Here is a 144,179-nt window from a genome sequence, read left to right on the forward strand (position 1 = left end):
TAGTTTCTACAAACAAACAGAAAGTCTGGTTGTTCACGTTTCCGCCAGAAACCCCCCCCCCCCCCCCAAAAAAAAAAAAAAAAAAAAAACAACTGTGTGGTCTTTGTGTGAAGCGAGGATCTTAAAATTCCACCCAGAATAATTAATTGTAAACCCACGCTAATCGTACCCCCGCAACACACACACACACCCTATATTCCTCCTGCCACATAACATGGCTCATAGACAATGTGGTTAACTCCCCTCTCTCTCCCCCCCCCCCCCCCCCCTCCAATGTCGGTCGCCCAATATACATTATTGGCTACGCCAGTGATAACAGTCACTGCAACCAATAATTTTTCTATAACATCACTGCATGTTATATCTGGGGCGGGACATAGGCCAGTGGTAAAGCGCTCGCCTGATGCGTGGGCGGTCTAGAATCGATCACCGTCGGTGGGCCGATTAGGTTATTTTGTCGTTCCAGCCAATGCACCACGACTGGTACATCAAAGGCCATGGTATGTGCTACCCTGTCTGTGTAAAAGATCCCTTGCAACTGATGGGAAAATGTAGCGGGTTTTCTCTGTAGGACTATATGTCGAAATTACCAAATGTTTGACATCCAATAGCCGATGATTAATAAATCAATGTGCTCTAGTGGTGTCGTTGAACAAAACAAACGTTTTCTTCTTTGTCTCACGCCACCACAGGTCTAGGAAGGATGATTTGTAGGTAGGACAGGATGCGGCTGTGAGAAACAGTATAATATTCAAAACAACACGATAGTGTCATCTATCTAGATAACTTGTCATTTTTTCCACACACCTGTTTTTAACTACATTATATGTTATGTTAACTTTGTCGTCTTTGGTAATCTCTTTAGTATTGTACAACCTCGATCCAAAGTGGTGATGTCACGTGACATTAGTCTTGTTCACAGAAGACTCTTTTAGTGATAAACGTCTGGAACTAACGAGACTAACTCTGACATACACAAACAAGATGGCGACTGAGAAACTTTTCCTAGCCGAGTCGTCAAATTCCAGTGACTATATGAACAGTTCCTGCTTGATGTTCCCCAGTAATCCTGAGCATTGTGTAAGAACCTTATGGTTTGTTAAAAGTAAAACAGTATTTTTTTTTTTTAATGTTAAATTTATGACATTTTGCTGTTTTTATTTTTGCCTATGACTTGACGTTGACGCGATGCCGATGGGGATGCTATTTGAATATTTCATGATTTCGCAATAATAGTAAGGACCTAAATTGGCAGTATGACTCATAACTGATAAACATGATAAGTCAGATGGCAAAAACCTTTTCTGATGTTATTTCGAAATCATCAACAGTACAAACCAGTGCACTTTTCAGTGGTGAGTGGGTCTCTAACCCAGTGACAGTGTAGTGTTCGAAATAAGCAGTTGTCAGACTTGTCTGTCCTAACAATAGGGATCGCGGACACTTTTTAAATATAACAAGAATGATATTGATTGGGTAGGACTTTCCTTTGGCACGGTCACGTATAAAGAACATTATAAATACTTATCATAAATAGAGTTAGGGTTAGTGACAGTGACAGTGCCAAAGGAAAGGCCTTCCATTGATTGTTTGTTATACTGAAGAAATACCTTTAAAAGAATAACAAAAATTAACAAACCAAAAAAAAACTATTGGCCCTGACCCCCAAAATTGAAAAATAAAATACCCAAAAAGTTTGGCACACTCAAAATTTTAGGAATGTATTCATTATTTTCAAATAAAATACCTTCAATACCACTAATATACCCATCCACCCCAAAAAGGGTTCAACATAAGAAAATGGTCTCTTTTTTTTTTTTTTGCATAAGCATATATCGTACAACATGTGGAATGTAATGAAACTCATTTGTGCATTACATCATTGTCATGTGCTACATGTAGTAATCAGTAACTCCTCATTCGTTACCCACATTATCACAGCATTCAATTGTACAGAGTAAAGAGCATCAGTCGGCCATGCCACCCAATAGCCGATATGTATTTTTGTGCTGGGATGTCGTTAAACAAACATTCAATCAGTCGGCCATGGAAAAAGTGATAATACAGGTCAATGGTCAATATGTAAGAGGACAAAATGTGTACCATTAATGTTGTATCTCTGTCAACTTGTGTGGGTGTGTGTTATATGAGAGATAGAGAGGAAAAGAAGGACAGAGCAAGAGAGATAATTAGAGAATGCTTCATTGTTGGTTGTATGGCTTATTAGCTAGCCTGTCTTTGATTTTTGTTAAAATAAGTTAGTGGCATTAAAAAACAAAATTACATCACCCATGCTGTGTTATTGAGACAATTATATACATATTTAGTGCTGTCATTGTCAAAGGTGTGCAAACAGTGATTGAATTGGTGAAACGAAAAGTTGTAGAATACATGTAGTTAGGATTTTTTAAAAGTTTTTTTTTATGCCAAAGTTGATATTTTTACCTGGGTACCATTTTAATAGATTACAGCCAGTGCTCCACAACTGGTGTAACAAAGGCTGTGGTGTGTACTATCCTGCCTGTGGGATGGTGCATATAAAAGATCCCTTGCTGCTAATCAAAAATAGTAGCCCATGAAGTGGTGACAGTGGGTTTCCTCTTAACAATATCTGTGTGGTTCTTAGCCATATAACCGTAAATAAAATGTGTCGAGTGCGTCGTTAAATAAAACATTTCCTTCTTTCCACTTTAATAGTTGATATTTTGACTTGACATTTTGTCCTACATCAACATATGTGTCAGGGCCACAATAAATGTATTCATAGTAACAAATCATTGAAAATGTAAACGAATATCTGCCATCTTGGATTGTAGTAAACACACAAACAGGAAGATGTTGTTAACGGGTGATCACAGTTATACAATAAATCAAAACATCTAAATTTGTCATGTACTGCAAGAATAATAAATTAAATATAATTACCTCACAAAAATAAATACTTGTAATAACGACAACAACACTATTTTTCAATAATTAAATGCAGTATCGTTACTTTTTCACTTTGCCAAGTGCTGGTATTTTTCCAATATTAAACCATAAATGTTTTATAGACGTTAACTAACATGTGCTTTTCAAACCTTGCATTCGGCAATGATGTAACGGATGTGAGTGGCGCTACCAGTCTTCCGGTGCGGTCTCTACTAACAAGTGAAAATCTTCTCAGACAAGCAAAATGTACCTAAATGGTTGTCCAGTGGACAAGTAGAAATTTTTATTGCAGTTTAACTTTGAGCAATCTAAAATACTGTCCTTGTACTTGAATAAAATAAAACATTTATTTGGACACGTGAAAATATTGCTGGACAAGTTGATTTTTTGATGTACTTGTCTGGTGGACAAATTAAAAATTCTTCTTATTTCTATCACTGTGACTGACGGTCACCCTCTTATGACATTTTTCTGTTGATGTTGGTCATCACTTAATTTTTGCATTTACCATAGTTTGACACCCAATAACCAAATGTAGGTTTTGTGTTGGCGTGCCATTAGTTCACCAAGGTAAACATCTATGGTCCGTTTTTTTATATTTTGACGTCTGTTGGACAACCTTTATTTACAAGTCTAATCGACAAAAACAAGCGTGCAAATTCTACTCAGTTTTCAAGTGGAGTCAATAAAATCATGGAATTAATTATTTTGTGGCGAAATATGAGATGTACCAACAAATATAAACACTTACTGTATAAGGAAAACCTTCTAGTTATGTTTTACATATAGACAGACAGTTTGTCTAAATAGATATCCTGCATTATCCAATTTTCAGTTACGAACAAAATCTCAAAAATTCCCACCGGCCATTTTAAGCAAATTTAAAATGTGATTGAAAACTGTTAGCAGAATAGAATTATATTTACAATTATTCGTCTCCGGTTCACAAGTTTCTTCCACAATGGAATATTTAAAGGAATATCACATTTAATAATAATAAATAATTAATTAATAATATAAAAAAAGAAAGAAATAGTTTTAATAAATAATAATAAATTAATTCATAAATAATATTAAATTTCTGAATAATAATAATAAATTACAGAATAATATTAGTAATAAATAAATAACCTAATGTTTCCTCCATATATCTTATATATATATATATATATATATATATATATATATATATATATATATATATATATAGATAGAGCTATCACATGCAAAAACCTACAACTTATAGCATGACGTCAGAAACCAAGTAAACGTGGATCAAAGTTTGACGTCACATGTAAACGCGGAAGTAAAAGTTGACATGCTGTTCTCAGTCGGAGATTGCCGAAACGATAAAATTAAAGTGTTTTTATTGCTCAAATAAAATATAACTTTGTTTGTATCAAATATACAAATGAATACTGGTATGGGACACCATAATCTCGATTGAGATTCAAAACTTCTACTGGCGTCGTTTGAATCTCGACGGCGAGTAAATAAATCAGCACTGGACATTTTACAGGACGGATTCTGACACTAATATCGAACGTTCGTAAAAATCCAAACACCTGTTGTCGGCAAATATATGTTCCTCCAACATGATATTTTTTTTTACATACCTGACAATGTCAAGATTAGTAAATTTCCAAGCTTTTAATCCTTCTGACGTTCAAAGTGACTCCTTTTTTTTTTAAATGGCTGAATATCATCCTAAAGTCTGTTCGAAAGATTGTTATTATTATTGTGTACATTCCACCTTTATTGGCGGTCCCTTTTTTCTAGTGAAATTGTATATTTAGACGTGTTACGTATATAAACGACATGAACAATATTTTTATTCACATTTCACACTCAATGCATCTAAATTATGGGGAAACGAAAAATTAATGATCGGAATGAAAGTGGTGCCAAAGTACCATTTTTTCTAGTGAAATTGTATATTTAGACGTGTTACGTATATAAACGACATGAACAATATTTTTATTCACATTTCACACTCAATGCGTCTAAATTATGGGGAAACGAAAAATTAATGATCGGAATGAAAGTGGTGCCAAAGTACCAAAGTTATCATCGTTTGGGTTTGTTGGGTCCTGTCCAAATTTAGCTTCATCATCCAAAGAAAATGTAGACACCCCAGTGATTGAAACACCAAATATAAAAATTAATAAGCCTACTGAAAACAGAAAGTTTCAACAAAGCTGGACATTTGGCAGAACATCAGTAAATTGATGTGGGTTTTTTTGTCATTAAATATATACCCGGTACACAAAAATTGTTGTTCTGACTTCATCTGTGCATTCCACTATTAGATAGTGACTGAAAGAACCTGTAATGCAGAACGTACAATTAAGAATATGTATATCTTAATTATTATACATTAATACTTGACATACATTTTTTTTTTTTGGTCAAAATGTCAAAATATATTTGACGAAAACATTTTTAAATTGGCGAAAGAATTTAACGATTGGCGAACCCAAATTGGAACCCAGGGCTAGCCCTGCATACACATACATATACATATTTTAAAAATTTACATAGATGTACATGTATGTACTATTTATCTGTTTAAAGTATAGTGATCCTCTCCTGTCTTCGGAATCCGGAATCTGAAGTATGGTCTACACAATTGTTGGTGCATCATCGGTTACGATGTAACAGAACAATGTATTGATGTATGGTCGTGGTCGTACTTTGTGATCACCTTTCACTGATTGGCCTCAGGGTGTGAACATTGTCAGTGTACACTGACTGGGCACCACATTTTGGTGGAGTGTGATCATCTCAAGCTGACGAGAAATGATCTATTTGGCAAAAGAAATGTTTTGGAATCTTTTAAATTCCATCCAGAATTAATTGTAAAGTTTTTAAAACACTTTGACTTCTATACAAAGTTTTAAAATATACTTACCTCGATTTTATATATTGTATTATTACCATCCACCCACCCTACCCCCACCCCCACCCCACCCTGCGTGTGCTGTAACCTCACCGTGGTGCAGGGGTATAACATTCTCTTTGAGAATGGCCAATACAGCACAAAATTGAAATTTTGAGTAAAAGTCAGTAATAGTATCTATCTGTGATATTTGTGTTTTTGCACAGTTCTTTGCACTGTGTTTTTGTTTAAATCTTGGATTTTTGTGTTGATGTTGATCATCACTTTGTTTGCATTACCATAGTTTGACACCCAATAGCCGATGTATTTTTCGTGCTGGGGTGTCGTTAAACATTTATTCATTCATTCATTTACACACGCACACACACTTATATACAGATATACACTAGAGAGAGGGAGGGGTGGGGGAGGGAAAGACCGAGATCAAGCAGTTGATTGTTTCTTGTTGTTTTCTCATTTAGGAATTAATGTATGAAAATAAAGTACTTGCAGCAATAGAAATAAGCAGAATGTTTCATTTGTCCACTGGACAAGTACATCGAGAAATCTACTTGTCCAGCAATATTTTCACTTGTCCAAATAAATGTTTTGTTTTGTTCAAGTACAAGGACTGTATTTTAGATTGCTCAAAGTTAAACTGCATTGAGCATTTTCACTTGTTCATTGGACAACCATTGAGGAACGTTTTGCTTGTCCTGACCCCCTACCACCCACCCGCCCCTCTACCACCCACCCGCCCCCATTCATCAAGATAAACGTTTCGGTCTGTTATTTTTTTTTATTGTGATGTTTATCCGTTGAACTACCATGTGCACTTTCGATTTAACAAAATCGAGCATGTGATTTCTTCTCTCTTTTTTAAAATAATTTACAAATATTTTAACAAATTTAAAATGAAAATATTTACTAAAATACCTTTGCTAACCTTTCCAGGAGTGGTTGTTTGAAGTTGATATTTTGACTATTATTTTTAACCAGACACATATAGACTGGGAAATTGAATATGTGGAATAAAAAAACTTCCATTTCATTGACAAAAACGACAACTTTGAGGACTCCCATGTTGAGCACGAGGAAAACACCAAACGTGTGTAGGGGATTGTACATGTGGGGAGGGTGTATTGTGTTTTTAGAGGGTTGTGTTATGCAGTAGAAATGTCCTACTGTAGCAAATAATAGACTTGGAACCTAATTTATGAAAAGTGTTATTGAACATAAACCTATTGAACATAAACCTCTTAAATATCTATGTGGTAATTTATCTGGTCAACCAGGGGAGGGGGAGGTGGCACGCTGTAGGCCACTAGAGGGCACTATTCCATTGGCCAACCGCTGCAATTAAGAAAACGTCCACAGCAAAGAACAAGTAGTGGAACAAAAATTCTAATGTAGTAAACAGGAAAAAAAATGGCTGTAGAGAATGAAAAATTCCACAGTATTGCCGATTGCTGAGGGCAATTGCAGAGGTTGTTGGCACTGTATCAGAAAATCAGTTACCCAGTAGTATATCCATGCAAGTTTGACAATTCTGTCACAAAATGCATAATCATGTCTTGTTTATGTTGTTATCTGCCTCACTAAGCCCTGGGTTAGGGCAGCTACTACATGAAGCTACAGGGATTTTTTTTTGCCATGTTCCCATGTCTGATGGGATTGAGAAAATTTTCATGAATAAAGCATACCGTACTTGGGATATCATTTCAGGCCAGTGAATGATGCAGTACACCACTGTTATTAATTTATTAGAACAGACATAATAAGAATATATATATAGAGGATTCATCATGAGTATTTTTTAATATGGAAAATATCAACCACGTCTATGTTAATCGGTATTTGTCGAGGCTCTGCCGAAACAAATGCCGATTAACTAGACGAGGTTGATATTTTACATATTAAAAAACACGAGTAGCGAATTCTATTTATCCTATAACACTTCTAAAATAACATTCTAATTAATTTTTTAGTAAATCACAGTACTAAAGTCGCCACCATCGATAATATGACGTCATCACGATTAGCACAGATTAGTTTGACGTCACACATTTTAAACAAATCTTTGAAAACATTACGCTCAGGTACACGGGGCTTGTAAGCAAATGACCCATCCACAGCAACACATTACCTAGAGACCTATTAAATTTGCATACTGTTATTAAACGGGTTAATAAAGTAAATTATCACATGGGTTTATGACATGGATATCATGGGTAAGTTATAGGATAAATATATTTATCATATAATATATCTTAGATTTTCAGTGCAATCAAAGTATGTCATATTTTTCAGATCATATACTTTAAGAATTTGATAACTTTGCAGATTAGATGTAAATTAATCACGGTCACAGCACTAGGTTTAATGATATTTAAGCAAACATACTAGGGTGACACTCCATAATAGAAGTATTCATTCATAGTCATCGAACATTCAATAGCAACTTTACATTGAAAGCTGTCCAGCATTCAGAAAACAAAAAACGTTAAACACAAGTTTATTAATATGTACGGATATCCAAAATGACGTCATTCACATTTGACGTCATTTTCACTGAAAGGGAAAAAAACAACCACATATACTTATGTCATTTGAATATCGCATAATGGCTGACTAGAATTAAAGTTGTGAATACTGTTTACAGAAACACTTTGTATTAAGCTTAAGAATATATGATAAAGAGATTATTGCCCTTGTGTGTTTCGGTAGGTATCGTCAGTATCATGTGAGCACTGTCAGTGTACTCTGACGGTACGCCACATTTTGGTGGAGTGTCCACATCTCAAAGAAACTAGAAAAGGTATTTTTGGTCAGAGAAATGTGATGGAATCATTTCGATTCCATCCAGAATTTGTTTTACAATTTTTACGTGATACTGACTTTTATTCTAAATTTTAATTTTCTATATCTGTGATATTTGTATTTTTGCACAGTTCTTTACACTGTGTTTTTATTTAGCTGTTGAATTTTTATATTGATGATGTTCATCACTTACTGTTTGCATTTACCATAGTTTGACGCCCAATAGCCGCTGTATTTTTCATGCTGGGGTGTCATTAAACATTCATTCATTCATCAGTATCATATATTAGGAGTAAAAACAATGTATTATGCTCACCAGAGTCTCACATAATACAATTTTTATTCCTAATATATGATATTGATGACCACAAAAACATTCTGGTAATAAATATATTGATATATATTGGGAATTTTCACAGCCACTTTGTTTTGGGAAGGGGCCTATGTTGGCACCCACAGAATGCCAGGATAAATCCATGAGTTAGTACATGTACTTTTGTTTTTCTCTTCTTCAGGATGTCATCAACATAGTACGGAACATCTCTGCAGCATTGTCACTGATCGCATGGTAAGAGAGTAGTTCTGAAATAACTGTCGGTACATCACTACATTTCAAACTACAATCAAAACGTTAAATGTATTTGTTGTGTCACATAGTGTGATAGCTTTTTACTCAATTTAACTTGTTTTACTCTTGATTTTTTCCTTAATCTCCATAATCTTTTCCCTGGGAGTGTGTTGATATACATTGATCTGCATTTAAATGGGATCTGTCAATAAGAATGTTTAAAAAAAAAATACACACAAAAAACACACATTATTTAAATGTGTGCTATAGTAACTACATGTACACATTAAGCTAGTGTATAGACAACAAAACAACAACATCAGGGGTTGAATCTTAATTGCAGATAGGCATGGATAGTACTGACTGCAGTTTAATAATGCAATACAGTCACTAAGGCAAGACAGGTATGCATAGTACTGACTGCAGTTTAATAATGCAATACAGTCACTAAGGCAAGACAGGTATGCATAGTACTGACTGCAGTTTAATAATGCAATACAGTCACTAAGGCAAGACAGAGAAAGGTATGCATAGTACTGACTGCAGTTTAATAATGCAATACAGTCACTAAGGCAAGACAGGTATGGATAGTACTGACTGCAGTTTAATAACGCAATACAGTCACTAAGGCAAGACAGGCATGGATAGTACTGACTGCAGTTTAATAATGCAATACAGTCGCTAAGGTAAGACAATCCTTTCCTTCAAAAAAAAGAGGGCCATGAAAGCAACTGACGGCAATTAATTCACCCTTGTGCCTTGGAATTAATTCACCCTCGTTCCTTGGAATTTATTGGATGCGGGGGTGGGACATAGCCCAGTGGTAAAGCTCTCACCTCATTCGTCGTTGGTCTAGGATCAAGTCCAGGGAACATTTAGTTTTCAAAATCTTGATTAGCGATATTTCTTGTCAATTGAAAAGTGATTAGCAACTACTGTTTAGTGTTTTGAAATTGTGTAGTGATCTTTGAAATTTGTGTAGTGAATCATGTCACGATACTGAACAAAATGCTCCCTGGGGGCCCATCGGGCTATGTGTTGTTCCAGCCAGTGCTCCACAACTGGTATATCAAAGGTGTTGTATTGATATCCTGTCTGTGGGATGGTGCATATAAAAGATCCCTTGCTACCAATGGAAAAATATATCAGGTTTCCTCTCTAAGACTATGTCAATATTACCAAATGTCTGACATCCAGTAGCCAATGATTAATAAATTAATGTGCTCTAGTGGTGTCATTAAACAATACAAACTTTAACTTAATTTGACAACTACCAACATGTATGTAGCCTATTGAAACTTTGTTTTACAGTGTGTTAATGCTGGGAATCATTTGGCTCTTCAAGAAGTATGTCGTCTTTGCTCAGGTATGTGTTTTTTATTTCACATTGTACAAGCTAAGCCCAGTGGTAAAGTGTCTGCTTGATACACAGTCGGTCTAGGATCGATTCCCATCGGTGGACCCATTGGCCTATTTCACATTCCAGCCAGTGCTCCCCAACTGGCGTAACAAAGACTGTGGTATGTACTGTCCTATCTGTGTCATGGTGCATATAAAAGATCCCTTGCTGCTAATCGAAAAGAGTAGCCCATAAAGTGGCGACGGCGGGTTTCCTCTCTCAGTATCTGTGTGGTCCTTAACCACATGTCTGACACCATATAACCGCATGGCTGTTAACTGTCCATCGTGAGACGGATTTCCGTCGTCAGAGAAATTGTGGAAATTATTTTTTCAGTCAGGTTTTTTTTTTTTTTTTTTATATAATAAATGAGAATCACTTCGGCCGTTTTCGGTTTCCGTAATGTCAACCCGATCGCTTCGGACGTTTTCTTTGCCCCACTGACCCCCTTTAGGGACCCATCCCAGGGTATAAACTACTATACATTTTGGGGCTGGTGAACGGCCCCATTCCCCTAACGTAAATTCCCAATCCAATATCAAACTTTCCCCCAATTAGACCCTTCAACCCAACAGTTTCCCAATAAAGATTCCCAAAGTTGCTCTTATCGTGGACTCATAATTTTTTTTACAAATTTAGCTAATTGTATATTGTTTTTAAAAAAGACATCGAAAAAGTTTCGTTTTGGTTTTCCGATCGATTATGAACACGTGACGAACAACTCTGACCTGGATATGCAAATTAGGTGTATCCTGTTTTGATACAGTCTGCTGTATCGTAGTTTTTAGGGATATAATATATTTTTGGTAGAAGAATATAACTTTTTGTTTTAATCCATCCATTTGCGTTAACACATATTTGGGATCTATCGCAACACGTCCAACCCTAGTGGTATATGGACACGTTAAATTGTTATCTATCTATCCAATCCGCTATTTATGGATGTAGAAAGTAAAAGTATTGACTTATGTGCATCCTGCACTACCATTTGCTGTGCTATTTTAAGCAGACGATCTTATTTTGTAAAAAGGTGTGTACATATGTTTCGTACTTTTTTTCTCCAGATATTTTTTTTTTTTTTTTTTTTTTTTAATTAAAATCATGTTTGGTACGGTTTTTGTAATTAAACCCCCTAAAAAAAAAACGTTACTACAGTAGTTGTAAATTAAGTGAAAAAAAACCCCTAATTTAAATGTGCTACTCACTCCCTTTGAAGTAATGGCCATACCCGATGTCACACCATGTGACGAACAGCACATGCGAGTTTGAACACTGTTACAATGTAATAGTTCTGCTGGGAGATTATTAGATTGCATATTATAGATATTGAGACTTAATAAAAATTGATCCGGTGAAAAATTAACATTTACCGACCAGCGGTATGTTACTTCTTTATTATTTACGATTGAATAATGGGGTCATTCGAGAACTACTCAACGTGCACTAAGGAGAGTAGGAATTATGGGATGTGTGACAAAACGTAATTGGGGGGGGGGTTATTGTGCAACGTAATGTTAATTAATAAAGTATGCAACCAGTCATTGCCGTTTTATTTTAACATATATGTATTACTAAAGACCCCAAAGTAAAATATGACATGGTCACAAAACGTTACACAAGCGAGAGGGGTATTAAAACTGCAAGATGTTGCATGGACACAAAGATCAACAAAGGACTATTCAACGTTAGCGTAATGCAGTATCAGACATTGGCTTTTACCCCAATTTTTAACGACCATAATGAATTTGCAATAAGACTACGGCGACCCAATGTATTAGCTGACGGTCAAGCCTAAATAAATAATATCAAGTAATAATGCAAACTTTAAAAAAAATGTCCGTAGCTTGTGAAAGAACACCCCAGCAAATGTCAGCCTAATAGGACTATTTTTATTAATATAGGTTCACTGCTGGACCCATCAAATTAATGTTTTTGTCCAATAAAAAAAAAATAACAGGGTTTGGGTTGGGAGAAATACATGTTTAAAGTGGACTACAATTGTCATATAAAACACAACCATTTTGAATGGTGATATAATCATGGCACTGACATCCGCCATCTAAACCCCCAACCAGGGCAATGCCCTGTACCTTGAAATTTCAGTCACAACATTTTACTTTTGTTAACAGCCATGTAACTGTAATTAAATGTATTGAGTGTGTCGTTAAATAAAACATTTCTTTCTTTCTTCTTTGTATAAGCTATACACACAGTAGTTATTAGTCCTCTACTCGTCCAACCAGGTTGCCCATTACAGGGTGTATACTACCAAATCAAATCCCATAGACGACAATAGTAACGTATGTGGCTAAAACTCCTACATGCAGCATATCAATCGACATAAACACCACGGATATAAATACTACCACCCCTCACCCTTAAAGTAAATCAGTTGAGCTAACGGGTAGTGTCTATGACTACATGTACCCTAGTTCTGCACAAAATTGGAGTAATTCTTTTGCAAGTACCCCATACATGTTTCAAGCACAAGGCTACTTGACTGGTACTGGATGAAACAAAATTGCATACATTTTTCACATTTATCACCAATCACAGGACTTGTGGTGTTCACTTCTCTTTCAAAAGTTGCGTGCACCACGAACTTTGACCCAGCCGGAAGTTATTTCGTTTAGTACTACCTGAAACCTGCCTAAACCAGACCCTGAACAAACCAGAATCCTGTCAACATTTTAAAATGCAACCCTCTAAAACACCTGATCCTGTCTAAATAAGATAAATTATTAGGTCCTCGGCGTGATACGGTGTACACGGGTTTCGCTGTAGCTGAAGTTTAAAATGAACTGATGTGTCAATAAATATTCCTCTCCTTTCATTCTTTAGTCTTCCATTGACACCCAGTTCAGGGTTCAGTATCAGGGGCAGGACGTAGCCCAGTGGTAACACACTCGCTTGATGCGCAGTTAATCTAGAATCCATTGGGCTATTTCTCGTTCCAGCCAGTGACCCACAACTGGTATATCTACGGCTGTGGTAAGTGTTATCCTGTCTGTGGAATGGTGCATATACCGGGTTCGCATGCATGCTGGAAAATCCTGGAAAGTGATTTTTTAATATTTCACCTTTGAAAGTGCTTATAATTTATAAAGGATAAAATAAGTCCCGGAAAATGAACCGAAATAGTGATTAAAAATTCTGTAATTGAATTGTATGAACCCTTGTATAAAACATCCCTTATAATACATGTCGTAAGACATTAAATAATAGTAGCTAGTCAATTTTCAAATGATTATCATCTGTTGTTAATCAAAAATAAAGTGTTCTTAACAGTACATGCACAAAGTAATGTAGTAGTAGTCTAGCCAAAATGTAACATTGTGTATTTCGACATTTTGTTATTTTATTTTATTTATTTTTCCTTTTTATTGCCAGCCCCTTGTTTACAATTAGAACAACACATGCCAAGGGTAAAACATGGGTTGTGTACATAAAAATAATAAAACAACATAAATAATACTTTAGGGTACTGGCTTGCAAACCCCACCCCCACCCCCTCTCCATCCCCGCGCCCCTCTCTCTCTCTCTCTCTCTCACACTCACACTCACACTCTCTCACTCTCTCACTCTCACTACATATCTAATCAATGTAGCTATCCATTTATCTTTCTCTCACGCAAAAAAACGGCCTCGGTGGCGTCGTGGTAGGCCATCGGTCTACAGGCTGGTAGGTACTGGGTTCGGATCCCAGTCGAGGCATGGGATTTTTAATCCAGATACCGACTCCAAACCCTGAGTGAGTGCTCCGCAAGGCTCAATGGGTAGGTGTAAACCACTTGCACCGACCAGTGATCCATAACTGGTTCAACAAAGGCCATGGTTTGTGCTATCCTGCCTGTGGGAAGCGCAAATAAAAGATTCCTTGCTGCTAATCGGAAGAGTAGCCCATATAGTGGCGACAGCGGGTTTCCTCTCAAAATCTATGTGGTACTTAACCATATGTCTGACCCCATATAACCGTAAATAAAATGTGTTGAGTGTGTTGTTAAATAAAACATTTCTTTCTTTCTTTCTCACGCAAAAAAAACAACACACTTTCATCCTTTTCCATTCTATGAACGACGTACATAAATATTTAAAATACGCACATGATATATATATATATATATATATATATATATATATACTCTTCAAAAAAAGAAACGCAAAAGGGTACAAATGGGTTATAACTCCGATTTTATGTTTCCTACCGGTTCATGCTTTGTGAATATAAGGTCATTGCATGTCCCAAACACATTCCCACGGTTACATTCGATAAAACGCAGCTACTGTACAATAAAGTTCCAAAATGTGAATATTCGCAAAAACGCAGCCACGTGCAAACCATGTCACCACTGCACGTGCGTTGTCTGCACGTGCAACATGAACACCGACAGTATAAAAGTGCAGGGTGTTCGCTTGCCTGGCCTCTGTATCTGGCCGACAGTTGACAATCCAGGACATGCCACGTCTCAGTGAACCGCAGAGAAACAATGCCATCGGCCGACTAGACGCAGGCGAATCCAGAACGGCCGTTGCCAGGGCATTCCATGTGTCCCCAAGCACCATCTCCAGACTGTGGGACCATTACCAGCAACATGGATCAACACGTGACCTCCCTAGATCCGGTCGACCACGGGTCACTACCCCCGGGCAGGACCGCTACATCCGGGTACGCCACCTTCGGGAACGATTGACTACTGCCAACTCCACAGCCGCAGCAATACCAGGTTTGCGCAGGATATCCGACCAGACCATACGGAACCGCCTACGTGAGGTAGGAATTCGTGCCAGACGTCCAGTTCGAGGTGTCGTCTTAACACCACAACACCGTCGACTCCGACTGCAGTGGTGCCAGATTCATCGACAATGGCCTCAACTGCGATGGAGACAGGTGTGGTTCAGTGACGAGTCCCGATTTCTGCTCCGACGTCATGATGGAAGATGTCGCGTGTATAGGCGTCGTGGTGAACGTTATGCGGCAAACTGCGTGCAGGAAGTGGACAGATTTGGCGGGGGTAGTGTCATGGTGTGGGCAGCCATCTCACACACTGGCAGAACTGACCTGGTCCACGTGCAGGGCAACCTGAATGCACAGGGCTACATTGACCAGATCCTCCGGCCACACATCGTTCCAGTTATGGCCAACGCCAACGCAGTGTTCCAACATGACAACGCCAGGCCTCACACAGCACGTCTCACAACGGCTTTCCTACAGAACAACAACATTAATGTCCTTCCTTGGCCATCGATATCACCGGATTTGAACCCAATTGAGCATCTATGGGACGAGTTGGACAGACGCCTCCGACAGTGACAACCACAGCCCCAGACCCTGCCCGAGCTGGCAGCAGCCTTGCAGGCCGAGTGGGCCACCATCCCCCGGGACGTCATCCGTACTCTGGTTGCTTCAATGGGCAGGCGGTGCCAGGCAGTTGTCAACACACGCAGAGGCCACACCCGGTATTGACTCCAGATGACCTTGACCTTGGTGGGGTGTCCTATCACTTACTCACAATGGACTAGAGTGAATTGTGAACAATCCTGCAACATTTGGTAATTATCGGACTCACCATTCAATAATTAAATCAATTCTCCAAATGTTACGACAATGTGGTTTTGCGTTTCTTCTTTTGAAGAGTATATATATACACACACACACACACACACATACACACACACATACACATGTATGCATCTACATTATTAATGCGTGGACCGCTGGGAACAAGACGATGCACAAGGAAAGTTACAAAAATTAGGTCTGTTCATTTCGACATTTATTAATGGTACACCTACACCACTAATGTGTACATGTACACAGTCATGTAGTAGTAGTCTAGCCAGAATGTAACATTGTGTATTTCGACATTTATTACTGGTACACCTACACCACTAATGTGTACATGTACACAGTCATGTAGTAGTAGTCTAGCCAGAATGTAACATTGTGTATTTCGACATTTATTAATGGTACACCTACACCACTAATGTGTACATGTACACAGTCATGTAGTAGTAGTATAGCCAGAATGTAACATTGTGTATTTCGACATTTATTAATGGTACACCTACACCACTAATGTGTACATGTACACAGTCATGTAGTAGTAGTCTAGCCAGAATGTAACATTGTGTATTTCGACATTTATTAATGGTACAGCTACACCACTAATGTGTACATGTACACAGTCATGTAGTAGTAGTCTAGCCAGAATGTAACATTGTGTATTTCGACATTTATTAATGGTACACCTACACCACTAATGTGTACATGTACACAGTCATGTAGTAGTAGTCTAGACAGAATGTAACATTGTGTATTTCGACATTTATTAATGGTACACCTACACCACTAATGTGTACATGTACACAGTCATGTAGTAGTAGTCTAGACAGAATGTAACATTGTGTATTTCGACATTTATTAATGGTACACCTACACCACTAATGTGTACATGTACACAGTCATGTAGTAGTAGTCTAGCCAGAATGTAACATTGTGTATTTCGACATTTATTAATGGTACACCTACACCACTAATGTGTACATGTACACAGTCATGTAGTAGTAGTCTAGCCAGAATGTAACATTGTGTATTTCGACATTTATTACTGGTACAGCTACACCACTAATGTGTACATGTACACAGTCATGTAGTAGTAGTCTAGCCAGAATGTAACATTGTGTATTTCGACATTTATTAATGGTACACCTACACCACTAATGTGTACATGTACACAGTCATGTAGTAGTAGTCTAGACAGAATGTAACATTGTGTATTTCGACATTTATTACTGGTACAGCTACACCACTAATGTGTACATGTACACAGTCATGTAGTAGCAGTCTAGACAGAATGTAACATTGTGTATTTCGACATTTATTAATGGTACACCTACACCACTAATGTGTACATGTACACAGTCATGTAGTAGTAGTCTAGCCAGAATGTAACATTGTGTATTTCGACATTTATTACTGGTACACCTACACCACTAATGTGTACATGTACACAGTCATGTAGTAGTAGTCTAGCCAGAATGTAACATTGTGTATTTCGACATTTATTAATGGTACACCTACACCACTAATGTGTACATGTACACAGTCATGTAGTAGTAGTCTAGCCAGAATGTAACATTGTGTATTTCGACATTTATTACTGGTACACCTACACCACTAATGTGTACATGTACACAGTCATGTAGTAGTAGTCTAGCCAGAATGTAACATTGTGTATTTCGACATTTATTACTGGTACACCTACACCACTAATGTGTACATGTACACAGTCATGTAGTAGTAGTCTAGACAGAATGTAACATTGTGTATTTCGACATTTATTACTGGTACAGCTACACCACTAATGTGTACATGTACACAGTCATGTAGTAGTAGTCTAGCCAGAATGTAACATTGTGTATTTCGACATTTATTACTGGTACAGCTACACCACTAATGTGTACATGTACACAGTCATGTAGTAGCAGTCTAGACAGAATGTAACATTGTGTATTTCGACATTTATTAATGGTACACCTACACCACTAATGTGTACATGTACACAGTCATGTAGTAGTAGTCTAGCCAGAATGTAACATTGTGTATTTCGACATTTATTAATGGTACTCCTACACCACTAATGTGTACATGTACACAGTCATGTAGTAGTAGTCTAGCCAGAATGTAACATTGTGTATTTCGACATTTATTAATGGTACTCCTACACCACTAATGTGTACATGTATTTCCTATTTTTCAGAGGCTGATTACCTACCTTACAGTGGCTGCCTTCTTGGAGAGTTTAGCCTACCTTGCCGTATGCTTTTACTTCATCGATTTATTGTTATACAGTGAAATCCCTCTAAACCGGACACCCTTAGGGACCAAGTAAAATGTCTAGTTTTAAGAGGTATCCGGTTTAGAGAGGTTAAGTTCTGTTCTATTAGTATTATGTTTTAAAATGACCCTGAAAAATGTCCGGTTTTGGGGGAGTTCTGATTGTGAGAAGTTTCACGGCACATACATGAATCAGCTTTCTAAGCATTGTATCTTTTGACAGGCAGTTTTGATTAGAACTGTTTGAAAAGCATTCATGTTGTATGCTTGAAACTTTTTCCACAAATGTGGAATATACCCATATGATATCATTTCAAGTTAAAACGCAAAACGTTGTTAGCCTGTTTTAAATACTTTCTAACTTATTAATCAGCAAAGAAGGATACAGTTTTGGAGGTTCCACTCGATATTTCCTAGTGCTTGATGGTGGATATGGTAAGCTATACAGATGTATGTGATTTATTTTCCAGAGTGGTAATATGGTTGATGGTGGATATTGTATGTTAAACAAAAGTGTTTTATTTTTCAGAGTGGTAACGTGGTAGACGGTGGATGGTGTAATTTCCAGGCAGGATGGCTCACATTCTCAGGTATTTTGGAATCAGGGGCCTAATTCACAAAGATCTCTTAGGCTCTGCTAGACAACAAAGCATCCTCTTTGCAAGTCTTTTAGCATTGCACTGTGATATCGCAAAGTTGCGAGAGTTTAGTGAATTAGGTCCCTAGGCCAGTAGTGTTAGTAAGGTAGGGTAGACAGAGTTGTTGCCCCTTGAGAACAAGACTAATTTGTCTGCTGTTGGCCATAGCACTACGTGTATGTAGATAGATTATGGGTTGGTGCCAGTACTGGAGTGTTAATTTTCTCGCTATGGTCGACGACAATCACCATGGCTAGTGATATTTAGTGGTACCCAATACACAATTTTGTTGCATTTTGATGATGGTTTGAGTTTTTTTGGCTGTTTTTTGTTTCTCATGATGAGGTATCATTTGAATTTCAGGATGGAGCGTGTTATTGTGGACCCTGTGTTTGACCTTTAACCTGTACATGAATGTCATCAAAGAGATCGATACACGCAAATATGAATGGTGAGCTGAAATGTTCTGTTTATAGTCCTATATTGTTACTTCATTACCGCAGAACCTGATGGTATTTAAAAATCTCACAGTAGTCGTGGCACAACATTTCATGCTAACCAGTTTTTTTGTTCGTTGGGGTAGGACGTAGCCCAGTGGTACAGCACTTGCTCAATGCACGGTCGATGTGGGATCGATCCCATCAGTGGGCCCATTGGGCTATTTCTCGTTCCAGCCAGTGCACCATGACTGGTATATCAAATGCCGTGGTATATACTACCCTGTTTGTGGGATGGTGCATATAAAAGATCCCTTGCTGCTCATCAAAAAGAGTAGCCCATAAAGTGGCGACAGCGGGTTTCCTCTCTCAATATTTTTGTGGTCCTTAACCATATGTCTGACGCCATATAATCGTAAATAAAATATGTTGACAATGAGTGCGGCGTTAAATAAAACATTTCTTTCTGTTCGTTTGTCAGTTATCCTACTGTAAATTAATGCCAACTGCAGAAGATAACTCATTTCAATGGAAGTTTGATGTATTTGTTTAGGTTACACAAATATAATTCTCGTAACAGAATAATTGGTTGCCTAGGTAACAGTCACATAAACCTAGTTACCTAAAGGTTTGTGATTGCAGTAATTATACAACTTACAAAATATATAATATGTGGACATGGTTAATGTGTTTTTCATTACAGTGGGTGCAGTAAAAAAAAAAAAAAAAAAAAAAAAAAAAAAAATGTTTTTGTGTTTATGATTTACAGATGTCCATTGCATTTTAAACATGTTGCATTATTAGTTGACAAAAAAAGCAATATAATATTGTTTCAGTGGAAATAATCATATGTCTGGTTTAAGTGGGAACACGTTTACGGTTGAAATTTATATCTTTTAAAGGCAACCACTGTTTATGCACATGTTCTATTTCAGGGGTGGGACATAGCCCAGTACCTACCAGCCTGTAGACCGATGGCCTACCACGACGCCACCGAGGCCGGTATATCTGTTAGAGGCAACCACTGTTTATGCACATGTTCTATTTCAGGGGTGGGACATAGCCCAGTAGTAAAGCACTCGCTTGATGCACAATCAGTTTGGGATCGATCCCCGCCAAGCTGTTTTAGCACAAGGTTGTCATAGGCGCAGGTGTCGGCCGGTGAATAGTTATTGGGCTATTTCTCATTCCAGACAGTGCACCATGGTATATCAAAGACCGTGGTACATTTATGTGCTATCCTGTCTCTGGGATGGTGCATAGAAAAGATCCCTTGCTGCTGATGGAAAACTGTAGCAGATTTCCTCTCTAAGACTGTACTTCTATGTAAAATTTCATATGTTTGACATCCAATAACCGATGATTAATATATCAATGTGCTCCAGTGGTGTTGTTAAACAAAACAAATTTTTACCTGTTCTGTTTCAGGGTTTATTTACTGTTGTGCTGGCTGATATCGTTTGTTATATCGTGTATTCCATATATCTGGGACAAGTATGGGCCTGCTGGTGCCTTTTGGTAAGTACTATAAGACTCCATTACATGTGGGATAGAAAAAGTACACCCAAGGTGGTGGAAATTTCAACCTGGAACGAGGCTTGCCGAGTCCCAAGGTCGAACTTTTCACCACCAAGGGTGTACTTTTTCTATCCCACATTACCGCATATGATGGAGTATTTTTCTCTCATTCATTCGGTAAATAAACTGTTATTTTACACGAACAGACATAGATGGCTGAACAAATAACTTTTTCATTTGACCATTTTATCCAGGGCTGCTACAATTTTTATAAAATCCACAAGCCATGGGAGCAATGATTTAAAAAATTTACTAGCCATGCTTAAAATTCACTAGCCCAACTTTTATTTAAGTTAATACAATTTTACTAAATAACAGTAATAATCAGATATGTCACCTAAAGAGGGGGGCAGGATATTCATATTTACAAAATAGACTTAACTGCAACATTTGACAATTTTATTCACTGGCCGTCGGGCACGGCAATAGTAGTTATTTACTAGCCCAACATTGAACATCACTAGCCATGGGAGTGGGGCTACCATAATCTAGAAGCACTGTTTTTATCATAAATAAAGTACACTATCATTTGCCGTGCTTGTTTAATGTGTTAAATAAAATTTAACATTACAAATTAAAAAGAGAGATTTTATAATGAAGGTTTTAATAACAAAATATTAATTTAAAACTCTATAATGACCTCATGTCACCATCTCACATTAATATGATGTCATATATTACCAATGGCACCATGTTAAATGCAAGCGTGTGATATCCCAAGTGGGATAGAAAGTTTCGACATAGCTTTCTTTCATGGGATAACTCTATCCCATATACCTCAGGATGAGGGAAAACATAATCTCAGAGAACTTTTTCCCTCTACACTGTCAACAATTGTAGATTGGTTTCCTGCCTTGTTCTTTAAACTTATGGATTCCGAATAGCGAGCATAGCAAGCATGGCGATATAGCATAAACCAGTCTAGCAATCGGTCTTCCGAACAGCCCCGATGTTTGCCAGTTGGGTACGGCCGTGAACTTTTCTTTACTGAGCCATCACTGATAACATTCCTATTTTGGGACCGGCCTCGGTGGCGTCGTGGCAGGCCATCGGTCTACAGGCTGGTAGTACTGGGTTCGGATCCCAGTCGAGGCATGGGATTTTTAATCCAGATACCGACTCCAAACCCTGAGTGAGTGCTCCGCAAGGCTCAATGGGTAGGTGTAAACCACTTGCACCGACCAGTGATCCATAACTGGTTCAACAAAGGCCATGGTTTGTGCTATCCTGCCTGTGGGAAGTGCAAATAAAAGATCCCTTGCTGCCTGTCGTAAAAAGAGTAGCCTATGTGTCGACAGCGGGTTTCCTCTAAAAACAGTTGGAATAACCATATGTTTGACGTCCAATAGCCGATGATAAGGTAAAAAATCAATGTGCTCTAGTGGTGTCGTTAAATAAAACAAACAAACAAAAAATCATATTTTGGGAGGTGGGATTCCTATTTTTAAAGGCCTGGATTCCTATGGTACTCCCAACTAGGTTTGGCATCTCTGCAATCTTACTACAAACTAGATCTCACTGTCACTCTGCCTTAGAAGTTTTCATTTGTGTATCTGATTAATACCAATGTTATCTGTTTGTGCAGCGTTCAGGATGTAGCTCAGTGGCAGAGCATGTACGTGAGATATGATGAATCATGGAATGGATCGCCATCTAGGTGGTGGATCCGTTCAACTGAATGTTTTTTTCTTGTTCCAACTAGTGCACCACAACTGGTCAAAGGCTGTGGTATGTGCGTTTCTGTCTGTGGGAAAGTGCATATAAAAGATCTGTTGCTGCATTAGGAAAAATGTATTGGGTTTCCCCTGATGACTACGAGTCAGAATAACCATATGTTTGACATCCAATAGTCTAGTGGTGTTGTTAAACAGAACAAACTTCTTCTCATGACTACATGTCAGAATTACCAAATGTTTGCCATCCAATAGCCGATGATTAATTAATCAATGTGCTCTAGTGGTGTCGTTAAACTCAATCTGTGCCCTATAGCTGACATATTTAGGAAGGTGTAATGTGCTGTCCTATCTATGGGAAATTGTTTATAAAAGACACCTTGCTACATTATAGTCCCCTATCGGTCCAAAGGGAAGGCACTCTAGCTTTCATCACCATCTGTCTGTCTGTCCGACTGTCCCGCATATCAAGTTTTCTTTGGATTTGCCTCATGTCGGGGTTGGTGTGTCTTGCACAGATCTTAAACATGATGTTAACTAATATATCTTTTTACCTTGATTGGAACGGTGCGGTTGCAAACAAGCTTCATTCTGTCACACCAGTCCTGGGGGAGTGGCAGTCTTCCTATAGGCAGTGCAGGAAACACGAAATGTCTTGTTTCATGCTCGCATCGGTCATATATACTTGACCCATTCATTTATTCTGAAGAAGGATCGTCTACCGCAGTTTGAACACTGTCAGTGTGCTCTGACAGTTCACCTCATTTTGGTGGAGTGTAATCTTTTTGAACCGACACAGAAAGATATATTTGGAAGACAAAATGTGATGGAATCATTTCCAGTTATATTCATTTCGATTCCACCCTCAACATATTTTGAAATTCTTACATGTTGACTTTCACTTAAAATTTTCACATACAATGTCATGTACATGTGATATTTCTACTTTTCGCAATTTTTTACACTATATTGATAATCAGTTTTACCATTGTTTCATACCCAAAAGCCAATATATTTTTGGGCTGGAGTGTGTTAAACCCTCATTCATTCATTCATTCAGTTATTCATTCAGTCCCACATATCGTTTTCAGGATTTGTTTTTGACAGTGCCTCAAGCTATAGAGCTGGATGTTGTACTGTTTTGATTTCTTGGTTATTTACTCATATTTGACAGAGTTATGACCCCTGAACTAGGAAAAATGAAAACAATTTGTTTTCCTCACAATGCCTCAAGATATTAAGCTGACATATCGTGTATAGCTTTATTATATTCTGCTACAGAACAGGTTCGACTTTCATGATAATATACCAAATTGTCACAGAGTTACGGTTCTTGAACGTAAAATGTGCTGGTCATATACTATAAGAGTCATCCATTGTAATACCGGGCTAATTCTTGTTTCAGCCAGTGCACCATGACTGTATATCAAAGGCTGTGGTATGTGCTATCCTGTCTGGCATGGTGCATATAAAAGATCCCTTGCTACTAATAAAAAAAGGTAGCAGTTTTTCTTTCTAAGACTATATGTAAAAATGACCAAATGTTTGACATCCAGTAGCCGACGATTAATAAATCAATTTATTACCCATATTGGCAGAGAAAAGTGACGAAAGAAAAATTATCTTTCCCTAGGGAAAGAAAAAATCCCATTTCTTGCACTATATATGTTTTTACGTCATAAACAGAGCTTCACTGTAGGCGGTTAATTGTGTGTAAGAATAGTTTCCATGGTGGAAGTCACGTCATAAACATTGCTTCACTGTAGGCGGTTAATTGTGTGTAAGAATAGTTTCCATGATGGAAGTCACGTCATAAACATTGCTTCACTGTAGGCGGTTAATTGTGTGTAAGAATAGTTTCCATGATGGAAGTCACGTCATAAACATTGCTTCACTGTAGGCGGTTAATTGTGTGTAAGAATAGTTTCCATGATGGAAGTCACGTCATAAACATTGCTTCACTGTAGGCGGTTAATTGTGTGTAAGAATAGTTTCCATGATGGAAGTCATGTCAACAACTAACTGACGTCATGAGCGATACGTACATCACAGCTATGATGCAACGTTGCCTCTTGTTCTCAGCTTGTAAATTTGTTTTCAACAACATTATCGTTTGAAAATCTTCTATAAAATGATAGATATTGAAAATGGTTAATAAATAGAATACCCAACTCTCTACTCGGCAATACTGTTTATCTTGTACAAGCCAAATACTCTGGAGGGACAACATCATTTCACTCATGTAAGATAAATGGTATTGCCTCGTAGCTCGTTGAGTATTCTCTAAACAAAACAAACTTTAATTTTTAACCATTGTAATACCTGGTAAACTGTAGGTTTTTTTTCTCCTTTTCAGCTGGATTGTAGAAGACTGGGGCTGGAGGTTTGGAATGTAAGAATTATCTTATTTTTTCCCATCCCTAGCCATGCACGACAGGTGTATTTCATGACGTCAGCCCATGCGGAATAAATCGGTCTTGCATGACCACGTGACTTCTATTGTTTGAGCTGATAGTAACGTTGGGTGACATCATGTAAACAGCAAAATAACGCAAGAAATGTTTTTTATATTTCATAAAAACAAGGAAACCTGCTGTCATAACGAAATTATACTATCATCTTCGGTTTATACTTTTAGAATAAACCATTTTTGGGTACGATCTTTACAATGGTTATGATTATTTTATTGTAAGGAAAAAAAAGAAAAAAAAGAATGTTTTTCACGTTTTCCCAAAATGCTTGTTTTTCATCTACTGGATGGGAGAAAAATAATCCTCCATTATGTATCCATGTGGGACAGGGCTATTCCACACTCGGGTACATAATATGGTGTCAGGGACTCGGAAAGCCTCGTCCCTGACAACAAATTATGTACCCTCAGGTGGAATAGCCCTGTCCCACATGGACACATATGAAGGATTCTTTTAATCTGAAGCAGTGTTTCTCAGTGGTAGAGCACCTGCGTTGGTTGTGATGGCTTGTTAGACTTATTGTCGTAGGAGTAGAAATTAAAAAAAACATTTACACTTGTCTGGGGGACTAGTAGCCTAGAAAAGTCAGGGACTAGTAGCCTAGAAAAGTCAGGGTTAAAAATTAAGAAATATTTCCACTGGTCTGGGGAACTAGTAGCCTAGAAAAATTACTAGTCCGCAAGAAAAATTGTTAATCCTCCTAACATTGGGACATCCTGAGAAGATGAAATCGAACTTTGCGTAAACCAGTTATGGGTTACGCAAAAACCAATTCAGATAACCCATTTCGTTTTTAGGTAACCCATCATGAACTTGTAAATGATGTCATAAATTAACATGCACGAGCGAAAAATGGGTTACGCAAACTATACTTAGTACAAAAAATTTTTCCATATTTTTTTTCACAGTGCCTTGAGATATTGAGTTGATATTTTGTGTATACATGTAGCTTTGTCGTGTATTGTTACAGATCATGTTCAACATTCATGGTGTTTAGGAGATAAGAAAATTTGTTGTGTCTGGTAGGGGACATGTATTGCTTTATCAGTAGTCTCAGAATGCTTGTTTTGTTTTTCAGATGGTATCTACCGCTGGTGATGTTTATTATTCTACTCATTGTCAGCTACGGGCGTATAGTGTACGTGCTGCGAAAGAAGGTAAACATCTTTACAAATCTTGGATAATAGAATTTAAAGCGACGGACCCTAGTTTTTAAATCCTACAACATGTTTTTCACTTTTAGAGCCGTTTACGATAACCGATTTGAGACTTTCCCTACATTTTATTGTGTCAGTTAACCGTTGCCCTACATCAGAGGTATTTCTGGTCATCCTGGTGTTTCTAATACCACAAAATGCATGTTTAATATTTTCAAAATGCACATACCTCTGGGTAGTAATGGTTATAGAGATGAGCTTTAGTCTATTTCATTTAGGGTATTTTCTCATTTCAACGTCGCAGACTCAGTTCACTCTGTTGTTACTTTCGCCAAGTATGTATCAGGTTTGCAGATTCACCAGACTTATAGTAAGTTTGCGTAAAAAGGGAACCGATGAATTGGCATATAACTCTATAATCTCTGTAATGTAAAACCATTTCAGAATTGCTCTAGATAACATATTCTTACGTTCAAGCCAGTCCGGTAGTTGGTATTTCCGACACCTGTAACGGGGCGGGACGTAGCCCAGTGGTCAAGCATTCACTTGTTGTGTAGTCAGTCTTGGATTGTAGTAGACTAGTCAGCCCATTGGGCTATTTCTTGTTCCAGCCAGTGCACCACAACTGGTATATTACCAAAGGCTGTGGTATGTGTTATCTTGTCTATGGGATGGTGCATATAAAAGATCCCTTGGTGCTAATCACAAAGAGTAGCCCATGAAGTGACGACAGTGGGTTTCCTCTCTCAATATCTCTGTGGTCCTTAACCATACGTCTGATGCCATATAACCGTAAATAAAATGTGTTGAGTGCGTCGTTAAGTAAAACATTTCCTTCCTTTAACACCTGTACATGTGTGTGCATGTTCAGCGTGACTGTGACAGCAGATTCTTTTAGATTTTCTTTTATCTCTTGCAGGCTTCTTCTTGGGAAGGAACGTACAATCCTGACACAGAGAGAAGTCATGTGAGTTTTTAAAATCGGCAAACTCTTCAGGAAACTCTTGGAGACATTGTGGGGAATTCTTGTGTGATTTCCATTTTTTGCTAGCTTTTTTTTTGGTCCACCAAAGGGATTTGATCTTATTCCCCAAGTACGTCGGACAAAATTCTCTAATGACTGGTGGGTGGGAGTAAAGTGTCCGATTGATGCACAGTCGGTCTAGGATCAATCCCCGTTGGTGTGCCCATTGGGCTATTTCTCGTTCTAGACTTACATTACAGCTGGTTTATCAAAGGCCATGGTATGTGCTATCCTGTCTGTGGGAACATAAAAGATCCCTTGCTGCTAGTGGAAAAATGTAGTGGCTTTCCTCTGTAAGACTATATGTCAAAATTACCAAATGTTTGACATCCAGTAGCCGATGATTAGTCAGGGGTCTGTGGTTTTCCTCTCATAGAACATTGCGTTTCCTCGCATTTGATCATCCTTGCCCCTGGACACCCCTCTAGACTTCCTCTTTTTTACAGTTCACCACCCCGGACCCCTCTAGATTTCCTCTTTTTTACAGTTCACCACCCCAGACCCCTCTAGACTTCCTCTTTTTTACAGTTCACCACCCCGGACCCCTCTAGACTTCCTCTTTTTTACAGTTCACCACCCCGGACCCCTCTAGACTTCCTCTTTTTTACAGTTCACCACCCCGGACCCCTCTAGACTTCCTCTTTTTTACAGTTCACCACCCCGGACCCCTCTAGACTTCCTCTTTTTTACAGTTCACCACCCCGGACCCCTCTAGATTTCCTCTTTTTTACAGTTCACCAATTTCCACCCCTGATTAGTAAAAAATGTACTCCAGTGGTGTTCTTAAACAAAACAAACTTTAAAAACGTTTTTTCTTTTTTTCCAGAAAATGTTGAAAGAAGACATTAAACCACTGAAGTTTTATCCATTTGTATATTTAGCTGTGTCTGTGTTTCCTTTAATAAACAGGTAAGCACCAGGACTTAAGACTCTTTATAAAGAGAACATCATATATTGTTGTCACTTGTTATCTGCTACTTAAGTTTATTGTCCACAGAAAAATGTACCCTAAGAAAAATATCAAAATGATCATTATCACCACAGATAAAATTTGTCTAATGTTATATGATTTGCTTGATTCTGATTGGCTGACATCATTTATAAAAACCGGCCTCGGTGGCGTCGTGGTTAGGCCATCGGTCTACAGGCTGGTAGGTACTGGGTTCGGATCCCAGTCGAGGCATGGGATTTTTAATCCAGATACCGACTCCAAACCCCGAGTGAGTGCTCTGCAAGGCTCATTGGGTAGGTGTAAACCACTTGCACCGACCAGTGATCCATAACTGGTTCAACAAAGGCCATGGTTTGTGCTGTCCTGCCTGTGGGAAGTGCAAATAAAAGATCCCTTGCTGCTAATCGAAAAGAGTAGCCCATGTAGTGGCGACAGCGGGTTTCCTCTAAAAATATGTGTGGTCCTTAACCATATGTCTGACGCCATATAACCGTAAATAAAAATGTGTTGAGTGCATCGTTAAATAAAACATTTCTTTTCATTTATAAAAAGAACAAGTAACATTTGTTGTTCATCAACACAATGTACATCAGTACATAAGATAACATTATACTATGTATAAAAGAATCTTGTTAGGTCATAGGGGCAGGACGTAGCCAGTGGTAAAGGGCTTGTTTCGTGTGCGGTCGGTTTGGGATCGATCCCCGTCAATGGGCCCATTGGGTTATTTCTCGATCCAGCCAGTGCACCACGACTGGTATATCAAAGGCCGTGGTATGTGCTATCCCGTCTGTGGGATAGTGCATATAAAAGATCCCTTTCACCTAATGGAAACATGTAGCAGGTTTCCTCTAAGACTCTGTCAAAATTACCAAATATTTGCCATCCAGTAGTCGATGATTAATAAATCAATATGCTGTAGTGGTGCGGTTAAACATACTTTTAACTATTTGTATGACACTTACTAAATGTCAGACTATTCAAATCTTATCTGGAGTGATGTAAATGCATGCTTATGTTTGATATTATTTCAAGCGTTTTAAATTATAACACACCATGACAATTGTTGTTTTTTTTGTTTTTTTTTTTTTAAAATATATTTATTGTCCCAGATATTTATATATTGATAATGTCAGGGTTTACACCATGACAATTTAATAAGAAAAGTTTATGCAGGGTACATTAAAAAATTCATTGATGTCAAAAACGGTACGTGTACCTATTTCCAAGCATCACATGAGGACACTGTCCCAATTCCAAGAACACATTAGATGTACAAACTGAATATTCTAAGAAACAAACTTTAAGGTGCAACCACAAAATACAATACATAAACAAAAGTAATGAGATGTTTTATTTAACAATGCACTCAACACATTTTATTTACAGTTTTATGGCATCAGATACATAGACAGTCATATACCAGTTGTTTGGCCATGTTATTTATTGCACGAGTTTTTAGTGCGCAAGAATATTATACCACGACCATGCGGTCTCGCAATATAAATTGTGTGCACTATGAACTCATGAAATAAATAGCATGGTAAAACCACTGGTATGTGGTTCTGTATTACACACATGTACCATCATTCTCCATTATGATTAACAAAAGTTTAACTAAATAACACAACGTACTTCGTTTGGAAAGTTGGTTGAATTGTATGGAATTAACAGAATCAGTGTTTCTGCCAGAACGAAATTTTTGGGTATGGCGCTATGGAATTGTATGCAACCACAGTCAACGGGGGTATGGGGGGGGGGGCAGGGGCTCCACCAGAAAGAAAATGGGTTAAGTTTAGGGTTAGAGTTAAGAAAATCATACAGTAATAACAAAAGTAATTAATTTTGTCAAAAGGTTAACTTTAAAAAAAACAAAAATCTACAAAATATTTGGGTTTTACCCTCTGGCAGAAACCCTGGGAATGCTGAGCATACTGGCTAGGAACATGACGTCATTCCTGGCTAGGAACATGACGTCATTCCTGGCTAGGAACATGATGTAATTCAGGTGAACACTTACTACACATGTGAGATTTTGTATCGCACATAATTTAATAAAATATTTTTTTATTGCACGGTCAGAATTGTCTTTATTACTATAGTAAAATTAGATTGGTATGTAATCAAAAAAATGTTTGAGAGCATTGTGAACAATTTGACTGGTACCATCGTCTTCTATCGTATCACAATCGTCTAACACTAGTCACAAAAACCAGTCTATAGCAATCAAATGAGATCACTTGCCTCCTGAACAAGCGTAAGATATGTGATATATTATACATAATGGTCAATTGCTCAGTGTATACATATTTATGGTTGTATGCTTATTTATTTGCAGACTACAAAATGCAATATCGCCAAATAACAATGTATTCGGACTGGTACTCTTAGCCTCCATAGCAGGACCACTACACGGTAAGTTGAAATTTACTCAGTTTTACTAGACTGCAAATTTTGCATGATTCCACGAATCCCACATTTTTGGTACGAAGTGTAAGATTGTGAAAGGAATCGTGATTTTCTGAGAACCATTATGGTTATAGGCCTAGGCTAGGCTTTTGATGTCATATAGAGAAAGTTATGAGCACAAAGAAGCGTGTTTCTATTCAAGGCAGGCCTCTATTTTGATCGCGACATTCTGAGACCAGGCTTGGGAATTTCAAAGCTAACTTAGCGCTACAAAATGTCATAGCCTAAGATGGTTTTATGATTTAATAGTGCTAAGATTGCTTCGAACGTATGGGCCCAGGCCTCTATTCAAGGATTTGTGATGTATTAAATTCTTCTTCTTTTCGTTTGCTTGTTGACTACACATCGAGGCCAGCAGTGACTATGAACGATACTGTTCTCTGTAGATCATTACTTGTAGAAATGTAGTCATAGTAGCTGTTGATGCATGGTATTGTGGTCTATTAGAGTGCGCTGTGCAGCCCAATACCTCTGACTTCAGCACTCGAGGTTTCTGTTAAGGTTACCTCACTCTTAGTCCATATCAGTCTAGCCTCTACCCACTGACCAGTCCAGCTTGAGTGTCCCTAACAGAAGCCAAAGCTCCTGCTGGCATGGCTGTCTAGGTCACTGAGACGTACAAGCATGTATTAAATAATTTTCAGATTCCAATGGAATCATAAAAAAACCTCATGAATTTAATTAATGAAAATGAATTTAATGCCTCTGTTTTATTTGTAATAGTTGGGAGGACGAGTATTAACAATACAATTTTCATTGGACTACTTTAAAATTTGTGTTCTATCCAAGTATTATTACTCATGTTTAAGGTCTTATTAAACACTGAATCCTTTCTTTGTAGCTGTTTGATAAGATCATGTATTTACAGTGTGATGTACACATATTACTACTGTACCACTGCCAGTATCAATGTTTTTCAAGCACTGGTATTGTTCTGTTAAAATTATAAGATCATGTATTTTCACTGTCACGTACACTTATTAGTATCTGCTTTTTGAACACTGATATTGTTCTGTTTGTCACAACCAGGTATGACCAAGAGATGATTTAGTTACTACCTGAACTTCTCAACAAAAATAACAACAACCCAGTTAGAGTTAATATAAATATATTAAAATAAAATAAACAAAAACACAGGTTTAACAAAGCTTCATGGTACCAAATTACAAAGTTATGTTCCCCCTTTTAAATTGACAATTCTACAACATTAATTTCAACCTTTCACAATCAAAAATAAATAGTTAATTAAAATCAAACAATGCTCTTATTCAGGGTGTTTAAAATTAACTGTCAAAAGTTCACTATACATCCCAAGTGTCCAAATGCTCATGTTGACTTCATGGTCACAAATCTGTTCCACTATTCCATTTTCTATGTTTCTCCAAATCAACGACAGTTCCCATCTCAAACTGCAAAATCACTAATGGCTGTGACGTCTGTTCGTCTCCCGAACTCGTCTACCTCTCATGGCTATGGCAACCATCTCAGCTTCAAAACCACCAACAAACAAAACTAAAACCTACAAGAAAAATGGGTCAACTTACAAATATTGTGTTCAATGACACGACCCCTAAATCAACTGTCAGCAACAGTTCTGCAAATGTGCACACATGAAATAAATTAATTTCATAATTAATAGTTACCTTTAACTATTCACCATACACCTTAAATACTAGCCATATGCTATTCACAAAACGATTCTACTACTATTTTGTAGGCTAATACACAGTGGAATCTCGGAACATAAATTGTGAACCACTATCCTAACACAAGTTCTTAAAATACCCCATTATGAACATTTGATACCTGCAATATTTTCTATATATGTTGTAAAACTTTTAAATACACCAGGCATCGAAATAAGCATTGTGTCTGGTAACCCATTTACAGGTTACCACAACATATAGCCTGGTAACCTATAGGTTACCACAACTATATGAAAGTTAGAATTTAATTCCTGTTACTACTACTTTTAACGCGGACGTTCTGAAATTGTATCGGTGCACGCGAACATCGGTACGAGAAACGAAATCCGGAAGTAAATGAAGACGCGGATTGCCGGCATTGCTTTGCAATTGCACAAGTGCGCACGAAAATCGGTGCAATTTTGTACGAGAAAACGAAATGCGGAAGTAAATTCATCTAGTGGACGCGGCTTAAATGCCGAATGACTATAATTGCACAAGTACACGAGAACATTGATGCAATTCCTTACGAGAAAATGAAACGCTGAAGTCTGGAATGAATTGCCTGGTTTACGTTCGGAAACAAAACTACAGTTCGTTGAACTTTTTGACGAGAACGAAAGACCGTTCTCGAATTTTCTTACATGTGGTAACCTCTCGGTAACCTGAACGACCGTTCTCGACTTATTTCGATGCCTGATACACGCTAATTAAATCCATAATATTTAACTACATAATATTTAACTATTACCTAATTATATACAACAACTGGTTTCTTAACTACACCATACAAATGCTCAAAGTGGCGCAATTTTGATTAAATGCTATTTAAAATATTCTGCCAAATAAAACAATGTACAAAAATCAGTACTCACCCCAGCTGTCCACGCCAAATCCTACATATCTCGACCACGTTGTCATAACTTTCCAACACATGCAAAGCCTGTAGCTATCTGGGTCCAACTAACTGAACAATGTGACCCGCACTGGTTTTGTCACAGCAGCCAGCAATGGAAAATTCCATGCACGGATTACACGTGCAGCCCTAAACATCAAACTAAACAGCAGGGTATTTTATACTGAGCAGAAAAAGTAACGCGCCACTATGAGTAAAACATATATACAAATATACACAAGGAAATCGACTTGTGACACTGTTTTTGATGTGCTGTTTGTTTGGGATCGATCCCTGTCGCTGAGCCCATTGGGCTATTTTGTGTTCTGGACGGTGCACCACAACTGGCCTGTGTGTGCTACCCTGTGTTGGATGGTGTATATTATTATAAAAGATCCCTTGCTATATAATGGAATAATGTAGCAGGTTTCCTCTCTGAGACTATACATCATAATTACCAAATGTTTGACATCAAATAGTCAATAATTAATAAATCAATGTGCTCTAGTGGTGTTGTTAAACAAGATCCTGTATTTTCACTGTATTGTTCTTGTTCTGCAGGCACGTTGAATGCAGTTGTGTTCGGAATGGACAAAACCACGAGAGACAAACTCACCCGCACACAGATTCAGGTGAGATTTTCAGTTTGAAGAAAACATTTTTTAGCTGATAATTATTGCAGGAATTAATGTCAGGCTGGCGCCTAACCTAGACCATTGTCTATTAACATCTCTGTTTTCAGAGCAAGAACACTAACATTGTGGCCTGTATGTAATTAATACACATTATTATACGAGCTTGTGTGTCGTACTGATTTTATAAAACGAGTGTCAGGATTCTTGTATTGCCTGAGCGAGAGTGAGTGTAATACATGAATCCTGACATGAGTAGGACACACACGCGAGTGTAGTAATTTCTTTATTATCCATATTAATATAATAATATTGTTATATGTGTATGAATAACATGGGTCATCTCAAAATGTTTCAACCACAACTAGGAGAAGACGACAAAATGACGTCAAAGCAACATCATGTTATGACGTCGTATCCTAAAATTACATCATTACACTAAATCTTTGTATTACACTTGTGCTTCGTATGATTTTTATTAACTCGGTTCTGTTGAACCACATGGAAAATTATGGTATTTTCTCCACATCTGTCAGTTTAACACCTGGTGCAGGTCTCTCTCTGACATGGATGCCATCGTTTATGCTTGCCACATACTCGCCCATATATGGAAAGTGTTTCTACACCTGACTTTGTAATTAGTTTAGATATGTGGAACTGTTCTTCTTATTTGGTGTTTCTCACTTTAAATGGGGACATTCAACAATTACATAGCCCGAAATTTGGAATGTTTTCTAGCCCCTCCCCTTGTAACATCAGAGCTTTAGATCTCACTAATTTGTGTACAACAGGGATTTTTGTCTTTTCTGATCGCAGGAAGGTTTTGTAATGTCAGGGACACTCCCACCTCATAAATTACGTAATGCTTGTCAGTACCCTCCCTTTACCCCACTTCCACTGTTATAATGACGTGATTAAACCAATATTATTATTATATTTTCCGTTTGTACCATATACCATATTTATTTTCTTCCTGGTTCATTTATTTATACTGGCCTCGGTGGGCGTCGTGGTTAGGCCATCGGTCTACAAGCTGGTAGGTACTGGGTTTGGATCCCAGTCGAGGCATGGGATTTTTAATCCAGATACCGACTCCAAATCCTGAGTGAGTGCTCCGCAAGGCTCAATGGGTAGGTGTAAACCACTTGCACCGACCAGTGATCCATAACTGGTTCAACAAAGGCCATGGTTTGTGCTATCCTGCCTGTAGGAAGCGCAAATAAAAGATCCCTTGCTGCTAATCGAAAAGAGTAGCCCATGTAGTGGCGACAGCGGGTTTCCTCTCAAAATCTGTGTGGTCCTTAACCATATGTCTGACGCCATATAACCGTAAATAAAATGTGTTGAGTGTGTCGTTAAATAAAACATTTCTTTCTTTCATTTATTTATTTATTATTATTTATTTTATTTATTATTATTATTATTATTTATTATTATTATTATTATTATCATTATTATTATTATTTATTTTTTAAACAAAACTGGCCTCTTGTCTGGGAATAAGACCACCCCATACTAAGCTCGCAGTGAGTTGTCTTGGCCCCCTGGGCTTATTTCCGGTCAAGTACGGTAGTGTGAAATTTGATTGGCTAATCAAATTCATTTGCGGCAGTAAAATCAGCATTAACATGTCGAAAATTTGAGGGTTTTCCCCAAGAGCCTGTTTACATATTCATACACTAGTACTTCTCAGTTTTTAGTTGCTCGGATGTACATGTACTTTTAAAATTTCACCTTTGAATCTTTTCTGATTGCAAAATGCATGTTTCTATAAATTTTATGAGGTAAATTCTGTTTTTAAACATGTGTGTCATATCACGTGTGTAATAAGAATGGTGATAAAGCCAAATATAAAATAGACAATGTCGTGTCTTCTTTCTTGTTACATGCTTGCTTGCTGTCAGGCCTACTTGTATTTGTAACGGGAATCCCTAGATCTCTCTGTGTATCTTAAACCCGTTTATTAGTTTCCCAGATTCAATTTATCTGATCTGGCTTTCAAGGTAGCTGTCTATGATAAAGAGTTTCACTAAGGTCTAGTGCAGAAGACGAAATGAAAACACAAAATTAACTAGTCAATTTTTATTTACACTTAACATAAAATCACACAAAACATTTATTAGGAATAAGATTGCTTCAAACCTTTCATCCTACCCCAAACCTAACAATTTACACCTCGAAACTCCACACAACCTAATAAACAAGACATGTTCGTAGCTCAGGCAAACATAGTACCTTTCTGCTGCAAACAAAATCACTAATACAAAACCACACAACCATTAAGCCACTATTACAAAACCACTAAGCCACTGATACCAAACCTAACACAGGACAAAAGACATGGTCTACTCGAACAGAAGTTAGGCATGCATGGTACCTTTGGCTATCTCCCAAGTAAGACCTCGATATGTAGTACTTCCCCCTTAATTATTAATATAGTCTACTCAGGACTTCTCAAAATAACAATCTTAAATAATTTAACTTTAATATAATAATAATTCAGCCAATGCTTAATTAATACCCAACTTAATCTACACTAATTACAAAATATATTACCAAATTGCAATACCTAAAATATTACCAAATCAACAAATCTATATCCCATATAATAAAACATTAATTATTAAAAGAATAAATCCATATCACCTATTTTCAACACAACTTAATTCCGTTTCCCTTACATATTCATAATTCATGATTCCTTTTTCTTGGTTATTTTAAACATGCAAGTCGATTGTGGGATATTGAACAATTAAGACAATCAATACTGGTTCATTTGCAAGAATAATTCCATTCCATTGTGTACATGCAGATCACTGAAAACATAATCATGTTATTACATGGACCAGTATTTAATAAAAGTCTTGATTCATCCATTTCAATTTATTTTCATGCTTATATCCAATTAAGGTCCAAGCATGCTGTCCTGGGCACATGCCTCAGCTATTTGTGCTGTCAGTGCATGACAGTGGGTTACCGGTTAATTAATATTTATTTGTTAGTGAATGACAACAGGGTGTAGTGGTCTTACACCTACCCATTGAGGCATTAAAACTTGCTCTGGGTGAGAACCGGAACCGGGCTGCAAACCCTGTACCTACCAGCCTTACATCCGATGGTTTAACCACGACACCACCGAGACCGATCTAAAAGTCTGAAATCATACACAACCCAGATTGAATCCAATTTGAGTAGAACACACACGTGTGACACGATGATAAATATTTACATTTATTTATTTATTTATATTTCTACTTTGGTCAATTGTCATTTAATGTGTACTTGTTTCTCACAGGGCTTGCTGATGTATTTTAAGTGGTTGGGGGTGGGGTTCGGGTGGGGTGGCACTGTCAGTGCAATGGCCTGGGGAAAGGAAATTTGAGGGCCTAAAGGACATTTCCCACCACTACCACCACCACCCCCTCCTCCCACAATTTGTTTTTGAATTTCAAGTGTTTAAAATATAGCTTTTCCAGCCTTCTGAGTACAGTAGCAACAAAAGCCTTTGTCTGATACAAATGTTGTGCTGAAATATGATATGTGTACACATGCTGAACATGTAACAGTAATTGAAATATATGAAATTTATGAAATTTATCTATACCAAACTCAGTCAAGTACCTGTGACTTGTATGTCTCAGGAAACAGTTTCATCTGGTGAGGGTACTATTTGGGGAACTGAGAATGTTAGAGAATTTGAAATGACTTTCACACCCAATAGCCGATGTATTTTTCATGCTGGGAATTCACAAATTGCTGGTTTTTGACAGGATTCCGGTTTATACAGGGTCTGGTTTGGCCGGGTTTCACTGTATGTGTGTGTATATATATATATATATATATATATATATATATACACACACTGGTCCACAGTACCTGGATTGTGCTACATACACACTGGTCCACAGTACCCGGATTGTGCTACATACACACTGGTCCACAGTACCTGGATTGTGCTACATACACACTGGTCCACAGTACCTGGATTGTGCTACATACACACTGGTCCACAGTACCTGGATTGTGATATATTTAGGCACTGAGTACATCTGGCTGTTCTGAAATTGTTTATACCAACATTCATTCATTTACGGGTGGGATTTAGCTCAGTCGGTTGAGTGCTCGCTTGACGTGCTTGCATCATAGGATCAAGCCACCTCTGTGGATTCATTCAACTGATTGGGTTTTTCACTCGTTCCAACCACTGCACCACAACTGGACAAAAGCCATGGTATGTGCTTTCCTGTCTGTGGGAAAGTGCATATATAAAAGATCCCTTGCTGCATTACGAAAAAATGTAACGGGTTTCCTCTGATGACTACGAGTCATAATTACCAAATGTTTGACATCCAATAGCTGATGGTTAATTAATCAATGTGTTCTAATGGTGTTGTTAAACAAAACAGACTTTACTTCATTCATTTATTCATTCATTAATCATTCACTGAAACTCGTGAGCTGTATGTAATGACTAATGGCTGTTGTTAAAAGGTCATTAATCATTCATTGGCTGTAGAAAAGTTGTCGTACATTTGTTCCTTTTCATTTGTTAACTTGCTGATTGGTTTTACAATTTACAGATTTCAGTGGGGGAGGGGGGCACATGGGCCATGGCCCCCCCAATCAAACCTATTTTTTTAATACTGTATTAAATTTTATAAAATCATACACACATACATACATACATACATACATACATACATAAATACATACATAGTATGGGCTGCCGCCCCCCACCCCAATTATAAAGTCATGCCAGTGGACTGGAGTTGGTTGCAATTCAAACCAGAATAATTGAATAACAATAATTTCACCTTTTTTAATATTTAGCTTTACTAATTCGCATTCGGGTTTGAGTTTTAAGGATTGTTTTCCTTCTTTTAACTTCATTATATATTTATTAATTATACTAATAGTCTAATACTCACTTCGGTTTGGGTTTTAAATATTACATTTGTTTTTCCATCATTGCCACCCTCGCCATCACCAAATTCATTATACATGTAGTTCAGAGCTCAAACTTAAAAGTTTGTTACTGACGGCGATTTTGAAATGTTTTTGCCATACGCAAACTGCTTACCTACAGCCTGCCTACAGCAAATTAAACCAGTAACCTTTGCAACAAATTTTTAAAAAGATCTCCTCGACCCAAGGCAATAATTTATATCCAGCTACCAGGGTTTCTGCCAGAGGGTAAAACGAGTATGGTGCCATACCCAAATATCTTTTGCCCCATTTTGTTTTTTTAATTAATTAATTAATTACTCTTATCATTACTGTATGATTTTCTTGACCCTAACCCTAAACTTGGCCCATATTCTTTCTGGGGGAGGCCCCCCATATTCTCTGTTCACTGTGGTTGCGTTCAATTCCATAGCGCCATACCCAAATATTTCTTTCTGGCAGAAACACTGTTGATGTCTGTGGGAAAGTGCATATATAAAAGATCCCTTATTGCTAATGAGAAAATGTAATGGGTTCCTTTGATGACTACGAGTCAGAATTACCAAATGTAGCGTAATCAATGTGCTCTAGTTGTGTCATTAAACAAAACACTCTTTTTTCATATCATATCTACAGCAATTGCTGTCAGTTATAAGTTTGTTTTGTTTAACAACACCACTAGAGCACATTGATTTATTAATCATCGGCTATTGGATGTCAAACATTTGGTAATTCTGAGAGGAAATCTGCTACCTTTTTCCATTAGTAGCAAAGGATCTTTTATATTCACTATCCCACAGATAGGATAATACATACCACAGCCTTTGATATACCAGTCATGGAGCACTGGCTGGAACGAGAAATAACTCGACCGGTCCACCAATGGGGATCGATCCTAGACAGATCGCGCATCAAATGAAAGCTTTATCGCTGGGCTACGTCCTGCCCCTTAAATGGCGTCAGTGCCAACTGCAAGTTCGAGTTGTGTGTTTAATTTTACTACTTCTCACTTGGTTTGGGTTTCAGGGATTGTGTGTACTTTACCTCTCCTGCATTTCTTTGTTAACCTGACTAACTCTTCCTGTTTGCCTTGCATTTGCTCCACCAGGTGGCACTGCAGACTCGCTGGCACCACGACGAAGTGCGGGAATATCCAGTGACGCACCGTGTTTCCGATCCACCGCCCACCGGCAACATTCCATTCCAGCATATCTCTTACTCAAAGCTGTATTAGTGCTAGTCCACATTTATCCACATGCCCATTTAATCTTGCTATTATAAATAGAGATTATTATATGAGCTTGTGTATCGTACTGATTTTACGAAACAAGTGTCAGGATTTTTGTATTGCCCGAGCGAGAGCGAGGGTAATACATGAATCCTGACACGAGTTTCATAAAATCAGTACGACTCACACGCGAGTGTAATAATTTCCTTATTATCCATATTATTATTATTGTTGTTTTCTTTATGAATAACACGACCCAACTGAAAATATTTCAGCCACAACTAGAAGGAGATAACGAAATGACGTCTTATTTCAAATGCACAGTATGAGCTAGGACTGGAGAAGCAACGTCATGTTATGACGTCGCTTCCCAAAATTACGTCATTACATTTGTTTTAATACGTGTGCTTCGTATTATTATTATTAACTTGGATGTGTTGAACCATATGGATAATAACAGTAATAAAGACAATTCGGACAGTGCAATAAAAAAGAAAAAATTATTGAACATATGTGTGATACAAAATCTTGCATACATAGTACATGTTTACCTGAATGACTTCATGTTCCTAGACAGGACGCTCAGCGTTCCGTCAATTCATCATCATCGTTATCATCAACCATGCAGTATATATGCGATGTCATTCTTCAGGGCTTCTAGATTATGGTAGCCCCACTCCCCTGGCTAGTGATATTCAATGTTGGGCTAGTAAATAACTACTGTTGCCATGCCAGACAGGGCTTCTAGATTATGGTAGCCCCACTCCCCTGGCTAGTGATATTCATTGTTGGGCTAGTAAATAACTACTGTTGCCATGCCAGACAGGGCTTCTAGATTATGGTAGCCCCACTCCCCTGGCTAGTGATATTCAATGTTGGGCTAGTAAATAACTACTGTTGCCATGCCAGACAGGGCTTCTAGATTATGGTAGCCCCACTCCCCTGGCTAGTGATATTCATTGTTGGGCTAGTCAATAACTACTGTTGCCATGCCCAACGGCTAGTGATTTTTTTTGGGTCAAATGTTGCAGTTAAGTCTATTTTGTAAATATGAATATCCTGCTGCCACCCCAACCCCCCCAATGTTAGTGTTTTTAAGCTCTATCTCCCTCTTTAGGTGACATATTTGATTATTACTATTATTTAGTAAAATTGTATCAAAGTAGGGCTAGTACATGTAGTTACTGTAAACAAAACCATAATCCAGGGTGTGAGGAATTTAACCATGTTACTAATATTTCATCTCATCTTACTGATATTCAGCCCCACTTACATCTCTCTACAGTTTATACAGACATTACTAAAATAAATAAAGTAGTGAATTAAATCTGGTCTACAAAACAATATGTTCCCTTATTTCTTTCCATCAGTATTTTATACCATTTCTTTAAATCTAAATTTTTGAAGTTAAACAAATCAAATTTGATTAACAAATTTCCAAACTGCATGTATTTTAACTTATGGACATCAAAATTGACTGCATTACTTGTTTTGGGGAGTTCAAATTAAAAACCTCCCATTTTATGTGGAATGATGGCACATTTTTCAGATGTCATTGTAACAGAACAGTGTTCTCGCTGCTCCATTTAAGCGGGGCACCCCGCCCCACTATTCCATTTTGCCGCCCTCCTTTCACGTTCCCCGCCCTCCTTTATTTTTGAGCGCCCTCCTTTATTTTTTAGCGCCCCTCTTTATTTTCTAGCACCTATCTCCGCTATTTCCAAATGCACTTTTTTCCACACAAAAAACAACGATCAGTCTGCACACTGGACATCAAAGGAAACAAGCTGCGTTGTGTACGAAAAAGGAATTGACGAAACATTTACGACAGTTACCGTAGCGTAATTTAACAGTATTTTTAACAGCCTCTATTTTGTCCAATATCTGTATCCATTTGTATGTTTGATAGACAAAATAAAAGTTATATTTTATGTAAGCAATGAAAAAATATAATTTTTTTATGGATTCGGCAATCTCCGATTGAAAAAACCCCTCTTATTTGGCGCCAAATTTGTCACGTGATCAGAACGGTCATTCTGTCTTTTGTTTCCACTATCTATCGTTTGATATTTTGTCCTCAGTTGCAGATATAATTGGTTGAAACTGATGATTTTTACTTTCTGTTATTCTGTTTATTCAGCAGTTCTTTATAAAATATTGTAATCTTTTAATTTTGAGGGGATATGAACGCTTATAAAAACAATGGAAGTGGTAGTGTTTATTATTAAAATCATTTATCTTGAGTGTCAAATAATATATACACCGCCTTTACAAAAACAAAACTACTTTTTATCAGCTGGCGATAATATTTTATCACAGCGATCGATTCATTCGATGAAGATGGAAATAACAAAAATGTATCTGACATTAGGAGATCACTTTACAAACATCTTTATTGTTTTTCGTATATCTTGAAATCTTTATTAAAAATAATAATATTAAAACTTTGATCGGTCCAGCAAAACCGGAACTGCCCATGAATGTCAGACCGATATCATCTTTGGTTCAATTAAAAGACGAGTTTTTTTATAAACCCATTTGCACTTTTTTGTAGGCAAAATAAGGAGTATGTCTATTCTCAGTCTACCAACACACAACAATATGATAACCAAACTACTCCTTCCCCCCCCCCCCCCCTTTTTTTTTGTTTAGTTTTTTGCTTTTCATTTATTGGTGGGGGCTTTGGGGGTTTTTTTTTAAGGGTGTGGTGCCGACCGGCCGCCCTCCTTTAATTTTCGCCCAGCGAGAACACTTGACAGAAGCATAAAGTCAAGTTTAGCAATAAAACCTTGTGATAGGGACTAGTTGTTCAAACATGTTAGCTTTACCACTGGTATTCGTCCATAATACAATGTTGTGTAGACTGAGAAACCAAGTATTAGATACTAGCTTAACCATGATTTGAACAGCTAATCCCTCTCACAACTGTGCGATCTCACAGTGCAATGCTAAAAGACTTGCAAAAAAGAATGCTTTGTTGTCTAGCAGAGCCTAAGAGGCTTTTGTGGAGTAGGCCCCAGTTCTTTTGTGGATTGTGCAATATTTTAACCAGGACTGACTGGTCTATTCTTTATATATACCTGGTAATAAGAATGTAGTTTGGTTTACTTTAACTCCAGTCAAGATCATGTGCCAATTATATGTGATGGAGAATGTACGAGGGGGTGTAGATTCGTGAAAAATAATTAACGAGCCCCACAAATGAGAAGTGGGTTTTGGGGTTAAAGGTGCAGACCGTAGTTTCACACTAAATGCACACTAAGTTTAGTTAATCTACAAACCTGTAACACATCTGGATAAAGTTACAACTGAGTGAATCATGAGTTTGTTACTTTGAAATAGTGAAATACCCTCTAAAAATAGACTAAAACTCTACTCCATAACTGTTACTTCCCAGACGCACATGCATTTTTAAAAATATGATAAATGCATTTTGTGATATTAAAAACACCAGGATCACCAAAAACACTTTGAATGGGCAGAATTGGATAATATAAACAATAAAATCTAACTAAAGTATCATTTCAGTCATCAAAAAATGGCTCTAATAGTAAACAATATGCCTTAGTGTTTAAAAACTAGAGTATGTCCCTTTAAAGAAAAGCTAACACTATATCTAATTGTAAGATAATTACTGAATTAATACACTAGTCTTGTGCTTCTGTTAGTGCCACCATTCATGTGTTTTCACATTAATGATAAGATAATTACTGAATTAATACACTAGGCTTGTGCTTCTGTTAGTGCCACCATTCATGTGTTTTCACATTAATGATAAGATAATTACTGAATTAATACACTAGGCTTGTGCTTCTGTTAGTGCCACCATTCATGTGTTTTCACATTAATGATAAGATAATTACTGAATTAATACACTAGTCTTGTGCTTCTGTTAGTGCCACCATTCATGTGTTTTCACATTAATGATAAGATAATTACTGAATTAATACACTAGGCTTGTGCTTCTGTTAGTGCCACCATTCATGTGTTTTCACATTAATGATAAGATAATTACTGAATTAATACACTAGGCTTGTGCTTCTGTTAGTGCCACCATTCATGTGTTTTCACATTAATGATAAGATAATTACTGAATTAATACACTAGTCTTGTGCTTCTGTTAGTGCCACCATTCATGTGTTTTCACATTAATGATAAGATAATTACTGAATTAATACACTAGGCTTGTGCTTCTGTTAGTGCCACCATTCATGTGTTTTCACATTAATGATAAGATAATTACTGAATTAATACACTAGTCTTGTGCTTCTGTTAGTGCCACCATTCATGTGTTTTCACATTAATGATAAGATAATTACTGAATTAATACACTAGGCTTGTGCTTCTGTTAGTGCCACCATTCATGTGTTTTCACATTAATGATAAGATAATTACTGAATTAATACACTAGGCTTGTGCTTCTGTTAGTGCCACCATTCATGTGTTTTCACATTAATGATAAGATAATTACTGAATTAATACACTAGTCTTGTGCTTCTGTTAGTGCCACCATTCATGTGTTTTCACATTAATGATAAGATAATTACTGAATTAATACACTAGTCTTGTGCTTCTGTTAGTGCCACCATTCATGTGTTTTCACATTAATGATAAGATAATTACTGAATTAATACACTAGTCTTGTGCTTCTGTTAGTGCCACCATTCATGTGTTTTCACATTAATGATAAGATAATTACTGAATTAATACACTAGTCTTGTGCTTCTGTTAGTGCCACCATTCATGTGTTTTCACATTAATGATAAGATAATTACTGAATTAATACACTAGTCTTGTGCTTCTGTTAGTGCCACCATTCATGTGTTTTCACATTAATGATAAGATAATTACTGAATTAATACACTAGTCTTGTGCTTCTGTTAGTGCCACCATTCATGTGTTTTCACATTAATGATAAGATAATTACTGAATTAATACACTAGTCTTGTGCTTCTGTTAGTGCCACCATTCATGTGTTTTCACATTAATGATAAGATAATTACTGAATTAATACACTAGTCTTGTGCTTCTGTTAGTGCCACCATTCATGTGTTTTCACATTAATGATAAGATAATTACTGAATTAATACACTAGTCTTGTGCTTCTGTTAGTGCCACCATTCATGTGTTTTCACATTAATGATAAGATAATTACTGAATTAATACACTAGTCTTGTGCTTCTGTTAGTGCCACCATTCATGTGTTTTCACATTAATGATAAGATAATTACTGAATTAATACACTAGGCTTGTGCTTCTGTTAGTGCCACCATTCATGTGTTTTCACATTAATGATAAGATAATTACTGAATTAATACACTAGGCTTGTGCTTCTGTTAGTGCCACCATTCATGTGTTTTCACATTAATGATAAGATAATTACTGAATTAATACACTAGTCTTGTGCTTCTGTTAGTGCCACCATTCATGTGTTTTCACATTAATGATAAGATAATTACTGAATTAATACACTAGGCTTGTGCTTCTGTTAGTGCCACCATTCATGTGTTTTCACATTAATGATAAGATAATTACTGAATTAATACACTAGTCTTGTGCTTCTGTTAGTGCCACCATTCATGTGTTTTCACATTAATGATAAGATAATTACTGAATTAATACACTAGGCTTGTGCTTCTGTTAGTGCCACCATTCATGTGTTTTCACATTAATGATAAGATAATTACTGAATTAATACACTAGGCTTGTGCTTCTGTTAGTGCCACCATTCATGTGTTTTCACATTAATGATAAGATAATTACTGAATTAATACACTAGTCTTGTGCTTCTGTTAGTGCCACCATTCATGTGTTTTCACATTAATGATAAGATAATTACTGAATTAATACACTAGGCTTGTGCTTCTGTTAGTGCCACCATTCATGTGTTTTCACATTAATGATAAGATAATTACTGAATTAATACACTAGTCTTGTGCTTCTGTTAGTGCCACCATTCATGTGTTTTCACATTAATGATAAGATAATTACTGAATTAATACACTAGGCTTGTGCTTCTGTTAGTGCCACCATTCATGTGTTTTCACATTAATGATAAGATAATTACTGAATTAATACACTAGGCTTGTGCTTCTGTTAGTGCCACCATTCATGTGTTTTCACATTAATGATAAGATAATTACTGAATTAATACACTAGTCTTGTGCTTCTGTTAGTGCCACCATTCATGTGTTTTCACATTAATGGTAAGATAATTACTGAATTAATACACTAGTCTTGTGCTTCTGTTAGTGCCACCATTCATGTGTTTTCACATTAATGATAAGATAATTACTGAATTAATACACTAGGCTTGTGCTTCTGTTAGTGCCACCATTCATCTTTGAATTATCATTGTATCATTTAACAAAAATGTGTTTTCACATTAATTTTATAACTGGCTTTTTAAATACATTTATAAGTTTGTACTACTTACTTGTCACATAAAACAGAGCTAACCACCTTACATTGCCTTTGTCATTTGATGTAGTGCTTACAACTGGTTGTAAATAGTAAATACAATGTATAGTGAAACCTGTTAACAGTTGACATTTATCAAACACTAGAATTATGTACTTGCTTGTAAGTGGCTTTAAAAAAAGAGACAATCCTGAAGCCCAAAATACACCAAAGCTGGGTCTGGGTCAGGCGAGTGTAGCAAAGACAGCACGCCTGGTGTATTTTGACGTCTGCATCTGTAACTGTTACGTGTTTTCAGTATATATTAACAGTGTTCATATTTTTAGATATATTATGTTCTATAAAGACCAACAATAATTATGAATCTTTGCATTTTCAAAAAGTCTTTTATTTTTATATTACACAAAAACAAGTTAATTATATTTCATATAGTACAAACAATTGTAAATAATAATTAAAAAAAGATATTTACAGCATATAATTGTACAGTAAAGATTCAAGGTCCCCAACCTTGACATTGCTCTTGTTTCTTGGGACAGTAAATTAAAAAAAATAATAATAATAAAAAATTATGAGAATTCTACTTGATACATTGATACATGTATATATCTATATCTTTCCTGTTGATTATTTAAAAAAAACAAAAACGAATTTAAATGTGACTCATACGCTGTCAGGCTACAGCTGCCATTGTGAAAATATAGCGCATGTTCTATGTCGTCTGTTGCCAGATCTGTAGTTCGCGCCAATACAGACGCTGGGTGTGTTTTGTCACATTTGATACAGTGCACGTTTGATTTCCGACTGGTACCATACTCGCCAGACCCAGACTCAGACCCAGCTTCAGTGTGTTTTGGGCCTTAGAGTATAAAGAAGTGACCAGTCCTCAAAATACTAGGAACGGATGTGCATTTACGCAATAGCAAAAAAACCAGAGAGGAGATTTGACTGAATTGTATTGAATTGAATAACACATTAGTTATGACATCAGGTGTATTTAGAAATAGGCTTGCCCTAGAGGGCTGGACAGAATAGTCTAGCACCATGCAAAAGCTGCCTAACTCAGTTTAGTTGGCAAGAATGGTATATATATATATTATGCATTAGGGACAATTTATATATATATATTTTTAACATGTTTTATATTTATTTTTAACAGGTTTAACTATATGTATGTTTATATAACATGTCTTATTATTATATATATATATATATATATATGTAGAAGTTGTCTGTGATACTTAAATTATTGTGTTTTAACGTTTTATGTTGTACCTGTATGTACCTAACAGTATACAAATGTGATGTAGTTGCCCACCAATAACCTATTAACTGCACAGTATTACCATTATAACATGTTTGTGCATACAAATGCGTACTACTTATTAACATGTTGTCTTTGTACACTTGGTGTATAATGCTAGTATCAGACTACCAACTGTCAGTGCACAAAATTGGCCAACTTTCTGCTGTCACAACTTCTACAACTGTTCCATTTGCTAGTCTGAGCGCTCTTACAACTCGATTCTCATCGTATACCACTTCTACGACCGATTAGTTGTTAATCTGAGCGCACCCGTCGTAAGTTGGGGAAATTACAATGCAACCGTCGAGTTGGTCAACTCTGTCCTGACAGTTGACAGTTTGAGCCTAGCATATGGCCGTACATTCTGTAAAATCTGATGGTTTATTGTTTCAAACACACTATCTCATTTTATTCCTCTCTGTTTCACCGGTCTTCCAATATATTGATTTTGGTTTTCATACATGTAGGTGTTACGAGGAAGTTTAGGAAGGGTTAGTTGTAATAAATTTATGACTATAGTCTACCCCATCCTCCTGCAAAAGTGTGTTTTGTAAATAACTTCAGTTTGGTTTTGGAAATAACAAAAAAATACTATTTGAGTGTGCAATTTAGATATAAATCAGCTCAGAAATAAATAACTTGTAGTAAATTCCAAAGTATGGGATCCCGTGTGGGATGGACTATAATATTTAACTGCAAAAAAAAAAAAAAAAAGTACGTGAAAAGTGTTAATTTGTACACAAAACCCAACCCCAAACCTCCCTGGTGACATCCCTTGTCGTCCTCTTGTCATTATTTTGGTCAACCTCCTTTCACTTCATTTTGGTCATCCTGTTTTCTATTTATTCTGATAATCTCTTCCATGTTTTGGTCATCCTTGTTCCATTTATTTTGGTTAACCTCATTTCCATATACTGTTTTGTCACCCTCTTCATTTACTTTGGTTCCTCTCCATATGCTACATGTATTTTTGTCATACTTTTCCATTTATGTATTTTTGTCAACCTCTTCCATTTATTTTGGTCATCCTCTTGTCCATTTATTTTTGTTAACCTCTTCCATTTATTTTGGTCAACCTCTTCTATTTATTTTGGTCAACCTCTTCCATTTATTTTGGTCAACCTCTTCCATTTATTTTGATCCTCTTTTCCACATTTTAGTCAACTTTTTCATTTATTTTGGTCAACCTCTTCCATTTATTTTGGTCAACCTCTTCCATTTATTTTGATCAACCTCTTCCATTTATTTTGGTCAACCTCTTCCATTTATTTTGATCAACCTCTTTTCCACATTTTAGTCAACTTTTTCATTTATTTTGATCAACCTCTTCCATTTATTTTGGTCAACCTCTTCCATTTATTTTGATCAACTTCTTTTCCACATATTTTTAGTCAACTTTTTCATTTATTTTGGATAACCTCTTTTCCATTTACTTTGATCATCATCGTTTAATTTTTTTACAATTATTTCAAAATCACTTGCCAAAGATGGAAGGATCCTAAGTAAAACCAGCCCTCGCCACTCCCCCCCCCCCCCCCCCCCCCCCCCCCCAATAAAAGCCACTTTTCACATTTACTTGTTTAAAATGGTTGTGATACCTGTACATTTGTCAACATAAACATTGCACGTGTTTGAGAACACATTATTGATTGGTTGCAATTATCCTATTTCTGAGGGTGGTGTTTTTGTAGTGTGTGTGTGTGTGTGTGTGTGTGTTTATATATATATATTTATTAAAATCTTAATTATCATTTTTCATGTGCAATTACTTAAAATAGAATTATAATGTATTTTTATTATATACATGTATGTTGTGTTTTATTGTGCTACATTTGGATGGCTTTGTGCAACTGTTTGAAAAAGTCCAGAAGATGATTTTTATTTTCATTTGTTTTGCTCTATTTTTGAAAGATATCTCTAATGTAATGATCTTTGTACATGTATGTCCTACACGTTGTCGCTAATGACATCTATACACTGTACATGCCTGGAGCTCATTAATAAATGTACATGCCACATGCTGTCTCTATTGACATCTATACACTGTACATGCCTGGAGCTCATTAATAAATGTACATGCCACATGCTGTCTCTATTGACATCTATACACTGTACATGCCTGGAGCTCATTAATAAATGTACATGCCACATGCTGTCTCTATTGACATCTATACACTGTACATGCCTGGAGCTCATTAATAAATGAATCTTTACGGTGCTACACGTTTATTTATTACTTAATACTAACTGGCATATGGTCTGGTCTGTATGTTATTGTGTGGTTGCTTCTCTTTTCTTTCTTTGTTTAATTGGTGTCGGTGTGGTTTTTGTTTAAACAGGTAATTAGACTAACATCAACATTTTGATTAAAGATCGGTTGGAATGGGGTGGGGTGGGTGGGGGTTCTTGGTGTTAAAAACTTTAAGGTATTAAAATAAAATGTTTTATCCTGCAGCCACTGTTTGTATATTGGTCAATTATGATGACCAACTAAAACAAAGTCATAAACGCATACCAGCAGATTATGACCTTTGACATCACGCATGTTACTTCATATGACATGGGGGGGGGGGTACTTATCTCAGTGGTACAGCGCTAGCTCGATGCGCGGTCGGTCTGGGTTCGATCCTCGTCAGTGGGCCCATTGGGCTGTTTCTCGTTCCAGCCAGTGCACCACGACTAGTATATCAAAGGCTGTGGTATGTACTACCATGTATGTGGGATGGTGCATATAAAAGATCCCTTGCTGCTAATCGAAAAGAGTAGACCATGAAGTGGCGACAGCTGGTTTCCTCTCTCAATATCTGTGTGGTCCTTAACTATATGTCTGATGCCATATAACCGTAAATAAAATGTGTTGAGTGCGTCGTGAAATAAAACATTTCTTTCTTTGTTTCATATGACTCTAAGATGCATTACCGAATCACTCATTTGACCTCTATGTCATGGTACAATGTACTATTTTGAAGTAATGGAAATACATGTAATAGCTATTTCCATTATTTCCTATGGACTGTGGGATAAAAATAACTAGTTAAGGAGTAGGATACTGGCTTTATCCTGTTCAGGCCAAATGGGAAATGCCGCTTGGCAAGCCTTGAAGAATTTCCCGTTCTTACCTTCACAGAATCAAGCCGATGTCCTACATCATTAACTAGTCATTCTCTATGTATTTGTGGGTGGTTGGTGTACAAAAATACTGATTTGCAGCCCCCAGCTTCTCCCTCCCCCATATGATCAGTTGTGGCCCTAATTGTATGATCTGAATCCAGAGCAAAGTCGGTGGTAGGGGAGAGGCAGGGATGGAGTGATGTTTACCTGAGGTGCAATGTAGTCTGAAAGAAAAGGCCGTATTCCATGATCAAAATCGTATCTCATCACAAGGTAGAGTCAAAAGGATGTTTGGCAAAGTCGTAACTGCTGCCATGATTCACTATCCATGTGCTCATCGTTAGGATTGATCATCTTCAGTGGACATGTCAGTTTTCCCCCTGCCCCAGTCAGTGTCGCGCAACTGGTATATCACAGACAGCCGTGATACATTTAGAGAATTCTTAACAAGCTACTCGGCAGTACCGTTTATCTTGCACAAGTGAATTGATGTTTATCAAGATAAACGGTAAGTTGGGTATTCCATTTATTACTCATTATTAATCTTTATCATTTTTATGGAAGATTTTCTAACGATACTGTTATTGAAAACAGGTTTGCAAGTTGAGAACAAGAGACACTGTTGCATCATATACGTATCGCTGATGACTTAACAGTGTTCGAAATAAGCACTTGTCCGTTTGTCCCAACAAGTCAAAATCTATCCGGACAAGCAAAATGTGCCTTGGTGGTTGTCCAGTGGACAAGTAGAAATTTTCAGTGCAATTTTATTTTGAGCAATCACAAACATGATCCTGGTACTTGAATGAAACAAATCATTTATTTGGACAAGTGAAAATATTGGTGGACAAGTAATTTCTAGATGTATTTGTCTGGTGGACTAATGAAACATTATTCTTATTTCTATCACTGCTTAAGTTAGTTGACATGACTGCCACCATGGAAACTTTTTAGGATTGTTTGTTGTTGCCTAACTGTTGTGACGTTAGTGCACAGTGAAGCATTATTATGATGACAAAACGTATCTAGGGGAAGAAACTGGGGTTATTCTTTCCTAACTTCTCTCTGTCCATATGGGTAATAAGTTCTTATATTACCCATACGGTTAAAAAACCATCTTGGTACATATCAAAGTGATACATCGCACTAGAACACCAAGCGGGATGGAACACTTCAACGCCACACGATGATGTCATCAATTGGTGTACTACAAACTTACAGGAACATCAACTAAATGAATTGAGTGATATAAATTAAGATCGATTATGGGTAATAAATAGGATAGTAAACTTGCTGCCATTTCGTTTCATGTTTATGTCCCTTGTGAAATAATTATCATTGTCACTGGTTAAGGCTTTCAGCCTGATAAAAATGGAAGTTTGTTTGATATCCTATATATGTAAGTATGTGTTGTCCTGACACTACATACAACAGATCCGTGGATGCTCTGTAGTGTGAGGTAAGTGTTTTGAAACTGTCCCGGTGACAGTAGGAAGGCATGATGGTTATTGTGGGACATACTCATTTCTCTGTCATTGCAGCCATCATTTTGCTTAATGGTGCATCTTAATGCTGTCTTGAATTTGCCACCTCACATTTTAGAATCTTAGGTTTACATTGTTAACATTTTAGAATCTTAGATTTACATTGTTAACATTTTAGAATCTTAGATTTACATTGTTAACATTTTAGAATCTTAGATTTACATTGTTAACATTTTAGAATCTTAAATTTATATAAATTTATATAATTAACATTTTAGGGTCTTAGATTTACATTGTTAACATTTTAGGGTCTTAGATTTACATTAACATTTTAGGGTCTTAAATTTACATAATTAACATTTTACGGTCTTAGATTTACATTGTTGACATTTTAGGGTCTTAGATTTACATTGTTAACATTTTAGGGTCTTAAATTTACATTGTTGAAATTTTCGGAACTCGGATCAACCACTTGGTGTTTTAGATGCTTGGATTTACAACCTAATGTTTTAAGAAGTTAGATTTACTTTTTAAAATGACTTAGATCATGGTCTTTTGCAGTAAGCTTTGGTGTTTGTTCCTGGATGTGTCATCGCTTTAGAAGACTTGTATTTAACTTGTCGATTAAACTAAACAGTCAAGGCGTGGGGACAGAGGGGGAGGGTTGGGGTCGAACCCCACCTCCCCACTTCAAGGACATTTTCTGGGGGAGGGGTTCTGGCATTTTCCAGAGGAGCATGACCCGACCCCTCAAAAAACTTTGCTCACCACAGTCTAGACCAGGGCTCACCCTGTACATTGACAAATTAGTCATTAGCTAATTTTTATACAAAGTGGCTGCAACATTTAGTCTTTGGCTAATAAAATATTCATTAATTTTACATATTTTAATAATTTGCAAGTAAATTCTCTTTATACATGTACAAAACCAAAATTTGTCCCAATGTGAGCCCTGCTAGACCCTCCTGACCCCCCCCCCCCCCCTCCATTAGAACACTTCCCTACCCATGTGCCTGCAGTGAGATGTTGTCTGTGTTCCATCATTACAGCAATTTAATACTAGCCAGGTTAGACATCAGTTACTGTTCATTGTTGTCCATTTTGTTTTTATTTTTTTCATTAGATGTAATAAATTGTGTTCCACCTTAGCATGGCTTTTTATAATAACACAACTTTTAGGGGGGACATGATGCTTGTTATAGTAAAGCAGTAACATCCAAGCATTATATTAGAATGTAAAATTAACAGCAAGCATGTGAACAAGCTTTAATTTTAATTAGCAGTTGAGAACTGGCCTGGGCCCCGTTCCACAAAGCGATCTTAGCCCTATGATCACCTTAAGTATATAGCTACCTAATGCACTTTGCTTAGTGGCACGAGGCCCTGGTGCTTATATAATCTAGCCATAAATAATCGTTAATTTTCCACAAGAACAATATATTCTTGTGCAAAATAAACTTGTGCAATAAATAGTAAGCAAAAACAATGTATGTGAAGTCCTGTATATTTATCAGGGTTTTGATGCAATACTGTAAATTAGGAAATGTTAGTGAATTTAGCGAGGCCATTCACGGCCATACAAGACGCTAATAATTTGTGATGCTAAATTTAAAGAGACATACTGTACAACAGACTGTTCCAAAAAACGTTTGTGTGATGTTTTTGTCAGTGATTAACTGAAGGCACAACAATGGTTATATACTATTGATTTTTTTTTTGTGATTTTTTAACCAAAAGGCTAGCAAACAACAGAAGTTAGTTAGTTAGCAAGCACATGACTGCAATTTTTGACTAAATTCAAGATGTCTGTAAGATGCATAATGTCAAGATTTGTCAAAAGCATTATTTCAGCTGATCCTACAACTTATGTTTATTGTTTTTTTTAGTTTCTGACATGACGACCTCGCTAAAATATATCACTTATTTGGATTTCGCTAAATTTTAAGATCGCTAATATTTTATGATTTACAGTAATTCATGTCATTCAGGTTTGTTTCGTTTAACTTTTTCATATTTTTCTGCCTGTTCTGTTTATTTAATTTTTGTTTGTTCATTTTGTATGACAACTTGTTAATTGTTATTTTACTTTTTAAGTAACTTTCTTTTGGAGGGTGTGTATTTTTGTGTTGTTTGGGGGTGAAGGTTTTTTCTTCTCGCTCTTTTTTCAGTTTTTAGTTCTTTTGGTATACATGTAGGTATCATGACATTAAAGGGACATTCCTGATTTTGTTGCATTGCAAGATGTTTCCGACTAATAAAATAGTTCTACGATTAAATTTACATATTAAATGTATTTTCTTGTTTAGAATATCAGTGTCTGTATATTCAATGTGTTTCTGGTCGTCTTAATATTTGTAAGAAGCCCAAACTGGATTCGGTCTTCAAATAATTTCGCACATACGAAAACATATTTTAGGAAATAAAATGAAATTTAACCTAGTAAAAATATTAGAACAATCAGAAACACGTTTAATATACAGCCACTAATATTTTATGCAGAAAAATGTATTTGATATTAATTACAATCGTTAAAAAGGCTCTGTTAGTTGATAACATAAGTTGCAGCAAACTCAGGAATGTCCCTTGAAGAAAAACTTATTTTTATAAAAATAACAGTGACAGTTGTAGGGCTCAACATACATGAAGTAAAATATGGCCTGCTAGGGTTGGGGTTTTTTTTTTAAATAGCAGGCCAAAAACAAATATGCTCTGGTAATAAAAAATTTGATCTGCTGAAAATAAAACAGTATGGGGTTGCGGAAGGGGGCAGGAGTCTTTGTGTTCTAAAATACAACATAATCACGAGCTCAGCCTCAGCTCAATAAAAGATGAGATGGTCGTACGTAAATCTCTCTCTTGAAAAATTACCTACGATTTTGTTTGTAGTTTTAGCAGGTGGATTTATCTTTCATCTGCTACGACTAAAAATAGACTGCATTTTGCATGACGCTATTTCGAACTCGGTCTAGTTTAGCTATTTACATTATAATTTTAACTGATACATAGATTTTTAAATATGTGCCACTGTGTTTGTTTATATTTGTGCTTTGTTATTCATAATGTTGAGAGTTTATATTTTTTTACAGCTTGCGTGGCAGGGGAGGTGGGCACCAAAATCGATTGTACATGAATATCCACACCAGTCATTTGGCACGATCAGCGATTCCAATCCAGACTTCACGGAGATAGACATCAATCAGGAAACATCCACAATGAAAAATGCTGTCGCATAGACAGTCACCATGACATAGACAGTCGGCAGCAGGTACAGACATTCAGCATATGATATAGACATTCAGCAGATCATACAGACATTCAGCAGTAACTCGTAGACATTCAGCAGATAATATAGACATTCAGCAGATCATATAGACATTCAGCAGATGATACAGACATTTAGCAGATACTATAGACATTCAGCAGATGATAGACATTCAGCAGATACTATAGACATTCAGCAGATGATAGACATTCAGCAGATGATACAGACATTCAGCAGATTATACAGACATTCAGCAGCAGATGACAGACATTTAGCAGATGAGAGACATTCAGCAGATGATATAGACATTCAGCAGATCATACAGACATTCAGCAGTAACTCGTAGACATTCAGCAGATAATATAGACATTCAGCAGATCATATAGACATTCAGCAGATGATACAGACATTTAGCAGATACTATAGACATTCAGCAGATGATAGACATTCAGCAGATACTATAGACATTCAGCAGATGATAGACATTCAGCAGATGATACAGACATTCAGCAGATTATACAGACATTCAGCAGCAGATGACAGACATTTAGCAGATGAGAGACATTCAGCAGATGATATAGACATTCAGCAGATCATACAGACATTCAGCAGTAACTCGTAGACATTCAGCAGATAATATAGACATTCAGCAGATCATATAGACATTCAGCAGATGATACAGACATTTAGCAGATACTATAGACATTCAGCAGATGATAGACATTCAGCAGATACTATAGACATTCAGCAGATGATAGACATTCAGCAGATGATACAGACATTCAGCAGATTATACAGACATTCAGCAGCAGATGACAGACATTTAGCAGATGAGAGACATTCAGCAGATGATATAGACATTCAGCAGATCATACAGACATTCAGCAGATAACTCGTAGACATTCAGCAGATAATATAGACATTCAGCAGATCATACAGACATTCAGCAGATCATATAGACATTCAGCAGATACTATAGACATTCAGCAGATACTATAGACATTCAGCAGATCATATAGACATTCAGCAGATGATACAGACATTCAGCAGATGATACAGACATTCAGCAGATACTATAGACATTCAGCAGATACTATAGACATTCAGCAGATGATAGACATTCAGCAGATGATACAGACATTCAGCAGATTATACAGACATTCAGCAGCAGATGACAGACATTTAGCAGATGAGAGACATTCAGCAGATGATATAGACATTCAGCAGATCATACAGACATTCAGCAGTAACTCGTAGACATTCAGCAGATAATATAGACATTCAGCAGATCATATAGACATTCAGCAGATGATACAGACATTCAGCAGATACTATAGACATTCAGCAGATGATAGACATTCAGCAGATACTATAGACATTCAGCAGATGATACAGACATTCAGCAGCAGATGACAGACATTCAGCAGATGAGAGACATTCAGCAGATGATATAGACATTCAGCAGATCATACAGACATTCAGCAGATCATACAGACATTCAGCAGATCATATAGACATTCAGCAGATGATACAGACATTCAGCAGATACTATAGACATTCAGCAGCAGATGACAGACATTCAGCAGATGATACAGACATTCAGCAGCAGATGATATAGACATTCAGCAGCAGATGACAGACATTCAGCAGATGATACAGACATTCAGCAGCAGATGATACAGACATTCAGCAGATGATACAGACATTCAGCAGCAGATGACAGACATTCAGCAGATGATACAGACATTCAGCAGCAGATGATATAGACATTCAGCAGATGATACATACATTCAGCAGCAGACGACAGACATTCAGCAGCAGACGACAGACATTCAGCAGATGATATAGACATTCAGCAGCAGATGATACAGACATTCAGCAGCAGATGATACAGACATTCAGCAGCAGATGATAGACATTCAGCAGATGATACAGACATTCAGCAGCAGATGATATAGATATTCAGCAGATGATATAGACATTCAGCAGATGATACAGACATTCAGCAGATACTATAGACATTCAGCAGATGATACAGACATTCAGCAGCAGATGACACAGACATTCAGTAGCAGATGACAGACATTCAGCAGATGATGACAGACATTCAGCAGATGATACAGACATTCAGCAGCAGATGACAGACATTCAGCAGATGATACAGACATTCAGCAGCAGATGACAGACATTCAGCAGATGATATAGACATTCAGCAGATAATACATTCAGCAGCAGATGACAAACATTCAGCAGATGATACAGACATTCAGCAGATGATATAGACATTCAGCAGCAGATGGCAAACATTCAGCAGATGATACAGACATTCAGCAGATGATATAGACATTCAGCAGCAGATGACACATATATACATTCAGCAGATTATACAGACATTCAGCAGCTGACATTAATTTTGATTAGAATAGTTTATAATTTTGATAGTCATTGCACAGTCGAATGTGGTACTAACAAATTTACTGCACACATTTCACTGCTCCAATTCATTATGCCTGTAACAAGGAATGCAAAAAGTATTTAAATATTTTGAAATCATTTCTGATGGAGGAGGAAACAGACTTCTCTCAGCCACTGATCAATTCCAAAATTGGGGGGTGGGGTTGGTAACCTCCTCCCCCATTGAAATAATGTTAAACCTGTTGATGGGACCACCTATCACTACTTCCTTAAACCTCACATAGTTATCTCCTCTTGCAGTTTTAAAATCATGGAAAGGCTGATTAGTAATTGCCCATATATATATATATGTACAAGAACATTCTACAAATGAAATATCTTCTGGAGAGATCCTGTCTTGTGGGATGCTGTATATATTTCTCGTTCCAGTCAGTGCACCACGACTGGTATATCAAAGGCTGTGGTATGTGCTGTCGTGTCAGTGGGATGCTGTATATAAAAGATCCCTTGCTAGTAATGGAAAAATGTAGCGGGTTTCCTCTCTAAGACTATGTCAGAATTTCCAGATGTTTCATATTCAATAACCAAGGATTAACAAATCAATCTGCTCTAGTCGTATCATTGAACAAAATAAACTTTAAAGGGACAGACCCTAGTTTCAGACAGACCCTAGTTTCAGACAGACCCTACTTTCAGACAGACCCTACTTTCAGACAGACCCTACTTTCAGACAGACCCTAGTTTTAGACAGACCCTAGTTTCAGCCCATGAAAATGCACACTAAGTTTAGTTAATCTACAAACCTGTATCACACTTGGATAAAGTTACAACTGAGTGAAACAAGAGTCTCTGACTTAGAAATGGCGAAATACTCTCTAAAAATAGGCTAAAACTCGACTCCTTATTTGTTACTTCTCAGACGCACGTGCGTTTTTAAAAATATAAGAAATCCATTTTGCGATATTAAAAACACCAGGATGACCAAACAAATTTCGAATGTACAGAAATGGATAATCTAAACAATAAAATCGAAGTAAAGTATGATTTTAGTTATCAAAAAACGGCTCTAATAGTAACAAATATGCCTTAGTGTTTAAAAACTAGGGTGTGTCCCTTTTATTTGTTTCATCTTCAGGAGAGTATACCCTACCTCTCACCAATAAATGTTTATAGTTATCCTATCCCTCCTAAGCTTAAAACTTCTCTTGATATGCAAATAGTTTAACCATATTCATATTATCATTATTATATATGTAAATTACTCAAAAGTGATCATGTGGGACTGAATATATGAAACCTATTTTCTTAAACACAGGTATTTAAGAACCTATTTTCTTAAACACAGGTATTTAAGCATTGTTAAGTTAAAGTTTTGTTTAACGACAACACTATAACACATTGATTTATTTATCACTGGCTGTTGGATGTTAAACATTTAGTAATTTTTGACACAGTCTTAGAGAAGAAACCCGCTGGTGCCACTGCCAAGGATCGATCCCAGTCTGACAGTGCATCAGGCGATCACTGTACCACTGGACTATGTCCCACCCCGGCCACTAATCTTTGACTTCCGTATTGAATAGACATCCCAGATAGCTTATGTGTGTGCCCAGGATAGCATGCTTGAACCTAAATATCATATTTGCAAAAAACTTGAATTAATTCGACAGAATACATGTGTTTGTATATAATATAGTATCTTTGTCTTCAGTTGGTTTTTTTTGACAAGGTGGGTTTTATAGAAATTTGTATTATACTAAATCAAAATTCAGTGATTAGGTACTTTGTTGGATCAATATTCACTGTGATTAGGTACTTTGTTGGATCAATATTCACTTTGTGATGAAAATATTTGTATAGAATGTATATTTTTACACATCCATTTTTTATTTAAATTTATTACGTGTTGAGATTTAGAATAAAATGTATAACATTTAAGGACAACTGATTTATATATTTTTAACCTATTGTTGTTTCTTATTGCTTGTTACTTTCAACATAATAATTATGCGGGTAATTTTTAGAAAGTAAAAGAAAGACTTTGATGTTCCACACGAGATTGTTTTATAATAAACCTTGAAACAATGTTTGTTATATTTGGCTATCCTATTACCATTTTTCAGGGACCAAATTTGAGAGAAGAGTTGGGGACCTATAGAAAAAATTTAGCCTCCATGTATCTCGCAAAAGTTCTGGCTAACTCCACCAGAGGGCCAAATCAATGATGGCCGTTGGCGGCCATACTGAAAATCTAAAATCACCATATCTCACTTAATATGTGAATTAAAATAATGAATACGGTGTATATTGCCATTACACAGAGGGTGCTTAATCTTCTGGTGGGGTTATTTTTGTAAGTTGAAGACATTTTGATATTGGAATCTAAGGTGGCTGTTGTTCACCACATTGATAATTAAAAAACGGATATCTTGAAATATTTGGATTAAATCATAAGTGAATAGTTGTTTTATACAGAAAAATGGATTCACAATCTATTGTTGAGATTATTTTTTACCATTTAAGATCTTGATCTTTAAATCCAAGATGACCGTTGTTCATAATATTTAAAATTAGAACATGTTGGAGCCCTTGGCAGTGGCGTAGGAAGGTGCCAAAAAGGGGGTTGGGGGGCACACTTTTATATTTACACACTTTTACACTATTATAAAGCAAAATATCTGAAAAGTGGGGGCACATGCCCCCTCCCCCCACCCCACTTCCTACTCGGTGCTTAAAACCGAATACTGAGACTATTTTCACTAACGGGACATTCACAATCGTTTTATGGGTCGCATTTACAATCTTGGAGGCAGTGCCGTGCCCATTGTCATGGAGTATTCACACCTTGTCAAAAAGGTTAGAATGCAACAGTATACACGAGTACACTAAAAATACAAATAAAAATGACACTATATATTGAATTTAATGTTTGTATTTTAATCATGTACATGTATATACACTAGGCCATGTCTCTGCCAATAATAACAAGAAAAAAAAGTTATTTCTACAGATCGTTGCTCATCCGCTTCAAAACCCATACCACAAGGATATATGAATATTATATATTTATAGACTTATTTTATTTTATTTTATTTAAAAGTAAAGACCAAAATATAACTTGAATTTATACCTGAATTTGAATCTCCTTCCAAGTGACATTAAACAATATGGGTGTCGGTGACCACACGACTTATTTTACCTATAGACGAAGTCTGTAGCAAGTGACATTAAACAATATGGGTGTCGGTGACCACACGACTTATTTTACCTATAGACGAAGTCTGTAGCAAGTGGCATTAAACAATATGGGTGTCGGTGACCACACGACTTATTTTACCTATAGACGAAGTCTGTAGCAAGTGGCATTAAACAATATGGGTGTCGGTGACCACACGACTTATTTTACCTATAGACGAAGTCTGTAGCAAGTGGCATTAAACAATATGGGTGTCGGCGACCACACGACTTATTTACTTATAGACGAAGTCTGTAGCAAGTGACATTAAACAATATGGGTGTCGGCGACCACACGACTTATTTACCTATAGACGAAGTCTGTAGCAAGTGGCATTAAACAATATGGGTGTCGGTGACCACACGACTTATTTACTTATAGACGAAGTCTGTAGCAAGTGGGGACGAACAGGATACGTTGTGGAGCGAAATGGTAATACATTGGGAACGAACTTGTATGCTTGCTTTAACTTTATTTATATGCCGCTATACCACTAGGGTTTCAGACATGTCTGTTGCATGTCCGGTCTCTGGATAGCCTTTATTTGTGTGCATTTACCATAGTTTGACCGGCGTCGTGGTTAGGCCATCGGTCTACAGGCTGGTAGGTACTGGGTTCGGATTCCAGTCGAGGCATGGGATTTTTAATCCAGATACCGACTCCAAACCCTGAGTGAGTGCTCCACAAGGCTCAATAGGTAGGTGTAAACCACTTGCACTGACCAGTGATCCATAACTGGTTCAACAAAGGCCATGGTTTGTGCTATCCTGCCTGTGGGAAGCGCAAATTAAAGATCCCTTGCTGCTAATCGGAAAGAGTAGCCCATGAAGTGGCAACAGTGGGTTTCCTCTCAAAATCTGTGTGGTCCTTAACCATATGTCTGACGCCATATAACCGTAAATAAAATGTGTTGAGTGCGTCGTTAAATAAAACATTTTTCTTTTTACCATAATTTGACACCCAATAGCTGATGTATTTTTGGTGCTAGGGCGTCATTCATTCTGGATAGCCAGTGCTTTGACCTGGGACAAATAATAGGACAATGTAGATAATTACTCGGAGTGGGAGTGGGACTTTAAATTAAAATTAAGAATTTTTGAAAGTACATATAAAAAGTAAAATTATAATAAAATTGTGAATACTCTGTTTTTAAAAATATCTGTACAGCATAATTATAGACAGTACGTAATGGTTAACATCTAAAGTATACTACTGCTTATAACACTGTTACATTATCATACCTATTGTGTATTATGTGTATATTATATGTTTATGTCTATAGTTTATATTTCTGTCAAGCGTTTACTGCAGCAGTCTGTATAATATGTTTGTAAACCACCTCAATGCATCACCGTTTGGTGATCGGAGTTGAATAAAGTTCTGTTCTGTTCAGACTTTAGAGAACACCAGGTAACAAAAGAAACAATAGATGAACTTGCTACTGAACGAAGGAAAGAAGGAAGGAAATGTTTTATTTAACGACGCACTCAACACATTTTATTTACGGTTATACGACGTCAGACATATGGTTAAGAACCACACAGATATTGAGAGAGGAAACCCGCTGTCGCCACTTCATGGGTTACTCTTTTCGATTAGCAGCAAGGGATCTTTTATATGCACCATCCCACAGACAGGGTGGTACATACCATGGCCTTTGATATACCAGTCGTGGTGCACTGGCTGAAATGAGAAATAGCCCAATGGGCCTACCGGCGGGGATCGATCCCACACCGACCGACCGCTGTACCACTGGGCTACATCTGGTCCCCTGCTACTGAACGACTACCTGGATTGAGTTGAACAGAACACAACCCAAGCTGACATTACCAGAGTCACGGGAAAAACTAAATAAGAGACAGCTTTGTACTATTAGAGTTAGAAAGAATAAAATATATGTTACACAAGTGTTGTGCAGATACATACATGTACATGTACGGATAGAGGCATCAGGCGACCACTTTACCACTGGGCTAGATCTTGCCAGAGAAGAATGCAGAATGACACCACTAGAGCACATTGGTGTATTAATCATGGGCAGAGGTGTATGTAGAAGTGCCTGCTATGTAACGGGGTGTAATTATCCCCATGTTTGGTTATACACTCGGGAGATGCACTCCATCACACTAGCTGAAACTGTTGTGGTCACCTCCCTACTGAGTGTAACACGAAACAACCCCCCCCCCCCCACCCCCGACTGTCTCATATCAGACTTGAACCCAGTAGCCTACCTAATCACCATGGCTCCCGTTTCAAGTCTACTGAACGGGATACTTTTTTTTTTTCTCTCTCTCTTTTTTTTTCTTTTTAAAAAAAAAACGACACAATGTAGAAACAAAATGACATACTTTAAAAGTGTTTTAATGTCTTTCAAATGGCATTCATACATCAACAACAGTAACTGTTTTGATCTGAGTATTTCGTCAGCATTTTCTCACACAGAATGTCACATACCACAGCTTTTAATAAGCCAGTGATGATGACACAGTGATTTTTAGTGTATCTCTGGCGGGCGCTGTAATCTTTTAAAAAACAATATATATAATAATAATAATAAACACACCCCACCCATCCCACCCCCGAAAAACACACCCACACTTTCACCCACCTGGCACACATGTCTGCTAGCACACGTGCCTGTAGCCCAGTGCCCCGTTCCACGAAGTGACCTTAGCCTTAAGATTACCTTAAGCTACCCTATGCACTTAAGTTGATCCTAGGGCTAAGATCGGTTCGTGGAACGGGGACCTGTATGTTAACGCTTCTGTCCAGGAACCAGGTTTTACACAGCTTTACAGAGACAGAAAAAACAAAAATTGCAAGCTTAATAAATAGCTGGTAACTTACCTTGCGACAAGGTTGTACAAGCATATTTTACACGGTAGTAACTACCGTGTTTCGAGCTAGTATTTGGAACCTTTTTACAACCTTGCGACAAGCTTCCCGCAAGCTTGCGACGAGCTTCCCGCACGCTTGCGACGAGCTTCCCGCAAGCTTGTTCAGTTTAAGCTAGTATTTGGAACCTTTTTACAACCTTGCGACAAGCTTCCCGCAAGCTTGCAACGAGCTTCCCGCAAGCTTGTTCAGTTTAAGCTAGTATTTGGAACCTTTTTACAACCTTGCTGCAAGCTTTCGATGAGCTTCCTGCAAGCTTGCGACGATCTACCTACAAGCTTGCATCAGTGGCAGCCATCTTGCATCTTGTATAATTTTAAAAAAAAACAAGAATGGTTTTAAAGTGAAAAACATGAACAGTTAAAACAAAAAAATCGGTGCTACATGTTGTCAGCTACTTAGGCTACAAAATTAGTTTACCTGTCTGATAGACATGTTCCATGTATGTGGGATAGTCTTGACTAAACTAATATGCTAAAAAGCTCCTGGTCCTATATTCTTCTTCTTCTATTTTTAGGTTATATTCCTCCACTATCTGGAGATCCACACTGTGGTGTAAAGTCATTTGTTTGTTTCTTCTTGTTTTCTTTTTTCTCCTGTTCCACCAAGCAGGATTCAACCAAACTTGGTCCAAATGATCCTCTTATAGACCTGACCAAGTGTTGTTATTTTTCAGGCCAATAAAAATTCCAAGATGGCCGCCCTGGCCTCTGAATAACAGACATTTTGAACATCTTCTCAAATTCCACCAGGCTAATTTCAACCAAACATGGCCCATGTCATCCTCTCGTGGCCATGCATGTTATTATTTTTGGGGCCAATTGAAAATCCAATCATTACAAGATCATTCTGTTTTAACCATATTGTATTATCATTCGTATGTATTAATATTAATTTTGTTTTAATTATTATTGTAAATACTATCTAAATCTGTTACATGTATGTTTGGTTGTTTAGCCACTGTTCCCACTGAATTTGATAAATCATATGAGAAGTTATGAATTTAAAAAAAATAACCATGAAAATTATTTGGACATGCTTGTACAGTTGAAGATATGCATGCAGCAAGCTTGCAAAAATGAAAACATGCTTGCGGGAAGCTTGCACAGTTGAAGATACGCATGCAGCAAGCTTGCAAAATGAAAACATGCTTGCGGGTAGCTTGCACATTTGAAGATATGCTTGCAACAAGCTAGCAAAAATTAAAACATGCTTGCGGGAAGCTTGCACAGTTGAAGATATGCATGCAGCAAGCTTGCGCATGCTTTCACAAATGAAAACATGCATGCGGCAAGCTTGCAGATATACTGACTACCTTACGCGAGCTAAATGTTAGCTTGCAAATAGCTTGCATTGCTTGTACTACCTTGTAACAACCTTGTAACTACCTTGCAACAACCTAGCCGCAAGCATTTGGGAGCATAACTACTGCTTTTCTGTTTACATGAACTGTGGTTCGGTTGCCAGGGGGCGACAGTATAAAATCTTTCAGTCGCCAAACGAAAAACAAAATGGTCACATATGCTTCCAAATCGGTCGCAATGTAGACGTCTGGCCTGAAATCAGACCAAATACATCCCAAAGTAGTTATTAACATTGTCTGTGATAACCAACTCCACGTTTGCATACACAGCAATGGTTGAATACTTTTGTAATTTAAAAGTTCCTTCAAATGAGGAGGTTGAGACCAATGCGATACAGGACCGGTCTCCAACTAAAAGTTCCACCTTGGCAGTCGGTCTGTCTGAAAGATGTTCGTCGTATTGTAAGTAGTGGATCTTGGCCGCATTGTGGTCCTCGCTGAAATTGAACTGGACGCTGCTGTAGATGTAGTAGTGCCCGGTAACTGGAATGACTGCGTGACTGCCATTGAAGTCGATGATTCGGGAATCGCTCGAGGTCCACTCCAAGGCACCAATGCCAACTGAAGAATATTTAAAGAAATATAGACATTCTGTAATAAAGGCTTAAAACCTTAGAATTTGACAAATGTGTTAATTATTTAGTAATTTAAAGATGCTTAAAAACAGGACTTATGTTCAAGTTTTAAATAAGTATGTAAAGCGGATGTCGTTTCAGGCAGGGCAGAGCAGGGGGGCTGGGGGTCTAGCCCCCCTCCCTCTAATAATTCTGAATCAAAAATATTATTGATACTAAATCTTAAGGCATAGATGAACTTTATTAGTAGAATGCAGGAAACTGCATTTTAGGACATCTAGTTTTCTAAATTTTACGGGGGAGCATACCCCCGAACCCTCTAGAAACTATGTTTTGTGCCTTCAATATCAGTCAGCCCCCCACCCCATGTCTACTTGCTTCCGCCGTGCCTGGGTTTAAAGCATTCGTCGTTAACTTAAGTATTAAGATTTTATAGACAATTTAGTAATGACTAATAAAATCACATATAAGGAATGGTTCACAGATAATTAGTTTAATATACTTTTGTAGTTGTTTATGCGTCTTACATTAAAATTGTTAAGTTATTGAACGTCAGTTATTATTTTTATTTTTTTTCAAATATTTATTCCAGTCCCTCATTTACATGACAGTCATATAAATATATGTAAACTATACAAATCATGTCTTGTTTTCGTAAACACTGTCGTGGACATGGAGTGAAAATTCTGAGTTAGCGTTGTTGTAATTGAAGATTACACCAGTCATGTGGACAGCACCAGTACACGACATAATTATTCAATTTCAAGTAAACTTTCATATAAATATATGTAAACTATACAAATCATGTCTTGTTTTCGTAAAACTGTCCTGGTTAAGTGAAAATTCTGAGTTAGCGTTGTTGTAATTGAAGATTACTTGTATGTATCTTATGACCACTCTTTAGTACTCGTCATCTATGGAAAGATTACTTGTATGTGTCTTATGACCGCTCTTTAGTACTCGTCATGTATGGAAAGATTACTTGTATGTGTCTTATGACCGCTCTTTAGTACTCTTCATGTATGGAAAGATTACTTGTATGTGTCTTTAGTACTCGTAATGTATGGAAAGATTACTTGTATGTATCTTATGTCCACTCTTTAGTACTCGTCATGTATGGAGATTACTTGTATGTATCTTATGACCACTCTTCAGTACTCATCATGTATGGAAAGATTACTTGTATGTATCTTATGACCACTCTTCAGTACTCATGTATGGAAAGATTACTTGTATGTATCTTATGTCCACTCTTTAGTACTCGTCATGTATGGAAAGATTACTTGTATGTATCTTATGACCACTCTTCAGTACTCATCATGTATGGAAAGATTACTTGTATGTATCTTATGTCCACTCGTCATATATGGAAAGATTACTTGTATGTATCTTATGTCCACTCGTCATCTATGGAAAGATTACTTGTATGTATCTTATGACCACTCTTCAGTACTCGTCATGTATGGAAAGATTACTTGTATGTATCTTATGACCACTCTTCAGTACTCATGTATGGAAAGATTACTTGTATGTATCTTATGTCCACTCTTTAGTACTCGTCATGTATGGAGATTACTTGTATGTATCTTATGACCACTCTTCAGTACTCATCATGTATGGAAAGATTACTTGTCTTATGTATCTTATGAAAGACTTACTTCATGTACTTATGTCCATCGTATGGAAAGATTACTTGTATGTATCTTATGTCCACTCGTCATCTATGGAAAGATTACTTGTATGTATCTTATGTCTGCTCTTCAGTACTCGTCATGTATGGAAAGATTACTTGTATGTATCTTATGACCGCTCTTCAGTACTCGTCATGTATGGAAAGATTACTTGTATGTTTCTTATGACCGCTCTTCAGTACTCGTCATGTATGGAAAGATTACTTGTATGTATCTTATGACCGCTCTTTAGGACTCGTCATCTATGGAAAGATTACTTGTATGTATCTTATGTCCGCTCTTCAGTACTCGTCATCTATGGAAAGATTACTTGTATGTATCTTATGACCGCTCTTCAGTACTCGTCATCTATGGAAAGATTACTTGTATGTATCTTATGTCCACTCTTTAGTACTCGTCATATATGGAAAGAATGAATAAAATTATTCAAAGTATTATATTTGTGGGAAAGTACAAGACAGGGCCAAGTCTGTGATGTATATATCTCTCCCATTTCGCTTATGGTCCAAACCCACAATGTTGCCACCTCCTAATTACATCAGGAAGGAAATGGTTCATTTAATGACGCACTCAACACATTTTATTTAAGGTTATATGGTGTCGGACATATGGTTAAGGACCACACATATTGAGAAAGGAAACCCGCTGTAGCCACTTCATGGGCTACTCTTTTCGATTAGAAGCAAGGGATCTTTTATATGCACCATCCCACAGACAGGGTAGTACATACCATGGCCTTTGATATACCAGTCGTGGTGCACTGGCTGGAGCGAGAAATAGCCCAATGGGCCCACCGACGGGGATCGATCCCAAACCGACCACACATCAAGCAAGCGCCTCACCACTGGGCTACGTCTCTCCCCCCCCCCCCCCCCCCAAAACTTATTTACATTAGATTTGTTCTCTGGTTTTCTTTCGTATATGACATATTCTATCTCTGTAACATTGCACTACATGTATTTGATTATTATATATTTCAGGAAATGTTTTATTTAACAACGCACTGAACACATTTTATTTACAGTTATATGGAGTCGGACCACAAAGATATTGAGAGAGGAAACCCGTAGTAGCCACCTATGGGCTACTCTTTTCAATTAGCAGTAAGGTACCTTTTATATGCACCATCCCACAGATGGTAGTACATACCACAGCCTTTGTTACACCAGTTTTGTGTGTGTGTGTGTGTGTGTATATATATATATATATATATATATATATATATATATATATATATATATATATATATATACTGAACAAAAAAAGAAACTTTCGATTTGTACATATAGTATTTGTTGTGTTAAACAATTCATTGTGTAATGAAATTATATAGGTAGTATTAGCCTTGAGCTGTATTATCAGAATTGATGAATTTTATCCATTATTTTTGCACTGTTAATCGTCGACAACGTGAAATTCAATTTGCACGTGTATGCATGGTTCGACATGTCCTGTGTAGTATTCGGTCAATTTGTTTTACTTGTCTTACTGACACTGTTGTCAAATGAATGAAAACGCTTCAAAATTTGTAAAAAAATTAAAGTTTTTTACATTGTAGCATTTTTAGTATGCCAAGAATACCCAATAATTTACGCAAACGGGCGATTAGCATGCTTGATGCTGGCATGTCGACAGAAGACATTGCAAGGCATGTTGGGAGTTCCAGTCGAGCGATACGAAATCTTCGCGCAAGATTTCGAACGACAGGAAGCACCAACGACTTGCCACGTCGTGGACATCCGCGTGTTACAACACGTGGTCAAGACCGCTATATCATGAACACGCATTTGCACAATCGATTCCAAACTGCCACTGCTACTGCTGCTAACACACCTGGGCTTCATAATAACCGAAGCAGTGGGCAAACTGTTCGTAATCGTCTGCAGGAGAACGGTTTACATGCACGACGTCCTTACTTCGGATGCATTTTAACGCAACATCATCGTCTAAATTGTCTTAATTAGGCACGTGTACACACTCGTTGGATACGGCGACGCTGGAATACCGTTCTTTTTTCGGATGAATCCAGATTTTCTTTACAATGTGGTGATGGCAGGGTGCTCATCTACCATAGGAGAAATGAACACTATGCCGACTGTTGTGTTCTTGAACGAGATCGTTTCGGGGGTGGGGGTTCTGTCATGGTCTGGGCAGCCATTGCCCATGGTTATCGTTCACCACTAGTCGTCATTGATGGCAATTTAAATGCACAACGTTACCGCGATGACATTCTCGCTCATCACGTCATTCCTCTGTTCCATACAAACGCCAACATCTCGATTTTTCAGCATGATAATGGCACCTCTCATACAGCTAGAGACACTGTAAATTTTCTTTGGACAAATAACATTGATTTCATTGATGACTGGCCCGCTAGTCCTGATCTCAACCTCATCGAGCATGTCTGGAATAGTCTGGACAGACGATTGAGGCGTCGTCCCAGCCCACTCGCTAACGTCAAAGAACTTCGTCAAGCGCTCATTCAGGAATGGAACAATATTCCACAGGCAGAAATCAACACTTTAGTCAATTCTATGTGCCTGCGATGCACTGCAGTGGTCAATTCAAGAGGTGGTCATACCCGTTACAGGCCTTTCCCCAGGATTTTTTTAAGGCGCTTACATATTTAGCATCATTATAACACAAAAATCAAGCCAAAAGAAGTGGGGTAGTGGGTTGAAAACAATTAAGTGTTTGCCTTCAATCCATCAAATCATGTTGGGGTTGTTTTTGTGGGGTGTTTTTTTTTTTTTTTTGGGGGGGGGGGGGGGGGGGGGTTAAAAATATTTTTTTTAAAACCCACCAATTCCCCATCCCCAACAATTTCATAATTTGCGCCATGTTGTTGCTGTTGATTTCAGCGTCGTGTTAAATGCTTGTTGTGATTTCTGCTTGTAAAATACCTAAGCTAAGAATGCTGACTTCACAGTATATTCCATTTATAAAAAAAACCCCAAAAACACCCCAAAATGTTAATAAAATAAAAATAAAATTTTTAAAATCCAGCTAACTTATTAAATGTCACCTCACAGTTTAACAAATATATATCTAGCATTATCTAACAAATATGATTATTGTAAACTAATTCAGTGTACGTTTTAACTGCAATTTGTATAAATACTGCATGTTCATTTCCCGTGATCGCAATCTCAGTGCGTGCTCTCGACCATAGGTACAAAATTAACAACAAAGGAAATAACGAAACTGCAGTTAGGTATTCATTGATGCAAACAACTATTGTTTTTCTACACATTTACATCAAGATTTACTCCTATGTAATCGTATTGTTCATATCCGCAACACTATATCTTGACACGTGGGTGTCAGCTGACTCTGAAGCGTTATTAATTGGGTGTTTTTGTTTTTAACCCCTACCACACTTGGTCAAAATTTCTCCCAGTTTCTGTTAACCTATGGCCATGATTTTTGCACCAAACGATGCATCATGGAATACTCTTTAAACGCATATATAACAATTATCCCCCCAGTTTGTTTTCATCAAGTTATGTTCAAGCAAAGTTAGCGGAAGTTTCTTATTTTGTTCAGTATATATATATATATATATATATATATATATATATATATATATATATATATATATATATATATACATAGCAATGAAATATATAGATCTACGGAAACCATAAAAGTCATATCCGGTGAAAAGTCATATTTTCACTGTATTTTAGCTACAGTGAAAATATAGAAATCGTATTTTCTTTTTTGTAAAAGTGCATGATTAAATTATCTCCCTTTGTCTCGTTTCTTCTTATTTAAATTTGATGATTACCAATGCATCTGACCGAATTTAAAAAATAAAAAATGTAATTTAAACAACTGTACCTATAAAAAAAAGGGATACGAAGTGCAATTACGATAAAATATCTAAAACGAATTGAATACAAAGCTAAATAATGATGACACAATGTAGTGTCATCGAGTGTAAGTGTAAGAATTTAACGGCGTTCGGCTCGTTTTGTTTTTGTGGGCGTTTTTGGAGGATCGCTTTGTCAGGTATGTTTGCACCGCAGTATTGTTAAATAAATGTTAATAAAGATATATTTTTTTCAAATTTCTTTTTAAAAGTCTATGGTCAAGTAAATTTTCTGGCAAAGTTCCATAGGAAGAAATGTATTATGATGTTACGTGTTTTCGATAGGATAAGCGAAAGATATTAACAAAAAGCGAAAGATATTGTCAAAAATTAGGAAATATGTATATAATAAATAGACCATTTCATGGTGTTTTTCCAAATACAATTTTTATGTCAACTCGTGATGTATGAAAATCATATTTTCACTCATTGCTTTGCAATTCGTGAAAATATTGTTTTCACACATCACTCGTTGACATAAAAATCGTATTCGAAAAAACCCATGGAATAGCCTCTAAATATATATATATATATATATATATTTATATTTCAGTATCCCCATGTTACTAATGAAAGCAGTACATATCTAAAGAAATATTTTTAGATTAGGCCCAAAACCTTCAAATTAAGCCACCTATTTAACTCCCCAAGAATATCAAATATAACGAAATTATGTACATTTATTCATTTGATTAATGTTGTGTTTAAAGAACATTTATCTGCCGTAAGTTTCTTATTTGTAAGTTTGCTTATACATGTATTACATGTATAGTATTGTGTACGTTTGTGAACGTGATCAACCATGTGTCGAACATATATTTATTTAGTTATTTGAATGTTTGATTATATACTCTTCAAAAAAAGTAGGGCAACTCTAATAAGAATCTACAATTGCCAAAATATAGCTGTGGGGAATGGTTATATGATAATAGTGAATTAATTGGGCAAACATTACAACCGGTGGTTCAGTATTACAGTAGGTTTTATGACCACCAAAGATCTTGAAGGACGATTGGGGTCAGAAGTGAAATTTGAAAGTTGATGTTTTTTGTTATTAAATTGCAAATTCAAACAATAAAAATGACTAAAAACAAAACAATAACAACTGTATTATCAACAGAATGAAAAAGATTGACAGAAATAATGTTCCACAGTTATTAATCGACTTTCCTGGAAATTGTCAAAATCGAAAATGACACCCCACGGACGTGTACGGGGCAACTGTGTGATGCACATGCAAACTATGGAATGTGTTTCGGTGTGTTGATAAACAGACCTGAACGTTCTTTACTAGGATATCTGTGGTCAAAACGTATGTTCGGTCTAATAGTTGATAATAACATTAATATTTCAGGTTCCTCTACTTTTTTGAAGAGTATATTATACTTTTAAGCAGTATACTCAACGTCCTGCCGAAATGGTTTTGTAAACCACCTCAAATGTAACACTGATGGCGTTCTGACTCAACTTCTGAGCGAATAAAGTTCTGTTCTGTTCTGTTCTGATTTTGTTTTGTTTAGTTTAACGACACCACTAGAGCACATCAATTTATTAATCATCGGATATTGGATGTCAAACATTTGGTAATGTTTACATATAGTCTTAGAAAGGAAACCCGCTACATTTTTCCATTAGTAGCAAGGGATCTTTTATATGCACCATCTCACAGACAGGATAGCACAACCCACAGTGTTTGATATACCAGTCGTGGTGCACTGGCTGGAACGAGAAATAGCCCAATGGGACCACCGTTCTGTTCTGATATGCTGCCACTTAATACAGAACAGAACAAAATGAGGCGGCAATTTGGCTTAAATGTAGATAAATGAAATATTTTGTGGTCAACCTACATTGATTATTTGCATGGTAATTATCAAGCGACTGTTGATGTCTCACATTATAATTAATATAAATATACCTTTCGTTTGATGGCTTCAAATTCCAGTTAACATAAACATATCTTTCTTTGATGGCTTCACATTCCAGTTAACATAAATATACCTTTCGTTGATGGCTTCACATTCCAGTTAACATAAATATACCTTTCTTTGATGGCTTCACATTCCAGTTAACATAAATATACCTTTCGTTGATGGCTTCACATTCCAGTTAACATAAATATACCTTTCTTTGATGGCTTCAAATTCCAGTTAACATAAATATACCTTTCTTTGATGGCTTCACATTCCAGTTAACATAAATATACCTTTCTTTGATGGCTTCACATTCCAGTTAACATAAATATATGTGTACCTTTCTTTGATGGCTTCACATTCCAATTAACATAAATATACCTTTCTTTGATGGCTTCACATTCCAGTTAACATAAATATATATGTGTACCTTTCTTTGATGGCTTCACATTCTAATTAACATAAATGTACCTTTCTGTGATCGTTTCACATTCCAGTTAACATAAATATACCTTTCTTGATGGCTTCACATTCCAGTTAACATAAATATACCTTTCTTGATGGCTTCACATTCCAATTAACATAAATATACCTTTCTTTGATGGCTTCACATTCCAATTAACATAAATATACCTTTCTTTGATGGCTTCACATTCTACGGTAATTAACATAAGTATACTGTGAGACCCCAGTATATTTATAAGTAATACTGTTTGAGTTACGTTTTTTTTCATAATTGTAAACTGGCGCTCACATAACTCCGATTTGAGACCATTAGCAACCACCAACTTACGAAGTCTTTTATGTCCATTTTATTACGTTTGGGCGAATGTCGATCCTTTTAAATGATGTAATTATTACTTGTGTACATTCCAAATTCATATTCCAATGATGTCATGTCGTGGCATGAAGTTTCTTGTCACTTTTGAGTGTTTAACAAATCATGTTTATATGTTCACGCATTTGCAAATGGCGGTAATGGCCGAGTTGACCGTGACCTTCAAGAATTATATTTATTGTACATCCGGGTCACAGCTGTCAAACCATTTTGCGGTAAATACAACTAAACTTTGAAAAAACAAAGTTTAAATTATAATTTTTGTAGGAACATGAATGAGATTAGAATTTACTGTATATGTTTATTTAGATAATTTATTGAGGTATTAGTTTACACCAGTAATAGGGAAGTCGGGTGTACTTTTAGCGTGACTAGCCTTACCCAGCCAAACAGGGGGAGGGTCTTAGTTCGCTGATTCAGCCGGCTGATTTTGGTAGTTTTAGATGTGAATACCCTCCCAGTGCGCTGATTCAGCAAGTTGATTTTACCAGCACGCTGAATTTTTCGCTGATTAACAAAAGTTATAAAAAGGCAGCGTTTAACGCTGGCCGTCAGTCTGGCTTTACCCTTACACTAGGTGGGTTGGGACCCATTTTGTTTATTTTCTAAAATTGTGGGTTTTTAAATAAACAGCTGGGATTAGACAGCCATTCTCACTAATAAGTAGTATCAATAAATATGATAATTATATTTGGCAATAATAATTAATTAGATATTTATTATTTAGATATAGGTTAATAGCCTTCAATCAAACTGAGAGCCCAGAAGTGCTATGGTATTTACTGTGAAAAGTTAGCATTGAGATAAAGTGTCTTGGACATAGTGATATTATTCTGAGATAGGAATATTTAGTCTACTGAGTTAGAAGTACTGAAATAGAAGTTCAGGTGTAGCTTAATATTGCTGAAGTAGTGAAAAGTGAGATAGTTCACTCGGTGTATATGAGAAGATAGAATAGAAGTACTGAAGAGTGAGAAGTATTGAAATAGAAGTTAAAGTGTAGCTTAATATTGCTGAAGTAGTGAAAAGTGAAATAGTTCACTCAGTGTATATGAGAAGATAGTGTAGAAGTAGTGAAGAGTGAGATAGTTCACTCGGTGTATATGAGAAGATAGAATAGAAGTACTGAAGAGTGAGAAGTATTGAAATAGAAGTTAAAGTGTAGCTTAATATTGTTGAAGTAGTGAAAAGTGAGATAGTTCACTCAGTGTATATGAGAAGATAGAATAGAAGTACTGAAGAGTGAGAAGTATTGAAATAGAAGTTAAAGTGTAGCTTAATATTGCTGAAGTAGTGAAAAGTGAAATAGTTCACTCAGTGTATATGAGAAGATAGTGTAGAAGTAGTGAAGAGTGAGATAGTTCACTCAGTGTATATGAGAAGATAGAATAGAAGTACTGAAGAGTGAGAAGTATTGAAATAGAAGTTAAAGTGTAGCTTAATATTGCTGAAGTAGTGAAAAGTGAGATAGTTCACTCAGTGTATATGAGAAGATAGAATAGAAGTACTGAAGAGTGAGCAGTATTGAAATAGAAGTTCAAGTGTAGTTTAATATATTGCTGAAGTAGTGAAAAGTGAGATAGTTCACTCAGTGTATATGAAAAGATAGAATAGAAGTACTGAAGAGTGAGAAGTATTGAAATAGAAGTTAAAGTGTAGTTTAATATATTGCTGAAGTAGTGAAAAGTGAGATAGTTCACACTGTGTATAAGAGAAGATAGTGTAGAAGTAGTGAAGAGTGACAAGTGGAATATAGTTGAAGTAGTTGTGGGTGATGTAGTGCCACCCTACTGAGTTTATAGTATTTAAGTGGTAGTTGATGGTGATGTAGTACCACCCTGTGTAGTTTATAGTGTTTAAGTGGTAGTTGAGGGTGATGCAGTGCCACCCTGTGTAGTTATTATAGTGTTGAAGTGACAGAGAGTGATGTAGTGCCACTCTGAGTAGAGAAATATAGTACTGAAGTAGTAAGAAGTAGTGAGAGAGAGTATTAGAGATAGTGTAGTGAACTGTAGTATTAAAGACAAAGCAATATATTAAACTAGCACATCTGAAGTTAGAGTATAAGTAAACACAAATTTAGCTATAATGGAAATAGTTGTGTAGTTACATAATGTAGGTTAATGATAAAATAGGTAACCTGAATACTACTTACCTTAATGGATACATATAGCTGAGACAGTGTTAGTTTTTAGCAACATTTAATGACATATTGGTCAATGTGTATGACCTGAAAGTGCTTGTTGATAGCAAATACTGATTGATATACATATAATATATAGTGAAGTGCAAGAAGCATTTCATTAAGACTGTTGGAAAACTATTTACCGTTGTTGTTACATAATAAATTATTGAACTTTACAAATTTGTTGTGTCATCTTTGCCTTCTATAGTTATTCGGGAGTTTATTACCAGCTATTCACAAAATATTCAGATGCTCGGTCGTCACAATACCTATCTTTGATGGCTTCACATTCCAGTTAACATAAATATACCTTTGTTTGATGGCTTCACATTCCAATTAACATAAATATACCTTTGTTTGATGGCTTCACATTCCAGTTAACATAAATATATATATGTGTACCTTTCTTTGATGGCTTCACATTCCAGTTAACATAAATATATATGTGTACCTTTCTTTGATCGTTTCACATTCAAGTTAACATAAATATACCTTTCTTTGATGGCTTCACATTCCAGTTAACATAAATATACCTTTCTTTGATGGCTTCACATTCCAGTTAACATAAATATACCTTTCTTTGATGGCTTCACATTCCAATTAACATAAATATACCTTTCTTTGATGGCTTTACATTCTATGGTAATTAACATAAATATACCTTTTCTTGATGGCTTCACATTCCAGTTAACATAAATATACCTTTCTTTGATGGCTTCACATTCTACGGTAATTAACATAAATATACCTTTCTTTGATGGCTTCACATTCCAGTTAACATAAATATACCTTTCTTTGATGGCTTCACATTCTACAGTAATTAACATAAATATACCTTTCTTTGATGGCTTCACATTCCAGTTAATATTAATATACCTTTCTTTGATGGCTTCACATTCCAGTTAACATAAATATACCTTTCTTTGATGGCTTCACATTCCTGCTGTGCATCAGTGGTCTGTTCGTGGATAAGATTTCCAGTTTTTGATCGTCCGTTATGTCAGCACTGCATGGTTCTGAGAGTAGATCAATATGCATTGCATTACAAATTATGGAATGACGCTTGCAGGTGCGCATTCAGCACCTATTGTGTTCACTGGGATCTAGACCACACAAATGGTCGATTTTACCTTTAATAACCATTTAATATTCTTTTTCTTTACATACACTTGAAAACAAACGTAAACCTCAACATACTGACATCAATTTCATCATGGAGCGGGACGTAGCCCAGTGGTTAAGCGTTCGCTTGATGCACGATCAGTCTAGGATCGCCATCGGTGGACCCATTGGGCTATTTCTCGTTCCAGCCAGTGCTCCACAACTGGTGTAACAAAGGCTGTGGTATGTACTATCCTGTCTGGGATGGTGCATATAAAAGAAAAGAGTAGCTCATGAAGTGGCAACAGCGGGTTTCCTCTGTCAATATCTGTGTGGTCCTTAACCATATTTCTGATGCCATATAACCGAAAATAAAATGTGCTGAGTGTGTCGTTAATTAAAACATTTCCTTCCTTCCTTCCTTCAATTTCATCATCTGAATCTGGAGGACATTTACCCACACAATCGATTAGGGATTTTTATAATCCATCATGATTAATTTTCGATTAGTATCAATCATTGAAACATCCCTAGACATAATACATCAGATACCTAACAAAGCCACAATAAAATACCCCTCCCAAAAAAAAAATAGAGTCAAAAGAGACATGGCCAATTTTCTTTTTGCACCATGTATGTTTAATATTAATTCTGATGTTGTAACCCACTGCTGTGACCGACATCATACTAAGGAGGTGAAACTGCACCCCCCCCCCCCCCCCCCCTCAGTGCTGGAGCAAATCCTCAAATTCGGGTAAAAAACGATCGAGATATTTGGGGAAAATATGCTATCCTTAGACCTTTTTAACATTTATTTCCATCATTATAGCTGTTTAGCAGTAATGTTAATATGAATAAACATTGTTATCCAGATTTGGGCTTTTTTTTTTAATTCAGGCAAAAACCAGCCTGCGCCCCCCCTCCCCCCCCCCCCCCTCCCCACACACACACAGATGAGAGCTTGTACTTACGTCATTCTTCCAGAACTAAGATCATCATAGCAACGTATCAAACCCACGTACATGAAGATGAAACACCGGAGAACATCTCCCAGTGACGAAGTTCTTGCCTCGTGTGGTAAATTACCATCATACTGTGAAGGCCAATGGCATAACGAGGGGTGGGGGACACAGGTGCAATGCTCCCTCCCCCATCAGACATTTATTTTTATTTTTATTATTATATTAAAATTTATAAAATCATACATACATACATACATACATACATACATACATGTACATACATATATACACACATACATCCGGTGCCATAGGTTCGAGTCCCAGAAACGGCATGGGACAATTTGTGAGGCCAGAAAGGATTTAATTATCCCCTGCTCCAGTGCATTAACATCTATGTATATAACAGTCAACCTCGACATACATACAATATATAGATATTCATACATAAATACATACCAGCCAGTGCCAGGTCTGCCCACTGTTTCATGCACGTAAGCGGGGTCGACCGTGTAAATTGTAGGCCCCATGCATGTGGTTGAGTTAAAGAGCATCCTTTTTATGGATGCCTCAATAGCTCAGAGCACATCATGGTTAGTCTGGAATCTGCGGGCGATTCGGTGCCACAAGTTTGAATCCCAGCAATGGCATGGGACAATTTGTGAGGCCAGAAAGGATTTAATTATCCCCTGTGCCAGTGCGTTAATATCTATGTATGTAACAGTCAACCTCGACATACATACAATATATAGATAGTCATAAATAAATACATACAGTGTAGTGTGGGTTGCCCCCAACCATATAAAATCCTGTCTACGCCAATGGTGAAGGCATGATCAATTAACTAAACAAAACACACTATACCATACCAAATCTCTCTCTCTCTCTCTCTATCTATCTCTCTCTCTCTCTCTCTCTCTCTCTCTCTCTCTCTCTCTCTCTCTCTCTCTCTCTCTCTCTCTCTCTCTCTCTCTCTCTCTCTCTCTCTCAAAATAGCTGTATCTGTAGGTCTGCCTGCCTGTATCAATCGGTATTGTCGGAACAAAATTTGTTCATATTTATGAGAGGAACAAATTAAATGCACCCTGGTGTCCGGGTTTGCCAAGTTATGCTTGTAAATTATATTTCAGATTTTCGCGGAAAGAAAGGGACGCTAAGGTCAGTTTGTGATGTCCGACTGAAGTGTGGGCCTGGACCAATGTTCCGGGAAAACAAATGTACCGGAGACATATCACGGTCCTATTGGCTTAAAAAGTTTGGAATGGTGGTTATAAGCTGCGGTTTTGTGAACAATGAATCACTTAATACCAGGATGTCACAAGGGGTTTCCCCAAGAGGCTTGTTTATGTAATGAATTAGAAAACTGTAGTAACCAGTGGCGGATCTAAGGGGGGGGGGGGGGGGGGGGGGGGTTGCGACAGTTATATTTTTATTTAATTTTTTTCATTTTTCAAGTTGGAGAATCCGAGATATCTCTTCGGGAACATTCCTGGCCTTCAGCCACGTCATTACCATAGCCCCACCGCCCACCCCCTAAATGGATGTTCTGGATCTGCCACTGTTAACAAACAAATATTTCTTTAAAGACGTCCTTATCCCCCACCACAATACTTGCTTTCCACACAGATCCGTTCATTCCGTATTGGACAAACTAAAAACAATTGTGGGGCGAAATAGGGAAGTCCCCCTCCACCCAACCGCCCACACGTCTCTTCCCTTATTGACAGCGTACTACATATGTCTTGGTAATAGCGAATATCATAAACCTTCCTTCTTTGAAGGAAGGAAATGTTTTATTTAATGACACACTCAACACATTTTATTTAAGGTAATATGGCATCGGACATATGGTTAAGGACCACACAGATACTGTTAATGGAAACAAGCTGTCGCCACTTGGGGGTCGGGGGGGTGTCGTCTTGGAATTCAAACACCCCTCCCCCCCCCAGGTCAACACCACTTTACTGTATTTTAATTTTATTTGTGGTGTGTGTTGTGTGTTGTGTTGTTGAATTGTATGCGTTGTGGTGTGTTGTTGGTATTGTTGTATGGTGTTGTGTGCGTGTTATGTTGTGTGTGTTGTGGTTGTTGTAGTGTGTGTTGTGTATGTGTGTTGTATGTATGTGTGTATGTATGTGTGTGTCAGTGTGTGTGTGTGTGTGTGTGTGTGTGTGTGTGTGTGTGTTTGTGTCTGTGTGCCTATGTGCACGTGTGTGTCTGTGTAAGTTCTGTCTGCCTATGTATGTGTGTGTACCTGTGTGTGTGTGTGTGTGTGCCTGTGTGTGTGTGTGTGTGTGTGTATGTATGTGCATGTGTGTGTTTGTGTGTCTTTATGTGTGTGAGAGAGAAAGAGAGACAGACAGAAAGAAAGAGGAAGAGTGTTGGGAGGGTGGAGTAGGTGGACCAGGAAGATCCCAAATTTTTCTTAATAGGTTGAAGTAATAAAATGGGCCCTTGTTGGGGTACCACGTTACTCTCCATATGGCGTATTTAAATTCACAAAAATCACTTGTAAAATATTTACATGTTCAATGGTCTGCGGTGTATACTTGTCCTGCTATTTAACTTCTAAAAACATAAAATATCTCATCATATCAAAGATATACTGCCACTAGATAGTAGGAAAAGTGTGTGACCATGACAACAGCGAACACAGCGGGGTTTCTTTCTATGACGGAACTCTTTAACAAATGGATGTTAACACACTTACCTTGTTTGAAGTTTCTGTCCACATACCAAGTCGCATACTAAAGGAAAAAAAGGAAAGGAAAAACCATGTTCAGTCTGCAAAAAATAAAATACACTAATTCTAATAAGACCATTCACACTGGATACATGTTGGTTTTTGTTTAACGACGCCACTAGAGCACATTGCTTAATTAATCATCGGCTAATGGATGCCAAACATTTGGTAATTTTGACGCATAGTCATCAGAGGAAACCCGCTACATTTTTTCATTAGCAGCAAGGGATCTTTCATATGCACCATCCCACAGACAGGATAGCACATACCACGACTTTTAACCAGTGTAGTATGGTGCACTGGTTGGAATGAGAAAAACAATCAGTTGAATGGATCCACCGATGTGGTTGGATCCAACAACACAAGCACCTCAAGCGAGCACTCAACCGACTGAGCTAAATCCTGCTAAATCCTGTATTAGAATTCATAGTAATTTGTTACCAAACTTTTTTTTTCTATTTACATTGATTAATTTATTTATTTTTAGAAATAACATTATTATTTAATATATATATATATATATATATATATATATATATATATACTCTTCAAAAAAAGTAGGGGAACCTGAAATATTAATGTTAATATCAACTATTAGACCGAACATACATTTTGACCACAGACATCCTAGTAAAGAACGTTCAGGTCTGTTTATCAATACATCGAAACACATTCCATAGTTTGCACATGCATCACGCAGTTGCCCCGTACACGTGCGTGGGGTGTCATTCTCTATTTTGACAATTTCCAGGAATGTCGATTAATCACTGTGGAACATTATTTCTGTCAATCTTATTTATTCTGTTGATCATGCAGTTGTTATTGTTTTCTTTTTAGTCATCTTTATTGTTTGAATTTGCGATTTACTGATAAAAAAACGTCAACATTCAAATTTCACTTCCGACTCTTATCGTCCTTCAAGATCTTTGGTGGTCATAAAACCTACTGTATAACTGAACTACCGGTTGTAATGTCTGCCCAATTAATTCACTATTATCATACAACCATTCCCCACAGCTAATATACCTTACAATTTTGGCAATTTTAAATTCTTATTAGAGTTCCCCTACTTTTTTGAAGAGTATATAATTATATACACTGCACTGGTTAGAAGCCGTGGTATGTGCTATCCTGTATGTGGTATGTGCTATCCTGTCTCTGGGATGGTGCATACATATATATATATATATATATATATTGATGAGTTGGTGTGTTATATCTGTTTTAACATTACAGGACGGTGGCTTAGGTCCAAATACGGGCAATATTGTTACACGCTGGTCCAAAGCACCAACATTGGCACCCGATTTTAGAGGTCAACGTCCAAGTTTCAATTTATATCTAGAAAAGCAGTTTGAAGTCACTAACCTGGGCATAATGTGTTTTATTCCAGTTTGTCCTTTTCTAATTGTGACTAAATATAGTTTGTTTTGTTTAACAACACCACTAGAGCACATATGTTTTATTAATCATCGGCTATTGGATGTCAAACAATATTGTGTTTTCCATTAGTAGCAAGGGATCTTTTATATGCACCATCCCACAAACAGGATAGCACATATAATGGCCTTTGATATATCAGTCGTGGTGGACTGGCTGGGACAAGATATAGCCCATTGGGCCCACCGCCGCAGATTGATCGTAGACCGACAGCGCACCAGGGGAGCGCTTTACCACTGAGCTACGTTCCGCCCTCTGTGACTAAATAAATGTACAATAGCCACCATATTTCAGCTTGAACTGCTGTTTGTTATCCTCGTCCGATCACACAGGTGAAACGATTGTGATCTATACACAGATATTCTGGTAGCACATGCATCCAGGCTTTTCGTACTCGACCACACGGACTGACAAGCCATGAACAGTTCCAGCTGAGGACATTCAACGCATGGACAGTTCCAGCTGAGGACATTCAACACATGGACAGTTCCAGCTCAATGTCATAAGCGAGGACATTCAACTCATGAACAGTTCCAGCTCAATGTCATGAACGAGGACATTCAACTCATGAACAGTTCCAGCTCAATGTCATGAGCAAGGACATTCAAACACATGAACAGTTCCAGCTCAATGTCATGAGCAAGGACATTCAAACACATTGACATTTCCAGCTCAATGTCATGAGTGAGGACATTCAACTCATGGGCAGTTCCAGCTCAATGTCATGAGCGAGGACATTCAACACATGAACAGTTCCAGCTCAATGTCATGAGCGAGGACATTCAACACATGAACAATTCCATCTCAATGTCATGAGCGAGGACATTCAACATATGAACAGTTCCATCTCAATGTCATGAGTGAGGATATTCAACACATGAACAGTTCCATCTCAATGTCATGAGCGAGGACATTCAACATATGAACAGTTCCATCTCAATGTCATGAGTGAGGATATTCAACACATGAACAGTTCCATCTCTATGTCATGGGCGAGGACATTCAACACATGGACAGTTCCAGCTCAATGTCATGAACGAGGACATTCAACACATGGGCAGTTCCAACTCAATGCCATGAGAGAGGGCATTCAACACATGGGCAGTTCCAGCTCAATGCCATGAGAGAGGACATTCAACACATGGGCAGTTCCAGCTCAATGTCTTGAGTGAGGACATTCAACACATGGACAGTTCCATCTCTATGTCATGGGCGAGGACATTCAACACATGGACAGTTCCAGTTCAATGTCATGAACGAGGACATTCAACACATGGGCAGTTCCAACTCAATGCCATGAGAGAGGGCATTCAACACATGGGCAGTTCCAGCTCAATGCCATGAGAGAGGACATTCAACACATGGGCAGTTCCAGCTCAATGTCTTGAGTGAGGACATTCAACACATGAACAGTTCCAGCTCAATGTCATAAGAGAGGACATTCAACACATGGGCAGTTCCAACTCAATGCCATGAGAGAGGACATTCAACACATGGACAGTTCCAACTCAATGCCATGAGAGAGGACATTCAACAGATGGGCAGTTCCAACTCAATGCCATGGGTGAGGACATTCAACACATGGGCAGTTCCAACTCAATGCCATGGGTGAGGACATTCAACATATGAACAGTTCCATCTCTATGTCATGGGTGAGGATATTCAACACATGGGCAGTTCCAACTCAATGCCATGGGTGAGGACATTCAACACGTGAAAACTTCCAGACAGTGTTTATTGCTGCACACGTCTTGCACAAGTCATCAACGCCAAACTGGGGGAGTTCTTTACACAAGAAACCCACCCGTGCATTTGTCCTTGCATGGAAAACTTCCACTACATTGCACTGTCTTAACCCAATTGCATTGTCTTAACTCAAGTGTCTAGCAATAAAAACCATCTTACTTTGATTCTAGAGTGTTTGATGGTGTTATTTTCTTACACACCCATTAGTGAGAACATCATGCGTGATTTTTTATAACACATGGTTGTTTACACACGTACGTGTGTTAACAATTTCAAGACATACGACTGGCTGCTCCTAGGTGATGACCAGGTCACCAGTGCCAATCCGATGAAAAACAAAACGGTGGAAATAGATTAGACTGTGACATATAGTTAACCTGGCAATCATGTGTCTATGACGCGTAAGTTAGCTACAAGTGCAACGGCTGTAAATAACTTTTAGTCGAAAAAGATGTTAAAATTTGCTTCAAACCTGGTTTTTAAGGATATGTAAGAAATAGAATAATACATTTGTGTATGTTAGATACCATTATCTCACAACTCGTTGTTTAAAATTGTATCAAACTTGCTTTCGCTCATTAGATACATTTTAAAACAACTCATTGTGAGATAAATGGTATCTAACGGCCACTCATGTATTATTCTCTGTACACTGTATGTTCTGTGATAAGAAAACACGTTTACATTCGGTGAATACATGTACAGTGGCATCTTCATCTCTTGGACAGACACGAATACACTTCAAATTGTAAAAAAAAATTAAAAAAATTAAAATAATAGGATACACTGTAATATTGATGCCATTTAAGGAATATTTTAATAACAAGTGGTGCGTTTCAAAACCAATATTTATTATATTACCATTTAAAAAGGTTATTTAAGCTCATATATAACAGAAATGCAATATAACATTAATTGATGTTGACCGTGACCTATCTTTGACCTTGGTTTTTAAGTATAGATAATCCCCTATCGAACAAATTGAAAGAACTAGTTTAATTGTGTGATGTGTAGTACTTTTGTCACCATTTCAGTTTGACCTTTGACCTTAACATGGCCTTGACTTTAAAATCGGGGCAGTCCTTTTGAGATAAATATGTGCCCAGTTTAGTGCTTTTTCAATATTGACATTGACTTGTCCTTGTGTGAAATCGGCTATGTTTAGTAGGACCAAATGGGGCAATCCAGTGTAAAAAACAATTATTAAAATAATTATTTTATTATTATTTTTAGGCCAAGTTATAATCAATTACATATAGAAAGACCATTCAAAGATAATTGAATTGAGATATAATTATTTAATTCCTACCTGTAATTATGCAAATTAGGTGGGAACCCCATTATATTCTCGAAATAAACCGATGTAAATGTGGAACTTTTCATTTCTTTTGTTTTCTCCTACAGGTAATTAATATGCCTATTATTTTATGGTAATTAATAGTACATATATTATCCTAAAAATATGTAGACTTATGTTTGATTGTTTTATTGTCAGGCGAGTTAGTTTTATATATGAAATGGTAATATTTCGTAAGGTAGAGTATCGTGCAGGGTTTGCAAAGTGCCAATCTGATTAAAATTATAGCGTTATTCGGGAGCATACAAATTCTAAAAATATCGGGCGAGACTATTTATGTTTCCGGCATACTTCGTAATTCACCCGAATCATTTCGTATACCCTTGGCATAATCCCGAATGATTTTGCAAGTAAGGTTTTGATTGGTCGAATGAAAGGTCAACTGGATATGAGCTATTAGATCCACATGTAATAGTGGAGCTAATTTTAATTAGATTGGCAAAGTGCCAGAGTACTCGCAAGTTCCAATAGTTTTGTTATTTTAGTGTCTGTATGTTTAAGATAATATAATCATTTAAGTACTGTAGTGTTAGGTTCCAAGTGTTTATCAAGTTTGGATGAAAATCCTAGAACTGTTACTATTGGTGATTACCCATAATCCCATTTCCAACATGGCTGCGCCCATATTAATTAAACACGTTTGACAAATGTATTTAGTATTGATTGTAATGAATATGTTTAGAAGTGACAAGTTTATATTTTATGATTTTTGTAGTAAAAGTATACTGTAAAACAAAAGTTATGTATCCCATAAATAATTAGCAAAAATTACTTTCGTACAGGTTTCTTGATTAATAGTCACATTCGTGACATTGTATGGTAACAGGTCGATTCGCCCTTATTACTAGTTCACCCGAGTCGTTTTGAGCAGGGTCGATTCGTACCTCCAACTGAGTCGTTTCGCCCCATGTTTCGATTCGCCCTAATTTTTATTTCGTTAATAAAGTACATTCATTCATTGATTTATCCTATATCCATTGATTTTTAGATGTCACACATTGCGTGTTTATATTTACAGATAAAAATAATATTATATATTTTTTTATTTCCAATATCATTTACTCAAGCCATACATGAAATATGTACAGGCCGTAGATAATATACAGACAATGTATTCACATTAATAATTAATTTATGAACAGTCACACTGCATACTACTGATGTGCTGTGGTTTCTTATTAAATATACTACATACCCAGCTGAGGTTAAAATGCCGAGTACGGTATGTTGAATTTGCCTAGCTTCAGCTGACAGTAAGTAAACAGCTGATAAAGCATTAATATCCAAAGACAGAAAATTACCTAATATTTGGTAATGAATAAACAGAAGAAAAAAAGACTTCAAAATTATAATAAATATATTTATTTTGTGGGGCGAAATGACTCTGTACGATTGAGATGTTGGGCAAACCTACCATGGGTGAATAGGACTAAGGGTGAAACAATGCAGAGTTGAAATGGTTTTAGGGCGAAACGACCCGGATTTCATTGTATGGGTATGATACAGTTATATGTGTCAGAGATTATGTTTTCGAAATAAACCGATGTAAATGTGGAACTTTTCTTTTCTTTTGAAAGCAGGAACTCGGCAGTAACACTTGATCTAAACATTTAAAATCGGACAACCCTATCTAAATAAATAAATATAAATAATATAAGTTGTACAAATGTGCCACATTTGGTGCTTGGGCCAGCAAGTGACAATCATTTCACTAAGCCACTCCAAACAGGCACGGATTCAGGCAGGGGGCCTAAGGTGTCAAGGTCCCCAAACCCCTATTTTTAGTCTAAGAACTCAATATATATATATATATATATATATATATTATATATAAATAGAAGACAAAAATGCAAACTTATCCCGTCCACCTGTCAAAGACTTTTAAATTCTATTTTCAAAAATAACAACGGGTTTTGGGCCCCCTCTACTAAAACATCCTGGATCCGTGCCTGCCAGTATTAGTTCTATTTTATGTCAGTCCATCGGTTCCTTTTACAAGACACGAACCTGCTCGAAGAGGTCCAGGAACTGACCAATCATCTTGAAGCAGCACAGCTCCTGGTCCTCCTCCATCCTGAGCTCGCGTATGACGTCGTGGATTCCACCGTAACTGGCAGCAAGCGAGGCACACTTCGTGCACAGTCTAAAGTTGTCTGCCAGGTTATTTGTTGTCACGTAACTGCTCACTTCTGTCGCCTTCGCATCTTTGGCGCCCACAATCAGAATAGTCCAAACAAAAATGGCTAGCAGAACCAGATTTGCCGTCACCAAAATGCTGAGCTGTATTTGGAGATTTTTGCAAGCTTTGGAAAAAGCTTTCTTGTCTGTTTCATATTGCTTTATGCTGAACAGCTGCGAAAGCGAGGCTAAGGACTGGTTTGTAGGCAGGACTGCGGACGTCTGCGAGTGTTGTATGTGGATGTTGTCCTGCGTGTTTAGAGTTGAAGGTGGCGGACACCTGGGGTGGCTGACAGATTCATACGTGTGTTCGCTCGAACCCAAAATATCAGCCAATGAATCTCCGTCCATTTTCTGAAGTGAACAAAACGAAATGAAAATATTTTACATTTTAATACATGAATGAATGAATGAATGAATATTTATCAACTTCACAGCACAAAAAAATTAATGAATGTTTAACAACATCACAGCACGAAAAAATTCATGAATGAATGAATGTTTAACAACATCACAGCATGAAAACATGAATGAATGTTTAATGAAGTTTTATATTGTCATTGCTCGTCACTTCATTTATGCATGTACCTTAGTTTGACACCCAATAGCCGATGTATATTTCATGATAGGGTGTCGTTAAACATTCATTCATTCATTGGACACCCAGCACGAAAAATTAATTAATTAACATTTAACGACACCCCAGCACAAATACATTGGCTACTGGGTGTCCAACGAGTTAAAATGCATATTTTGTTGTAGACCTAACAAATGGTTATTTTGACACTGGAGAGAGAAAGAGAGTGGGGGGTGGGGGGTGGGGTGGAGAAAGAACATTTGCATTAAATTTTATTCACAATCATCGTATAGAGCTAGATAGACAGACATACAGATATATATATATATGTATATATATATATATATATATATATATATATACACACACACACACGATGTATGTATATGTATATATATAGAGACAAAAAGGGAGAGAGAAAAGGAGCGAACGAGGGGGAGGGCAGAATGCTACTACAGTACAGGGGCATAGGCTGGGGGGGGGGGGGGTCGGACGAACCCCCCGCATAAATATGGAGTTTCGGGTGGTGCAAAAACAAAATAGAAAAAGGTCCACTTGGTTCATATTCGAACCCCCCCCCCCCCCCCCCCCCCCCCCCCCCCCCCCCCCCCCCGGTCAGGTCCAGATCACGCTATGCCCTTGCAGTACCTACTCCAGTTAAAATTACACTTTTTTCATTTCTTAAAGTGCCAGTACGTGTTAGTGCTCCGGGTATGCATCTTTCCATCACATAAGACTCGTATGTTTTATTTACTTCCCGTTTAAATTTAGAATCTCGGCACACCATTATGACATCTTGTGTGAATGAAAGAAGGAATGACTTGATAACAAATGACGACTGAAATAAGGAATGACTGAATAATACGTGTGCGCGTGAGCTCTCTCTCTCTCTCTCTCTCTCTCTCTCTCTCTCTCTCTCTCTCTCTCTCTCTCTCTCTCTCTCTCTCTCTCTCTCTCTCTCTCTCTGTATATATACCTTACCTTTTTTTCAGTAATAATTTAATCAGCCGTTTGCTGATGTACACGACGGTGTAATAAGTAATAAATAGGCCAACCCGAAACTCCTCTGTCATTTAAATATTTCCGGGAATGCCGAAACTGACGTATTGAATTCACCAAACGACAGTGTGATGTCTTCAACTTTGACATCTCACATGTTGACTAACCTGTGGAGAGGATACCAACAGATAGAAAACCGAAACAACTGTGTTTGCATGTCTTCATACCCGATGTACACATTAGTCATAGGGTTGGTGTTTCCCGGGGATTATCCTATTCGCGTGAAAGTAGGACACTTCGTGTGTGCGGGGATTTTTATTGTGTCTAGTATCGTTCTAGGTCAATGGAGTAGCATACGAGCCGACAAACAGGGGTAGATAAAGGGGTGGCACGCATTATCCCCCGTTTGAAGTAAATATATATATATCTTTCTCTCTCCCTCCCTCCCTCCCCCCCCCCCCCTCTCTCTCTCTCTCTTTTTTTTTTTTTGTTGTTGTTTTTTTGGGGGGGTTACTGTGTACCTCAAAAGACTTCGAGTACGTGTTAGTATTACGCACGATGAAGTGGTCGTGTATTTCCCCATAGTCATGTTTGATATGAGAACCTACTAGCTGTAAGTAAGTTCCCATCTGTCATGAGATAGCCCAGCCAATCGTATTTCAGCTTGCTGGGTCACGGTGATTTTGTTGTCGCGGGTCTGTAAACGGAGAAACTTGGAAAGTACAATATTGACATTCGGTCACCGGGCAAACTCAAGTTATTATTAACGACAGCAAAACCAGCATTAACGTCCATAAATGATAAATTGCAACATAGTTATCCTTTAGTTTAGGTATTTACCCTTCTGTGGTGCCAACTTTCGTTCATCATGGGGTGTTGTTAAACCATTCATTCATTCATTCTTTCATTCTTTCTTTCTTTAAATGTATGACATTTATTCATTCTTTAAATTTATGACATTCATTTATTCTTTCTTTTTTTAAATGTGTCTCATTCATTCATTCATTCTTTCTTCGACTACCCCTCTCCTGGTGAACCCCCCGCCCCACCATCACCACCACCCAGTTGCCGACCCAAGTGTTCCAGGTCATACTGTGTCAGTTTTCATATGCCATCGGTGTCACAAATTACATTAGGGTTAACAATAAGACGCGAGTATTTTGCATGCGAAAGGAATTACTTACATTTTGCTATTACACTACGTCGAAATGAATATATTCCAATCAATTCACGTAACGGGGGGGGGGGGGGGGGGGGGGGGGGGGGGGGCCTGAATGTAAAGCGAATTCATTTTAGAAAACGAAAGTGTTGCCCCATCAAGTAAACAGGTTTCAAATTACGTAATAGCGCATGCTTCAAAGGAAAAGAAAAGAAGATCATTTTTCGCACATGCGCGGTTCTACATTTCAGCTTTTTAATGCCACTACGTAAAATATGTTTTTGAAATATTTACAGTAGATGATTTGGGGTTTTTGTTTTTTTGTTTTTTTTGTTTGGGGGGGGGGGGGGATTAATTATTATTTAAAAAGAAAATCTAAATTTTACCAATAACAGTTCAAATGACTTGTTTGTTCTTTGCTCACTAACAACACTTGTTATCAATACAGATAGACACTATGTTAACACCAGTAAATAGTAGATGATTATCAGTTATGCGGCACTGAGCATTCTCTCACAGATGGTTGACCTAATTATTGACCCAACAAGGTATTATATGACAATATATACATTTGATTTGTACCTAAAAGTACTTTATTGAACCATCTACATAACCACCATATCACACTTATTATTGATATTTTATAATAATAATAAAAAAATTGAATTATGGGTACGGTCCATAATTCTGAGAAAAATAACGGCTATTTGGAGAGCAGAGGTGTGACGTATTATTTTGAGTCACGTGACGGGCATTCCCCGAATAACCGCAGTGCTAAAACGATTTACCAAGCTCGTGTAACAAGAACGCTTGACCGTTCTCTGCGACGTTGGGTAAATAGAAAAAAATCACAATGAAAATAAGTTATTGAAAAATAATAAAAACATGTACTGAATGATAATAAGCTTATACATTAATTTATTTTAGTAACAGAAGCATGTTAAACGTCGACAATCCCGACTAGTTAGGCCTTTACATCTATAGGTAAATTTATCGTTAGTCGTACGCGAAAAACGCTAAACATCTGGATCACAAACACCGTCACTTTCCACCTTGTCAGATTCATTATTATACAAAATATGCCATAACAGTGACTTGGGATAGGAATTATTACATTTTTAAAGAATACTCTGAACAAGGCGGTGTTTATATACGATGTGACTATATATACGATGGCTGTGTCTATAGCCTCCACTAACGAGGGCCGGCTATATTGACAGCAAAAAATGTATATAGGCGGTAAATAAGTACATGTATTTGATTGATCCATATTACCGAGCCATGATGATGATGAATAAATAAATAAATAAAAATTACAATTACAAATTATCAGCGGCTGAGGTAGATTAACTGAAAGAGAAACTAACTACGGACAGTACACAAACTAACAACAGGGCTTGAACCTAATAATTTTTCACTGGTTGCAATTTTGAGGCTGCTTACGTAAATTTTGTAAAAAAAAAAAAAAAAAAAAAGTTAATTTTACTGTAAATAAATATGACTGAAAGGTTATTTTGCTGTATTTAGTCAAATTTCAAATGCTCGAAATTGCAAGGGGCAATAAAACTCAAAATACATTTTTTTTTATAGGCTACTAGTAAAGCTGAGACCACTCCCGGGTCCCCCTCTAAGCTATGTAATGTTTTTGTAACAACCGCCCCCACACACAACACCCCACCGCAACGTGATTTTACCAACATTATAATGCATGTAATAATAATAACAATAATAATAATAATACACAATTATTATTGCTATCACTATTATTATTACTACTATAATACTACTACTACTACTCCTACTACTACTACTACCACTACCACTACCACTACCACTACCACTACCACTACCACTACTACTATTATTATTATTATTAGCCTACTACTACTACTACTCCTACTACTACTACTACTCCTACTACTACTACTACTACTACCACTACCACTACCACTACTACTATTATTATTACTACTATAATACTACTACTACTACTCCTACTACTACTACTACTCCTACTACTACTACTACTACTACCACTACCACTACCACTACTACTATTATTATTACTACTATAATACTACTACTACTACTCCTACTACTACTACTACTACTACCACTACCACTACCACTACCACTACCACTACCACTACTACTATTATTATTACTACTATAATACTACTACTACTACTCCTGCTACTACTACTACTACTACTACTACCACTACCACTACCACTACCACTACCACCACTACTACTATTATTATTATTATTAGCCTACTACTACCTTTTTGGGGTGGAGGGGCGGTGTTTTACCTGGAGGAGTTTTGGCTATAAAAATGCAAGATTAACGTGCGTGCACACACGCACAAACGGCAGGCTGAACTTGTCCCTGCACGTAGAACTGGATTCAGCTGGGTTAAGTAGTAATTAGCCAACCTTTGGACGACAAAACATGCAACAAGTACACTGGGGTTTTTTTTACGCTATACATTAAAACCGAAATACCACTTTGCGAACCAGTCAAAATAATCTGCACACGCGCCTAAGAATAAGAATAAGAATAAGAATAAATGGTGAGTTCGTGTTCCGACTGTTTATTATTTTATTTCAGTGTATTCGCGGTTATTTCGTCATGAAATAAATTTTTTATTATTATTTGCCGGCCGGCCCTCATTTGCCAAGTCTATACACGGCGATCGTTTATATAAAATCCAAAAATACATTATACGGTTGTCGTATATATAGCCTCATCACTACGAGTCTGTTTTTCCGTATTTTTCATGTCTCATCACAAGAAGAGTTCCAAATTAAAAAAAGGCGTATCATGGAATTCCCTCGATCGTAGTTCAATTAAAATATTTTCATTTATAATGCATATTTAGAGAAACAAGGCCCACTAAATCCGTGATTGAGCTCCTTTAAATCAAATAGTACATTCAGATTTAACTAACAATTGTTCTGAATAGTACTACTGTGTCAAGTAGCCTTGTGCTTGAAACATGTATCGAGTACCAGTAAAAAAAAAAGTACTAAACTTTTGTGCGGGATATAGTGTAGTCACAGACGCTACCCGTTATCTCAGAAATTAGCAAATTGACCCCATTTTTTTCTGATTCACTTTAAGGGTGACGGGTGGTAGTATTTATATATGTGGTGTTTATGTCGATTGATACACTGCAGGTAGGATTTTTAGCCACATGTTGCTATTGTCATCTGTGCGATTTGATTTGGTGGTACATGTATACACCCTAAATACCATATAATATTATGTTCCTTTATTTTTATAAAATTTGGTGAGGGAGCATATATATATATATATATATATATATATATATATATATATATATATATATATATATATATATATATAAAACCATTGCTTCTGCTACTGGATCAAGAAAAGTGCCCCCCGCTTCCTACACCAGTGCTAAATGCCGTAAGTTCCCATATTTCTTTCCATCGGTCTAATTTCGCGGGTATTTTATTTTCGCGCTTTAATGTTTATTGGGAACTCCAGTTTATTTAGTTTGTGTTTATTTTACTAGTCTATTTTTAATGGTTAACTTTTCTATACCCCTGTAGGTTTTATCATTGCGCAACGTTCACTTTACATCCCAACTTAGAAATCTTGGGAAGTTCCTCTTTCCCTCCCCCACCCTTTCAATTTGCCGAACTAGAACATCGCCTTTGGCTTCAGCCTCGTTCTGATGTGGTGACCGGGTGAAAGAATTCTGAGTAAAACCCCTATAATTAAAGAAAATGACTCATGGGATGTTTCCGCTACTGGTTAATATATTGACATGTTGCCGGTATCGGTCTGTTGATTACAGTTATGACATAATCACGTATACGTTGTCAAATGTTTGTTGATTGGATCCTACAACTAAATAGCTGATTGCTTCGCGAGTCCTGACACAGCTAAACTGACCCGCGCACTTGTGAAACAGGAAGACGGAACAGCTGAAATACACTCACGATTATGTTACTAGGACGGGTGTGACTACTACTACTACTACTACTACTACGGGTGATCCAGGAGGAGTAGTATATCGCTAAACGAGACATCAACCACCACACCATGCAGTCTCGCTTCTTAGGTGCTTCTACGAAATATCCATTGACTTGAAGGTAAGTTTTTAATTGTGTTTTTAGGGGCGGGACGTAGCCCAGTTGTAAAGCGCTCGCTCGATGCGCGGTCGGTCTGGGATCGATCCCCGTCGGTGGGCCTATTGGGCTATTTCTCGTTCCAGCCAGTGTACCACGACTGGTATATCAAAGGCTGTGGTTTTTGTTATCCTGTCTGTGGGATGGTGCATATAAAAGATCCCTTGCTGCTAATCAAAAAAGAGTAGCCTATGAAGTGGCGACAGCGGGTTTCCTCTCTCAATATTTGTGTGGTCCTTAACCATATGTCTGACGCCATATAACCGTAAATAAAATGTTGAGTGCGTCGTTAAATATACAAATTTTTTCTTTATTGTGATTTTACAAACTTTCTACGAAATATCGATTGTTATTGTGATTATTCAAAACAAACTTTCAACGAAATCACCATTGACCTGAAGATTAGCCCGAGTACTCTGACTGTAAGAGAGCTAGACGGACATTTGGAAGGTTATAAATACGCTTTCATTATAGAGACCAAGCTATGTAATTTTCTTTTTACTGCATTCTCCCTCTCCCCCTCCCCCTCCCCCTCCACACAGAGTTATTTCACACTAGGTGCGGTCTTGATACACTCTGCGTGCAATATTTTTTTCTTTGGTAGTAAATACAGCAAAAACATGTCTCAGTAGATTTTAAAAGTACTGAGTGGAGTTATGAGGCGTACACATACCGAAATATCGTAGACTCTGAAATGTCCTAAATTAGATCTCCATTGTATGCTAAAATCTCCATTGGTATGATATAATGTCCATTAGAATACTAATTCCTCCATTGGTATACTAAAACATCCATTGGTAATTTAGTATAATTAAACCTCCGTTAGTGTACTAAAATCTTCATTATTACACTAAAATCGCCATTGGTGTATTAAAACCTCCTTACACCAAAATCTGAATTATTCCAAAATATCCATTAGTATGCCGACTCGTGAGTTGCGAACATTGAACGACAGAGCTCAAAGTTAAAGGGACAGACCCTAGTTTTTAAACACTAAGGCATATCTTAAAGTGTTAGAGCCGTTTTTCGTAACTGAAATCAGACATGGCTAAGATGGTATCGTTTAGATTATCCATGTCCTTACATTCGAAGTGTTTAGGGTCATCCTTGTGTTTCTAATAGCACAAAATGAATTTTTCATAATTCTAAAAACGCACGTACGTCTGAGAAGTAAAGGTTATGGGGTCGAGTTCTCGTCTATTTGTAAGGGTATTTCACCATTTCAACTCTTGTTTCACACCGTTGTATATATAAATATTTTCATATACTTACCATTTGTGACACCCAATAGCCGATGTGTATTTTTGTGCTGTGGTGTCGTTAAACATTATTCATTCATTCATTATCCAAATGTGTTACTGGTTTGTAGATTTAACGGAAAAAAAAATTGTGTGTTTTGGTGTTTTTTGGCTGATAGTAGGTTATACTATTACTCGAATTTCTTCCCCACCGCTTCAGACTATCGATAACATCGATTATTATAAAGACGATTTTTCCATCAACATTTGTCCAAAACGAAAATCTGCTTTACCGATAGTGTACTACATATAATTCTGTGTTTTCTACCCTGCCTCGGTGGCGTCGTGGCAGGCCATCGGTCTACAGGCTGGTAGGTACTGGGTTCGGATCCCAGTCGAGGCATGGAATTTTTAATCCAGATACCGACTCCAAACCCCGAGTGAGTGCTCCGCAAGGCTCAATGGGTAGGTGTAAACCACTTGCACCGACCAGTGATCCATAACTGGTTCAACAAAGGCCATGGTTTGTGCTATCCTGTCTGTGGGAAGCGCAAATAAAAGATACCTTGCTGCTAATCGGAAGAGTAGCCCATGTAGTGGCGACAGCGGGTTTCCTCTCAAAATCTGTGTGGTCCATAACCATATGTCTGACGCCATATAACCGTAAATAAAATGTGTTGAGTGCGTCGTTAATTAAACCATTTCTGTCTGTGTTTTCGTGTGCGGCGACGTTAATTTGCGTGGGACAACTATTTTATTCCCCCGAATTATTCTCCGATTCTCGAGAACATAACCAGTAATGTTAATCTGTAAATTATCGTGGGTGTTACGTGGGTGAGTACAGGTCTAGTCAGTCTTCAAGGAACTTGAACTTGTCTAGTCATGGGCAGTTTGATGGGTACTATAAAGACATCGTTCTTTTCAAGCATTGTTAGTGCAATTACACGTATTAGCAAGCTTTAACAAAGATTCATTTTATTTACAGGACAGCCCGGTCCATATCGATCCCCGACTCTGGGTGTTCTGCGTAACACATCCCCAGCGTGTGAGTGTTCCCTTGACATCTAAACCACGATGGCGACTACATCCACATATCTGCGATGAACGGACTACCTCTCGCCCATTTCTTCAACGACACCGAAAACGACGGCAATGGACGACCACGCAACTCCTCGTCTGAAGAATTACCGTTGACGCCGTTATCCGTGACGTCAGAGAGCCGTCTTTTACCAGGAAATCAGTCTACGACAGCTTTTCCTCGCGCGAGGAACCAGTCTACGACAGGTCGTCCATTGGACACGAAAGAGGACTTCGCTCGCATGAAAAAGTTTATCAAAACTTACAAGAACCTTAAAGTCTGTTTCATAATTCTGTTGATATTCAACGCAGCGCTTGTGATCATGTATGTTCTAACAAACGGAACTTTTAGCGTGCGCGACGAACAAGAACAGAACACTATGTACGAAAAGATTGTGGGCTACATAGACAACCGGTTACCCAAAAACAAAAAGGAGACGTTTCGTCTGTGTAGTAAATATGAATACATTTTTGAACGCTCGAAACTGGATGTTCCCGAAATGCCTAGTTGCAAGTCGAAGTACAACCCAGAGTACTGTTGTTTTGATTCAACCGATCAGTTATTTTCGCTGTTCCACGAGGTTAGTTTTTTTCTTGGGCATAGCCCTTTAAAGTTGCTCGCAATTAACATGTTTCATAGCTTCTTCTTTTTTTAAAAGCCATTGGCTAGTCCAGGAAGGAAATGACGTCATGATGTTAATTGTAAAAACTAGTCTCGCAACATAACAGTTGAACTGGTACGTTAAGCGCAAATTCTTTCTAGCCAGCGACCGCGAACACTAATCTTCCAAAACTAGCCAATTACCTCTCATAACAATACTCCGACGTCATAACAGAAAGATGCAGGCATAGTATTAATTTGATCATGACAGCGCTTTTACGTCACAATTGCACTGTGACGTCATACCTTATGTCAGCACTGACCATCTGAAAAACTGTCAGCTTGATAATGGTATCGTCAACGTCCCTAACTGCGTTATGCTTCAAATTCCGTTCACTTTGTTTTCTCGTGCACGGTTCACGTAATCAACATCCGATTTGTTGTCATCGGCATGTCGTTCATTTATGAGGTTTTTCTTCACAGTTCAGGAACATTTTTATAAACAGTAAAGTTGAGAAAAGTAAGTATCTAAATACAAAACTTTACAAACCCCTAAAACCATTAATTTTACTAAGTGTTTTTGTTTATTCCTTAAAATTACCGATATCGGATCCATATGACTCGTAGAAATGGACTTAAAATGGAGAAAGATTAATTAACTTTCGGTGTGTGTCACATGACCTCACACGTGCCAGGTCAACAAGACAAAAGAATTTAATTGTTACGATTTTTAAGACCCCTGTTGTTAGAATTTGTTTTCAATTATTATATTCGATCTGCAAAAGGTATGCTACATTTGTGTGCCTCTATTGTAGTGAATAGTATTAATAATCCATTCATAACAGTTGTAAATAATTTTGAGTATATAAATTTTGTTAATTTTGAATCAGTTCATTAAAAAAATTATATTTTACAAACTATGCGCGCAGGTATGGACGTAATGCCTATCAGTATTGACATCAAGTGTGAGCGATGTGTGTTGATAAAACGCGGACTGGACCAGAACGCTTGACAAATTGAATTTTTCCTTTAAAAAAATTGAATAAATTAAGTGTTCGGCAACTGTGCATAATTAAGAAACATATATTTTTTCTTGTAGTTGTCTTAAAAATGGAAAATTATGAACTGCACATGCGCATTACAATACTTTTTGCAAACGCATGCGCCTGGACGTAGTTAGAAACGTCGCACTTTTTCCTGTTTACTGTAGGGTGTTTCACATTTGTTTACTACAATGGATTTGTTTTACATCCAAATTGTTGATTTTTTACGTTAAATGATTACAATCTATTTTGATTCACGTATCGTTGCTGAAAAATGTTGAATAATATTTCCGTAAATATCGTATTCGTGTTTTTGTTCAACACAAGATTTTTTTTTATCCCAACAAGCTACAAAAGCAATGTATTTCGTTTTATCTAAATCTAAAGATAACAATCTATCAATAGAATGTAAGATCAAATTGTTTGACACAATGGTATTACCTATTCTTCTGTATGGATGTGAATTATGGGGTTATGAAAACACTGACATTGAAAACATACACATAAATTTCATGAGACGCCTGCTTCCGGTTAAAAAAGGTACACCGATATTTATGTTATACGGAGAACTAGGACGTAGACCGATTAAACTAATTATTCAACAAAGAATGATAAATTTCTGGGCCACAATTGTATCATAAAAACAAACAAAACTATCCTTTCTATTGCATCTATTTATGTTGCAGGACTCATCCGTAAATGGACACAACTACACTTGGATCCAACTTTTCAATTTTAGTTTATTATTTGCCAAAAAATAGAAATTTTACAGGCATACAAACATATTTACAATAAAATAATACATTGTACACATTGCGGGGAATGGTAAGGTCTACAGGATAGACCTATTAAAAGTTATCACAGTCGATAGTAAAATACAGTAATGAAATAAATACATAACTAAAAACATACTCATAAATCAAGGTTGTCTGTTCTATGTGTGGTAGCAGTTATCAAGTATTTACACAGTTTAATTAACTCTCTTGAGTTATCGGTGGACAGTAGTTGTGTTAATTTCAGAGTTGATGGTTTATTATAATAATAACATATCAAACAATTATTTAACAACCTAGGTATGACGGATATATGGTTGTCTCGAAGATTTTCAACAAAAAAAACAACTTCTTGAATATATCAAATTGAGACAGCATGACCAGTACCTTCAAACATGGAACAATAACACTGCATCATCGCCTAGAGGAAAAAATTATACAATTTTTAAAAATCAGCTAATTTTTGAAAAATACCCCACCATAATGCCTGAAAAACTATGGATCATTATTCTTAAATTCAGAACATCAAATCATTACCTCCCGATTGAAATAGGACAATGGAATAATACACCAGTAGAAAATAGGTTATGCACACTTTGTGATTCTAACGATATTGGTGATGAATATCATTATCTATTCACTTGTGCCTTCTTTACTAAGTCTCGAAAAACACTCCTAAAACAATATTATTATGTGAACCCCAGTACCCTAAAATTTAAAGAGTTAATGACTAGTAATAAAATGGGCCGGAGTCTGTTACCACAGAAGTGTGCAATGTAGTCCACTTGTAATGCATATAGTTGGTGTGAAATTGTTGGCCCAAGAATAGAACAAGTATGACTGAGTGGTTTTCCGTTTTAAAAACAAGCTATTTTCCGTTTCATGTTTTTGTAAATTCCGTTCCATTTCCATTTCAGACTACAATATGCAATTAACAATTGAACTAACACAAGTTGTGACAAATTAAAGTCCGAACCAAATTGTTATCAACTACAATAAATTACTCTCCTACGTTTAATTACAGATACATTTCCCCAGAATTTTGTTTAGACACAAGTTGTGAAAAAAACCCATTACAGTGACACAGATTCCACGTACGAGACTCTAACGATGTTGCCAGTGTCGACTTCGCTGCGATAGCACAGGACAAAATACATGCAGTTTTCTACCGCCTGCCATTTTTGTTTCTTTATGGAATACTCTTCAAGAGGGGTGACAGCCTCCAAAGTATGTGTCATAATTAATATAAAATCAATGATCTCTAGTGGTATCATTACAAATAATAATAATAATAATAATAATAATAATAATAATATTAATATGACGTCGCTATTTGTCATTAAATCAAAGTAACCATATTAGTAGCGAAGAATGAAAGTAAAGGCTACAAGTTTAATAACTACATAAAGCATGATTGTCTAACAATTAAGTGCACTGCACTTACGGTTCACAAAACGTAAACATTTATTTTTTCATCTCTCTGACAGTCAAACATCATCTGCAAATTGAAGTATGCGCATGACACAGCGAAAATAAAGTAACATTTCAACGTTCAGCCAGTCGTTTTTTGCTAAACGTTTGCAAACACATTTTGACTGGTGATTCCAGAAATGGTCATTCGGTTTAATGTGTAGCGTAAAAATCTGTCTACCAAGACGAGCGTTAGCGACAAACCGCTGGCTAAACTTACTCCTGGAAAAAGACCCTGTCCCATCTGCGCAGGCGCAACAGACTAAGCAGTAACCAGCCCAAATTCAGCCAGCAAACGTTTCGCTAACGTTCGCGAAGTATTTGACTGGTTCCCAATGTCACCATTTGATTTACCGTGAAGCGCATAATCCAGTCTAGCGTTTGCCAATAGTACTGCGCACGGATCAATCGTCAGTTTACAGTGTGGCAATAGTAAAATAGTATTTATTTTGTTTAACTTTGCGGAAAATCGTAATTCCGTTTCCAAATGTAAATTCCGTTTCACAATGGGAATTCCGTCCTCTAAGTGGGAAATCACTGGGTCTACTGTGTGCATGAATTAAAACAAAATATTTTTTTTAAAACAAAGGCAATGAGCAGTAACGGACGCTGTATTTCGTGGGAAACTCAAAGTTTTCCTGAAGAAATTAACACTTAGAAGTCGAGCTATACATTCATACAAGAATCAAGAAAATATGAACTGGACTCTGAGCACCTGTGGCGAAAACAGACGTCGAAAATGAGGAGAGCCTGGGATCTCGCCCTGGCGAACTCGCCCCGTGTCGATCTCGCCCTGGCGAAGTCGCCCCGGGCGAGTACGCCAGGACTTATTTTCATCGTTAGGCGAAGTTATCATACATATCAGACTTGCTAGAAGACATATATTACAACATATATTATAGGGGCGACTTCGCCAGGGCGAGATCGACATACTTCAAATGAGGGTAGTAAACGTCGCATGCGACGCGCGACGCCTTGTTTTGCAACCACTGATTATTATAATTTATATCGCAGATATCCCTATTTTAATAAATCGAAATATACTAGTACAAGGCATTGTATAACAAATTATATAATGAACTTCAATTACTCTATGCCGAATATTATTGGCTTATTGTACATATATATATTTTTGTTATATCCACTCGTTGTATTTCAGTATTAATGTATTTATATAATTTAACTATTCATATACTATATTATTTACTATTTAATGTTCTCCTGTCCTGTCTTGTCACATTATATTATGTAATTATTCATGTTTCCCCATATGCCTTGCCTGATGGCCTGGGAGTAATAAAGTTCTTCTGTTCTGTTCTGTTGTTAGGTGAACGCAGTTTGGGACGTCGATGGTATATGAACCACAGTACAGGAATCTTAAATAGAGAATACAAAACGAGTTCCCGAGTGAGACCGTTTATATTACGAGTGTCTTTTCACTTTCGCTCGTGATGTACAATTAAAATCACACGAGTTGTAATATAAACAAACAGTCTCATACAGGAACGAGTATAGGGCCTAGTATTTTATTTATTACACAGTACTGAGTAGTGAGTACACCAATGATTTTTTTTTGCACAGAATGACTTCCAAAATAACTAAACAAGACATGAAAATGCACAGATTAAAGACCGAGAAAATGACACGTCGCTTACGTCATGTTATGGTCACTTCATTTAGCTATTTATCAATGAAAGTTTGAAACTTTGCATTCCTACGCCACACATCTATCAACGAAGTTTACACAAATAATATTATAAACATATTCAACACTAAACAAAATTATTAATATTTAGATATAGATATAACAAGCTACGACATTCATACAGTGTGTAAAACGGTTTTGGTGTTTATCATCGCATGAACGTCAAAAATATAACGTTCAGTTCTTAAATAAATGCTTGAATCAGTCCAGGTGACTTACCAAACTGACGTTCTTAGATCCATGAAACTCAGTTTTACACTTCTCACGGCATAGCTTAAAAACAAAAATAGATTTTTATTGTTTAAAATTAATAAAACAACTGTTATGTTGAATCAGTAAATGATAATGTTTATTGGAAAAAAACTAGAAGATACATGAAGACATATTTTAAAAAATTGTTAGGGTTCTCAAGTCGAATTCGGCTACTGACGGAAAAAGTTGAAGTTTGTTTTGTTTAACGACACCATTGGAGCACATTGATTAATTGATCATTGGCTGTTGCATGTCAAACGTTTGGCTGACGGGAAAAGTCGAACCGTAGACTAGGGTGCCACCTTGTGACTATTATAATTTCCTCAAGAAGGAATTCAATTGTTATTTAATAAGTAGTTTAAGATTAAAGGCATATTGTCACAGACCACTGACCTATTTAATGGTCTAACAAAGTATTACCTGAACAAATATAATTTGATTTATCCCTAAATGTACTTTATTCATCCATTTTCATAGCCACCATACTCCATTTATTAATGACATTTTGTAAAACTAAAAGTATTATGGCAATGGTCCATAATTCAAAATCTAAAATTGCCGAGAGGAATGACATGGATTTCACTCCATCATGGTTCAGTTATGGTGATGCGATAGCTAGATTTGGTTTCCAACAATTAATGTAATTTTTATTTATTATCCATTTTTAGAGAAATACGGTCCTTAAATCTGTGACAGTATGCCTTTTAAGTTGAAATCATTCACTTGCAATCCAGAGCAGTTTGATTTTTCAACCATATACACAGCAATCACCCATGACAAACTTATGGCAACCCTCTATAATAGCCCAAAATATACCCCCGCCAAACTTTACCTGGGGTATAAACTGGACTAGCCCAGAATATACCCTGGGGTATAAAACAGACTAGCCCAGAATATACCTCTCTAGTCTGCAATAGTTGCTTTTCTTTTAAAGCGTTTATTATTATTTATTTATTTATTTTTTATACAGGTTAGTAAAAAAAAAAAGAAGAAGAGTGTTAGGGATATAAAACAGGCCAGCCCACTTTATCCCCAGGTATAGGTTGGCGGAGGGGTATATTTTGGGCTGTAACACCTCCATTATTTAATCAACGGGGAATTTGTTACAAAGAACGGTAAACGAAGATATAAATGCATAACAATCTTCCACGGATCTGAACAATTCTTAAAGACTGAGAGTGAATCCAAACTAAAACATACTGAGGCAGATATGTGATATGCTGAACTTCCTCATTGACCACATGTAGGCCCTATGTCAAATTTGGGTATAGGACATATAGACAGGAAATAGGATTCCCCATGGGCACCAACTGTGCTCCACTACTCGCCGGTGTGTTTCTCTGTGCATTTAAATCAGAATTTCAGACTAATTTGGTTAAATCAAAGAGTTTGCTGCATTGTAAGATGTTTCCGACTAATAAAATATTTCTACGATTAAACTTACATATTAAATATATATTTTTGTTTAGAATATCAGTGTATATATATTCAATGTGTTTCTGGTCATCTTAATATTTGTAAGAAGCCCAAACTGGATTTTATCTTCGAATAATTTCATATGTATGAAAACAAAATAAATATATAAAATTAAATTAAATATAACCTAGTACAAATATTAGAATGACCAGAAACACGTTTAATATACACCCACTAATATTTTATGCAGAAATATATATTTGATATGTCAAAAATTACTTCATAAACTCATTAAGGCTGTTGTCAAAGGAAAACTTTTAACTGTTATTTATTCATTGTATCTCAATGTGCGTAGTTGTATAAACATTAAAGGCATACTGTCACGGATTTAAGGACCTTATTTCTCTAAAAATGGATAATAAATAAAAATTACATTAATTGTTGGAAACCAAATCTAGCTATTGCATCACTGTAACTGAACCATGATGGAGTGAAATCCATGTCAACCCTCTCGACAATTTTAATTTTTGAATTATGGACCATTGCCATAATTTAATTATTTTTATAAAATATCATTAATAAATGGAGTATGGTGGTTATGAAGATGGTTGAATAAAGTACATTTAGGGACAAATCGAATTATTTTTGTTCTGATAATACTTTGTTAGACCATTAAATAGGTCAGTGGTCTGTGACAATATGCCTTTAATGGTTATATATCAGATTATTTTGCCAACAATTTGGGTTTAATGCAAGTCGAAGTGTTATCACCTATTTTATTTTCCTTGTTTATTAATGATTTAGAAGTTACCTTTATAAAAAAGGGTTGTTTACCATATGAATGTAAAGATATTACTCTATTTTTATTGTTGTATGCAGATGATGTGGTGATATTTTCTGAGTCTGTTGATGGTTTACAGCAAATGTTGGACTGCTTATATGAATATGGAAGTTAACTTAGAAAAGTCAAAAGTAATGATTCTTAGAAATGCTGGAAAAATTAAAAACGGGGAAAAGTGGTTTTTTATAACCATAACGTTTTAGAAATAGTTGATAAATTTCCCTATTTTGATTTCATTTTGCATTACAATAACAAATTCACAGTTGCTGAAAAACATCTAGCAGATCAAGGAAGAAAAGCAACGTTTGCACTGTGTTCCAATACAAAATCTTTATACTTAAATATTGAAACTTTGATATCATTGTTCGACTGCTATATCACTACTATTATCTGTTATGCCTCTGAAGTTTGGGGTTTCCACAAAGGGAACACAATAGAAAAGCTTCACCTCGATTTTTGTAAAAGATTACTAGGTGTAAAACGATCCACTAATAATTCCCTGATATATGCTGAACTGGGTCGTGTACCATTACGAGTCAATAGAATATTCAGTATGATAAAGTATTGGTACAAAATCTTAAATACTGATAATTGCATTAAATACCCGGTATTGAATGAATGAATGAATGAATGAATGTTTAACGACACCCCAGCACGAAAAATACATCGGCTATTGGGTGCCAAACTATGGTAATGCAAATAAATAAAGTGATGATCAACATCAATATAAAAATTCAAGACTTAAACAAAAACAGTGTAAAGAACTGTGCAAAAACACAAATATCACAGAATTTTACGGATACTGAATTTTGTGCTATATTGGCCATTCTCAAAGAGAATGTTACACCCCTGCACCACGGTGAGGTTACAGCACACGCAATCCCGGTATTGTTACTTATATCTATGTGATTGTGTTGAGGTTCAAAATGAAACAAATTGGGCTTATTATGTCAAATATATGTTAGGTTTTGGAGAGTTATGGCTAAATCAACATATTGATTTTAAACACTTACTTGTCATTAAGCAAAGACTGCTAGATCAAGCACAACAGGTAATTAGAGGTCAGATCCATGACTCCGAAATGTTTTTATTACAGATATTTAATTGATGGTAACACATATGGTTTGCAATACTACCTTAGTAAATACCTTCCTGTACATTTTAGAAAACATATTACTAAATACCGCCTATCAGCCCATCGTCTAGCCATTGAAATTGGCAGCTATCACAATATTGATAAATCAGAAAGAAAATGTTTTAAATGTGCTGATGAAATTGAAGATGAATATCATTTTATATTGGTTTGTCCATTATATAACAATTTAAGAATTTCACTTATTAAGCCATATTATTGGAAAAAGCCTTCTGTCTTTAAATTTATTCAACTGCTTACTGTACATAATATTAAGCAAATGCGCAATTTAGGTAAATATTTATATCTTGCTGCAAATTTGCACACGCATACACGTTCCCACACAATAGTCTTTAATTAAAGTAGTGTATAATTAATTTTAATTAGTATGCTTTTCCTGTTTCAGTACACAAACAGATACGTGAAATATGCATTAAGGTCAAGTAAGTATTACTACTACTAATGGCAGTGTGTGATAAATGTCAAGTAAGTATTAATAGCATTGTGTGATAAATGTGAAGTGAGTATTACTACTACCAATAGCAGTGTGTGATAAATGTCAAGTGAGTATTACTACTACCAATAGCAGTGTGTGATAAATGGCAAGTGAGTATTACTACTACCAATAGCAGTGTGATAAATGGCAAGTGAGTATACGATATGATAAATAAGATAACCCATTGCTGTTTTAAGATATCGGCTTTATCCTGGTCAGGTCATATGGTATTCAAACCCGAAGATAAATAAGATAACCCATTACTGTCTTAAGATATCGGCTTTATCCTGCTCAGGTCGAATGGTGTTCAAACCCGAAGATAAATAAGATAACCCATTATTGTCTTAAGATATCAGCTTTATCCTTCTCAGGTCGAATGGTATTCAAACCCGAAGATAAATAAGATAACCCATTACTGTTTTAAGATATCGGCTTTATCCTGCTCAGGTCGAATGGCGTTCTAACCCGAAGATAAATAAGATAACTGATTACTGTCTTAAGATATCGGCTTTATCCTGCTCAGGTCGAATGGCGTTCTAACACGAAGAGCTCGTGTTGTGATCCCGCGGCATTACAATTCTTAGTTACATGTTTTGTTTTGTATTTTATATCGATATGTGGGTTGCGATACGATATGTATAACGATACGTGGGTTGCGATACGATATGTATGACGATACGTGGGTTGCGATATGATATGTATGACGATACGTGGGTGGCGATACGATATGTATAACGATATGTGGGTTGCGATACGATCCTGGTACGTGGGTGGCGATACGATATGTATAATGATATGTGAGTGGCGATACGATATGTATAATGATACGTGGGTGGCGATGTGATATGTATAATGATACGTGGGTGGCGATACGATATGTATAACGATGCGTGGGTGGCGATACGATATGTATAACGATACGTGGGTGGCGATACGATATGATCCTGATACGTGGATTGCTATACGATATGTATAATGATACATGGGTTGCGATACGATATGATCCTGATATGTGGGTTGCGATACGATCCCGGTACGTGGGTGGCGATACGATATGTGTGTGGCGATACGATACGTATAACGATACGTGGGTGGCGATGTGATATGTATAACGATACGTGGGTGGTGATACGATATGTGGGTGGCGATACGATATGTATAACGATACGTGGGTGGCGATGTGATATGTATAACGATACGTGGGTGGTGATACGATATGTATGATACGTGGGTGGCAATACGATATGTATAACGATGCGTGTGTGGCGATACGATATGTATAACGATACGTGGGTGGCGATACGATATGATCCTGATACATGGATTGCTATACGATATGTATAATGATACATGGGTTGCGATACGATACGATCCTGATATGTGGGTTGCGATACGATATGTATAATGATACATGGGTGACCATACAATACGATCCTGATACGTGGGTTGCAATACAATATGTATAAAGATATGTGGATGGCAATATCATTAAATTACATATTACCTATAAATGCTTGGTTAGAATTTAACCATTATAATAAGACAATGACACTAACAGGTAGTACTAAACCAAATAATTCCGGCTGGGTCAAAGTTTGAGATGCACCCAAGGCATTCAACACGTGTGGTCATACTACTCTGGACCGGCCTCTGTGGTGTCGTGGTTAAGCCATCGGACATACGGCTGGTAGGTACCGAGTTCGCAGCCTGGTACCGACTCCCACCCAGAGCGAGTTTTAATGACTCAATGGGTAGGTGTAAGACCACTACACCGACTTCTCTCTCACTACCCATTAATAAGTAACCACTAACCCACTGTCCTAGACAGACAGCCCAGATAGCTGAGGTGTGTGCCCAGGACAGAGTGCTTGAACCTTAATTGGATATAAGCACAAAAATAAGTTGAAATTAAATACTACTCTGGAAAACGGCTGGTTTATTTCATTATTTTTTTCAGGATAAATAAGATAACCCATTACTGTTTTACGATATCGGCTTTATCCTGCTCGGGTCGAATGGTGTTCAAACCCGAAGATAAATAAGATAACCCATTACTGTCTTAAGATATCGGCTTTATCCTGCTCAGGTCGAATGGTGTTCAAACCCGAAGATAAATAAGATAACCCATTACTGTCTTAAGATATCGGCTTTATCCTGCTCAGATCGAATGGTGTTCTAACCTGAAGATAAATAAGATATCTGGTTACTGTCTTAAGATATCGGCTTTATCCTGCTCAGGTCAAATGGCGTTCTAACCAGAAGAGCTCGTGTTGTGATTCCGCGGTATTACAATTCTTAGTTACAGGTTTTGTTTTGTATTTTATTTCAGAACCATACCTGAACTGCATTCAAAATTTTACGAAGGACAAATTGCAACATCTTTCACTGTTAAAGCCATGGTTCCATGCAGAGTATGATTCTAGCGCACATCGTACGTATCTTGTTACGGGTTTCTCATTTATGTGTGCGTGCGTGTGCATTTGTGTGTTATTCGTGATGTCATACATACATACATACATGCAATCAGTTAATAATTCATTCATTCGTTCATTCATTCATTCATGTATGTTTTAATTAATTAATTCATTCAGTCATTCAGAGGATCAAACCAAAGCCATTGTTTACAAAGTCTTGTGTCGAGATGACCTTTCATTTGACCAATCAAAAGACCGCTTACAAGAATATGACGATGCTAAACAGTGCATTCTGAAAGACACGAAATGATATTGGCTTAGTTCGGATTTCAGCCTGGTCCCCATAAAAGTTGCAACATTTCGCAGATCAAGAAGAAGTTTGTTTTACGACACCACTAGAGCACATTCGTGTATTCATCATCGGCTATTGGATGTCAAACATTTGGTAATTCTGACAGTCTGAGAGAGAAAACCCTCTACATTTTTCCATTAGTAGCAAGGGATCTATTATATGCACCATCCCACAGACAGGATAGCACATATCACAGCCTTTGATATGCCAGTCGTGGTTCACTGGCTAGAATGAGAAATATCCCAATGGGCCCAACCGACACTGATCGACATGGACGTATGGGGACTCTTTGATTTAGTGGGGCTGGAGGGGTTGATATGCCCGAAATTTTCCCCAGATAAAATTTGCCTGAATTTTCCCCACCGTTTTCCTACTGTTTTGCCCGAATTTGCCCCCCCCCCCCCCCCCCGGGTCGTACGCCCATGCTGATCGATCCTAGACGCTTGACCACTGGGCTAAATCTCGTAGTTAGGAGACCAAGGACAAAACATCACGTGGACCAACTCCCTAAAAAGGGCTCTTCAATGAAAATTGTAAACAGATTGTTAAAAATAGGGGTACACTTTATTTTTATAGGGGTCAGGCCTCCCTTGGGTCCACCCTTGCAGTTCGTCACAAACCGCCGTGACGGGTTGGCAGGACTCAAAATAGCGGTCTGTGTAAAGCAGTCCATTCTTACACCAAGCGGGTGACAAAAAATAAATTCACCTTCTAAAATTTACCAAAACCTCACATGCCCTTTGTTAGGAGACAGATATATTATGTACGATCACCTCATCTTCTCTTTGGCTGAAGCTGAGCTTGTGATTCTGTTATAAATTATTTTCATTCTATAATACTCTGAAATACATCTGGGAGGTCCTAATTTTTCACACTCCGTCCCAAACCCTCCACTCACCCCGTGCTGTATTATTTCCAGCAGACCATTTATTATTAAATTTTTGTTGTTGTGTTTTTTGTTTTGTTTTTGGGGGGTGGGGGGTGTTGGGGAGTTAGCAGGCCATATTTCTTTTAGCCAGCTATTTAAAAATAACAGCAGGCCATATTTCTTTTAGCCAGCTATTTAAAAATAATAACAGCAGGCCATATTTCTTTTAGCCAGCTATTTAAAAATAATAACAGCAGGCCATATTTCTTTTAGCCAGCTATTTAAAAATAATAACAGCAGGCCATATTTCTTTTAGCCAGCTATTTAAAAATAACAGCAGGCCATATTTCTTTTAGCCAGCTATTTAAAAATAATAACAGCAGGCCATATTTCTTTTAGCCAGCTATTTAAAAATAACAGCAGGCCATATTTCTTTTAGCCAGCTATTTAAAAATAATAACAGCAGGCCATATTTCTTTTAGCCAGCTATTTAAAAATAATAACAGCAGGCCATATTTCTTTTAGCCAGCTATTTAAAAATAACAGCAGGCCATATTTCTTTTAGCCAGCTATTTTTAAAAATAATAACAGCAGGCCATATTTCTTTTAGCCAGCTATTTAAAAATAACAGCAGGCCATATTTCTTTTAGCCAGCTATTTAAAAATAACAGCAGGCCATATTTCTTTTAGCCAGCTATTTAAAAATAATAACAGCAGGCCATATTTCTTTTAGCCAGCTATTTAAAAATAACAGCAGGCCATATTTCTTTTAGCCAGCTATTTAAAAATAATAACAGCAGGCCATATTTCTTGTAGCCAGCTATTTAAAAATAATAACAGCAGGCCATATTTCTTGTAGCCAGCTATTTAAAAATAACAGCAGGCCATATTTCTTTTAGCCAGCTATTTAAAAATAACAGCAGGCCATATTTCTTTTAGCATTTCTTTTAGCCAGCTATTTAAAAATAACAGCAGGCCATATTTCTTTTAGCCAGCTATTTAAAAATAACAGCAGGCCATATTTCTTTTAGCCAGCTATTTAAAAATAATAACAGCAGGCCATATTTCTTTTAGCCAGCTATTTAAAAATAACAGCAGGCCATATTTCTTTTAGCCAGCTATTTAAAAATAACAGCAGGCCATATTTCTTTTAGCCAGCTATTTTTAAAAATAATAACAGCAGGCCATATTTCTTTTAGCCAGCTATTTAAAAATAATAACAGCAGGCCATATTTCTTTTAGCCAGCTATTTAAAAATAATAACAGCAGGCCATATTTTACTTCCTACTTACTATTTTGAGCCGTGGATCCATATTTTCGAAGCAATCGACTGATGAATAACGGATGTGTAACGGGGTCCATAGGACAAAACTGACGACTTCAGGAAAAGTACAGTATAAGTACCGTACATGTAACGGGTCTTCACCGGGTCCGAAACGGACAGCGACGTACATCCTCCGGGGTATATAATGTGGCTTCCCTGTCTCACCCCCTCAAGACCTTCTGGGACCTTGAGGACCTTCATGGTGGAGTGTCGTGTGAGACTCCGCCTGCAGTATCAAGTGGCCCTGATCCAGGTACAGATTGGCCTTCCTCCGTGCCTTGTCCTTGCCCTTCCCAGCCTTCCCGGACTTCCCCTTGGTCATCTTGGAGAGAGGTGTTGAGCCAACTGGAGCCTGAGAACTGGGAACTGGGAACTGCGAGTGCGAAATACTATTTACGTGCCTATATCCACTAAGGTTCAGGCACGCCCACCTCGGACTTAGTCTCCGACTTCGCCAGTGACTAATTCCGGGGCAGGGGGGTGGGGGGGTGGGGGGGAATTGATTTTGAAGTGGACAGAATTTGGAAAAAAAACATTTAATGAAGTCCAGCGAGAGCGCGGACCGACTAGCAGACACCAAGTGGAGGCCAAGCTGTCATTGGCTGAAGTTCGATTCCTTGGTTAAACCCGTCATCTACCTAAGTCTAAAGAGAATAACTGCTTCCAGCCATGTCTGGACTCTGAAATTATATCCAAAAGTAGTTTTGACTGCTCGGCCTAAAAGGTTTTAAGGTGATTTGAGCAATTGAACGGGCGCCAAAATAAAGTGTGTTGGACTGTTTATAAAAAAATAAACATACGAATTTTGAACCACGGCCGCAAGTTTTAAAGTCCAACTAAGCCCCAAAATGGCGGTTACCGGTCCTAGATACGGTTGAATAGGGGGAGGAGAGCCACACCCTCGTGTCCAGTTGGGGGATCAGCTGGTGAATATCTGGCTTCGCTAACAGTCTGGAAATAGCAGGATACTGATCGCTGAACACCTTCTTCATCAGGCGATGAATCGAAATGTTGTCCATTTCTGCAAACATTATAGAGCCTGGCTGTAGCGGCTGTACAGATGGTGTGTTACACACAGCTGTTCGCCCGTCCTTGAACGTCACTGGATGCAGCTCAAACTCCCCCTGTCCGTTTGGCATGTCCTCAAAGTTCCTACATCTCGGAACAGAGAGCAGCCTTTTAGCGTTAGGAACGTTCAAGATGAAGCAGTTGAGGTAGCGTCGATTCAGCTTCCCGTGCAGAGTCCAGGGTTCCATGGTATCTCCGGACTCTGCACCTTCAGGTGCTGGCTGTGGTTGTTTAGGCGGTGTCCTGGTGGTAGTGACCGCAATCGACGCTTCTGCCTTCAGCTTCCCAACGGTCCTGCGTCTCACTTGGTGTCACCGATAGAGTTGGCGACACTTCTGTGGACGCATGAGTAGGCCGAGGTGAAGTGGGCCGCCGGACCGGAGTTTCGCAGATTGACGTGCTAGTCTCCTTGGTTTGGGCCGTCTTCAAAGTAGAAGCTTGACAGGTTGGGGCTAGTGTCTCTTCCTTCTTCTTCTCTGGCGAAACAGGGCAGGGCGGCGACGCAGAAGGAGCCGCTGCCGGTGGTTTAGCCACCGGGGTTGCCCCCCCCCCCCCTAACCGCTCCTGGCGGGTTTCTCCTCTTCCTCCATCTTGTCCTCCTCTTCTTGTGGTTCTGCGTCGCCGTACACCAAGGTCACGGTTGCCCGTGACTCGGTGTACGCGACGCGATACTCCAACAATATCCCGTAACTTGCAATGAGTTCCCCCAGGTGTGGGGGGGGGGGGGGGGGGGGCTTAACTCAAGAGAGCATAAACTGACGTATTGCTTCATCGATAAGCAGCTCGGAATGTGATGAACTGGGAACTATATTCACCGGACTATTTATACCCGTTTTGTCCGTCACGTGACCTGTACAAATACGTTCGAAGAACGTTTTGTCAGTTTCTCATGCGTTCCGCTTTCGTTTTGACTGGATCTTGTCCGTTACTCGTACGGTGATGTCCGTTACAGTGGCCGGTAATTGTCCTGTACTTGTCCGGTGATTGTGCGTTTTATCCGCTAAATATTGGGTGTTCTTCCGTTCGAAGGGCCTCGAGCAGCAACGGAGACGACTTTCACCACTGTTAACGCTATCCGGCAAGGTGTGACAGTAGCTTAAGATAGCTTCGAAAATATGGGCCCAGGTTGGGAAAGTTGAAATGTACACAGGAACATGATATTTCCGTCCGTCTTTGATGATCAGAGCCAATTTTACAAAACATTGTAAGCGTTGTTTCGCACGTAAACGTAAATCCACGAGGAAAACACAATTCTTATAATTACAAACTGTACAAATAATATAGTTCGGAATACCCCCAGAAGGATTTGCTTTCATCTTGAGCCGTTATTATCTGTTATCTGACATAACATTGTCCGTAAAATAGATTCCAAACACGAGTAAACGTACTATGCTAACCCATCTGATTAAAATTAGCTCTACTGGTCTACATGTAATAGTGGAGCTAATTTTAATTAGATTGTATGCTAACCATAAACATAACCATAGGCTACGATGTTTTGTAAAACTGGCGCCTGATGCGTTCTATGGCGATTTCATGAGAACCAGGTTTTACTAGCAGACGACTCCAGACTGGCATTGAAATTGCATTTCAATCAGACTGGACAAAGTCCGTGATATGTGTTTTCCTGTCTGTGGGAAAGTGCATAAAAAGACCCCTTGCTGCATTAGGAAAAATGTAGTGAGTTTCCTCTGATGACTACGAGTCAGAATTATCAAATGTTTGACATCCAACAGCCGATGATTAATTTTAAAATGTGCTCCAGTGGTGTCGTTAAATAAAACAAACTTTAATCAGACAGGAATACCTTTCGATCAACTAAGTCAAATCAACAATTAGCTCCTTTTTCAATATTGATGAACCATTCTAAATTATGCGTCAAAATTACCTTCAAGACATTACGCAGCAATTTCTAATTGGCTTTAATCCTACAGGACATTTGCAAATTCAATAGCACCGAAACCAACCCTCGCCCACTACCGACCATGGTCGGGCTGCTTGTGCTCCATTGTACATGCCAGCGCGGGCGACCACCTCTTGCACCCACCCACTCCAAACCTTTTCCTACCCTGGACAGAGGAGCCGGCGAAAGTCGACACTTGCGCCCATGACAGGAGTGTGCTACAACACCTGGGCCCGGTAACACAAAGCACTCGTAACACTTACGTCAGATGTACACCATACATGATATGTGGCGTACGTCTGACGTACATGTTACGCGTGCTTTGTGTTACCTGGTCCTGGTTCTGAATGTGCACGTTAAGACCTGACCTGACCTGACCTGACCTAACCTCAGACTTGGGGATACAAGTCAAGTATGTTCTGTTTTTGTTCACTTACAGCCAATGGGTTGGAGAACAGCGAACTAACGTGGACGGCTGTTAATTCGTCTAGGTTTGTTGAGTTCCGGTCCAACAAGACGGTGATCATACCCATTAGTGGGTTCTACTACGTCTACAGCAACGTGCACTACTCGACTCAACGGAACGGGCGTCACTACAGCTTCCATTATAACAGCAGTACACTGTTCGATGCAAACTTCAATTGTCGACAGTTCTGGGAAGGAATCTTCCACTTTGAGGCGAGGTCGAAAGTGCACGTGGAAACAGACACACGAGATATAGACAGTGACGATATATCGAATTATTTTGGGATGTATATGTTGTGACGTACTGTACGTATAGGCTACAACAACTTTCAGGTTTCCTTTTTTCTTTTATAGGCGTTTTAACGTTAGGACATTTGTCAAGAGTGCATGTGGAAACAGACACCATAGTACTGTCGGAAATGGAATAAAAATTATTTTCGTCGATTATTTCTTACATATTAAACTGACAAGTAAATATTTTGTAAATATCTATTTAATGATAGTCTACCTAATTTAGCATTTACTTGTTTGGGCGCTCATTGATGTTCAAGGTGATGTTTACTCTTGACATTAAAAGAAATATGTCCGTAAACAGGTGATTTGTGCACATTATTGGAACAGACTATAACAAATTTTGGTCAACGTGTCAATTTCATTGCTGTTAAAATATGTAAGGGACTGTTTCTGATGAAGGTTTACCCCTATCCCTCTCCAAAACAAAATATTTGTAGTCATTAATTTTATAAGTAACGTTTTAGCAAAACTGTCAAGAACCATTATGAGTGATCCATTATACCGGTATTAAAGGTGCTATCTCAATGACAGCTATTACAAATAATTTATATATATATATATATATATAAAATTTTGATTTAACATTTAAAGAAGACACCTTTAACAATATGCCCATAAATGATTATAGGAAATAATTTTATGTACTTGTAGAAAATACATTTTATTGGAGAATCTTTATCACAGCTCGCATATAACTATGATATAGCACCTTTAAATTGTTGCAAGATTGTGTAAATTTCTCATGTACTTATATTGAATTTATATTCAATAAATATGCTTGTCATAATTAATAATTTATGCTGCAATTCAAAATAATCAGTTAACTTGAAGTTTTAAATTAAAAGTTTTTAAGGGTGAATGAAATTGACACATATCAAAATGTGTCAATAAAGGGGGAAATACTTAATCGTAGCCACCAGGATGTAACATCTCGCGAAATGCGATTTTAAGCTACGCCCTTTTTCGTATAGGCCTAATTCTCTAGTAAATTATGTCAAATAGAGATCTGTGTTACTGTAACGAGCATTTAATAAAATATTAAGTAATACAAATCAGTTTTATAACTGAGCGTTTTTCAATGTTTTTTTTTTCTTCTAATCTGTACTTCCGATGTTTTGACGTACCTACGCAGTCCGATACAATTCAATTTTCAATTCAAATCATTTATTTCCATATATGCATCATACAGAAATGTACATAAACAAACTAGTAGTGCTAATAATGATGCTACCATCATGAACATGTTATAATGTTACATAAAACTCTAAAATGAATTGCCTTTATGCATGAATATAAAATAACATACAGATGTAAATGCATACATGAAAGAGAATAAAAGTATAGTTATGTGGTTTTGTTTTTAGTTTGTTCTAGACTGTGGTAGGGGGTCTAGAGAGTTCTATCCTTCTGTGATTTAACATTTCATAGCACGACTGACCTATTATTACGGATATATTCCCTGGGCAGTCTAAGAGAAAAAAACGATTTCTCTTTGTTGGTTAGATGTTGAAAGTCTGGGCAGAGTTGTTGTATTTTATTGTATAGGATATTTCGTATGTGGGAGTTTGTGGGACATGTCAAACAATTTATTTCGTCTTCTACTTCTTGGTTACACAGTCTGCATAGTCTGTCTTTTCTGCCAGTGTTCCTATATCGTCCAGTTTCAATTTCAAGTCGGTGAGCGCATATTCTTAGTTTTGTAAGTGCCTGCCTAAAGTTTACATTTTTAATTTGGTTTAGATATTCGGCTAATTTATATTCATCTTTAATATGTTTGAATATTTGGAGTTTTTCAGATTTTTCTAGTTTTATTGTAAAGTATTCTTTGAATTTGTTGTTAAGGGTTTCAGTTATGGCTTTTGCATTTCTTTTCATACAGTTATTGTTATTTTTTAGTTTAAGTGGGTCGATATTGTTAATTTTAAACATACATTTGCAATATGCATGCCAGCCTATGTTGTGTTGCGACTGTAGTTCTTTACTGCATTGTATTGCGTCATAGAGAATTGTTCTCGACGTTTGTATGCGTTCTAGGTATGCCCAGTATTTATATATATTGGTGTGTATGTTATTAATCAGTGGATATCTCCCAAGTTCGCTTTTGCATGCAATATTGGTGCTATTCTTTCCGACTTGGTTTAACTTTAAAAAAATTGTGTGTATTTTTTCATATGGCTCGTTTTCTAATGTGTCCAAAAATGTGTGTTGGTTGTGCTTTTTTAATCTGCCGTAGAGTTCGCTGCCCCATACCTCACAGTTATATAGCAGGACCGGTTTAATAAGAGAGTCAAAAAGCTTATTATAAATATATGGAGGAGGGTTTGTCCCCCCGAAAGTCATATGTAATTTAAAAAGGGCCTTTGAGCCCTTCTTGCTTAGTTCTAGTTTTGTTTGTGTGAAGTTTCCGACAGAGTTTATGTTGCATCCTAAGTATGTGTAGTTGTTTGTTTGAACTATTTCATCTTGTTCCAGGTATAATTTCAGATTAGTGGGGCTTTTTCCTTTTTGTATTATCATAGAATTTGATTTTGCTGGGTTAATATTAAGGTGCCATGATTTGCAAGTTACTAAGCGTGTTGTGGCATTCTTGTAGATCGTTGGCGGTTTCAGATATAAGGACTAGATCGTCGGCCCATAGCAGATGTGATATTGTTTGTTTCTGGAGCGTTACTGGTGTACATATATTTGTTGGAAAGGTAAGGTCATCTATATATATGTTAAACATAGTAGGACTTAAACTATCCCCCTGTTTTACTCCAATGTTAGAACGGAAGTGGTCTGATACCCCATTTGAAAATTTGAAACCTGATTGATTATCTGATAGCAGTTTGTTCTCTTCTAGATGACTGGTTAGACGGTTGTTGAGAATGGTAGAAAACAGTTTACCGTGGCAACTTGTTATAGTTATTTCTCTATAATTTTTGGGGTCCATTGGGTTTCCCTTTTTATGTATCGGCGTTATATATCTGTCAGTCCAGCTGGATGGAAATGTCCCTGTGTTATATACGAATAGGGGTAACTTCGGACTTTGGTAACTTCGGACCCGAGTAATCTCGACCCCAGGTAATCTCGGCCCCCATCGGCTTAGTTAAGAGGAATTCCATTGACATTTTTCTACTGGTCTCGACGGCACAGTGCCTAAGCAAACGTCGGTCTTACAAGGATGACAGGTACAGGGTTCGCATCCTGGTACCGACTCCAGCCCAGAGTGAGTTCTTAAGGGCACTACGGGTACATGTAAGGCCACTACACCCTCCTTTTTCTCATTAATACTCTCAATAACATATACCTACTAACAATTAACCACTGAGGTGTGTGCCATAACAAGTGTGCTTGAACCTTAATTGAATATAAGCACGAAAATACGCATATTTCTCCAAAAGTATGGGACATATACCCAGTTGCACATATATTTTATTTCTAGTAAATCAAACAAGAAGTTTCAATTTCATATATATCTTTATTTTCTAAACATTTTAAAATATTTTGTTAAGACAGTATTTACCAGTTGTGTTTAAAATCCAGTTTAATAGTACATACTCTAGATATATCTGATGGACAATTATCATCATTCTTTACGCGTCGTGAATACAAAATATATACTAAACAACTATCTATATAAATATATATATATATATATATATATATATATATATATATATACACGTATACGTATATGTATATATATGTGTGTGTGGTGTGTGTGTGTGTGTGTGTGTGTGTGTATGTATATATATATATATATATATATATATATATATATATATATATATATTCGAAACGTAAAAGTAAAATCCTGAATAAATAAATGTTGTGTTTTTTTAAATTTATATGCTTACATCAATAAACTAAAACAATTTGTGATAACATCAAATATTATATAAACGATGAAGCACTATTTTTATTAATCAGTAATCTAGGCATACAGTTTCTAAAAGTAAACTGAAAGTTCACAGTTGTCAGAGAATTGTAGACCACATGTCTCATTCTATTGGACGGGTCCATTTAATTTGGAACATGAACGTAGAAGTTGCAGCGCACTACGTGAGCCTTCCACATATTCTCCCCAGTACTTAAAGATTTTTCTTTGAAGATCCCGGTATTTTTTTTCTTGGTGACGTTTCAGTTTTGACTCGCTCAGCAATCGAACTTGAAGGGTACCAAGCAGGGTAATCAGCATATAAAATGGCATATGTGGGTGACCACGTTTATTTAGTCTGTTGTGCCACCCTTCAACATCATTATTTGTACGGATACTGAGTCCGTAGACGCTCCAAGATGATGGTGGCCAAACAGCGCTCGTGATCCAGGTATTGCCGATATATTCAAACAGGGTTTTAGATTACAGTTCACATACACTAAATGGCCTCTCAATGCATTTTCACCAATGGCTAAATTGGGATTGTTTGATAGGTATTAAAATGCTTATATGCCGAGGATTCAAACATGCTTAATGTGGGCATAACATCTGATTAAAATCAGGAACACCTACCAAATCAAACCATATTAAGAAGGGGACGGGGTATGAGCAGAATAAATGTTTAAAAGTTAATAAACAAAATATAGACAACAAAATGTACAATGAATATATAATAATGTTTAATTAAATAAAAAAAAACTCGTCTTGAAATAATAATAATATCAGGTTGTTTCACAACAAACTTTCGTTTGCGTATAACCCAGATATAAGTTGCTTTCATCAATACAGAGGCCGAGATTACCGGTCCGAAATTACCTGGGGCCGAGATTACTCGGGTCCGAAGTTAAAAGGCCGAAGTTACCAAAGTCCGAAGTTACCACGTTCCTTATATACTGCATTAAACAGTTTGGCTAATGGGGAGCTTATTATGTCATGGCCAAATTTAATCATTTCATTGGAGATGGTATCAGGGCCACATGCTTTGTTAAGTTTTAGTGTCTTTATGGCTATTGTTATTTCTTTTGTTGTGATGTGACTATCTAGGCATGTCTCATGTTTTTTTTTATTTTCCAGTGTTTTGAGTTCTTTAAGCAATTCTTGTGAGTTACTGTTTGAGTATGAATTAAGGTCACTATTGAGTTCCTTAAAATGATTGGTTAAATTATTAACCATTTCATCAGGTAGCTCAGCACTGTTAGATGCGTGTTTATTGGTCATTTTATTTATTATGTTCCAGTATTCTTTTGGGTTGTTTTCATTTAGATCTTCTAATTTTGTATATAGTTCCTCTTTTAGTGTTCTTTCAAGTTTTTTTTATTGCTTTTATGTAGTTTTTTCTTTGTTTTCATTAATGTGTTACGTAGTGAGTGTATTCTGTGGATTTATTTTAAATTTTCTTGCCAAGCTCCAGAATTGTGACTGGAGTGCACTTATATTTGTTGTTTTTTCCTTTTGTGTTTTGTGGTTTTGTGTGTATGATGTATGGGTGATACTTTAGATGCTGCCAACAGCAGGATATTGTTCAGTGTTTCAACACTATTATTAATATTGTCAGCAGAGATGTTGGAATTCATAAAGTTTTGTATTTTTTCCAATGATTTTAACAAAAGGAGCTGTTGTTGATAGGCTGTTTTATTTTCTGTGTTGATTCTGTGTTTTGAATTCAGTTGTTGTAGTTTAGGTGGCTGTACTTTATTGTGAGATACTTTGCCTTTAATGATCACTGATAGGGGGGAGTGAATGGAATTTGGGGTAATATTTTTAACGTTTAGGCTGATGATATCGGACAGATAATTACTCTGACAGATGACATAGTCTACTGCACTTGTGCCTTGGGTATTGAAACAGGTTAATTTTCCTAAATAGTTTTCCAGGAGTTCTTCCATTAAGTATTCGCATACCGGTCGTTATGCAAAAGTCTGTTAGTTTTCTGCCATGTGTGTTAATGGTTGTGTCCTGTGATTTTCGGTTGTGTGTGATATAGTCTGGTATATAGTCTGTTGGTAAGGGTATGAAGTCATTTGTGTCATGTGGTATGTAATCATTTAGTATGGTAGTTTTGTCTGCTGTTCTGCCATTTGTGTCTCCCATTATGAGAAAATACCCTTTTATGCTATATTCAGCTACCTCAGCTTCTAAAGTGGAATACTGATCTTGGAAGTAAGGCGAGTCTGATGGTGGAATGTAAAATGAACATAAAAAGTTGTCTTTGTCCCTCCCCAGTACCTGTCCAGAGATTCTCAACCAAAGTGTGTAATCGTTGTTGTTATTGATTTCAGTTATATGTTGGTGAAGCTCGTTTTTATATAGGATAAGCAGACCTCCAGACCCTCTACCACATGAACTCTTCGAGTTTTTCTGACAATGTTTTATTTTAGCGGTATACCCTTCTATTGTGGTTGTAACACTACCTATGTCTAGTTTGTGTGGGTCTCCTGTAGGCATATAATATCATGTGTGGAAAGTTGTTCCATTACTAGTGGGCAATTTAATTTGTGTTTTAAGCCATCAATATTCCATGACAATATTGATAGCAATTTAGCTGGGTTTACTGATGTGCCTTTCATAATATGGGGAGAAAGAGCTATGTTTGCAAGGTAGACGAGAGAAAATCCAACATAGATGAAGTCACCCTAAACTTGTAGGTTTGTATGGTGATGTGAGTGAACAGAATGAGTTGAGTTGATTTGTTACATGTTTAGTTATTGTTATTAGTTGATATAATTATATCGTTATGGTAAGATCAGTAGATGAATAAACATATATGGGTAGTACAAGTATAATAAAAGTCATTTTCATTTAAAATACTGGTCATGGTCATAGGGTTTTACGTGCACATTCAGAACAAGCTGTTGTAGCGCACGCCTGTCGTGGGCACAAGAGCCGGCTCCTCCGTCCATGACAGGAAAGGTGGGGGGGGGGGGGTAAGGTGGGACAACCTGCGCTGGCAGGTGCAAGGGAGCACCAGCAGCCCGATTGAATCGGTAGCAGGCGGGGTGGGGGGGGGGGGGGGGGGTGGTGGTGCTATGGATTTGGAATGGAGCTATTAATGCCAAAGAGAAAGAGTGCGCATTTTTGTTTGAAGGAAATTTGGCGCAATTTAGAACGGTCGGTCAAAAGTGAATGTGCGAGCTAGTATAAGTTTGGAATCGAGAGTAGCTCGTTAGTGGGTCGAGAGTAGCTCGTTAGTTATAGACCTTCATGTTGCTGGGTGTCTCCCTAGGTTGTCCGTAGGGTCCTTTTAAGGACCTGATCTCTTCTGGTCGTGGCATGACAACCCAGAGGAGACTCGTGCAATTGTGTAGACACCGGTAGGCAGGGCGTTTTGTTCCGGGGTGGTCGACGTTTGATGTTGGCATGGTCCTCCGCTTCCTCCTTAATGACACCAAGTACAATTCCAGCAGCAAGTTTGTTGGGTTTTTTTTTTTTTGGGGGGGGGGGGGGGGGGGGGGGGGGGGGGGGGGAGGCCGATATTCTTTTGTTCGGCCTCCCCCGGGTGCATTGCAATTGTGTACTCTGAACCGGTATTCTTTTGTCCGGTTCCTTATTAGAGTACGTGCTGGGCCATTGAGTGTGGGGCGGATGCATTGTTATCATTAGTCAATGCATCCTGTGTACTGATGCGATGAGTGTGTAGTCTGTATGTAATCATAGTTTGGTGTTAAGGTTGTACCTACTGCCGTACGTTCCTACTCTAGTGATTCCAACGGTCTTCACGACCACCCCTCCCCCTCCGCCCTTGCGTAGCATTTGAACACAATGGCGGGGGGAATTATATTAATCTAGGTATCTAATTTAAAGGGCATGCCCTTATAGTGTATGTATTGATTAAAAAGCCTATTGCTTGCATAATTATGTTTTACTAATTAACAGTCATTCGGCATTCACACATTCAATCGACACACCCAGCTTGACTATGTGTTGGTAGTGGTAATGGTGTTGGTAAGGGGTAGTTAGTATAGTTTGATTTCTTATTGGTATGGTATCGTAATTTTTGATTCCCGCCCCCTGGAAGAATATATTGAAATGCTGATAATATTCACTAGGTTTAGCGTGTGCTGCATATAGTAGTTTGGTTTACCCTTTGGTTACCTTTTGGATTATTGACTTACTTGGTTTGTCTTCAGGTTTCTGTCGTTCGGTTCCACTTTTGGGCTCTGGGTGGGTGGCTTACCGTGGTCTGCTGTTTGTTCCTTAGTAATAGTGCATGGTGCGACATAATTTGTGCGATATATACAAGTGCATTTTCTTGGATCCCGGTTGACTGGTTTGAATGAGTCGGCTGCTGTAAGAAGAGCAAGTGATGATTATGGCTCCTATCCTGGTTGATTTGTTTAGGTATTCATGTGATCCAAGGTTATTCACTACCGACCCACCTTTGGCCACCTGCTCATGAGTGCATCGGGTCCGAGGTCAGTATTGGTTGCAGCTCGTGAGCAGGGACTTGCAAGTGGAGGGTTTCGAGTAGTTCCTATATATTGGCACTGTGGTAGGTCTCGTTTTAACCTGTTCACCTTTGGCCCCTCGGTTGGAAAGCATCGAATGGAGTTCGAAATTGGTTGCAGTTCCTTCTGAGGGGCGTACTAGTGAAAGGTTGTAGAGTACTATTTTGCCCGTTCACCTTTGGCTCCTAGGCTATTAATGGTGTTTTTATGTTATTCGCTACCGACCCACCTTTGACCACCTGCTCATGAGTGCATCGGGTCAGAGTTCAGTATTGGTTGCAGCTCGTGAGCAGGGACTTGCAAGTGTTTTTTTTTTAATAGTTCCTATATTTATATTGGCACTGTGATAGGTCTTGTTTTAACCTGTTCACCTTTGGCCCCTCGGTTGGAAAGCATCGAGTGGAGTTCGAAATTGGTTGCAGTTCCTTCCGAGGGGTGTACTAGTGAAAGGTTGTAAGGTACTATTTTGCCCGTTCACCTTTGGCTTCTAGGCTATTTAATGGTATTCTTAGGTTATTCGCTACTGACCCACCTTTGACCACCTGCTCCGGAGTGCATCGGGTCCGAGTTCAATATTGGTTGCAGCACTGGTGTAGGGGTTTACAAGTGGGTGGTTTTGAAGAGGTATTTTAACAGCTATTAGCGCTATGGTAGGTCTTACTTTCCCTGTTCACCTTTGGCCCCGTGGTCGGAAAGCATCGAATGGAGTTCGAAATTGGTCGCAGTTCCTTCCTGGGGGCGTACCAGTGAAAGGTTATGATGCCTTTGATGGTTTATTTATAACTTTGGTTTGGTGGACTGGACGAACAGATAAACTGCTTTGAAGGTTTTATGTTTTAGACATTTATCCGGGTTTAATAGAAAGTTAGGCGTTATTTGTTTATTATGGTTGGCTTCGGTTATTGATTTTATCATTAGTTGTCTCTGAGTGGTATGTAGTGTGCAATCCAGGAGATAGTGTTTCATATCTTCCCGGGTGCCACAATCACATTCTGGGTTTAGTTTGGTAAAGGAGCCGCTGTTGAGTTTTGAAGATTTACCAGGCGTAGTTTAGTGATTAGCTTATCCACATGTGTGTTTTTGTGTTTAGGTCTTATTGAGTTGACTAGTGGCTTGATGTTATAGTGCCATGTATTATTTGTTAGGTCCCAGTTAGCTTGCCATTGATTTATGTAGTGTTTTTTTGCTTTTGACTGTTATTCCTAAAGGTATTGTGGTAATTGTACTGGTGATTGAGAGTGCTGTTTTTGCTCCATAGTCGGCTACTTCGTTACCAATTATCCCTACATGAGCTGGGACCCATTCGAATACTACTGTTAGATTGAGTTGGTTTAGTTCGTGGAGTACTTTGTGGATGGTTGCTAAAATGTCTGGCCTAGTAGATTTGTTAGTTTGTAGAGATTGGATTGAGCTAAGGCTATCTGAGAAGATGACGCTTTTAGGGTATTGTTTATTTCTAATCCAGATTAGTGCCTCGTAGACGGCTGTCAGTTCTGCTGTGTAGACTGATAGGTTGTCTGACAGCCTGGCGTATTTAACAAGTTTAGAATGTTTAGATATATTTAACAAGTTTAGAAGGTTTAGATATTTTTTCTTCTACTATTGCGAAGCCAACCCTACCATTATCTGGGGGGTTTTAGCCATCCGTGTAAATATGGATGTGCTCTGGGTAATTTTCGTTGGCTGCTGCTTCAAACAGGACTTTTTTAAAGGGTGGAAATGGTGTTTCGTCCGTGGCTTATTTAATTAGATATGGAGTAAGTCACTCCATAGGCCGATTAATGTTATATAGAGCTACTGGTATGTGATCAATTCCGACTTCTAGTTCTAGTTTACTGGCCCTAGTGGCAAATGAGTCATTGAGTTTTTTGTTTTTATTAAATTCTAGTCCTGGTTTAGTTATTATAGGAGCAAGTTCCTGAACTGGATGGTCTAACTTAAGCGAGTGAATTTTGAGGTGGTAGTTAAGATGTTGAATATTGCGGCGGTATTTAAGTGGCATGATGTTAAATTCTACTTCTAAGCTTTGGCCGCTAGTATTACGTGGAACTTTGGCTATTGTTCTTAATGCTTGATTTTGGATAACATCTAATTTTTGCAGTAGTTTGGGGTCGGCGCAGCTGTAGGCTTGGGCTCCATAGTCTATCCTGGAGAGTATACATGCTTTGTAAACCATAAGCATTGCTTCCGTTTGCGCCCCCCAACTGGTGCCTGAGATTGCTCTTAGTAAGTTTAGTGTATTCTTAGATTGTCTGATTATGTTATTTATATGGTCACTAAAGGTTAATTTTGAGTCGAATGTGACTCCTAAGAATTTAACATTTTTGACCCTTGGAATTGGTTTATTATTTGAAGTTATTTGGTGATTATCGGCCGAGTTGACTTTATGGAATAGCATACAGACTGTTTTGGTTTCCGATAGTTTGATGCCCCAGTCCTGGGCCCATTTATTTAATTTATTCATATCGTTTTGCATTAGGCTAAATAAATTTTTGGTTATTCTGCCTGTGCGCCAAATGGCGCAGTCGTCAGCGAAGAGTGCTGTATTTAGTTGAGTGGTTGATTTAATTTTACTTTTAGCATCGAGTGCTTTAGTTATGTCGTTGATAAATATATTGAATAAGGTTGGTGATAGGACCGAACCTTGTGGGATACCATTTATTATTTCGTTTTTTTGTGAGTAGTGTCCGTTTACTCTGATATTGATCTGTTGTGAATAAAATTATTAATGAAGTTGAACATATTGCCTTTAATACCGTTAGTTTTTAGTTTATTGAGCAGTCCCTGGCGCCATACCATATCAAATGCTTTTTCTATATCTATAAAGATTGCCAGTACTTTATTGGACTTGCGGAAGGCGTCATTTATGCTATTTTGTAGTCTAACTATCTGGTCAATTGTTGAGTGCTTAGTTCTGAATCCGCTTTGTACATTTGTAATTAGTTTATTCTCTAGTAAGTAGTTATTTAGTCTTTTATTGATAATAGTTTCTAGCGTTTTGCACATGTGCGATGTGAGTGTTATCGGTCTATAACTCCTCGGGAGGGAGTGGTCCTTTCCTGCCTTTGGGAGGCTAAAACACTCTGCATGCTTCCATGCTGTGGGCATACGGCCTTCCTCCCAGATTCTGTTATAGAGCGATAACACTACTAAAACATATGCCAGATGTAACCCTAGAGGTAGAGTATAGCTGATTTGATCTTGCCCTGTGGCGGTGCTTTTTTTTAGTAGGCAGTTGGGGCACTGGATGGGTCACATACATGGGGAGTTTAGGGAGCTTCTAGGGTGTTTTTGGCCGCATCTGTGGCATGTTGGGAGCTCCCTGTGTTGTCTGCATTTGTTGGCCCCATGGCCCCATTGTTGACAGTGGTGGCATTTAGAGGGTTTTAATTCGTACTCGAAGTTTATGCCGGTGACCTAAGATGTAAATCCAGTTGTTGACGGTTGTGTCTGCTGTAATGAGTAGATAGCCGTTGGTCCAAATGTTAATTTCATCAATTTTGAGTTGGGGGTTTCCAGCCTGTAGTGCAGATTTGGTAGTTTCTTGGGGGGGGGGGGGGTTTACCAGCCATTTGTTGGTGGATTTGGCTGGTTGGCTGCTCGGTGGGTTGGCTTGGGTCGTCGGTGGTGGGTTATGGGGTGATGTCAGGGTAGGAGTGGGTGCATGGGGGGTTGGGGTAGGATTTAGGTTCTGGATTGGGATGGAAACTAGGGGTGGTAGGGTATCGGTGAAGGTGGGTTCTTGGGTTGAGCTGGAGGTAGGGGTGGGGGTAGGCGGGGTGGTGGTGATAGTTGGGCTGGTGTGGGAGGTGGGTTTTTGGGTTGGGGTGAGGGAGGGTGGGGGATTGCCGTTTGAGAAGGAGATTGAGAGTAGGGGGGGGGGATAGTTTTGGAGGTAATGGTAATCGCTTTGTTAATGGTTTTGCTGGCTGCACTTTTTTCTTGTTTGGAGATCCTGTCTCTAGTTTGGGTTATTTTTATCGTTTTGGTTTTCAGGAAGTTTATGCTTTTCGCTGGGGTTCGTTTAGAGGAGGTTGTTCTCTTTTCGTTTGTTGCTTTAGTTGGTGGGTATCGTTTGTACGCTTGACTGGTTTGGTTTAGTCTCGGTTGGGGCCAAAGGCTACCTGCATTGGTTTTAGCGGCCATTTTTTTTTTTGGCGAGTGTGGTGGACGCGGTTGCTTCTATGGGGTCCGCCCCTGTTGTTGGATTTGCCGTTGGTTTAGTTACGAAATCTAGCTTTTTATGACAGGTTTTGGGTGCGTTTCCTACTTCTAGGGTTTTTTGAATCAACATGTGGAGGTTTTTGCTATCCGTGCTGGTTTGGCTGGTCTCGAAGTTGATTGTTTCCACCTCACATTCGTTTATTTCCTTTTCTATTGTTTTTAGTTGTATTTTATCCCTACTTTCGGTTTTTGGGTTCATTGTTAGCTGGATTAATGGGCTTAGCGCCTCTAGCTTTGTTTCCTCCCCTTTAATGTAGGTGGTTCCATTGGTTAGCTGGGTGTGGTAGAAGGCTTTGAGGGGGGGTTCGTTGTTGTTTCGCTAAGGAACTTTTGCCAGTATACATACTGGTATGGACTGGGGTTTTCTCCATTGATGATGACCTGTCTTATTCCTTTTATGCTACAGTTCTGTTTTGCTATTTTCGCTTTTTTGTGGCTTCTGCCCGGGGTGGCGAGTACGTCAAATTTGTTTTTTATGGCTATTTCTGGATGGATATCATGGATATCCATCTCATCGTCTGGTTCGCTGTCCGAAAACAGGTTAGCCTCTTGGCTCAGATTGAGGGACCCGGGCCGCTTTACTGAGCTCCTAGGAGTCGCGGGAGTGGGGCGGCAGGTGGATTTGTGTGCTAGGTTTAGCGCCAGCTCCTTTGATTTAAGGTGGGGGTTGAGGCTGACGAATTCAGTATCCGGATTTGATTCCTTATCTATTTTGTATTTTCTGCCTTTTCTGGTGTGGGCTTACTGGGTTGGGAGTGTATTTTGGGGGGGGTTTCTTTATGTCCTGGGTTAGGACATGAATTTCTACCTCTCGTGTTATTTCTGGTTTCCCTTGGTTTGTTTTTGTTTCTGGGTGTTTTTGGGGGGGGGTTACTTTTTCTTCTTTTTTTTTTACCTATTTCCTGGGGGGGGGCTCATATCCTCCACGAAAGGGAGGCCTGTCCTGAGGCATGGTCTCTGGCCTTTGAGAGTCCAGGACAGAAAAGGGTTGGGGGGTGTCGTTTTTGACCGCTGCACCGGCGCGGGGACCGATAGTCGTCGTCTTTGTGTTCGGTGGAGAGGTCGATTCCTTCGTCTAACTAAAAAGGTCTACGGTGGCACACTCGTTCTTTGGAACATCTTGGCCAAAAAGGTTTTAAGGTTATTTGCGCTGGGTGGTGTACGGCCGTTCCGTGGTATTTAAGGTTTGGTTTCAGGGTCCTGGTTGCTCGGTTGCTTGCTCTCCGGAGAGACTCTACCGTGGGGGCCGGTGTCACTGAGAAGGGAGAGCGCCACTGGCGGTTGAGCCGCCAGCTTTGTCCCCCCTGGGCCGTCACTCCCTAACGCACTGGTTTCTTCCTTCTAGCTCTGCCCTCCAGTCCGTGACCCGGTGTACGTGACTCGAAACTCCAACATGGTTGTCCGAAGCTGGCAATCAGTCCCCCAGGTGGGGTAGCTCGAGAGCGCAGGTAGACACGTCCACCTTCATTGAAAGACAGCCGGTGAGTCCCCGCCTTCCTTTTCAAAAAACAAGTCCATGTGGCGACTCGACGGGAGCGGTCGTTATTGACCGCTGCACCGGAGTCGTCGTCTTTGGGGTGGAGGTCTAAGTCGGTGGTGGCACACTCGTTCTTTGGAACATCTCGATGTCCTGGGTGGTGTACGGCCGTTCCTGGGTTGCAGGGCCCGCTTGCGGTTGCTTGCTCTCCGGAGGACTCGGTGTCACAGAAGGGAGCGCCACTGGTGGTTGAGCCGCCAGCTTTGTCCCCCCCCTGGGCCGTCCCTAGCACTGGTTTCTTCCTTCTTCTTCCTCTTCCAGTCCGTGACCCGGTGTACGTGACTCGAAACTCCAACATGGAGCCGAAGCTGGCAATCAGTCCCCCCAGGTGGGGGGGTAGCTCGAGAGCGCAGGTAGACACGTCCACCTTCATTGAAAGACAGCTGGAGAAAAAAAAGGTAGTTAATATAGCGAGTTTAGTATTTAGACAAAGGCTTTTCTGTGCGGACCTGAACAGAGCCAGAAATTTTCGTTATTTTGTTGTAGTTCTGTAGGTTTAACAGCGTTTTCGCCCTAAGTTGCTTTTGGTTAGAGTTTAAACAATATTAATACATGAAATGAAAAAACAGTTCTATGAAATCAAATCCACAAATACGTTTTACTAAAGTCCTAGCGGTTTTAACTTTACAAAGTGGTGTTTCTTAATATAATGTAACGAGTCGCTAGTGGTTTATCAACTTAGTCCGTGAAAATTCACGGTATACAATATGTTTAAACTAGCGAAGGTCCTAACGGCTTGTCTCTATGTAAATAAATTTTCCTGTTATAATAAAAAGTTTTCTTACCTTAGTCTAAGTACATTACAGCTCCTAGTGTTATTACCTTACTCTAATAGAGTCCGATCCATGATAGTGATGATAGTGGTGATGGTGATGATAGTGATGATGTTAAAATACTACAAATAATACTATATATATATACATGTCCACACCTGCACACACACCTGCACACACACGCATGCACACACGCATGCACCCCCCCCCCCCCCCCCCCCCCCCCCACCCACCCACACACACACACTCACACATAAAGGTACAGTGATGCATACACAATGTTTCTATAGCACCAACATGCATGGGTTAGTCTCATTAGTCATATAATATAGTTAAATAGCACATGAATAATATCAGATATGATGTACATACCTGTTTGGCACAAAAACCTGTATGGATGTTATCCTGATACAAATGGCTGGAAGTATACTAGTCAAAATGGTTAAGTAAATATTGCATAGTAAAGGGTACAATATTAATACATATTCAAGCATGGTTAATTGTTAACTGGATATGACACAGAATCTTCTTTTAGAGATTAAACGAGATTCTAGTGCCTTCAAGTAATTGGAGAGTGGTATGTTGAAGTGTGAGTTACGCCTAGGGTGGGGTCCTTGTGCTTGATTTCTGTTGGTCGTATTGTTGTTGATTGTATATGATTGTCCTTCGTGTACAGATTGTTTCCAAATTGGTTGTGTGTATTATAGCTGGGGTTTTCTATAATAGTTTCTTCTCCAATCATCTTCTTGGTCTTTGTAGTGTCGTGTAGGTGGCGAGTATGAAGGTGAATGTGATGTGGAGGGTGAGTATACAAGGCCAAATTTTGGGAAGAGAATATGTTTGTACACCAGGGGTGGGGAAAAGCCCTTTTTCCCGGTCTGGGACCGATTCTCGATCTCTGAGACCGAAATTATTTTTTAAAAACACGCGTTTGCCGATCCCACTTTTGTCATTCTTGTCAGTCCGAAGCACCTGTCCATTTCTATTATTGGAACAAATTCCTATCGGTCAACTGGACCGGCCAGCCCAGACATCGGTATCTCGTGCATTATTTAAAATAATAAATAAATAGTGGTCAATATGGCTGGTGTCTCAGACGTTTGTGATTTTAAAGTCTGCCTAAGTATATCGCCAGTCACTGAAGTCGGACCTACTAGCCACTAGGCTAGCCATTTGTCAAAGTCACTGAGCCGGTCAAGAGATTAAACAGACGTTAACGATAGCATCATTCTTGGTTTAGAGAGCCATCAAGGTATTACACTCCCAATTAAAACAAAGGACCCAGAATTTGCAACTGGTTACGATCAACACCTGTCAACACCTATGTACGGAGCTGTCGGGTCGAGCGTCCTAGTCTGAAAGCAAGAGGCTTTTGTGCAATACAAACTGCTTGAAATAGCATAAAATATAATGAAATAATCTATAAATGTATTTATTGTTGATTGTTCAATGTAGTGTATCCAATAATTATAAAGGATTTTAAAATTAACAAAAGGTTTCCACCTTTTTTTTTTAACAAGTGGGAGTAAGCAGAACAGCTACATGTACTGTTATCTCAAGAGCCAGTAGAGGTCAAATTTCATCCAATCAGTGATGACGTTATTTCTTTCTTACTCGTACTTTTTACACATATATGGGAATTAAAATTCATAACTTATTCCTTTTTTATATTATTTATTCTATTATGTAAAATATATACAATTTGTGGGGGTTTTTCACTGATCATATCATGACGTGATTAAAAAATTTGTTTTAATGTTTTCATGTTTATCGTTTCGCGTTCATGATTCAAGATAAAACTTAGTTCACCAAGGTAAACATCTACGGTCCGTTTTTTAACATTTTGACATTTATTGGACCCGATTACAACTTGAACAGCAAAAACAAGCGTGCAGTTTCCGCCCAGATTTCAGGCGGAATCGATACAACCATGGAATTAATTATTTCGTGGCGAAATATGAGATGTACCAATAAATATAAACACTTACTGTATAAAGAAAACTTCCCGAGTCACGTTTTACGCATAAATAGACAGTTTGTCCAAATAGTAATCCTGCATTAATCCAATTTTCAGTTACGAACAAAATCTCGAATATTCCTTCCGGCCATTGTGAGCATATTTTAAATGTGATTGAAAACTGTTGGTGGAATCGGATTATTTTTATTATTATTCGTCTCGGGTTCACGATTTTATTCCACGATATTTAATGGAATATCACGTTTAATAATAATAAATAAATAAACTTAATTAATGAATAATATTTTTTAAAAATCAATTAATTGATAATAAATTAATAACAACAATTAAATAATATAATACAAAATTAATTAATTAATACTTAATAAATAATAATATAATAATAAATAAATTAATTAATACTTAATAAATAATAATATAATAATAAATTACTGAATGTTAGTAATTATAATAAATAAATTATTGATTGAATAATAATGATAATAAATAAATTAATTAATTTTATTATTAACTAAATAAAATGTTTTTTTTCATTTATAAATGTTTCCCACACACACACACACACACACACACACACACACACACACACACACACACACACACACACACACACACACACACACACACACACACACACACACACACACACACACACACACACACACACACACACACAAAACAGAAGGGGGTGGGGGAGACAGACAGAGGGATGAAACGGGGTGGCAAGATATCACGCATTTATTTGTTAGAACATGTATAGTAATTAATGCATAACTGACTTGATGACAACTGCTGCTTGTGGTGACTGCCTTGGTACCTGTCTGCACATTGGCTAAACCGATGTGTACTCCGATTTCTACTTAACCGTTTGAACATTAAATGTGTTGTTGAGGATTGCCTCGCAACCATATGAATATGTTTAGTAATTAATGACAACTGTTGCTTGTAATGACTGCCTTGTACCTGTCTGCACACTGGTGTGCACTTGACAATAACATGCAAGTAGTGGGATGGATGTGTATCATTCCTGTTCTTTTGTTGGTACCAGGATTACTTCAGGTAAATTTACTGTTAACATGTTCATGCATTTATGTTAATTTCTAAATGTTATGGTTAACATTTGAGACTTAATGCTTGATAATTATGTAGTTGAACATACTTTTTCAGTACTTTATTTAAGTACATTGCTGTGCAGATTTGTAATGTAACTACATATAACTTATAGTACAAGTTTTGAAAGTTACATGAATATGTTTCAAGGAATAAATTACATGGAGCTGACAATCATTATAACATGTTAGATTTACATGTATAAATTGTTTTCAACTGCCAGTTTAACTTACAAATTGTCTGTTTCCCCATTCTTTGTGTGTCTAGATTTATTTTTTATTTTTTTTATTTTTTTTAACTGATTAAAACCCCTAAAATAACTAATGCCAAGTAATTATAGCTAAAAAAAAAGAAATGAAATTAAAACAAAAAAGAGAAAAAAAGAAGAAAAACCTTTGAAACACATGTAAGCAATGGCCTGTAATAATATATTTAAAAACACGGAAAGAGTACCGTATTTTCCCCACTATTGGGGTATTGAAAAAAAAAATATGAAGGGTATTGCATTAAAACCTTTACAAACGATGTAGTGCTAGGCCTGGATTCGAACTCCAGACCATCGGGACTGTAGCCGACCACTGTACCACTCGACCATATGCAGTGGATCAAAAGTGAAACTGCATTTTAATACTTAAAATCTCATAGTAATGACCTGTACTGACAATCACCGAACGTTTTAAAATAAAACGAATTTAAAGAATCATTCTGTCACCTATATTTCTTCCAAAAGCACCATCAAAAGCACCCGTGTGGATAATATTTATACAGAATAGTCAAAATGTCTAATTTTTCAAAGGTAAAACATAGCGATACTGGATTACGAAATATAAACTTCATGTTGGTTTTACAGAACAAATTGTTTTAAAATATATTGTATATAACTATCGCTAACCCTAACCCTAACCTTAAACTAATTCCAAGAAATATTTCTTTAAAATAGAGGTGGGGAAAATACGGTACTCTTGCCACGTAAAATGCTTGATACGAATAATTCTCGTTCCGCAAAATTTTCATTCCGCATTTTCGATGTGCCAGGATAAAAATAGCTTTGGGAATGGGAAACTCTATTAACGTGCCCCTATCCACAAGGGTTCAGGCACGCCCGCCCCGGATTCAGCCTCTGACTTCGCCAGTGACCGACTCCGGGGATAGCTTTCAAATGTTTAAATGTGTCATCTTCAAACATCTAATCCTGGAAAGGTTACCAAAGGTATTGTACTTAATATTTTTGTCTAAAATTTATTAAAATATGTTGTACGTGTTGAGGCTCTTAAATAAAGCACATATGCCTGATTTTATTAAATCGTGACTGAAATGGAAAATTCGATCCAATGGATAAACGTTACGGCACAGCAATAAACATCACAATAATAAATATCGTGCCGGAGACGTTTATCTTGATGAACTAGATAAAACTATACAAATATCAAATATCACTGATTTTTTTAAAAACTATTTGGCAAATATCGTTTTTTAAATGTAGTTTTTTTAATTCCTTTCTCCATTTTATAATAATGGTCTGTCCAGTAATCTAACGACCTGCCACAAGGTTAACCAAAACACAACAATTTTAAAACATTTATTCAACACAAAGACAAAGAGCTCTTAACAAAATACTGTGGACATTTGACAAGTTATACAATAATATTACCCTGAGATTTCCGACAAATATACTTATTTGAAAGTTCCATACCAAATAAAACACCGGTCTACATGAAAAACTTATAATATCGGTAATTTAGGCTACAACTCCTATTACAAATAAAATAGTCCCTATCAGAAACTATCAATTTGATTTGAAAGATGATTTACACCAAAATCCCAAAACTACAATTCTTCCATGTTACAATTAATTTCCGCAACAGCCCCTATTACAAATGTGAATATCCCACATAGAAATTCAACAATTGGTTTGAAAGCCGAATTATCACGGAGTTCACTACACCTCCCAAACCTCAAACAAACATATATCGGAAAACAAATAACTAAAATTTATCTGCATGTTTAGAAATAATATTTCCAAGAAAAATAAATGACGTGCACCCCCATGCACAACCAACAAAATGACAATTCTTTTACTAACAATGTACAACGATTAACCCCATAGCCAGTAATAAAGCATATTGAAATGGAGAGAGAGAGAGAAAGAAACTCTAAAATCTAGGCTTTAACACCCCCTAAAACATTAATTTACCCAAACCATAATAACTTACGTGTTGACCCTATGAAAACACATCAAAAAGTAAAGTTCCAAGTTTGACCACACGGGCAACACAAGGACGAAATCGTATCTCATTGGTTCATCCCAAATAAACAATCATATAAAAATTATTACCCATAACAATTACGCCTAAAATTCACCAAAATATTCTGTTATTACTACAATAGTGTATCCACTTAACAAAATAAAAAAAATTAATTAAAAGAAAATACAAATAAAAATATATATTTTACTTCCTGTTAAATTACCGTAAAACCTTTAAATATTACCCTACTTAAAATTTTATCTTAATAACAATGAATTCCATGTTTTTATCCCAGCAGTATTATTCAGTTAGTAAATAGTGATTAGTATAGTTAATACAGAAGAAATAGAGAATATAACAAAATAAAATTACAACTAAAAAAAGAAAATAGGGCAGAAAAGTTAAATGGATAAAAACATGGTTCATTACACTTGCATATGTGACTGAGCTGTGTGTGCATAGTGTGTGAAAATGATCGTCGAGGCTCCGTTTTTTCGATTCAGGGATGTTCTGGTGAAATGTTACGCTGATGTATCCTTGTGTATTTTTCAAGTTTTTCATTGAGCTTATGAGTTCTTCAAATTCCTTTAATACTGTGGCTTCTTCATTCCTGTCAATGTCATTCCCTCCTGTCTGAATGATGATGTGGGATGGTGATATCTTCATGTTTGTAATGAATTTTATTGCACCTCTAATGGTTTTTTCCCCTAGTACAACCCGTGATGACTGTTTATTGGGCACTATGTTTCGGGGGCGAATCATCCTTGTGTTTGAGTCCCCAATGATGAGAACATCTTGATGCGCCCTTTGGTGGTTGTGTCCTTCATTTCCATTGACTGTTGGGTTTTGATTAGTCAGTGTGTTGTTTTCCTCTGCAGAACTGGTCTTTGTGGTAGTTGTTGTTTGCAATGTTTTCAACGTGTGTTCAGTGTTCTTTTCTGTTTGTTCCTTTTGTGCAGTTTGCTTCCTTTGTCCGAGGACTGTGTCATATTCAGCTGTGGATGGCATTGGCTGTTCCATAGGTTGGTCTTGTTGGACAGATGACTCTTGTTGAGCAGATGCCACTGGTGGTGATTTCTTGAAGTCTGTCTGTGTTTGCTTTGTACTTGTTAAAGTGAGTTCTATGTCTTTCTGTGTTGAGACTGTTTGTGTTGTAATTTCTTTACGGGTTATTTGGAGAATTTGTGAGTAGCTTGGAAGGCGTTCGAAAATATCTTTCATCTTTTTATTCATTCCGTCTGTGAGCTGATTCACTGCTTTTTTTAGTTCTGTGATGCTGGCTGTTATATTTGTCATTTCATTTTGTAGTGGTGTTTTGTCCATGGTGGGCTGGATTTGTGGTGTGTGTGTTTCCTCTTTGGTGGCCAGGCTTTTGAACTGGAGGAATAAGTCGCAAATTGACATTTCTATGGCAGTTAGGGAGGTGACTGCTGGGTCTTCACACTGAGTTGAGCAGCTGACTCTGCTGTTTCCTTGGAGCTTTGATGTTCCGTCACTCTTTCATGTATTTCCGCAGAGGCCTGATTTGTTGGTGAACACTGTTGAGGACTTGACTTTTTTTGCTGTTTCCTTGGAGCTTTGATGTTCCGTCACTCTTTCATGCATTTCAGCTGAGGCCTGATTTGTTGGTGAACACTCTGTAGGTTCTTTGTCTGGCCCACATGGTGTAGCAGATTCCGGTATAATTCTACTTTCATTTATTGTGGTGGTAGATAGTTCTTGTGATTGCATGGGATCTGTCATTCTTTGGGTAGTTAATGTGTTCTCATTTGTCCCCTCTGTCAGACTGCATGACATTATACTGTGTATATTGGGGTTAGTGTCTGGTGTCTTGTCTATTTTGTCGTTCTGCAGTGATTTTTCAATGATTGATTTAATTTGCATGTCTTGAGTGTGAATGCTCGGGTCATTTTCATAGGCTGCTTTAATTTCCTGCAGAACTGGCTGAATGATATCTACATTGCCATTGATGAGGATCCGACTGGTTGTTGTGTATAGGTTTATTGTTGTAGTTTTTTTGGGATTGATCAGCATAAATAACACGAAGTGTCTGTGTGTTAATGCTTCCTTTACAGTCAACAGTTTGTGAGAGTTTAGTTTCAATTCCACATTCATTATCTAGTGTTTGGTAGTAATTTAGTAATGTTGTGGAGATGGTCGAGAATACACCTGTCGTCAACTCGGCAACTGAGTAACAGAGTTTATGACAAACAACGCTGTAATGTTAATCGTTTGTAAACATGACACAATATTAATAATATAATATATTGCATAGTTTGGGTGGGGTTTTTTTTTTTTTTTTTGGGGGGGGGGGGGGTGGGGTAACGTCTGTATCAGATATGTAAACATGAATATATATACAGTATATGTAAAAAATTAATATATAATCGTGCGTTAATTCATAATCTATCACCTACAGGTACGGTGAGGTTAAATTGACCGAACAACTGACCTAACAATGTGGTACATGATATTTGGCTAATGTCAGGGCTTTAGATTGCACCAAAGCTGCACATGTACTATATATACTGGGGTAGATTTTGCAAAAATGAGAAACTTCAGATTTCAATTTTATCAGGGTAGATTTTCCATTTTATATGTAATGTTAATTTCAGCTAAATAAATGCCTTCTTATGCAGACACTGAAAATTAAATATGAATATGATGGATTAATCCATTATCTAAATGATCAGGGTATATTTACAATTTGTTATTTGTAATTTTCATTTTCTATTTTTGTAAAAGTGGGGCGGGACGTAGCCCAGTAGATTAAGCATTCGCTTGATGTGAGGTAAGTCGGGGATCAATCCCTGTCGGACCCATTGGGCTATTTCTCGTTCTAGCCAGTGCTCCACAACTGGTGTAACAAAGGCCGTGGTATGTACTATCCTGTCTGTGGGATGGTGCATATAAAAGATCCCTTCCTGTCTGACGCCATATAGCCAGAAATAAAAATGTGTTGAGTGCATCGTTAAATAAAACATTTCCTTCCTTCATTTATTTTTGTTAAAATATACCGGGTATGTGAATAACCTTACTGTATGTTTCCTATCCATGCTAGGAATAGTTGTAGGAAAATGAGACACTTAAGAATTTAATAGGCTGTATTTTAGAGTACCTTAACCACCAACAGTACAAGATCATTCACTGAGGGTACTTTTTCCTTAGACCGGCCTCGGTGGCGTCGTGGTAGGCCATCGGTCTACAGGCTGGTAGGTAGCGGGTTCGGATCCCAGTCGAGGCATGGGATTTCTAATCCAGATACCGACTCCAAACCCTGAGTAAGTGCTCCGCAAGGCTCAATGGGTAGGTGTAAACCACTTGCACCGACCAGTGATCCATAACTGGTTCAACAAAGGCCATGGTTTGTCCTATCCTGCCTGTGGGAAGCGCAAATAAAAGATCCTCTCAAAATCTGTGTGGTCCTTAACCATATGTCTGACGCCATATAACCGTAAATAAAATGTGTTGAGTGCGTCGTTAAATAAAAAAATTATTTCTTTCTTTCTTTTTCCTTAATATGGTATATTAATTTATGTATTTGTTAGCTATTGTATGTTTCAGATAAGTAAACACTTTATGTAGACACTAATAATTAAATATGTATATCCATTATCTAACTAATAAGGGTAGATTTTCAAATTATAACAAGTTATTATTTTTTTCTATTTTTATTATTACTATTTTTTAATATTTGTGAATAAACATACTTTATGTTTACTATCAGTACTAGGGATAGTTCTAGGAAAATGAGACACTTAAGATTTCAATAGGGTGGATTTTATGGTACCGAACTACCGAGGGTACAAGATCATCTACCGAAGGTACTTTTCCCAAAATATGGTATATTAGTTTACTTATTTGTTAGCTAATATATATTTCAGCTAAGACTAAGTAAACACCTTCTTATATAAACACTAATAATTAAATATGTATATGATGGATTAATCCATTATCTAAATGATCAGGATAGGTTTCCAAATTATAAGAAATTATTATTATTATTATTTTTATTATTATTATTATTTTTTTTTTTTAATATATATATAGTTTTACGAAATTGAGACACTTAAGATTTCAATAGGGTACAATACCATCCACCGAGTGTAGGCCTACTTTTTCCTTAATATGGTATATTAATTTATGTATTTGTTAGCTATTGATTTCTCATTCCAGCACGACTGGCATATCAAAGGTTGTGGTATGTACTACCCTGTCTGTGGGATGGTTCATATAAAAGATCCATTGCTGCTAATTGAAAAGAGTAGCCCATGAAGTGGCGACAGTGGGTTTCCTCTCTCTCTCTATAGCTGTGTGGTCCTTAACCATATGTCTGATGCCATATAACCATAAATAAAATGTTATATTAAATGTATATGTAAATTATATAAAAGGGTATATTAATTTATGTATTTGTTAGCTATTGATTTCTCGTTCTAGCACGACTGGCATATCAAAGGTTGTGGTATGTACTACCCTGTCTGTGGGATGGTACATATAAAAGATCCCTTGCTGCTAATTGAAAAGAGTAGCCCATGAAGTGGCAACAGTGGGTTTCCTCTCTCTCTATAGCTGTGTGGTCCTTAACCATATGTCTGATGCCATATAACCATAAATAAAATGTGTTGAGTGCATCGTTAAATAAAATATTTCCTTTCTTTGTTAGTTATTGTATATTTTATCTAAGTAAACACCTTCTTATGTAGACACTAATAATTAAATATGTATGTGGTGGATTAATCCAATATCCAAATGATACGGCTAGATTTCCAAATTATAAGAATTAAATTACTTTTTTTTTCTTTTTTTTTAAATTTACTTTAAAATATATATATATATATGTGAATAATCTCACTGTATGTTTACAATCAGTGCTAGGGATAGTTCTAGGAAAATGAGACACTTAAGATTTCAATAGGGTGGATTTTATGGTACCGAACTACCGAGGGTACAAGATCATCAACCGAAGGTACTTTTCCCAAAATATGGTATATTAGTTTACTTATTTGTTAGCTAATATATATTTCAGCTAAGTAAACACCTTCTTATATAAACACTAATAATTAAATTATATATATATATATACATATATGATGGATTAATCCATTATCTAAATGAGCAGGGTAGGTTTCCAAATTATAAGAAATTATTATTATTATTTTTATTATTATTATTTTTTTTTTTTTTAAATATATGTGAATAACCTTACTGTATGTTTACTATCAGTGCTAGGGATAGTTTTAGGAAATTGAGACACTTAAGATTTCAATAGGGTACAATATCATCCACTGAGTGTAGGCCTACTTTTTCCTTAATATGGTATATTAATTTATGTATTTGTTAGCTATTGATTTCTCGTTCCAGCACGACTGGCATATCAAAGGTTGTGGTATGTACTACCCTGTCTGTGGGATAGTACATATAAAAGATCCCTTGCTGCTAATTGAAAAGAGTAGCCCATGAAGTGGCGACAGTGGGTTTCCTCTCTCTCTATAGCTGTGTGGTCCTTAACCATATGTCTGATGCCATATAACCATAAATAAAATGTGTTGAGTGCATCGTTAAATAAAATATTTCCTTTCTTTGTTAGTTATTGTATATTTTATCTAAGTAAACACCTTCTTATATAGACACTAATAATTAAATATGTATATGGTGGATTAATCCAATATCCAAATGATACGGCTAGATTTCCAAATTATAAGAATTAAATTACTATTTTTTTTATTTAATTTAAAATATATATATATGTGAATAATCTCACTGTATGTTTACTATCAGTGATAGGGATAGTTCTAGGAAAATGAGACACTTAAGATTTCAATAGTACCTAACTACCGGGTTACATGATCATCCACCGAGGATACTTTTCCCAAAATATGGTATATATTAATTTACTTGTTTGTTAGCTAATATATATTTTAGCTAAGTAAACACCTTCTTATATAGACACTAACAACTAAATAAGTATATGATGGATTAATCCATTATCTAAATGATCAGGGTAGATTTCCATATTATAAGAAATTATTTTAATTTTTTTTTATTATTATTATAATTAAAAAAAATAAAAATGTGAATAGCCAAATTCCAATTTGGGTTCAAAGTCTGCACAATTTGGTGCACATCAATAATCTACTGGGTGCCACCTGGGCACCCTTCAAGAAAAATCCAAGATGGCGGACAAAATGGTGGCCAAATCAGGGAAATAGCTTGCTTATAAATTTGGACATCCAAATCTAATCGACATGTTCTGTTGTTTTAAATGTTTGACTATGGTTTATAAAAATAAGGAATTGCTTATAATAAATATTTAAACTCGGACAGTATTTACATACTTAAAAGTTGGTATCCTGACATTAAAAGATGCAAACTCAATGTGCTCGGTCAGAATAAAATGTGTTCAGTTATGTTTGTTAATGGTTTTAGACCGTGGGCCCACTATAACCCCCCCCCCGGGATTTTTCAAGATGAGTATATCTTGTCTGAAGGCAATCTGTTGGTGGGTGTGCCTGTAGGGCACGTTTGAGTGTCTGATGTATTTATTTTTAACAGGGCAAATTTTCCGATCAAGGTGAATGGTTCCACACAGATTTGAAAAATATTTGTAAATACCTGGACTATTTCACTGCTTTTTTTAACACGAGCAAACTTGAATGTATCAAGGTGAAAATTATACATTTTTGGCAAAAATATTAGCCAATGAAAACAGGGATTCCTGGACTACCGAGCACAAGTGCTTTTACTTTAAAGCCGACACCAATTATGATGGTGAAGTGTCTTTTCCCAAAAAATAAAACCATGGGGTATCTAGCAATATTGTGAGTCAATGAATTTGAAATGTCCTGAGTATTACAAACATAGTATATGAAAAAACTGCATGGCAATGTTCAAGTGGTTTGTTACTATTAACGTCTAGTATAGGATGAATATCATTCATTTTGGCCTTATATCTGTTAAAAATTTATATGGATGACAACTTTATCACTATATTTAATTTTTCTTGGGACACAAAATGTGCAACGGTACCCCCATTCAAATGGCGATATTTTTTTAATCCACCAACATTTTTGCTGCAGACAAGCAGATATTAAATTCATATATAATGAGGTATCTAAAAATACTTGTCTCCAAAAATCCCGGGGGGGGGGGGGGGGGGGGGGGGTGTGTGTTTCGGTATCTGGCCCATTTGACAATGTAAATTCTAATTTGCTGTCAAAGTGTTGCTTAAACATTTCACTACTTGTAATTCTGGGGTTTTTTATATTATATTTATGCCATCTCCTATTAATGAGCCATAAATTTGCAAGTGCATTTAAAGAAATCAGTCAGCTCTCATAGTGAAGCCATTGATGCCTCTGGGTGCCACTCATGTTTCGTTAGCTTTCCCCATTCCCCATTGTTTATAAGTGTCCGCTTGTTTCTGTCAGTTGCGCTATATAAAATACTGAGCTGTCCAACACTACCTTTGTGACAAGATCTTTACCATCACCTAAAATTCCAGTCTCCTTACAGAAAATTCCATTAATTCTGCCTGCACACCTGCTGACTTGTTAGTGGTATGGTCCACACTGCTTGCCACTCATTTAAGACTTTTGATTTCAGAACCTGCAGCCTGTCTTTATAACAGAACAGGATGACCACTATTATTGCAAGATTTGTCATTTTGATGTATGATCGCACAAGTACCTATAGTGACAATAGCCGATGATTAATGTTATTATAGGTGTTAAAACTGTATTAATATATTTTATATTTTATGAGATATTGAGTAAAATAGCTTGTGGATGGTGGCCATCTTGGATTTCAAGATGACAGCCATATATTCGATTTCACCATTGGATTCTTAGACCCCTGATATGTCAGTCTAGGTGTTAAATCTGTAATGATATCTTTTCTACTAAATGATATATTGAGCAAAATAGCAATCTAATTAAAATTAGCTCCACTATTACATGTGGATCTAACAGCAGCCCATTGGATGAGGTCCAGTTGACCTTTCATTCGACC

General features: G+C 37.3%; 4 protein-coding genes and 2 long non-coding RNA genes across 10 annotated transcripts in view; 4 read left to right on the plus strand and 2 right to left on the minus strand.

Annotated features, from left to right (window-relative positions):
* Positions 1-786: 786 nt before the first annotated feature.
* On the plus strand, positions 787-58,922 carry LOC121375575 (cyclic AMP receptor-like protein A). Of its 3 annotated transcripts, XM_041503105.1 has the most exons (15): positions 787-1,080; positions 9,145-9,197; positions 10,509-10,563; positions 18,357-18,413; positions 18,963-19,023; positions 19,435-19,522; positions 20,937-21,026; positions 25,116-25,151; positions 26,309-26,387; positions 27,307-27,354; positions 28,238-28,320; positions 30,702-30,778; positions 33,974-34,044; positions 55,624-55,810; positions 56,087-58,922. In XM_041503105.1, the coding sequence occupies exons 1-14, from the start codon at positions 985-987 to the stop codon at positions 55,768-55,770; spliced, it is 1,041 nt and encodes a 346-aa protein (XP_041359039.1). In that variant the 5' UTR covers positions 787-984; the 3' UTR covers positions 55,771-55,810; positions 56,087-58,922. The 3 variants fall into 3 exon arrangements, with proteins under 3 accessions (XP_041359039.1, XP_041359030.1, XP_041359047.1); XM_041503096.1 differs by having other exon boundaries at positions 55,624-58,922; XM_041503113.1 differs by lacking the exons at positions 55,624-55,810; positions 56,087-58,922 and adding an exon at positions 40,097-40,350.
* On the minus strand, positions 31,927-33,463 carry LOC121375593. Its single transcript, XR_005958326.1, has 2 exons — positions 33,393-33,463; positions 31,927-32,351 (listed from the first exon to the last, which is right to left on the minus strand). It is a non-coding gene; the product is annotated as an uncharacterized LOC121375593 (long non-coding RNA).
* Positions 58,923-59,205: 283 nt separating the features above from the next.
* On the plus strand, positions 59,206-60,302 carry LOC121368317. Its single transcript, XR_005957502.1, has 2 exons — positions 59,206-59,529; positions 59,560-60,302. It is a non-coding gene; the product is annotated as an uncharacterized LOC121368317 (long non-coding RNA).
* Positions 60,303-65,377: 5,075 nt separating this feature from the next.
* LOC121375596 lies at positions 65,378-90,268 on the minus strand. Of its 3 annotated transcripts, none has more exons than XM_041503143.1 (5): positions 90,051-90,268; positions 88,137-88,661; positions 81,554-81,590; positions 77,701-77,799; positions 65,378-66,268 (listed from the first exon to the last, which is right to left on the minus strand). In XM_041503143.1, exons 2-5 carry the CDS (start codon positions 88,656-88,658, stop codon positions 65,907-65,909), a joined length of 1,020 nt encoding a protein of 339 aa, XP_041359077.1. In that variant the 5' UTR covers positions 88,659-88,661; positions 90,051-90,268; the 3' UTR covers positions 65,378-65,906. The 3 variants fall into 3 exon arrangements, with proteins under 3 accessions (XP_041359077.1, XP_041359068.1, XP_041359085.1); XM_041503134.1 differs by having other exon boundaries at positions 89,866-90,268; XM_041503151.1 differs by lacking the exon at positions 77,701-77,799 and having other exon boundaries at positions 89,866-90,268.
* A 4,360-nt stretch (positions 90,269-94,628) lies between these two features.
* On the plus strand, positions 94,629-116,336 carry LOC121375615. The gene is made up of 5 exons (XM_041503162.1): positions 94,629-95,169; positions 97,429-98,101; positions 107,160-107,196; positions 109,579-109,680; positions 115,618-116,336. The coding sequence occupies exons 2-5, from the start codon at positions 97,544-97,546 to the stop codon at positions 115,941-115,943; spliced, it is 1,023 nt and encodes a 340-aa protein (XP_041359096.1). The 5' UTR covers positions 94,629-95,169; positions 97,429-97,543; the 3' UTR covers positions 115,944-116,336.
* A 9,717-nt stretch (positions 116,337-126,053) lies between these two features.
* Positions 126,054-144,179, plus strand: part of LOC121383142 — a 21,165-nt gene continuing 3,039 nt past the window's right edge. The window contains exons 1-3 of the mRNA XM_041513005.1: positions 126,054-126,058; positions 128,298-128,365; positions 130,039-130,460. Of these exons, the coding sequence (XP_041368939.1) occupies positions 126,054-126,058; positions 128,298-128,365; positions 130,039-130,460 (495 nt within the window). The remainder of the gene's footprint in view (positions 126,059-128,297; positions 128,366-130,038; positions 130,461-144,179) is intronic.

The sequence above is a fragment of the Gigantopelta aegis genome, chromosome 1, assembly GCF_016097555.1.
Source record: "Gigantopelta aegis isolate Gae_Host chromosome 1, Gae_host_genome, whole genome shotgun sequence".
Lineage (NCBI taxonomy): Eukaryota > Metazoa > Mollusca > Gastropoda > Neomphalida > Peltospiridae > Gigantopelta > Gigantopelta aegis.

Excerpts from the sequence above, each read along its gene's own strand:
- LOC121375596 (XM_041503143.1), bottom strand. The coding sequence starts at position 88,658 with ATGGACGGAGATTCATTGGCTGATATTTTGGGTTCGAGCGAACACACG. Across the intron at positions 81,591-88,136 it reads TCCTGGACCTCTTCGAGCAG|TATGCGACTTGGTATGTGGA; the intron begins GTTCGTGTCTTG and ends TTTTTCCTTTAG. Across the intron at positions 66,269-77,700 it reads TGTGAAGCCATCAAAGAAAG|TTGGCATTGGTGCCTTGGAG; the intron begins GTATATTTATGT and ends AATATTCTTCAG.
- LOC121375615 (XM_041503162.1), top strand. The coding sequence starts at position 97,544 with ATGAACGGACTACCTCTCGCCCATTTCTTCAACGACACCGAAAACGAC. Across the intron at positions 107,197-109,578 it reads GAAATATGCATTAAGGTCAA|AACCATACCTGAACTGCATT; the intron begins GTAAGTATTACT and ends ATTTTATTTCAG. Across the intron at positions 109,681-115,617 it reads GTATGATTCTAGCGCACATC|CCAATGGGTTGGAGAACAGC; the intron begins GTACGTATCTTG and ends GTTCACTTACAG.
- LOC121375575 (XM_041503096.1), top strand. The coding sequence starts at position 985 with ATGGCGACTGAGAAACTTTTCCTAGCCGAGTCGTCAAATTCCAGTGAC. Across the intron at positions 9,198-10,508 it reads GCATTGTCACTGATCGCATG|TGTGTTAATGCTGGGAATCA; the intron begins GTAAGAGAGTAG and ends TTTGTTTTACAG. Across the intron at positions 21,027-25,115 it reads GGGCCTGCTGGTGCCTTTTG|CTGGATTGTAGAAGACTGGG; the intron begins GTAAGTACTATA and ends TCTCCTTTTCAG.